This window comes from Oncorhynchus mykiss, chromosome 4, assembly GCF_013265735.2.
Source record: "Oncorhynchus mykiss isolate Arlee chromosome 4, USDA_OmykA_1.1, whole genome shotgun sequence".
In the NCBI taxonomy this organism is placed as follows: Eukaryota; Metazoa; Chordata; class Actinopteri; order Salmoniformes; family Salmonidae; genus Oncorhynchus; species Oncorhynchus mykiss.
The window spans coordinates 14,824,499-14,952,092 of record NC_048568.1 but is presented as its reverse complement, the minus strand read 5'-3'; the positions used below and the strand labels follow the sequence as shown (position 1 = coordinate 14,952,092).

Below are 127,594 nucleotides of genomic sequence, written 5' to 3'. Positions count from 1 at the left end.
AGAGGCGACTCTCTTGATTCATAACCACCAAGTCACCAGCCTACTATTTCGGTTTGCCTGGTTAGGAAACACAAACTGTTTAAGGAATTGAACACAATACTACTATTGAGTTTAATGGTAAAACAACAGTCTAGCTATTTGTCTCCCCCTGATTATAGACAAATATGCTGTCTTTGAATTTGTCGTCTCGCTCTACCCACCTCCAACTTCTCCCCTGCATCTCTTCGCCAGGTTATGACATGTCTCCCTTTAGTTTTTACTCTGCAATAAAAAACCTACAGAAATATCAGTGGGCAATTACAAAAAAATAGCTGAGAGCTGGACTTACCATTCATATATGTAGTAAATAAGTAGTTAAACAGGTATTGTGTAGAACTTGTGAGGTAATGACTAACTAGTACATTAGTAGTTTTTTTCACGAGGGAGTGGCGATATACTGCCATCGGTGGCGACTAGAAACAATTGTATAATAAGATCTATTATAAATTGATGGACTTGACCATTGGTGACTTGTACTCGACTCGGACTTCAGCAATAGGGTATCGTGACTCGACTCTGACTCAAGCACAGGGGACTTGACTCGGGCTCGAGGTTTAGTGACTCGACGACAACACCGATGATTACTCACCTTCCAACTCCCTGAGTGATATGAGAAGAAGTTGGAGACAGCCATGCAGGATGAAAGTTGTGTGGGCTACATTAATAAATGAGGTATCCTCTTTTGGCTACAGTTTGAAAATGTTTTTGGTCAGTATATTGGCAGTACTGTCAGAGAGGATATTAGTTAGCCCAACCCAAATCATGTGTTGAAGTATATTAGGGACATGTGTGGGAAAAACCAAAGGCGAGCTAGATGTAATTCGATAAAGCCCTGACCCAAAGTGTTCAGAATAATGTTTTCAGCCTTGGCAGACATAGAAGAATAGCACAGTGAGGGGTGCATGTGCAGCTAGCTAACAGTCATTGAGTTTTCCACAGGGCCTCTCATTGTGCAACACTGTGGGCCACCACTTCTAGCCATCTCGGAGTTACCCGAATTAAAGCATGAGAGACCCCGGCCAACATTCACCATAATTAGTCATTTGACATTTCACAAATCATTCCATACTTGGTTGTTTCTCCGAATTAGATGCCATTTTGAAGCTCCTTATAAGGAAGGGGTTGTTTTGACCTTTTACTGAGTGAGAGAGCATGCAAGTATTGTTCTCTTTCATTTTTGTAACGGTCACCAAACGACCTATGGGAACTCCTTCCCCTTCACGCTGTGTGATTGAGATGCTTAATATCAAATATGTTTACAGTCACGCCACACCCTTACTGTACCATGGGACCTGTCACTATAAAAGATGGTGTGGCATAACATACTGTATTTTCTTCACTCTCACATTTATATATTTTACATTACGCGATTAATATTAATCCCCTTCGGATTACTTTTTTTACGGAATTACGATTTTTCAACAACCCGAGGAGGTGCCTGAGGTGATGATTTTTTATCAAATCTACTCCTCTCTCGTTATTGTGCCTGCCTATACTAGCTAACTTTTATTTATTTTTGTCTGGCATTTCCATCTTTGTGTGTTAGCTAGCTTCGGGTCTATCCCGTTACCTCAGAAATTAGCTCCTAGCTAGCTAGCTAAATTAGCCACACATACAGTGAGCTCCAAAAGTATTAGGACAATGACAATTTTTTTGTTGTTGTTTTGGCTCTGTACTCCAACACTTTGGATTTGAAATGATACTGTCATGGGGCCCGCACCCAAGTTTGATTAATTCAGTTCTTCAAAGACTAAGACATGCATCCCTTTGTTCAAAGACTGGAGCATGCCAAATGACCGAACCCCTGCCGTGCCAAGCATATGCACTCGCTTAGCTACAGTTCATGGAACAGATGAGAATGCTTTTAGATATTTCTCCCGTATGGACAAATCATTTGCTTTGCTTGTTCTGCCTGCTTCTCTCCAACACATTTCAGGCCAAGAGCTGCATAACAAATGATGCAGGGCATCTAAAAAGGACACATGAAAGCACTGCTTCAGCCGACAGGCTAGGCAATTCAGCAGCGATACTAGCCTTGCATCAGACGGAGCTGCAGGAACGCCTCTCCACAAACTATGACGCTGAGACCATGAAAAAACAGTTACAGACCTGATCATCCAATGCCTTCAGGGCAATGCTCAGATGGTTGGGAAATCTTTGGCAATGCTGTCGGTTGCACAACGCCACCTATGGTTAGCGCAGTCCAAGCTCCCTGACAAAGAGACGGTTCCACTCCTGGGTGTACCCATATCACCTGGCCAGACATTTAGCCCATCAGCGGCCCAAATCCTCCACTCCTATGTGTACCCATATCACCTGGCCAGACATTTAGCCCATCAGCGGCCCAAATCCTCCACTCCTATGTGTACCCATATCACCTGGCCAGACATTTAGCCCAGCAGCGGCCCGAATCCTCAACTCCTAGGTGTACCCATATCACCTGGCCAGACATTTGACCCAGCAGCGGCCCAAATCCTCAACTCCTAGGTGTACCCATATCACCTGGCCAGACATTTGACCCAGCAGCGGCCCAAATCCTCCAAGTGTTTAAGGAAGACAGAGAAACACAGATGGAGCTGCATCAGCCAGCAAACAATTACTCCCGTCCCAGGGCCCCAATTGGGATGCCAATAAACCAGGCTCAGACTCACGCTGCACATGCTCAGGAGTGGAGGAACAGACACTCTCTGCCCTACCGAAGTGGTGGAGCGCAGCATCGCCTCTTGGGCACACCGTATGCAGGATGCGTTCCCTCTGCACCACAGCATGCAGAGCCTTGGTCACATCAACACCGCTTTCTAGAGCACCACCTTTCCAACTGGTAAAGGTCAACGGCCAACAAATGGGTGTTACGAACTGTAACACAAGGCTATGCACCACAATTTTGTCAGCGACCCCACACTTCAGGGGTGTCTTGAAAACAACAGCTCGCAACCTTGCTCAAAAGCAAACACTCTGCTCAGAAATCTCATTGCTCCTGGAAAATCATGTAATCGAAGAGGTAGAACCAGTGCAACGAAACTGCGGTTCTACTCAATCTATTTTCTGGTGCCAGAAAAGGGTGCCTGAATCGTCATCTTTCAGCACTTGCCTTCAAAATACTGACAATCAAAGTCATCCTTCAATCAGTACAACCAGGTGATTGGTTCACCACAGTGAACTTGAAAGACACATACTTTCATATCCCCATTCTACCAGCACACAGTAAATACCTACAAAAAAAAATGTGCGTTCTACCCTTCAGCCTTTTGCTCGCCCCTCACACTTTCAGTGCTTAAGCTCAACACCAACCCCACTTAGCCAAGCAGGAGTCAAGGTCCTGAACTACTTAGATGAAAGCTACTGCTTTGGGCAAGCAAACACCTCCCATCAGTACACCTTCCGGGTGTAGAATCTGGCGGCAGACCTTCTTCTGGCAGAAGGCCCTCTTCCTTCAGACTGGATACATCCAACAGTAGTGGAGATGATCTGGGCACCGTTTGGAAGGGCCATCGCCGATCTGTTTGCATCGCAAGACAACCCATTGTCCTATGTGGTTCTCCATAAAGGGTCCAGCAGGCCCACTCAGGTGTGATGGCCTGTCACACAGATGGCCAAGGGGGCTGCTGTATGCGTTTCCACCAATTCCCTTAGTCCCTTAGGTCTTGAGGAAGATCAGTATTGAAAGCGCGTCAGCTCTACTTGTTGCTCGACATTGGCCACGGCATCACTGGTTTTCAGACTTTGTACAGCCGACAACCATCCCGACCATGGGATCTCCCTCTTCGAGCGGACCTCCAGTCACAAGCGAGCGGCAGGCTTTTGCACCCCAAACCCAGCATACTGAAGTTGTGGGTGTGGACCCTGAACGTCACCGCCTTATAGCTGCAGGGTTGGCCTCCTTGATAATTGATGCAGTTCAGGCAACCAGGACATCCTCTGGCACATTGGATTACCAATGCAGTGTCAAAATCATATGCTGCAGCAGGTAGACCAACTCCAGACGACATGGTGGCTCAACCCAGATAATACGTGAGCAATACCTTGAACCTTGTACATGAGATGAATGTTCTATACAGAGGCCTTCCACACTTGGTGCTGTTGCACACAATTGAAGCCTCATGTTGTAAGTTCTAGCTTTCGGTTTGCTGGTGTATACAGTTGTATACCACAGTTGAAATTCTGAGTTATCCTGTAATTATATTATGTTACATCCTGTGGGGGATACAAAGATATCTGGGCTAAGTTAAATGGTGAGCTATCCCAGTCTGTTGTCCGAATGACCTCTTCGGTACAGCCTCTCCCATAGGTCGTTTGGTGACCTGTAACGGGGGGAAAAAGAGAGAACTTTGGGTTACGGATCTCTGATTAGAGTCGCCAAGCTGTCATGTCGTTCCTCCACCTCATTGGGGTTTGAGTGAAGTGATAGACAGTATGTCACTCTGTAAACATCTTTGATATTAAGCATCTCAATCACATTGTGTGAAGTGGAAGGAGTTCCCATAGCTCGTTTGGTGACCCGTTACTCTACTCAGAGAACCAAGGTTACATCCGTATCGTAACATTTTCCACCCCCTTGTCTAACCACTGTCAGAGACTTCCCACTGGGCACAAACATCAGTTCAACATATAGTTTTGATTTTATTTGGTTGAGTCAACTAACGTGAATTCAATGTGAAATGAACAACAAATATCCCCATGTCATTGGATTTAGGTTAACAGTTTGGTGAAAAGCATATGAAATGCCCTGATGTCGATGACTTTTTGCATGTCCAATCAGTTTTACACGTTGATTCAACATCATCACATTGATGTTTTCCATTGAAATGATGTGGAAACAACATTGATTCAACCTGTTTTTGCCTACTGCACTTGACAAAAGAAGTGAATATAATGGCCCTGGAGAAATGTAAACCATGAGCAGACAGTTATAGGATCCCACGGTCAGAAGCTGATTCCCATTATTGACCAGAATGAGTAAGAAATTGGGACAAATTGTACAGTCCTTTGACAGTCACAGTAATCCCGTTTGTTCTACAGACAGACAGGTGTAAAATGTGTAATGTCTCAGTTGCAAAAGGATGGAATGTACTTGTGCAGTTGTAGTCTCTTAATCCTTTTGAATAGTAGTTAAATAAACATAAAACTAGACAAAAACTTATTCAGTCAACAATACAAAGCTGCTCAAATGTTTGAAAAACTTCATACCCACTTTCAAGTTCAGTTATTTTCTACTTTGTTATACAAAGAAATATGTTCCGTTCCTAAAATGCTATGTATTTCTTGCACAGAAGAGACACAGCAGTTGATCATGATGTGTGATACCACAAACAACAACAGCAAACAACATCATCGACTCTCATATGGGCCACTTGGGCACGTTGAGCCGACAATGTCTTACACAACAAACATCAGGGAGAACCCCCAAGACATTAAAATATAATATATAATAAACTTACCTGAAAAATTGCCTGATCCCCAGTGAATTTGGTGATTTGGCGATAGGATGTTTGCCGATGTTGATACAGTATCAACTGTCAGATAAAAAGAGCAAGGTTTGTCAGTTCCAGGAATCTTATCAGGTTCAGAATCAACTTAAAAGATCCTCCTCTTACTTTATTCCCCTATTATCAAATAAATATAAAATGTCTCAGGGGAAGTGCCGAGGGCAGAATTGGCAATGCCTCCTGTGGCATAGGGCCAGTGGGTGAGGAGGAGTAGAGAGCTCACATTTGCTTTGCCTCCACAACTGTCAAGTGATATTTGAATGTCTTGGGGGTTCTCCCTGGTGTTTTCTTTGGAAGACATTGTCGATGTGGTACCAGGAAACTCTTTTGTAAACCTACAGCTCAACGTGCCCAAGTGGCCCATATGAGAGTCGATGACCATGCTGAAGGCTGTTGTTTGTGGTATCACACATCATGGTCAATCAAATTCAAATCAAATTGATTTTATATAGCCCTTCGTACATCAGCTGATATCTCAAAGTGCTGTACAGAAACCCAGCCTAAAACCCCAAACAGCAAGCAATGCAGGTGAAGAAGCACGGTGGCTAGGAAAAACTCCCTAGAAAGGCCAAAACCTAGGAAGAAACCTAGAGAGGAACCAGGCTATGTGGGGTGGCCAGTCCTCTTCTGGCTGTGCCGGGTGGAGATTATAACAAAACATGGTCAAGATGTTCAAATGTTCATAAATGACCAGCATGGTCGAATAATAATAAGGCAGAATAGTTGAAACTGGAGCAGCAGCACAGTCAGGTGGACTGGGGACAGCAAGGAGTCATCATGTCAGGTATTCCTGGGGCATGGTCCTAGGGCTCAGGTCCTCCGAGAGAGAGAAAGAAAGAGAGAATTAGAGAGAGCATATGTGGGATGGCCAGTCCTCTTCTGGCTGTGCCGGGTGGAGATTATAACAGAACATGGCCAAGATGTTCAAATGTTCATAAATGATCAGCATGGTCGAATAATAATAAGGCAGAACAGTTGAAACTGGAGCAGCAGCACAGCCAGGTGGACTGGGGACAGCAAGGAGTCATCATGTCAGGTAGTCCTGGGGCATGGTCCTAGGGCTCAGGTCCTCCGAGAGAGAGAAAGAGAGAAGGAGAGAATTAGAGAACGCACACTTAGATTCACACAGGACACCGAATAGGACAGGAGAAGTACTCCAGATATAACAAACTGACCCTAGCCCCCCGACACATAAACTACTGCAGCATAAATACTGGAGGCTGAGACAGGAGGGGTCAGGAGACACTGTGGCCCACTCCGAGGACACCCCCGGACAGGGCCAAACAGGAAGGATATAACCCCACCCACTTTGCCAAAGCACAGCCCCCACACCACTAGAGGGATATCTTCAACCACCAACTTACCATCCTGAGACAAGGCTGAGTATAGCCCACAAAGACCTCCGCCACGGCACAACTTAAGGGGGGGGGGGGGGGGGGGGCGCCAACCCAGACAGGATGACCACATCAGTGACTCAACCCACTCAGGTGACGCACCCCCTCCAGGGACGGCATGAGAGAGCCCCAGTAAAGCCAGTGACTCAGCCCCTGTAATAGGGTTAGAGGCAGAGAATCCCAGTGGAAAGAGGGGAACCGGCCAGGCAGAGACAGCAAGGGTGGTTCGTTGCTCCAGAGCCTTTCCGTTCACCCTCCCACTCCTGGGCCAGACTACACTCAATCATATGACCCACTGAAGAGATGAGTCTTCAGTAGAGACTTAAAGGTTGAGACCGAGTTTGCGTCTCTGACATGGGTAGGCAGACCGTTCCATAAAAATTGAGCTCTATAGGAGAAAGCCCTGCCTCCAGCTGTTTGCTTAAAAATTCTAGGGACAATTAGGAGGCCTGCGTCTTGTGACCGTAGCGTACGTGTAGGTATGTACGGCAGGACCAAATCAGAGAGATAGATAGGAGCAAGCCCATGTAATGCTTTGTAGGTTAGCAGTAAAACCTTGAAATCAGCCCTTGCTTTGACAGGAAGCCAGTGTAGAGAGGCTAGCACTGGAGTAATATGATCAAATTTTTTGGTTCTAGTCAGGATTCTAGCAGCCGTATTTAGCACTAACTGAAGTTTATTTAGTGCTTTATCCGGGTAGCCGGAAAGTAGAGCATTGCAGTAGTCTAACCTGGAAGTGACAAAAGCATGGATTAATTTTTCTGCATCATTTTTGGACAGAAAGTTCCTGATTTTTGCAATGTTACGTAGATGGAAAAAAGCTGTCCTTGAAATGGTCTTGATATGTTCTTCAAAAGAGAGATCAGGGTCCAGAGTAACGCCGAGGTCCTTCACAGTTTTATTTGAGACGACTGTACAACCATTAAGATTAATTGTCAGATTCAACAGAAGATCTCTTTGTTTCTTGGGACCTAGAACAAGCATCTCTGTTTTGTCCGAGTTTAAAAGTAGAAAGTTTGCAGCCATCCACTTCCTTATGTCTGAAACACATTCTTCTAGCAAGGGCAATTTTGGGGCTTCACCATGTTTAATTGAAATGTACAGCTGTGTGTCATCTGCATAGCAGTGAAAATTAACATTATGTTTTCGAATAACATCCCCAAGAGGTAAAATATATAGTGAAAACAATAGTGGTCCTAAAACGGAACCTTGAGGAACACCGAAATTTACAGTTGATTTGTCAGAGGACAGACCATTCACAGAGACAAACTGATATCTTTCCGACAGATAAGATCTAAACCAGGCCAGAACTTGTCCGTGTAGACCAATTTGGGTTTCCAATCTCTCCAAAAGAATGTGGTGATCGATGGTATCAAAAGCAGCACTAAGGTCTAGGAGCACGAGGACAGATGCAGAGCCTCGGTCCGATGCCATTAAAATGTCATTTACCACCTTCACAAGTGCCGTCTCAGTGCTATGATGGGGTCTAAAACCAGACTGAAGCATTTCGTATACATTGTTTGTCTTCAGGAAGGCAGTGAGTTGTTGCGCAACAGACTTTTCTAAAATTTTTGAGAGGAATGGAAGATTCGATATAGGCCGATAGTTTTTTATATTTTCTGGGTCAAGGTTTGGCTTTTTCAAGGCTTTTTCAAGGCTTTATTACTGCCACTTTTAGTGAGTTTGGTACACATCCGGTGGATAGAGAGCCGTTTATTATGTTCAACATAGTAGGGCCAAGCACAGGAAGCAGCTCTTTCAGTAGTTTAGTTGGAATAGGGTCCAGTATGCAGCTTGAAGGTTTAGAGGCCATGATTATTTTCATCATTGTGTCAAGAGATATAGTACTAAAACACTTGAGTGTCTCTCTTGATCCTAGGTCCTGGCAGAGTTGTGCAGACTCAGGACAACTGAGCTTTGAAGGAATACGCAGATTTAAGGAAGAGTCCGTAATTTGCTTTCTAATAATCATAATCTTTTCCTCAAAGAAGTTCATGAATTTATCACTGCTAAAGTGAAAGTCATCCTCTCTTGGGGAATGCTGCTTTTTAGTTAGCTTTGCGACAGTATCAAAAAGGAATTTCGGATTGTTCTTATTTTCCTCAATTAAGTTAGGAAAATAGGATGATCGAGCAGCAGTAAGGGCTCTTCGGTACTGCACAGTACTGTCTTTCCAAGCTAGTCGGAAGACTTCCAGTTTGGTGTGGCGCCATTTCCATTTTGGTCAACTGCTGTGTCTCTTCTGTGGAAGAAATACATAGCATTTTAGGAACTGAACATATTTATTTTATTTTATGGTCAACTGCTGTGTCTCTGTGTCTCTTCTGTGGAAGAAATACATAGCATTTTAGGAACTGAACATATTTATTTTATAGCGTAGATCTTACAGACTCACTTTATATATATAGTACCTCATAGATAGATAGTACACCAAAAGTATGGTCTGCTACTTGTGAGGCAGAAACCCATGTATGGATATTTTATCTGGAACTGGTGTGAAATGGCTAGCTAGGTAGCGGGGTGCGCACTAATGGCATTTCAATCGCTCTGAGACCTTGAAGTAGTTGTTTCCCTTGGTCTGCAAGGGCTGTAGCTTTTGTGGAATGATGGGTAACGGTGTTTCGAGGGAGACTGTTGTCGATGTGTGCAGATGGTCTCTGGTTCGAGCCCAGGTTGGGGTGAAGAGAGGTACGGAAGCAAAACTGTTACATACACTACCGTTCAAAAGTTTGGGGTCACTTAGAAATGTCCTTGTTTTTGAAAGAAAAGCAAAAATAATTGTCCATTAACATATGTCTCACAAATCCTTAACTGGCAGCTTCATTAAATAGTACCCACAAAACACCAGTCTCAACAGTGAAGAGGTGATTCCAGGATGCTGGCCTTCTAGGCAGAGTTGCAAAGAAAAAGCCATATCTCAGACTGGCCAATAAAAATAAAAGATTAAGATGGGCAAAAGAACACAGACACTGGACAGAGGAACTCTGCCTAGAAGGCCAGCATCCCAGAGTTGCCTCTTCACTGTTGACAATGAGAATATTCTACTTGTTTTGTTAAATGAACCCTCCACTGATTCTTACTACCGTCCATGCAGGCAGATAAGGATAGAGAGAATGCAAGACATTTTTACCAGGAATCTCTACCAGCTGGAACTGCCGTATTTTGAACTGTTCCTGCGAAAACAGCTGTCATGCATGTCCAATGAGATTGCCTCACCTCAACCAGAAATCCACGATTATTTTACGCAAACACTCACGAAAATATTCTGTAAACGTATCGTGCATACGTCGGATGTCTTCTTTTGTTATTGTTAATTGTGTAACAAGTGTTGTATGATCATTCTGTGCCTCACGCATGCACGTTGAGATGTTAAAATAACTGACTAACCTACTGTATTATGTCACCACACAATTTGAATGAGCCGGATAAAGTTTACTGTACCATTGTGCATTATGCTGTGCTGCATGCATGCAAAATATTTGAACTGTGGCTATGGTGATTTTCCTCATCTGTTGTTCAGCCGACTTCTTTGTGACACAAATACTGTATTTTACAAATACATGTGTTGAATATTTGTCATTCATTTCCTGACATACAGTACCGGTCAAAAGTTTGGACACACCTACTCACTCAAAGGTTTTTCTTCATTTTTTACTGTTTTCTACATTGTAGAATAATAGAGAAGACACCAACACTATGAAATAACACATATGTGATCGTGTAGTAACAAAACAAGTGTTAAACAAATTAAAATATATTCTATATTTGAGATTCTTCAAATAGCCACCATTTTGCCTTGATTATATTTTTGCACACTCTTGGCATTTTGTCAACCAGCATCATGAGGTCCTGGAATGCCTTTCAAATAACAAAAAGTTAATTTGTGGAATTTCTTTCCTTTCTAATGCGTTTGAGCTAATCAGTTGTGTTGTGACAAGGTAGTGGTGGTATTCAGAAGATAGCCCCATTTGGTAAAATACCGTGTCCATATTATGGCAAGAACAGCTCAAATAAGCAAAGAGAAATGATAGTCCATCATTATTTAAAGACATGAAGGTCAGTCAATAAGGAAAATGTCAAGAACTTTGAAAGTTTCTTCAAGTGCAGTTGCAAAACCCATCAAGCGCTATGATGAAACAGGCTCTCATGAGGACTGCCACAGGAAAGGAAGACACAGAGTTAACTCTGCTGCAGAGTTAACAGCCTCAGAAATGGGCAATTAACCACACCTCAGATTGCACCTCACAGAGTTCAAGTAACATACACATCTCAACATCAACTGTTCAGAGGAGACTGTGTGAATCAGGCCTTCATGGTCAAATTGCTGCAAAAAAAAACACTACAAAGGATACCAATTATAATAAGAAGAGACTTGCTTGGGCCAAGAAACAATGGACATTAGACCAGTGGAAATGGAAATGTCGCCTTTGGTCTGAGGCGTCCAAATGTTAGATTTTTGGTTCCAACCGCCGTGTGTGGTTCCCACCGTGAAGCATGGAGGAAGAGGTGTGATGGTGTGGGCGTGCTTTGCTGGTGACACTGTCAGTAATCTATTTAGAATTCAAGGCACACTCAACCAGCATGGCTATCACAGCATTTGGCAGCACTACATCATCCCATCTGGTTTGCGCTTAGTGTTGCTATCATTTGTTTTTCAACAGGACAATGACCCAAAACACATCTCCAGGCTGTGTAAGGGCTATTTTACATATAAGGAGAGTTATGGAGTGCTGCATCCGATGACCTGGCCTCCACAATCACCCGACCTCAACCCAATTGAGATGGTTTGGGATGAGTTGGACCACAGAGTGAAGGAAAAGCTGCCAACAAGTGCTCAGAATATGTGGGAACTCCTTCAAGACTGTTGGAAAAGCATTCCAGGTGACTACATCATGAAGCTGGTTGAGAGAATGCAAAGCTGTCATCAAGGCAAAGGGTGGCTACTTTGAAGAATCTAAAATATATTTTGATTTGTTTAACACTTGTTTGGTTACTACATGATTCCATATGTGATATTTCATAGTTTTGATGTCTTCACTATTATTGTACAATGTAGAAAAAAAATTTAAAAATAAAGTAAAACCCTTGAATGAGTAGGTGTGTCCAAACTTTTGACTGGTACTGTAAATGTTTTTATAAATATAAATTTGCCCTGTGCGTCTCCAAGCATGGTCTCCATACAGCCTAGCCCTAGGCCTATGGCCTAAAGTATAGGCAATGGATCATTTCATTGAGACCACACTAGGCGCACTTGATATTGAGCGCCCAGCAGAGTGTCAGGGATGAGGGGCAGTATCGGGTACACGTTGAGATATAATATGCAACTAATTCTCAAACACTGAGCTATATATGACACATAATCCATTACAAATTACATGACCCTCCCCCAGACTAAATAAAACAATACTAAACCCTCCCCCTGAATGAATTGAAAAAGTATGACTTTCCTCCATTATACGACATATTACACTCATTACCGGGATGGTTGTTCCAGTTTAGATGATTGAGGTACTCTCAGTATTCAATCTTCCCTACCCCAGCAATCATTCTGATTGCAGGTTGCAAGTGAAAAAATGCCACTTAACCCAACTCTGTCCGGATTCAAACTGGAATTACACATCACTTTGCAAGCCAGCATAATGTGACTTGCAGGCCTGATGTGGCCTGTAAACCAGGACTTTCCTAACACAATTGAAGAAAGGCCTTACTATACAGTATATGTAATTACTGTCATAAAGAATGTTATTTTAAATGCTAATAAGGCTGGTGGAACCGTTCATAGACGGTTCTAGGAAGAACCCTCCAAAAGTGAAATGGTTCTTCTTGCAAGAACCTTTAGATAATTAAATGTTTTTTTGGGTAGAACCCTACATAGAGGGTCATAGGTTTGCAAAGGGTTCTACCTAGCACCAAAAAGGGTTCCCCTATGGGGACAAACCTGAAGAACCCTATATGGTTCTATTTAGCACCTTTTTTTCTAAGCATGTTGTGAAGCGGAATGTAAAAAAATGGCTCAACTTACCCCACTCTCCCCTATTAAGTCTCAAGGAGACCCACTGTGTTGTAGCCACACCAGGAAGAACAGAGAAAGGGGGAAAACCCTCTGGGCTCACATACAACAAGCTTTCTAGCCAAAACTCTGCATGGGGCTACAATGAGGAAGTGAAATGACTGCATTTGTCTTTTGCTTCCTTGCTGGCAATGGTCTGAGTAAAGTCTCAGGAGACTTCCTCATATGAATAAAAACAGTACACACAGGTTCTGTCTCTCAACGTGACCGAGGTGGCTCTCTCCTTCACACAGCAACAGGCTCGCTACCAGACAAACAGGCTGATGCTTCTTCTAACCACCACAACAGTAAGTAGAGAGAGAGCAAAATTAGCGTCTAATATCCAAATCTTGTTGAGCTGCAAGGGTTTACAGTAGGGAAATGTTTGTAACTTCTGAGAACCAATGTATTTTTTTAGTTCGTTTTTGTTTCTGTGATAGTTCATTTGGATTATGTGTCTTCCTGATATACAGTATATGTGTGTGCTTAAAAGAGACTACCCACTGGGCACACAGTCATCAGCCAGTTCTGTTTTCATATAATTTCAAACAGCATTGTAAACATTGAAATTAGGGTAAAACTTAAACTTCAATACATTGACTTAACCTGACTAAAAGGTTGTTGCATCAATCTAATTTCAGCATAATCATCAGAACTATGTAGTGTATGTAGAAATTGCGTTGAAAACTCCATGTAGAAATTATGTTGAATATTAGACATTGTTTCAATGTTGATAGTAAAATGGTATGTTTGAATCAAAGTCATTGTTTCAACATCATGCCATCAACCTAAATAAAGAGATAAATTGAAACAAGATGCAAATGCACAGTCCAAAGATTCCTGCCTGAATAGGAAAACCTCTCTGATCTTTATGGTTGAATCTGTGTTTGGAATTCACTGCTCGACTGAGGGACCTCATAGATAATTGTATGTGTGGGGTACAGAGATGAGGTAGTCATTCAAAAATCATGTTAAACACTATTATTGCACACAGAATGAGTCCATGCAATTCATTTTATTCCTGACCGTATGTAGGCTTGCCATAACAAAAGGGTTGAATACTTATTGACTCAAGACATTTCAGCTTTACAATTTTTATTCATTTGTCAAATGTTTGAAAAACATAATTCCACTTTGGCTTTATGGGGTATTGTGTGTAAACCAGTGACACAAAATCTCAAATTAATCAATTTTTAATTGAGGCTGTAACACAAAAAAATAAATGTAAGTCAAGGGGTGTGAATACTTTCTGAAGGCACTGTATCAGAAATAAATCCTAAACAATAAAAGGTCAACATCTCATTATTTTCAGAAATAAAAGGAAATAGATCATCTCAAACTGCAGTGGTCAAATGATTTGCACACAGAAGCAAGCACCAACGAGCATCACATGGGCATTGAGCGTGGCAAACGCGCTCTACAAATGAAATGTTACTTTTATTATCAAGACAGAAAAATATACACGTAAAAGCTTAATTACATAAAGGAATATTCGTGGGAATATAGCCATAATATAAACGACGGAAAGGAGAAGGGGAAATATTTGAAAAGTCTACAGTTTAAAAAATACTTTGAGAAGAAGCTGCTCCCTTGTGTGGATGCTACTTCTCAAAAATGTTGATATCTCTTATAATATCTATTGTGCTCATTTTTTTATTTGTTTGGAGAAAGAAAATGGTGCAATAAACTAGTGAACTATTTACCACAAAATACAGTTGAAGTCGTACGTTTACATACACCATAGCCAAATACATTTAAACTCAGTTTTTCACAATTCCTGACATTTAATCCTAGTAAAAATGTCCTGTCTTAGGTCAGTTAGGATCATCAATTTATTTTAAGAATGTGAAATGTCAGAATAACAGTAGAGAGAATGATTTATTTCAGCTTCTATTTCTTTCATCACATTCCCAGTGGGTCAGAAGTTTACATACACTCAATTAGTATTTGGCAGCATTGCCTTTAAATTGTTTAACTTGGGTCAAACGTTTCTGGTAGCCTTCCACAAGCTTCCCACAATAAGTTGGGTGAATTTTGGCCCATTCCCCCTGACAGAGCTGATGTAAACGAGTCAGGTTTGTACCCTCCTGCTCGCACACAATCTTTCAGTTCTGCCCACAAATTTTCTATAAGATTGAGGTCAGGGCTTTGTGACTCCAATAAATTGACTTTGTTGTCCTTAAGCCATTTTGCCACAACTTTGGAAGTATGCTTGGGGTCATTGTCCAAATGGGAAGACCCATTTGCGACCAAGCTTTAACTTCCTGACTGATGTCTTGAGATGTTGCTTCAAATTTCCTTTCTCATGATGCCATCTATTTTGTGAAGAGCACCAGACCCTCCTGCAGCAAAGCACCCCCACAGCATGATGCTGCCAACCCCGTGCTTCACAGTTGGGATGGTGTTCTTTGGCTTGCAAGCCTCCCCCTTTGTCTTCCAAACATAACAATGGTCATTATGACCAAACAGTTCTATTTTTGTTTCATCAGAACAGAGGACATTCCTCCAAAAAGTACAATCTTTGTCCCCACGTGCAGTTGCAAACCGTAGTCTGCCTTTTTTTTAAAATTAAAATTATGGCGGTTTTGGAGCAGTGGCTTCTTCCTTGCTGAGCGGCCTTTCAGGTTATGTCGATATAGGACTCGTTTTACTGTGGATATAGATACCTTTGTACTTGTTTCCTCCAGTATCTTCACAAAGTCCTTTGCTGTTGTTCTGGGATGGATCTGCACTTTTCGCACCAAAGTACGTTCATCTCAAGGAGACAGAACACATCTCCTTCCTGAGCAGTATGATGGCTGCATGGTCCCATGGTGTTTATACTTGCGTACTATTGTTTGTACAGATGAACGTGGTACCTTCAAGCGTTTGGAAATGTCTCTCAAGGATGACTCAGACTTGTGGAGGTCTACAATTTTTTTCTGAGGTCTTGGCTGATTTATTTTTATTTTCCCGTAATGTCAAGCGAAGAGGCACTGAGTTTGAAGGTAGGCCTTGAAATACATCCACAGGTACACCTCCAATTGACTCAAATTATGTAAATTAGCCTATCAGAAGCTTCTAAAGCTATGATGTCATTTTCTGGAATTTTCCAAGTTGTTTAAAGGCACAGTCAACTTAGTGTGTGTAAACTTCTGACACACTGGAATTGTGATATAGTGAATTATAAGTGAAAAAATCTGTCTGTAAACAATTGTTGGAAAAATTGCTTGTGTCATGCACAAAGTAGATGTCCTAACTGACTTGCCAAAACTATAGTTTGTTAACAAGAAATGTGTGGAGTGGTTGAAAAACGAGTTTTAATGACTCCAACCTAAGTGTTTGTAAACCTCCTACCTCAACTGTACTTACAAAATAATACATATAGGAGCAAATCAGCCTGAATATCAGGACACACAACTGAAATGCATTTCAACAACTAATTAATAATCACATTGCATGTGAAACTGTTCTTTAGAGATTGCAACTCCTCTGTCCCCACGAAAAGTATGTTTATGGATCCATCTACATTCATTCCACCTGGGTGGGCCTATTGACCCAGCTGTGGACACATACTACAGACTGGTGGATAAACACATACACAATATATACTAAAGTACGTGGACACCCCTTTAAATTAGTGGATTAGGCTGTTTCAGGATCAACCTTTCCAACAAGTCAGTTTGTCAAATGTCTGCCCTGCTAGAGCTGCCCTGGTCAACTGTAAGTGCTGTTATTGTGAAGTGTAAATGTCTAGGAGCAACAACAGCTCAGCTGTGAAGTGGTAGGCCAGACAAGCTCACAGAACAGGACCGCCAAACGTTGAAGCGAGTAGCACGTATACATCATCTGTCCACGGTTGCATCACTCACTACCGAGTTCCAAACTGCCTTGAAAGCAACCTCAGCCCAATAACTGTTCGTCAGGAGCTTAATGAAATGGGTTTCCATGGTCGAGCAGTCACACACAATGCCAAGCGTCGGCTGTAGTGGTGTAAAGCTTGCCGCCATTGGACTCTTGAGCAGTGGAAACGTGTTCTCTGGAGTGATGAATCACGCTTCACCATCTGGCAGTCCGACGGACCAATCTGGGTTTGGCGGATACCAGGAGAACGCTACCTGCCCCAATGCATAGTGCCAACTGTAAAATTTGGTGGAGGAGGAATAATGGTCTGGGGCTGTTTTTCATGGTTTGGGCAAGGCCCCTTAGTTCCAGTGAAAGGAAATCTTAACGCTACAGCATACAATGACATTCTAGATGATTCTGTGCTTCCAACTTTGTGGAAAGCCTTCCCAGAAGAGTGGAGGCTGTTATAGCAGCAAATGGGGGACCAACTCCATATTAATGCCTAGGATTTTGGAATGAGATGTTTGACGAGCAGGTGTCCACATACTTTTGGTCATGTAGTGTATATCCAAGTTAGAGGCTTCTATCCCTTATTTCAGGAATAACTTCCTCTATAGTCATCTGTGAGGACAAGGGAGGCACTGTTACTGTACAAGACTACACTGCCTATACCATTGAAGTACTCAGGCAACTGAATGACCCGCAAAACACCAGTCTCAACATCAACAGTGAAGGGGCGACACCGGGATGCTGGCCTTCTCGACAGAGTTCCTCTGTCCAGTGTCTGTGTCTTAATCTTTTCTTTTTATTGGCCAGTCTGAGGCTTTTCTTTGCATCTCTGCCTAGAAGGCCAGGATCCCGGAGTCGCCTCTTCACTGTTGACGTTGAGACTGTTATTTTGCGGGTACTTTTTAATGAAGCTGCCAGTTGAGGACTTGTGAGGCATCTGTTTCTCAAACTTGACACTCTAATGTACTTGTCCTCTTGCTCAGTTGTGCACCGGGGCCTCCCACTCCTCTTTCTATTCTAGTTAGATCCAGTTTTGCGCTGTTCTGTGAAGGGAATCATACAGTGTTGTACGAGATATTCAGTTTCTTGGCAATTTCTCGCATGGAATAGCCTTAATTTCTCAGAACAAGAATAGGCTGACATGTTTCAGAATAAAGTTCTTTGTTTCTGGCCATTTTGAATCTGTAATCGAACCCACAAATGCTGATGCTCCAGATACTCAACTAGTCTAAAGAAGGCCAGTTTTATTGTTTCTTTAATCAGGACAACAGTTTTCAGCTGTGCTAACATAATTGCAAAAGGGTTTTCTAATGTTCAATTAGCCTTTTAAAATTATAAACTTGGATTAGCTAACACAACGTGACATTGGAACACAGGAATAATGGTTGCTGATAATGGGCCTCTGTACGCCTATGTAGAGCTTCCATAAAAAAATCAGCCGTTTCCAGCTACAATAGTCATTTACAACATTAACAATGTCTACACTGCATTTCTGATCAATTTTATGTTTTTTTAATGGACAAAAAATGTGCTTTTCTTTCAAAAACAAGGACATTTCTAAGTGACCCCAAACTTTTGAACGGTAGTGGATATCAAGCAAGTATTTTTATTTTCCACAAGTATTATCAGATCAACTGTTTTGTACAGATAATTGTCAGACTCAAGTTACAAATGCTGGTGAACACTCAAATAAAAAAAATTCACAAATGTATTGCACTGGGCCTTAACTAGTCCTGTATTAGCGTACAAACGCTGCACATCCACCCCCAAACTACTTCCTGTGGCTATGTCCTTATGATATCACCTTAGCTCCTTACATTATTTCTATTGATGAAAACCATTGTTTACCTCTTGTGTCGCACACATTTCATTCAACATTTAATTCTAGCTCACAATCAAGGACAGCTGTGTATTCCCTTAAACAGTGGTGAAGTGTGGGCCTGTGACTATGTAGCCTTGTGACACTGTCCTACTGGACTCTGTGCAGGTTCCTAGTTAAGTGTAATGGAGTACTATGGAATGTTGGAATCTTGTTATCTTCCTGCAGATGGCAGTATTGAGTCATGACCTGAGGGCCCACTTATTTTCTTTCTCCAATCAAATCTAAACGTAAACTTTTCAAACATATTCCATTCTCCTTTCTCTTGTTTGTATTATGGTTATATTCCCGAATTTCACTAATATCTCTTTTTGTAACGAAGCTTTTAAGTGTGTATTTTCCTGTCTTTATATTAATAATAATATTTTATTTGTAGGGCGCGTTTCCCACACTTAATGCATATTTGAAGCTTGTTGGTGCTTGCTTCTGTGCGCAAATAATTTGTCCACTGCAGTTCGAGATTATTTATTCCCTTTTATTTATGAAAAGAAGCTGATACTGGCCTTTATTGTTTATGATTTATTTCTGATATTTTAGCTTAATTCAATTCATTTATACTATACTATACAAGAAAACTCTACATTTTACAGTAGCCTATGTATTGCCTACCTAAAACATCCATTGATACATTTGAAGTCCTTAAAAATAGAAACGTCATATCCTAGTAAAATATAACCTAGATATATATCACATTTAGAAAGGATTCAGACCCCTTGACTTTTTCCACATATTGAGTTACAGCCTTATTCAAAAATGTATTAAATTGTCCCCCCCCCCTTTTTTTTTTACCCCATCAATCTACACACAATACCCCATAATGACAAAGCAAAAGCATGTTTTTAGAATTTTTTGCAAAACAGAAATATCACATTTACATAAGTATTCAGACCCTTTACTTACTTATTACACAAGCCACTCCTGTGTTGTCTTGGCTGTGTGCTTAGGGTCGTTGTCCTGTTGGAAGGTGAACCTTCACCCCAGTCTGAGATCCTGAGTGCTCTGGAGCAGGTTTTCATCAAGGATCTCTCTATACTTTGCTCCACTTAATCTTTCCCTCGATTCTGACTCGTCTCACAGTCCCTGCCGCTCAAAAACATCTACACAGCATGGTGCTGCCATCATCATGCTTCACCGTAGGGGTGGTGCCATGGTTTCCTCCAGACGTGACACTTGGCATTCAGGCCAAAGTGTTCAATCTTGGTTTCATCCAACCAGAGACTCTTGTTTCTCATAGTCTGAGAGTCCTTTAGGTGCCTTTAAGCAAAAAAACTGTCTGATTAGGAGGAATAATATCCGACAATACCTTTTTAATTCTTTGCGCTATGCATTTTGAGAGAAACACTGAAGTGTAAGGGACCTCCAATTTTTTGAAACGGACTGGATCTTTATATTTAACACTTGGTTCCTGTTTCAGGAATAATGAAATCAGACCTTCTTGTTGAGTATCTGATAATCTACCATTTTTATAGGAATGTTTAAAACATATTAATAATGGCCCTCTGAGTACATCAACAAAGGTTTGGTATACCTCAACTGGTATGTCATCCAGCCCTGGAGTTTTCCCAGACTTAAAGGCTTTAATAGCATCAATAAGTTACTCCTCTGTAATGTGGCCTTCACATGAGTCTACAGCTGTTAATTTTACATTATTAATAGAAAAAAAAATCCATAGAATTAACTTCGGTTAGTGGAGATGGAGGAGACTGAAACAAAACATATGCTTAAAGTACTTTGCTTCCTCTTTCAAAATATTCTTTAGTGAATCATGGGTGACTCTGTCATTAGTTTCAGTAAATCATTTTTGGTAGCATTTCTATGTTAAAGATTAGAAAAGAGCATGGGGCATTTTTCTCCATATTCCATCCAGTTCACTTTATTTTTTATAATAAACTCAGCAAAAATAGAAACATCCTCTCACTGTCAACTGTGTTTATTTTCAGCAAACTTAACATGTGTCAATATTTGTATGAACATAAGATTCAACAACTGAGCAAGCATAAACTGAACAAGTTCCACAGACATGTGATTAACAGAAATTTAATAATGTGTCCCTGAACAAAGGGGGGGTCAAAATCAAAAGTAACAGTCAGTATCGGGTGTGGCCACCAGCTGCATTAAGTACCGCAGTGCATCTCCTCCTCATGGACTGCACCAGATTTGCCAGTTCTCGCTGTGAGATGTTACCCCACTCTTCCACCAAAGCACGTGCAAGTTCCTGGGGATTTCTGGGGGGAATGGCCCTAGCCCTCACCCTCCGATCCAACAGGTCCTAGACGTGCTCAATGAGATTGAGATCCGGGCTCTTCACTGGCCATGGCAGAACACTGACATTCCTGTCTTACAGGAACTCACGCACAGAACGAGCAGTATGGCTGGTGGCATTGTCATACCGGAGGGTCATGTCAGGATGAGCCTGCAGGAAGGGTACCACATGAGGGACGAGGATGTCTTCCCTGTAACGCACAGCATTGAGATTCCCTGCAATGACAACATGCTCAGTCCAATGATCCTGTGACACACCGCCCCAGACCATAACGGACCAACCACCTTCAAATCGATCCCGCTCCAGAGTGTAGGCTTCGGTGTAAAGATCATTCCTTCGATGATAAATGTAAATCTGACCATCACCCCTGGTGAGACAAAACAACGACTCGTCAGTGAAGAGCACTTTTTGCCAGTCCTGTCTGGTCCAGCGACGGTGCCCATAGGCAACGTTGTTGCCGGTAATGTCTGGTGAGGATCTGCCTTACAACAGGCCTACAAGCCCTCAGTCCAGCCTCTCTCAGCCTATTGCGGACAGTCTGAGTACTGCTGGAGGGATTGTGCATTCCTGGTGTAACTCGGGCAGTTGTTGTTGCCATCCTATACCTGAGGACGATCAGCTGTCCGTCCTGTCTCCCTGTAGCACTGTCTTAGGCCTCTTACCGTACGGACATTGCAATTTATTGCCCTGGCCACATCAGCAGTCCTCATTCCTCCTTGCAGCATGCCTAAGGCACGTTCACGCAGATGAGCATGGACCCTGGGCATCTTCCTTTTTTTTTTCAGTCAGTAGAAAGGCCTCTTTAGTGTCCTAAGTTTTCACAACTCTGACCTTAATTACCGTCTGTTAGCTGTTAGTGTCTTAATGACTGTTCCACAGGTGCATGTTCATTAATTGTTTATGACTCATTGAACAAGCATGGGAAACAGTGTGTAAAACCTTTACAATGAAGATCTGTGAAGTTATTTTGATTTTTACAATTTATCTTTGAAAGACAGGGTCTTAAAAAAGGACATTTCTTTTTTTGTTGAGTTCATTTTACATTTGATCTTTCTTGAATAAGTTCCTACATTTATTTTTGTTTTTCTTCTAACTTTCTGTGTCTCTATGGTACAGTTGTATTTCTATCTATCTATACTGTTAGTCCTTCTATTTATTTTGTTGATATGGACTCTTGACCTAAATTGCTTTTGTTTTAGAGATGAGCGTAGAATTGCATGGCCTCTAAAGGCACATTTAAAAGTGTCCCATACATTAAGGGGATCTGCTGTACCTGTTACGTCGGACATAGTCTGTTATAAATTCTTCTGTCCTAGGTAAAAACCAGTTATCATCCAATAGGCTTTAATTAAACTTCCAATATCTTCGCCCACGTGTGGATATTCTGTAAGAGTAATATAAACACCTACTCATTCAAGGGTTTTTCTTTATTTTTACTATTTTCTACATTATAGAATAGAACGATGAAATAACACATATGGAATCATGTAGTAACTAAAAAAGTGTTAAACAAATCAAAATATATTTGAGATTCTTCAAATAGCCACCCTTTGCCTTGATGACAGCTTTGCACACTATTGGCATTCTCTCAACCAGCTTCACCTGGAATGCTTTTCCAACAGTCTTGAAGGAGCTCCAACTTATGCTGAGCACTTGTTGGCTGCTTTCCCTTCACTCTGCGGTCCGACTCATCCCAAACCATCTCAATTTCGTTGAGGTTGGGGGATTGTGGGGGCCAGGTCATCTGATGCAGCACTCCATCACTCTCCTTCTATGTCAAATAGCCCTTAAACAGCCTGGAGGTGTGTTGGGTCATTGTCCTGTTGAAAAACAAATGATAGTCCCACTAAGCCCAAACCAGATGGGATGGTGTATCGCTGCAGAATGCTGTGGTAGCAATGCTGGTTAAGTGTGCCTTGAATTTAAAAAAAAATCACAGTCTCTGTCACCAGCAAAGCACGCCCACACCATGACACCTCCTCCTCCATGCTTTACGGTGGGAAATACACATGCGGAGATCTTCCGTTCACCCACACTGGGTGTCTCACAAAGACACAGCAGTTGGAACCGAAAATCTCACATTTGGACTCCAGACCAAAGGACAAATCTCCACCGGGTCTAATGTCCATTGCTCATGTCTCTTGGCTTAAGCAAGTCTCTTCTTCTTATTGGTGTCTTTAAGTAGTGGTTTCTTTGCAGGAATTCGACCATGAAGGCCTGATTCACAGTCTCCTCTGAACAATTGATGCTGAGATGTGTCTGTTACTTGAACTCTGTGAAGCATTTATTTGGGCTGCAATTTCTGAGGCTGGGAACTCTAATGATCCTCTGCACCAGAGGTAACTCTGGGTCTTCCTTTCCTGTGGTGGTCCTCATGAGAGCCAGTTTCATCATAGCGCTTGATGGTTTGTGTGACTGCACTTGAAGAAACTTTCAAAGTTCTTGAAATTTTCCGTATTGACTGACCTTCATGCCTTAAAGTAATGATGGACTGTCGCTGTTCTCGCCATGATCAAATCAAATGTTATTTATTTGTCACATGCGCTGAATACAAACTTACAGTGAAATGCTTACTTACAAGCCCTTAACACTTATTTTTCTTAAAACTGCATTGTTGGTTAAGTAAAAAATAGATAAGTAATAAAAAAATAAAAAATAACAATAGCGAGGCTATATACAGGGGGTACAGGTACACAGTCAATGTGCGTGGGGGCACCGGTTAGTCGCAGTAATTGAGGTAATATGTACATGTAGGTAGAGTTAAAGTGACCATGCAATATGGGCTTGGTCTTTTACCAAATAGGGCTATCTTCTGTATACCCCCATACCGTGTCACAACACAACTGATTGGCTCAAACACATTAAGAAGGAAAGAAATTCCACAAATGAACTTTTAAGAAGGCACACCTGTTAATTGAAATGGACCGCAGAGTGAAGGAAAAGCAGCCAAGTGCTCAACATATATGGGAACTCCTTCAAGAATTCCAGTTGAAGCTGGTTGAGAGAATGCCAAGAATGTGCAAAGCTGTCATCAAGGCAAAGGGTGGCTCTTTGAAGAATCTCAAATCTCAAATATATTTAGATTTGTTTAACACTTTTTTGGTTACTACATGATTCCATATGTGTTATTTCATAGTTTTGATATCTTCACTATTATTCTACAATGTAGAAAATTTTAAAAATAAAGAAAAATCCTTGATTGAGTAGGTGTTCTAAAACTTTTGACCCCCATATACTACTCACCACTGCGACCTATATGTTTCGCGTTGGCTGGCCCTAGCTCCATATTCGTCGTCAAACCCACTGGCTCCAGGTCATCTATAAGTCTTTGCTAGGTAAAGCCCCGCCTTATCTCAGCTCACTGGTCACCATAGCAACACCCACCCGTAGCATACGCTCCAGCAGGTATATTTCACTGGCCATCCCTGAAGCCAAAACCTAATTTGGCCGCCTTTCCTTCCAGGAACGAATTGCAAAAAATCTCAGAAGTTGGAGTCTTATATCTAATCTATCTCCCTCTCTAACTTTAAGCATCAGCTGTCTGAGCAGGTTACCGATCACTGTACCTGCACACATCCCATCTGTAAATAGCACACCCAACTACCTCATCCCGATAGTATTACTTACCCTCTTGCTCTTTTGCACCCCAGTATCTCTACTTGCACATCATCATCTACACATCTATCACTCTAGTATTAATGCAAAATTGTTATTATTTTCGCCTCTAAGGCCTATTTATTGCCTACCTCCCTACTCCTCTACATTTTCACACACTGTACATAGATTTTTCATTTTTCCCCCCAATTTTTCTTTTATTTTGTGTTATTTACTGCACGTTTGTTTATGTGTAACTCTGTGCTGTTGTTTTTGGTCGCACTGCTTTGCTTTATCTTGGACAGGTCGCAGTTGTAAACGAGAGCTTGTTCTCAACTGGCCTACCTGGTTAAATAAAGTTGAAATAAAATGTAAAAAATAAAGTCGGCGTGTGTCTAGTCTGGTGCAGAATGATTCATCTCTGGCTTGAGATGAAGTGGTGTGAGGGGATGTGGTTACATGTAGATTGTTCAAGCTGTGAAGAGGTATAAGATCATAAACACTGTTCTCACATGCAAATGAACATGGGGGTGTAGGGTACCTTAATGTAAATTGATCTTCAACTTGTTCTGCATGTAGATGACTAACTGGCATGGTATGCTTCTTCGTTCGAGTTTATACTAAAACATGGCGATGTTCGTCTTAGCCTGACATTTACTTCCTCTTTATCCAAGTCTCTTATCAAACCGATGACACCACTGCCGTTCAAAGTCGAATGCAAATCAGGAAGAAAGGGTGCTATGAAGGAACAAATGATGGGGGTGGATGGCATTTCACAATTTGTGCATACAAGTGTAACTGTTCACTGTCTACGATCTGTGTAAAATACACGTTATCTTAGTTTTGTTGACAACTTCTTGCTAGTTAAGCACATTCCGGAACCAGAATAGAAGGTAAAGGGTGGGCTGAACCCGTATGGAATGCATGTCACTTTCACCCTCCCAGTCATTAGTGCAGTCACTTTGTAAAATAATTATTGGGGTTTTCCAGATTATCTTTAGAAGATGTCTGACTGGGTTGGTGTTCAAGTTTTTGCAAAAAAAATATCCTAAAACATTTCTGTTTCGAGACCAACATCCTCAACGATTCCAGTGGTGTATATTTGTTATGACAACGGACACCACTGGTATCAGACACCAAATGAAAGCATTAGAGCAGGGCTTTATTTAAGTTGGCCTGAGACTACAGGGGCTTTCTCGACCTCTTATGACGTGCGTGCGTGATCATGAGGCTGTGGCAGCGCAAGCAGCCAATTCTATCGCTGCCAGTCTAACCACATTCAAAGTGTCTAAAAGTCCCTGTGACTCCACCATGATACTTCCTGTGTTTACAGAACCAGAGAATGCCTCACCTCAACCCTTGCCTCTTCTGCACCTGTCAAATCTTCCAAAACTGACACTGTTGCTGTGGAAACCATGATGAAATGATAGAAAAGGGAGGCGAGGAGGATTCCCCGACAGACAGAGCCCTGCCAGGAGCCTGGAAGGAGGACACCTAGACTACTTAGAGACACTGACAGAACTGAGGGAGGAAGCCTAACTGAGCTGAGGACCAGCAGCATGGACCAGCAGCATGGAAAAGTGGAGCGCTTCCTCAAGCTGGGCTACTCCCACAGTGACATTGTGCGCGTGTTGGAGAGCCTGCGCCATGACGCCCAGACCAACGACATACTGGAGGAGCTGATCAAGACCTGCCAGACCCCCACTACCACCACCCCATCCATACTAGCCAGCCGCTCAGCCTACTCCAGCCCACAGCTGATCCCCCGAGGCTGCAGCTCTCCCCAGCCCAGCCAGCCCCTGCGGCCCAGCTCAGCTACAGACAGGGATCCCACTGGGGGATTCAGACCAGTGGTCATTGATGGGAGCAATGTGGCCATGAGGTGAGTTTACTGATCCTCCATTTAGGACTATAGGGATTGTAGCATTAGATGGATAAAGACAGAGTACTGGATGAAATGCTGGCACAAATGATGGTAATGTAAGTACTAATGAGAAAAAAAACACAACAGCACATAGGGATTTATCTGGTCACGGACAGTACCTGTATTGTCACGGTACATTGCCCCCATAGAGAGCATGTGAAGTAGTACATCAATGTTCCTTTCATTTTTACTCTATGTGGCTACCTGATTTGTCCTATTCTGGGCAGATGTTACCCACTGAGGTATAAATAACGGTGTTACCATTGCGTGCCAGTAACTGAATGCTATATCCACTCCAGTTTCACTTCACAGACCAACTCATCTCACCCTTCCTCATTAATAGAGAGGGAAGTGGGAGTGGGCGATGCTTTGAGGTGAATTTCAGAAGAATCTGCGGTGGCTGGCAGGTGACCACAGGTGTATGAGAGGATGACCTTTGCCTTCAACATAAATAACTCGTATTCAGATGCAATGGCAATTGGCTATCGATCAATAGCATCAGATATGCTATAACAATAGTGAGAGAAAAAAATAGTTAAAAAATACTCTGAGATAATCAACAGGTGATGGGAGGGAGGGGATGAAACTATAGCAGAAACTGAGAGGAACAAAACAACAATGTTCACTTCTCATAAATCAGAGATTTTCTTTCTGACACCGATCACTCGTCTTGAATTAGATCTGCTTTTTGTGGGGGACTGTCGCTGAACTTTTGAAGGTTTCTACTTCTAAGGCACAGTCACTCCTCTCATACTCACCCCTTTGGCAGATATCTCAGTGACTGTGCTTACAAAGCCACCTTTGATTACTCAAGTCCTGAGTTTCCTTGTCCCGAAAGGACAAGAGAAAGAGAGAAAGAGAGAAAGAGAAAAAAACAAATTCTACCCAAAACACTGTCTCAACTTTCTAAGCAAAGGACATCTTTCTACTCATCATTGTGTATTTTCTATAACATCATTGTTGTTCTAGTGTTGTTGTTGGGTTCGGGTGCCCCAGTGGTTTAAAAATAGGCAATGAGGTCTTATGTTTGGTGCAAAGCTGCCTACCACTTCCTGATGGTTGATTGCTCTATTTACTGATGCCTGTAGGCAAATCATCCTCTCTCAGTGAGCTGCTGTCAGTCAGGCCCTTTGAGGCCTCCGCGCAACCAGTCTTAGACCTGTCTAAAGTTCCGCTGGAGACATCACGCCACTACCATACAGGATGCTGCAGCTCACATCTGTCATGCGAGGTTAAATAAGTGTAACATTATACCTTATCCAAGCTTTTCCAAGAACAGAAGAGTAGTGTTGTTGAAGAGGCACACAGAGATTCTGAGACTTCCTGTTATTCCAGTTTATAGTCATTTGGGGAGATAGTTTTCCCTTAAGGCTGGTTTCTGGGATTGAAGGACACACAAGTGTCTTTGCTGTGGTTCTGCAAAAGAGTTCACATGAATTGGAGTAGTTGGGTCACACGGCTGACAGGATTTCTGAGAAGGGAAAAGAGACGTGACAGCTGTTTAGAAGTGAAAAAAGGAAGCTAATTTTCATACTCTGTCTTTGTAGCCATGGCAACAAGCAAGTGTTTTCATGCCGGGGGCTGCTGCTGGCAGTCAGGTGGTTTCTGGAGAGGGGTCTTCGTGACATCACTGTGTTCGTGCCTCTGTGGAGGAAGGAGCAGCCCAGTCCCGAGGCCCCCATGACAGGTAGGACACACACCTGTTATACTGTCTGACCAGGGCTAGATGGCACTGTGGTGCTAACGGTCAAGAACACACAGAGATCTACAATCCCTTACAAAACAGATTAGTTTTGAAACTGCAGTACAAGTGCTGTGGTATTTTGCAGAATAACTGCAGTTGAACTGCAGTTATACTGCACTGTAGCTGCAGTTACACTGCAAAATGACTGCAGTATGGACGCAGTATTGCAGCATATTGCTGTTATACTGCACTCTGACTGCAATCTTTTTTTTCGTAAGGGACATTAATGGTCCAGGTTTCAATCTTCTTTATGGTCTTTTATAACTGAGAATTGTTGTTCACACCATGTCTTTGGACCAAATGGCACCATTTTCCCTATGTAGTGCACTACCTGTGACCAGGGCCCATAGGGCTTTGGTCAAAAGGCTCAGGTCAAAAGTAGTGCACTATAGAGGGAAAAATGTGCCATTTGGGACAAAGACCATGTCTTGTTAATGGCTGACATATGACCCATCAACTCCGTGAAACCCTAACCTCTTGTCACGTGGCCCAGCAGATCAGCACATCCTCCATGAGCTGGAGAAGAGGACGATCCTGGTGTACACCCCGTCACGCTGCGTCAACGGGAAGAGAGTGGTGTGTTACGACGACCGCTACATCGTCAAGCTGGCCTACGAGTCCGACGGCATCGTTGTGTCCAATGACAACTACAGAGACCTGCAGATAGAGAGGCCAGAGTGGAAGACGTTCATAGAGAAAAGGCTGTTGATGTACAGCTTCGCCAATGACAAGTAAGTCTCAACACTGAATCGCTCAGCAAAGGTCAAATCAAATCGCATTTGTCACAGGCGCCGAATACAACAGGCGTAGACCTTGCTGTGAAATGCTTACTTACAAGCCCTTAACATCTATGAGGGTACCTGATGCAGGGCCTATAAGGAGGATATAAACCATTTTAAATTGGGATTGGGGACAGGGATACAGTACGAGAGAGATGGTTCCGCCACCTACAGAATCACTCCAGCTTGTAAACATATGATAGATCTGTAACAAAGGCATGGCTTCCAAGAGTTTTGAGCATCATGCTTACTTTCATCTTTCTATGACTTTATATTCGAGGTTCATGCCTCCAGATGATCCTCTGGGAAGGAATGGCCCAACGATTGACAACTTTCTGATGAAAAAGCAGTGGACCCCAGAAAACAAGCAGCAGCATTGCCCGTATGGTTGGTAGATATTTTTTTACAATACACTTTTATTTTCAGTTTCCTTTCTCATTTATCTGGGGGGTTTCAACTAACTCCAATATGAGCCAGCTGAGCAGGATTTGATTTCCAGTTTGTGATTAGCAGTTGGGTCTTGTGATTTTATTTGGTTGTTGGCCATAAGAGAGCAGCTCCACTCCAAGGCACAGTACCACTCACAAACAAAAGGCATTTTTATCGACACCCAGGATAGTAGAGCTTCAGATTAAACGTCAGGCCTGGGATTATTCCTGTCAGGGGAGTACAAAGCTCCCTCATAGCACTCCAACGTGTACCTAGGGGATCAAAAACAGGCTGGTGACCAGACTTTATTTTTGTTTGCCTTGCCAAGTGTGTTTACAGTACTGAAGAAGGGGAGGGGGGGGGGGGGGAAGAGGGCTTTACAGTGCACTCAGACGGACACACATCCTTGTTGACAGTCTCTTTAAAGAGATACATGGTACATCTGCAAGCCGTGTTTTGAAAGGCCATAAATATTCCTTATTTGTTTCTTTCCAGGAAAGAAGTGTACTTACGGAGTGAAGTGCAAGTTCTACCACCCAGAGCGCTCCAACCAATCACAGCTGTCTGTGGCAGATGAGCTGAGAGCCAAGAGCAAACCTACTGCTCAAACAGACAGGGAACGGTCATTTCTCCCCTCAGGCCCCAGCCCTGCTCTGATCCAGGAAGTCAGCCAGGAGGCCCACACTTACACATCCCCTTATGAGCTGGATCTAACTACAACTCATCTATACAAATATCTATCCACACCGCCTCCCCTTATAAAAGAAGAGCATTCCCATTCCCATAGGGCTTCGCCTAGCGATCAGTTCACCAGCCAGAGAAAAACAGGCAGCCCAGTTCTACACCACAGGTCCAGCCTCCGCCTCTGCCCCAGCCCAGACACTGACGAGGCCTTCAGCTCCCTGGAAGCCTCCCTGTCCAGACTCTATGTCCAGGACCAGACCAACAACACCAAGGGCCCAGTGGTGTCCTACACCTACAGCAGTGGGGTGGCCAACTGCAGCCAGCACAGTGGGGACTTCTACCCTTCCAGCACTTCCAGTAGCCACAGCCACGCCAGCAACCAACAGAGGCTCAGCCTGGGTGGACCCTCCTCAGCCTGGGATGCCCCGCAAAAACTGCCACAGTGTGGCTGTGACGACTCACAAAGCTTTGAGTGCAGCCCGTGCATGTACAGACACCAACATCTCCAGTCACAGCTAGGAGAGTGCTCCTATGCTGTTCACAGTAACCATATCCATTTCACAGAGCAGCAGTACTTCCAGAGTCCTCCCCCACAAAGGCAGAGTAACAGCCTCCCAGAACACAGCCCGGCACAGGGCCTCTCTGGCGAGAGAGTGGGGATGACCAGGTCCAATGGAGGTAAAGCTCCAGAGAGTGAGCAGAGGAGGAGTGTGAAGAACCAGCTCAGCACCCTCTTCCCCCACAGCATGGTAGACTATGTGATGAGTGTGTACCCACACACCCTCAATATGTCAGAGCTGGTGCCTCTGATTCAGAGGTTCCGAATCAGCCACATTCCTTTCTAACATGCAAGACCTGTGATCATTTCTCTGTAAGCATTAAACACAGTAGTCTTCAGCAGACTAGAGGAAAGCCTGAAATGTAGCAATCTGAGCTGAATGTGTTATGTCAAGTGCAATGCACTACTGTCTCCTGAATGATGCTAGTTCATTTTGAATCTAGCATTGACTTAAATATATTAAAAGCAGCATGTGTTGTTTTATCATGTAGCCTCAAACTGAGGGAAGCTATAAGACAAAATGGATGTTGACCTGTATGGTATGCAGAATAATGCTGTCCTTGTTATGTTTCTAATCCATATTAAACATAAGTCATTGGCAATTGTCTGATTATCCATCTCATTTACACACTGCCAAGCTCCCTGCACTTTATCGTACCAACTATCTTAGGTCTCTACTGCCATCTATTGGAGTGAGGAGAAATGATCCAAAGACAATTGTCATCACGTCACCACAAGCCAACAACCAATGGAATGGAATCAACATGTAGAATATCCAATAAGAAATCCAGAATAGATTTTTTTTACAATTTTTTTTTTACAAATAACTTCCCAGCTAAAATCAAAAACACTTTAGATATCCAAATGATTTTATTTTGTTTTATTAATAAAACAAGTATGAACTGACTCTTCACAACGAGCTTTGCAGATAAAGATGAAAACTGGGTTTCTTTGAGGGTTTTAGAGGGGGAAAAAACATGACATAAGTGCTTAAGAGAGACAACAAAGAATTTAGCTTCTACCTAATTGTTTTTTTAACAATATACTAAGCTTTGGTAAAAAAAAAAAAATTTAAAAAAAGAATCTTGATTTGTGACTGCATAGATAATCAATACAAATGCCAATCTAAGGCATTAATGTAAGGCAACATGTAAAAAAACTTCACAAAGAATAATAAACTATTCCACAATTAAGGTAAAATCATTACAATGGTAAACTTTTAAACCATCCGCATCAAACAAAAGCTTCACAGGACAAATGAAACCAAATAAAAACAAGATACAAAGAGGACAGTCACCATTTTGTCTCACTTTACTAGAAATGTAAAGATGGCACTGTCCTTGTCGTCTTTTTTTTGGAGGATATATTCTAAACTTCTGGCCAGGAGGAGATATGGTAAAGCACATACCTATATAAATATCTGCTGATTTGAAACAGGAATATTTTTTAAACATATTCATTCTGATCTTTGGAACACTCTAGAAAACCCAATTTATACTGCATAGCAAAATACTCTGATTTCTGAAAGCCCTCGGGAAACAGTTGCCTTCCACCAAGCTGTACATAGACAACACCTTAATACAATTACCAAAGTCTTTTCTTCCATCCGATTTGAAAGCGTCTATTTTGATGCAAGTTTTAGGATGAACTGAAAAATTCATGGGTCTCGTGACGCTGAGGTGTAAAAGTCCCCAAATATTAAACCTACATTCCAGTTGTCAGATAAGATGTCATTCTGCTTCTGAGCTTTTTTTCACCAGTCCAAGAGCTCTGGCATCCTAGAAAATTCGTCCATCTTTCGATTTTGCCGCATCTGCAGATCGTACACAGGGAATTCTGCATTTACACAAGCGATGAACAACAGACGGAGTGAACGAAGCTTCAGGACTGCAGAGTTTTCATACAACTGCTCCCTTTTTCCCCCCTTTTTTTTAAACACGATACTTAAAATTCTCACAGAAATCAAGTAAAGAGCTTAAAAAGGGACACTGTGCTTATTGGTTTGAAAGAAAATGGAAACAAAACAAAGTTATTAAAGTCTATAAAGCTATACTTACAGGAAATACAAGTGTTTCATAGTGTGAGGAAGAAGGCATTTAAGGCACATTCAAAAATTATGTACAGTAAAAAGCTCAGGGGTATTTCCTCCCCCTATGTACTGTACACATAAAGCATGCAATTTATTTTCCGTTCTTTTTACTGTAGATTGAAGAGATTGATAAGGGACACTACAGGGCAGAACGAGAGGCAGGTTTTGGTGGCAGTAATAACACTGAGTTTCCCCCAGCCATCCTATAGAAACAGAAACCAAACAAATAGTCCACAAGTAGTCTGTTAGTTTTCCCTTCAGGTGTGAGGTGACAGCTGACCAAAGTTCCCATTCCTGATTAGGCCATCACAAATCAGCAAAGGCACCCATGTTGGTTTTCGTGCGTGTGTGTGTGCCCTCACACTGCAGGACACCGATAATACTGTATAAGGAAGCAGCGAGGCATCCCCAGGGGTAAAGTCGCCCGTCGAGCGTTGAGCAGGGAAGGGGGATGACCCCATGCATGCAGAGACTCCAAGGTGAGGTATCCTCCAACTCTGCTGGCTAAGTAAAGTAACACAACCTGTAAACACTATCCAGTCAAGCCTTCAGCATTATACAAACCTCGGAGGAGGGGGGGGAAAAGAAACAGGCCCAAAATGGAAAAAACTACAAACCCTGTCCATTCATTTTCTTACCACTAGCAAAAGAAAAGCCTTTCAAATCTAGTTTCTTTGACTCTCATAGAAAAGTGGAGCAGGGTGTTGGGTATTGTCGGCGTCTTTGTGGCTCAGAAGTGCCGTGGGAACTCGCACTGTTCACAGCGGTTGAGGGCGGGGTGGTTGAGGAAGGTGCAGGCAGTGCAGCTCCACTGCGTACCCTCGTCTTCCTCCTGGTCTGACTCTGGATAGAGGGGAGGGAAAGAGAGAGAGAGAGAGAGAGGGGGAGAGAAAGAGGCTTTAGTCACCCAACAGACTACAGAGAAACACACAGACATACAGGCAGCTGCAGGCAATGAACATCAATCAATGTGTTCTGAGACTGTCAAGGGTGAATCAATGTGTCAATCAACGTGCTGGTTTGTTTTTCAGCAATAAAAATGGAATTTTGTCACTGCACCACTGATGGTTTGAGTTGGCAGTTGTTGGTAGTTGCTGAATCACTGTGGTTCTTTTACCCTCCAGGATGTGTATTGCACAAGAAAATGATTAAAGGGGCAAGCCGCAGTTGAAACAATAAAAGCATCCCTCTGCTTTTCAGTAAAAAGCAGAGGGATGGGCCTGGAGAAATACAACCACTCTCAAATTCATAGACAGAGCTATGGATGCAAGTACTGACCATTGATGATATTAAAATGATAGATTTAACCATGTTGAGACTACAGTGTTTGTTTACATGCACTGTGTTTACATTGGAGTAAAACAAGCTTATTCTTTGAGTTTTGATGGGGTACAACAGTTGAACTAAGCTCCTGAGGCATTTATAAGTTATATTCTTCAATAATCAATGGGTATATATCATTCCTTTATATATACATCATTAGTTTTTTTCCATTAGTTTTAAGTCCAAAAATGGGATGTAGCAACTGCATATTGCCCTTTTAATGCTAAGAAAGTATCCGAGTGCTAAGAGAATCCTGTCAAATTTTTAAATAACAGGAAAACCTTTCATCAACAAATGTGCTGAAGGGATGACTCAAGTTATTTTCTAGTGGTCAATGGTGCTTTCTAAGTATGAAATGGCAAAACGTTATGTAAAGGTCATCTGTTGAAAGATTGTTATGGTGTGCAGGTTGGATGGACAGGACTGACTCAGTATGACGGAGGAAAGGGGAGAGGTTGGACCACTGGGACAGACAGAGGGACAGACGGACAGAGCTACAGGTACCAACCCAGGGGGAGAGCAGCGGGAGGAGGAGGGGCAGAAGAGGGCTCCATGGTTAGCGTGGAGGTGACATTAAATATTCTTCCGTCTGTCCCCTGACCCTCTGGCTCTGACAGGTCCCAAGCACAGGATGGAGGGAAGGAATGAAGCAAGAGACGGACGGAGGCGAGGAATGGCATGAAAACAAAGATGACATATGCAAAGGTGAAAACAACACTGGAAGTATGAATGAAAACACCAATGATGCCAGGTTTTACAGATACTTGAATGAAAACACTTAGAATGAAAGGTAACATACGTGATGAGAATGATCTAAACAACGCAGACGTTTACCCAGATAGACAGAAATAACCCCTGATAGAAACCATCACAAGTACAGATGTCAAGCCCCATTATCAATAGATATTCATTCATGAAACACCAAGAGAGGGGAAAGTGGAAGCGGAAGAGGTTGTCCAGAGGCGACCATGCAACCTTTCCTAAACTTACCAACACGTAAAGTACCTTTGGGTTTGGGTGGGACGGGACCTAGGAATCCAATGTTGTCATAGAAGTTATGAATTGCACTGGGATTAAAGTGGGGTCCTGCGACAAACAGGACAGAGACATCATAAGCAAAACTGAAAGCATCAGTACGCATAGCATACAAACATACAGTTGAAGTTGGAAGTTTACATACACCTTAGCCAAATACATCACAATTCCTGACATTTAATCCTGGTAAAAATTCCCTGTTTTAGGTCAGTTAGGATCATCACTTCATTTTAAGAATGTCAGAATAATAGTAGAGAGAATTATTTATTTCAGCTTTTATTTCTTTTATCACAGAAGTTTACATACACTCAATTAGTATTTGGTAGCATTGCCTTTAAATTGTTGAACCTGGGTCAAATGTTTCAGGTAGCCTTCCACAAGCTTAAGTTGGGTGAATTTTGTCCCATTCCTCCTGACAGAGCTGGTGTAACTGAGTCAGGTTTGTAAGCCTCCTTATTCGCACGCGCCTTTTCAGTTCTTCCCACACATTTTCTATGGGATTGAGGTCAGGACTTTGTGATGGCCACTCCAATACCTTGACTTTGTTGTCCTTAAGTCATTTTGCCACAACTTTGGAAGTATGCTTGGGGTCATTGTCCATTTGGAAGGCCCATTTGCGAATGAGCTTTAACTTCCTGACTGATGTCTTGAGATGATGTTTCAATATAGCCACATAATTTTCCTTTATTGTGATGCTATCTATTTTGTGAAGTGCACCAGTCCCTCCTGCTGCAAAGCACCCCCACAACATGATGCTGCCAACTCTGTGCCAACACTGGGATGGTGTTCTTCGACTTGCAAGCCTCCCCCCTGGCCAAACAGTTATATTTTTGTTTCATCAGACCAGAGGACATTTCTCCAAAAAGTATGATCTTTGTCCCCATGTGCAGTTGCAAACCGTAGTCTGGCTTTTTAATGGCGGTTTTGGAGCAGTGGCTTCTTCCTTGCTGAGCGGCCTTTCAGGTTATGTCGATATAGGACTCGATTAACTCTGGAAATAGATACTTTTGTACCAGTTTCCTCCAGCATCTTCACAAGGTCCTTTGCTGTTGTTCTGGGATTGATTTGCATTTTTCGCACCAAAGTACATTCAACTCTAGTAGACAGAACAAGTCTCCTTCCTGAGCGGTATGACGGCTGCGTTGTCCCATGGTGTTTATACTTGCGTACTATTGTTTGTACAGATGAACGTGGTTTCTTCAGGCGTTTGGAAATTGCTCCCAAGGATGAACCAGACTTGTGGTGGTCTACAATTTTTTTTCTGAGGTCTTGGCTGATTTCTTTTGATTTGCCCATGATGTCAAGAAAAGTGGCACTGAGTTTGAAGGTAGGCCTTGAAATACATCCACAGGTACACCTCCAATTGACTCAAATTACGTCAATTTGCCTATCAGATGCTTCTAAAGCCATGACATCCTTTCTGGAATTTTCCAAGCTGTTTAAAGGCACAGTCGATTTAGTGTATGTAAAATTCTGACCCACTGGAATTGTGATACAGTGAATTATAAGTGAAATAATCTGTCTGTAAACAATTGTTAGAAAAATGACTTGTGTCATGCACAAAGTAGATGTCCTAACCGACTTGCCAAAACTATAATTTGTTAACAAGAAATGTGTGGAGTGGTTGAAAACCGTGTTTTAATGACTCCAACCTAAGTGTATTTAAACTTCTGACTTCAACTGTACATGCAACAGTCACACATACAGCAGCAACTGTGTAGGAGTCACAGACCAATAAAGCAAGAGACTGCAGTCTAACACACAAAGACAAATAAAGAACTCAGAAAACAAAGCCATGACTCTTTACTCTTCACAAATCCATCTATTGAATAGAAGCCATATTCAATTCTGAGCTACCTTAAATTCTCCATTAACCTGTGTGACTGTGCTAGCTGGTGTATTAATCCTGTTGGCCGTGGAGAGCGGCCAGGTGGGCTATAAATCCTTTGTTACCAACCAGCAACAGGATGCAATTCAGGAAACAACTGGTAGTTAACATTACAATGGCAGCACCTTGACTGCGTGTGCCGAGGGGATGTGACCAGACCAGGCCTGGCAGAGGCAGACAGACCTACTACTGTACAGCTGGACTGAACACAGGTCATGCTTCCCCGCTCTGCTTCGCTCTGTTGTAGTCCACATTAGTTTCCCCTCTCTGACTCTCTCGCTCCCTCTACAGAGCTACCCATTATAACATACAGAAATATGACTAAACAATGAAATATGACGACCCGGGCTATACGAAGGAGCCAATCTTAAAGCAACAAAGACAGCACGTTAAAACGGCATGAACACACTGGACGTACAGCACATGCATGCACACCACACACAGAGAGCTGGTGTCACGTTCATCCCAACACCGGCAAGCACGCTGACAAAGCCCACCCCACGAAACCAAGCCGAGCTGCCTACCTCTTGTTTGAAGATCGATTTCTTTGGTTAAAAGGTCGATATCAATCTGTAGTATCCTGTTTTTGCATCGTAACTGCTGCATTTCCTCAATCTGATAAGAGAGAAGGAAACAGGGTCATATAAACCGCCATTTACAGGCAGACAGCAGCATGGTATGCTGATGAGGCACAGTGGAGGAGTAGAGAGACTGAGAGCCTCGGCACATGCTGTTCGGTACAGACTCACAACACAAGCCTGTAATAAGTCAACGGAGGTGCACGGAGCCAAGTGGGCTAACAGTGTCAGGAAGAGAGTTATCTCCAGGTCTCCCTGGCCTAGTGAATACACAGAAAACACAAGAGCTACTGAGTTCAACTCCAGGCTTTTAACTTTAACCTTCCACGTCCTCTTTTCGCGGCCCTGACTAACACACAGTGATAGTTGACTCCAAAAAAATGCTGATTCAACAGAAAACTCAGAGCACCACTTGATTTGCGGTCTGATATAGTTCAATAAACCCATAGCTGCACGCTTAACGTAAACCTGACATTGGGTGAAAAAATTCAAAGGGAGGGTGTGTGTTTTTTGAAATGCCCCAAAGAATCATGGTTTCCTTAGAAAAGACATTAAATACACCACGCGACTCAGGAGCGTATTGTCGAGTCAAATTGCCGAAGACCTCTACTAACACAGTTGAATCCAGCTGCTACACGAGGAGAGGAACATTGATGTTCTCGTCATTGTAGTATCTCTCTGTGGGAGAGTAGTGTGTGTAGTGGGAGAGCAGTGTCTGTGCGGACTTACCGAGGGGATTTGGGACTGGGAGTTGGATCGTTCTAGCCGTCTCCTAGTCAGGTCATTCTCCATCTCGTTGACCTCCTCTTTTAGCTTCTCCAGCGTCCTCTTTTTTAACTCCAGCTCATGCCACAGCCGGTCCATACGGGCCTTCTGGTGAACCAACAGGGCTACAAGATACATAGTACACATTAACCCTGTGACATGGGGACAGACAGATGGCTTATCTCTGACTGCTGAAGTACATGCTTACAGCACAGGCTTATGGTGTGTTTGAAGAACCGCAAAAGCTAGATACATTTCCCTTTTGGAAATAACGCTACGTGCAGTGGGGCTGAGTAAGAATCATACAGTAGCATAATCGTTCTTCATTTCATGGCCTATTTTAGAAAGGGCTTCTGGGGGAGTGAACAATGATCCCGGGGAAAAACTTGCTCAAAACACATCCTAAGAAGTGTTATATTGTCTTATAACGCATTCATAACATGCTTGGTCTTATAACGCATTCATAACATGCTATATGCTATGAGGAAATTAGCCGTCCCTGCTTTAATTCATTCATTCCCTACACAGAAAGACCAAAGTAAATAACAAACATAATACCCCCCCCCCCCCCCACCACTCAGAAGTAGGCTTTGTGTTTTTCCAGGCAGACGAGGAATGCATGTAGAGGGCTGCAGTGAAAGATAAGGGTCAGAAGGCACAGCCTCAGGGCCGGGGAGAGAGAGGAGAAGCCCCACAGTAGTCGCAGCAGCAAGTAAGCGTCTAGCAAAGGCCACAGGCACCGACTCGCACGTAATCCAGTCAAAGTCCAAAAAAGGAAACGCTGCGCTCCAACACATTTGACTCACTCTGCCGCAGTCCAAGGGCTGTCAGCGCAAACCCAGCATTATAGCAGCCGACTCATGCTCCAATCACACCCCTCCCCTAAGCGAGTCACCTTCAACAATTCATCTGCTCCCTCAAATCAGGCTGAGATGAAGCAGGGGTTTTAAGGCCAAGAGGTTTTTAATGAGACAAACGTCGATGCAATTTGGCTTAAAAAAAATGCATTAGTGTCAATATTACGGAAATCAAAGTTAAAAGCAGGCATAAACGATACGCAATAGTCAAATGACTTTCTTGGCAGAATGCAGTGGAAAAGGCATTTACTACTGGTGGACAAAAATGCATTCTATTCCTTACTGTCATGGGGGAAAGTTATTCTCAAAAGTGGATGTTATGTCTCTTTGGCCACTTGACTTTTGTTGCACATGTGACTGAGGGATACCATAGTTCAACTTAAACAATTGCACAACTAACTGTATCCGGATGTGTGTTTGTGGGTGAGTGTCTATACTTCCTAGTGACAGACCGTGACTGTCGACAAAGCAAAGCAGCTAACGGCTGAGATTTTAGTAACCCTGATCCTGTCTTACCTTGTGTGTATGCAGCGTCGTCTGAACCCATGCTGAGTCTGCGTGGCTCGCTGGGCCTCTCCCTGTATGCAGACAGAGGGTCTGAGAGATGATGGGGCTCTGGCTCCACAAAATGGTGGTCTGACGGGAGGCTGAGGAGGTTGGTGGCCTCAAAGGTAGGGGAAACGACGCCAGGGGACACTGCTGGGGGCTTGTTGGGGGACACTGTGATTTTGAAAGTGTACTTGGTGTTGGGCTGGGTGACCACCACCCTGGGCGAGGTGGCCGTGCCTGCCCCTCCCATAGACGCGCGGGACTTGGGTGGGTGGTGGTGGATGTAGGCGGGGCCCATGCTCACCTGGCCCCCCATATTCCGGGCCCCCTGCGACCCGTGCGGAGGAGGTTGAGCAGAGATGTAGACGGTTGGAGGATTTCTGCCTCCACCGTCATCGTTATTAGCAGTAATGTAAAACTTGGGCTGGGAGCGAGAGCCGGTTGGGACCATTACGGCCTCGTCAGAGGGGGTGGTAGTAGCAGCGGTGGGCGGGCTGGCAGAGATGTAAACAGTGGGCTGGCTGCGGCTTAGGCCCGGGCCTCCGATGGACAGGGGGGTAGTGGTGGTGCCAGGGGCTGCACCGACAGAGGAGGAGGATGACGGGCAGGAGGAGGAGGTGGAGGAGTTGGAGCGGGAGCTGCTGCTGGTGCGCAGTGTGGTCGTGGTGGAGTTGCTCCTCTGAGGAGATTCAAGTTTGATCTCTATCTGGTTCTTGCGCGGTCCAGTGGAGATGTTCTGGATGTTGTACTGGCTGAAGGAGGACATGCCAGAGGGCATGACCGAGGACGAGGCACCAGAGGAGGAGGCCTGACCTCCAGAGGGGGCCTGGAGGATAGAGGGGGCCTGTGGGTTGGTAGGGGAGCTGATGGGCATGTAGACATGGGAGGTCTGGTGGCCCTGTGACTGGTGCTGTGAGGTATGTGAGGAGCCGTGCTGGTGCTGCTGGCAGGAAGGGCCTGTCCGGGAGCCAGGCAGTGAAGTGGGATGGGAGATCTGATAGATCTGCTGCTGGGGCTGGGAGGTGGGGCTGTACTGGGCCCTGCCAGCCTGCTGCTGCTGGCTTTGCCGGGTCGTACCGCCGGGCTGGGTCACATAAGGCCTGATGTAGATAGAGTTACCCTGTGGACTGCTCAGTCCGGATTGTGTATGGGGCCCGCCGTGTATGTGCAAAGAGGTGGGGGTGTTGCGTCCCGTCTGGATGTTGGGGGCCAGGGTGACGGTGATGGGGTTGAAGCGGGGCGCCTGCTGGCCATGTTGGCCCATGGACTGCCCTTTGCCCCCCAGCTGGTAGAGTCCCAGGTGCTGGGGCGGCTGGGGCTTGCGCGTGGGCTCCATCACGGCAAACACATTGAGGCTGGAGGGTGCCTGCACAGGGGCTGACTGGGGCTCCTGCTGGAAGAAGTCACTGTTGGGGGTCTGTCCTGTCTGGAGGGGCCCGTCACTCAGGCTGTGGGACAGAGTCCTGCTGCCGTTCATCCTCAGGCCGTCCCGTCCCGGGGCCGCATGCACATTTTGAAACTGAGACTGCAGGCCCAGGTTCAGCTGGGTCATGTGATTGCGGAGCCTGATGAAGCTGGGGTCGTCGTTGTTGCTGAGGTTTCCTCCTTCGCTGTACAAGTACCCCGGGCTCACCTGAGACAGGTACTCACAACAGGCGTCCAAATTGTTGTCGTTCTGAGGAAAAGAGAAGCTTCAAAATCAGTAATTTGTGATATATCAGCTAAATATATTTTGGTGGGTAAAACCTACGGATTGGAAAGGAGGATACCCCAGACTCACCTGCAGAACACACTGGGAAACAACACCCTCTGGAACTTCAGGGAACTTCTGGCGCAGGTCGTGCAAAACCCGGATGTCAATCTGGTGGCTTCCCTGGGCCATTCGTGTACTGCCAGGTCAGGACTGCTCTGCTCGCTCCGTTCAGCACACTGACGACGCCTCAGTGGTGGCAGCACCTCAGCCACAACTTGAGCATCTTCTGGAAAACAGACGCTTCGGTTAGTCGCCCCAGTTGTAACTGAACACACACACATGTAGCAGTTTCTGGGTTTCCCTACTATTCTCATACACACCCTCTCTTGGTCTACACAGAGTAAAGAGACAGTGTGTACTGTACCGGTACCAGTCTGTGTTTTGAAAGTATGTTAATGACAAGGTAGGCCTATGCGTGACGCAGTGACAGGGAAGGAGGGAGCACACAGCAGCCTATTCAAACTTCATACTGGTGAAAAAACACCAGTCAGACATGTTGAGGTCGCCTGTTTCATCACGGTGGGGGGAGCTCTCAAAACAATATTTCAGAAATCCTTTTTAAAATAGGAAAGGCTTTCATTTTCACAGCCCCTCCCCTCCCCAAAATCATCTTAATAAAAGAGTAGGAAACCACCTCGGACTATTGAGGAAGCAAAAGCCTTTCCAACCGATCTTAACGTCAACATTGTCTTATTAAGGACAGAGCGGACCCAAACAGTAGCTCCCAGAACTGTAGCAATCTGCACACGATCGTCAGTTAAGTCAATGCTACAGAGGAGCTTTGAGGCAAGCAAAAAAACACTGCTTTACCTCCGACAGATTAGCGTCATTCACACTGAGCGACAGGGCCACACGGTGTGGATGATGCTGACCTTCTCAAGAGCACGGAATTGAGGGTCTTTTGACCCTGGTGAATATTTAGCCTAGATATACAGAGTCAAGGAGAATAGTGGATGTTCACGAGAATAGCACGGTGTAGCTTGGTGAATGTCTTTCGCACATGCCCACACTCTGGAGCTATTTCTAACCGCACTCAATCAAAACGTCCTCGAGCGGGAGGCTCAGAATTTGCCAATTCAAAACATTGCGCTGTAGGCCCCGAAAAAACCTGCAGAGATGAATCCAGTGTGGGTGGAGGATGAGCATTCTGGATTCTCTCAAAGTTATAGGTCCCTTGATGGTAATCCAATCCATCAGATTGGACGTCGGGCCAAATTAAATCCAGAAGCGACTTTAAAAATATTAAACACAAAGTATGACCGTCTGATAAGAGGAGTGAGACATTGCAGCTTTGAGGCACATTACTCCTGTTGTGCCAAGGAAATGACATAGCAAGTAGCAGTGCTGTCTTATCTGAACTGGGAGCATGTGTAATGTCATAACTGAGGAGATGTCAATCTGGATGACAAAACATCCCACCAGAACTGATGATAACAGTGGGAGGAGTCACAGGGCTACTGTCAGAAGAGGGAGCCAGCAGCAACAGGGCTCTGGAACAGCCTGAGACTGACTCAAACGAGACCGGCTGGGATAACATCTGAAAACTGGCAGGATATTGACTTGGATGATACAATGAAACAACTAGCCCGATCGTGACACACTATTGCAATGTGTCCTCACATGAGAAAAACGTGTAAATCATGTTTCAGAGAGTGAGACACAGAACAAGAAAGGCTGGGTACATCATTTTCTTTCAGCCCAGGCACTCAAACTGTCAGTCAATGCCTTCTTTTGTCTTTTGCAATACAAGGATATGGAAAGTTTTGCAATCACACCAACCAGACTGAAGAATTCATTTCACTGCATAAAAAGATGAGCAAAGGAGTAAGCAGGAAGGAGAGGCTCTCTCTGCAAATACAAACTAGAAGAATATAAGTTTGCCATATCACAGATTACATGTTTGGAGAAAACGTAACCGCCTCCAGCTAATAAGGTCTATGGAAAACAAGGCTTTGATGTTTCAATCACCGAGCCAAAGCTGGGGCTCCTCAACACTACTAACACAAATCTACCTAGTGTGATTTAGAAACAGGAGCATAGGTCAGCCCAAAGGGCATAGTGGTGAACTCTTATGATCCACCATTCAGGCTCTTCTCGTAGGCTGGGCTGCAGGACTAGTCTGTCTGTGGGAAAGGAAATTCACTACTTGGCAACTGACCCAACTACAGGTCAACATTGTGGTTAGAGTTTCTTTCCAGCCTTCAAAAAACAAAAAAAGGTCCACACTTCCTTATTGCACATAATTACAGCCCAAAAAGAAAAGGCCCTGGTTTGGCTCAGCCTCACAGCCACTCCTGGGCCTGTGGAGGGAGGGAGCAAAGGGGGGGGGGGGGGGGGGGGGGGGGGGGGGGGGTCATAGGTCCTGAGAGGAGAACTATGGAACCAGGGAGATAAATAAACAAAGCTCCCATTGCAGAGCTGTTATTCCCAGTGCCAGAGCACTGACCCGCAGCTCCAGGCTAATTTCTGGAGGTAACAGCCCCTGCCACGCTCTTGTCAATGGACTCATTCACTCAGTATGAGTGGGTGCACCATAAAAATGTCCGCTTCAATTAGAGAAAAAATGTAATGGGTATTAACGATCAATGCACGGGAGCCTTAAGTGGAGATTGTAACTGGACACAGTGCTGTTGCAGCATTCCTGACATTTTTATTTATTTATTTTACCTTTATTTAACTAGTCAGTTAAGAACAAATTCTTATTTTCAATGACGGCCTAGGAACAGTAGGTTAACTGCCTGTTCAGGGGCAGAATGACAGATCTGTACCTTGTCAGCTCGGGGATTTGAACTTGCAACCTTCCGGTTATTAGTCCAACGCTCTAACCACTAGGCTACCCTGCCACCCCAGATTAAAAAGCCATGGCAAGTAATATACATAATATATATTCTAAACAAACAAGTTATAGCCTACTTCATCTATGTCATTTTATGTTCATATGGAGATGATGAATGCAACTTTGTTACAACCTGAGGTGTGTTACTTTCCTGATCTGGTGTGTAGCTGCAGTAGGTAAAGTTCACAGTTTCTATAAATGAGAACCTGGAGGGTTGTAGGTCCAAGGTAACCCTATTTGTGGGGATCAGATATCATGATATATGGCCAGCACATTTTACTCTGATTGATAGAAAATAGAGGCCCACTACGCAGCCAGCCAGCCTTTCCCTCCATCAGTGCCCCGTGCCTAACACACCTTTCAACACGGCCAGTCCCCTAGGTTAAACCAGCTGGTATATCTTCTGGTTTATGCCATCGACACGCCAAGGCCATTACCACGGTGAAAATCCCTATAAATCCCACAGTCTTCAATCAGAGCAGTCCTCTGCAGCGTCAGGCACCAGGCAGCAACACGGCTTGGAATGTCTAACTACTTCGCAGTCCAGCGAAATTTAAACAAATAAAGGGACTAATTGGCAGTGGACGCTCTGAGGCCTGCTGGCAGGGGCCCCAGTACTCCAATGTGGCCACGTGGTACACACACACACACACACACACACACACACACACACACACACACACACACACGCACGCTACCGTGCAAACACACATCTGCTGTGGGTCAAGGTACGACGACCGAATCATTCACTTCAATATTTGGGGCCAAGCACAATTGTGAACAAAGGAGTGTTGTCAAATCCTCAAAATCAGTGCTACACCTGAGAGCTTCAAGGCCTCATTCAACAACCCAACATTTCTAACTATCCAAAGAATATTTGAACATTGGAGTGAGTACAAGAAATCCTATTCCAAATACACTGAGTATACAAAACATCAGGAACTCTTTCCATGACATAGACTGACCAGGTGAACCCAGGTGAAAGCTATGATCCCTTATTGATCACCCTGTTAAATCCACTTCAATGTACTGTAGATGAAGGGGAGGAGACAGTTTAAAGAAGGATTTTCAAGCCTTGAGACAATTGAGACATGGATTGTGTATGTGTGCCATTCAGAGAAGTCACAAAATATTTAAACTGGGTATGGTAGGTGCCAGGCACACTGGTTTGAGTGTGTCAAGAACTGCAAAGCTGCTGGGTTTTTCACGCTCAACAGTTTCCTGTGTGTATCAAGAATGGTCCACCACCGAAAGGACATCCAGCCAACTTGAGACAACTGCGGGAAGCATTGGAGTCAACATGGGCCAGTAATCTCTGTGGAATGCTTGACACCTTGTAGTCCATGCCCCAACTATTGGAGGCTGGTCTGAGGGGAAAAGGGGATGCAACTCAATATTAGGAAGGTGTTCCTAATGTTTTGTACACTCAGTTGTATATTAAGTCCATTTAAGCAGCAGCTCATCTGAGAAATATTAGTTAATGTCTAAAATATTTACAAATGAGTCCCATTTTGATGCACTGTGGTTCAGACCACCGTCAACAGCTTGTCTTAAAGGGTAGGTAGGAAGCATGCGTTTTTACTCACCAAAGTAACAACACAGTGTGGTCAAAGACTTAGTAACTTAGTTGTTGTCGCGATCTGGTTACCTATAACTACACTGCTCAAAAAATAAAGGGAATACTAAAATAACACATCCTAGATCTGAATGAATGAAATATTCTTATTAAATACATTTTTCTTTACATAGTTGAATGTGCTGACAACAAAATCACACAAAAATGATCAACGGAAATCTAATTTATCAACCCATGGAGGTCTGGATTTGGAGTCACACTCAAAATTAAAGTGGAAAACCACACTACAGGCTGATCCAACTTTGATGTAATGTCCTTAAAACAAGTCAAAATGAGGCTCAGTAGTGTGTGTGGCCTCCACGTGCCTGTATGACATCCCTACAACGCCTGGGCATGCTCCTGATGAGGTGGCGGATGGTCTCCTGAGGGATCTCCTCCCAGACCTGGACTAAAGCATCCGCCAACTCCTGGACAGTCTGTGGTGCAACGTGGCGTTGGTGGATGGAGCGAGACATGATGTCCCAGATGTGCTCAATTGGATTCAGTTCTGGGGAATGGGCGGGCCAGTCCATAGCATCAATGCCTTCTTCTTGCAGGTACTGCTGGCACACTCCAGCCACATGAGGTCTAGCATTGTCTTGCATTAGGAGGAACCCAGGGCCAACCGCACCAGCATATGGTCTCACAAGGGGTCTGAGGATCTCATCTCGGTACCTAATGGCAATCAGGCTACCTCTGGCGAGCACATGGAGGGCTGTGCGGCTCCCCAAAGAAATGCCACCCCACACCATGACTGACCCACCGCCAAACCGGTCATGCTGGAGGATGTTGTAGGCAGCAGAACGTTCTCTACGGCGTCTCCAGACTGTCACGTCTGTCACATGTGCTCAGTGTGAACCTGCTTTCATCTGTGAAGAGCACAGGGCGCCAGTGGCGAATTTGCCAATCTTGGTGTTCTCTGGCAAATGCCAAACGTCCTGCACGGTGTTGGGCTGTAAGCACAACCCCCACCTGTGGACGTCGGGCCCTCATACCACCCTCATGGAGTCTGTTTCTGACCGTTTGAGCAGACACATGCACATTTGTGGCCTGCTGGAGGTCATTTTGCAGGGCTCTGGCAGTGCACCTCCTGCTCCTCCTTGCACAAAGGCGGAGGTAGCGGTCCTGCTGCTGGGTTGTTGCCCTACTACGGCCTCCTCCACGTCTCCTGATGTACTGGCCTGTCTCCTGGTAGCGCCTCCATGCTCTGGACACTACGCTGACAGACACAGCAAACCTTCTTGCCACAGCTCGCATTGATGTGCCATCATGGATGAGCTGCACTACCTGAGCCACTTGTGTGGGTTGTAGACTCCGTCTCATGCTACCACTAGAGTGAAAGCACCGCCAGCATTCAAAAGTGACCAAAACATCAGCCAGGAAGCATAGGAACTGAGAAGTGCACCTGCAGAACCAGTCCTTTATTGGGGGTGTCTTGCTAATTGCCTATAATTTCCAACTGTTGTCTATTCCATTTGCACAACAGCATGTGAAATTCATTGTCAATCAGTGTTGCTTCCTAAGTGGACAGTTTGATTTCACAGAAGTGTGATTGACTTGGAGTTACATTGTGTTGTTTAAGTGTTCCCTTTATTTTTTTGAGCAGTGTACAAACTTAGTTATGTTTTGGGTTGTTTACATATTTATTAACTTATTTACGGATATCTTCTAAACTACCCACAATTTGTGTCGTCATGATACCAGAATTTTTACTTCGATACCAAGTTTAGTGTAACGATACTCTATACCATCGTGATACTCGATACCAAAACGATACCCCAAAAATAAAAAATAAAAATGTTTTACCCACAGAATGGCACTTGATCCAGACAGATCAACTCTCGCTACTGCTCTGTTCAACTAATGGGCATCTTTTGAGTTCAATATCATTACATTAGAACATTTGTAAGTCCATTTTTTGGAGACAGCCATGTACGCATTCATTAATAAATGATACAATCATACAATAAATGTGACTTTGTTTTTACCAATCTAACTACAAAACAACATAAATGGTAAATCTATATTGATAAACTGGGTAAATCAAGATGTATCTTAGGTCTATTCCCAATACAGGTGAATGCCTATTACTCACTCGGAATATGTGCATGCATTGAGTTATTGAGCTTGTTTTATCTGATTTCATGGGGCTACAGATGACAATGTTTTCCATTTAGGACTTATTTTATTGGAAACTGCTAGGAGAACATATTATTTTATTGTACTGATCAACAACATTTGCATAGAAGAAGCAATCTTTTATTTCGCTCTCTCTCAGGCTGTGGAATCTGACTTTGTGGCTATGGAATCTAGTGGAAACCAAACGAAGGCGAGTGAGACGAGGAAGTGAATGAGCTTAGGTGGCGAGGGAGACCAAATTAATTAATCACGTTTTTTGGTGACAATCAGCTTCGAAATCAGTATATTTTGCATTATGGTTAGCATTTGATCACAAACAAAGTACTAGGGTAGTGAACTCTGCCGTAAGCTAGCAAGGCAAGTTAGCCTACAATTAATACTGGAAGCTACCGGTGTCGTCTTGAATTGTAAAAGCGTTCTAGCTTTTACGGACATTGTTTCAACATTTCTGCATGCGGTGTCACATTATTCAAGTATGTTAACATCTGTGCAGCCTGAGTGGGGAGCTAACAGCAGCCCAGACAGCTCTACCAATGAATGAGCAAGTGGAGCAGGCCCTTTCTTAGCTCTGTAGAGGCTGCGTCAATACAGACGGGATCCTCTCAATCACGAGACACATTTGACAGAAGTACTGAACATAACAAAAATTCTAGTACCTAATGTTTTGTACACTCGGTTGTATATTAAGTCCATTTAAGCAGCAGATCATCTGAGAAATATTAGTTCATGTCTAAAATATTTACAAATGAGTCCCATTTTGTTGTACTGTGGTTCAGACCACCTTCAACAGCTGGTGTACCTCAGATTACAGCCAGGATGGAAACAGCTCATCTTAAAGGGTCGTTTTTATTCAGCAGCTTTTTCATGTAGTTAGCATGTTGGTAGGGCTAACGCTAGCAGGCTAGTTGGCTAGAGACCTTGCAAGCTGATTTGTAACTGTAACGGCTCTCATTTGTAGAATGAAGAGTGGACCAAGGCGCAGCGTGGTATGTGCACATCGTAACATTATTGATGACACCAAACAAAATAACCAAGTCAAAAAACGAAAGCGCACAGTTCTGTCAAGCTACAGAAACTAAACAGAAAACAAGATCCCACAAAAGGAAAATGACAACTTATATATGATCCCCTATCAGAGACAACGATAGACAGCTGCCTCTGTTTGGGAACCACACGCGGCCAAAAACAAAGAAATAGAAAACAGACTTTCCCACCCGAGTCACACCCTGACCTAACCAAACATAGAGAATAATAAGGATCTCTAAGGTCAGGGCGTGACAGAAACAATAAATTCATAAAGTATTTGCTTTGGGTGAAAATGTAATTGAAACCAGTAGTCATGAGTGGAAACTATTGGTTTAATTTGAGGTTATACATTTAAAGTTATTTCTGTAGGAGTTAACATTATAGAGAATAGGCTGGCTTGCCGGGTCCTCCATATTACGTCACACCCCCGCAAAAATATTTTCCGGCATGACTTCAGACATGACTTGAGGTGTAACTTTGCATTGGGACCTGATGCGTATGTTAATGCCAATCCATAAATTACATGTGGTTACGTTTATGCTACCTACCCTTTAAAGCTTGGTGTACCTCAGATTAAATCCATGATGGCAACAAGCTGAAGCCAGGCACACAGAGGGGACTAACTCGCCCTCTAACACACACATGTTCATATTCACCCACCCACGCACACATGCTCACACATGCTCACACACACACACACACACACACACACACACACACACACACACACACACACACACACACTTCGTCTTCTGGAAGCATGGAACTTGACCCATTCTTTAACATAAATATTGTTTTGATTCCACAACACTGTGAGGAACTTTCACCTTCACGAAAGGATTTTGAAAGCTTAAGCCTGAATGGAAACTTCATTGAGGTGCCTGGTCTTATTAACAGAGAAGCATTTATACAGCAAAGACCTCGCAGAGCCTCCCCTCTCGAAAATCAAGGTGGTTTACCACTACATTAATGTCATATTGTTAAACAGAATGAACATCTAGACTTTAAGAGAGAACACACTGCACTGAATGTTGATGTGCCGATTATCTGGCGTTCGTTTCGGCTTGCTGACTGCGTGGTGTGTTTTGGGGACCACCTGCAGATAGCGTCTGACTGATGACATTTGCTCGCGTTTAAATGTAGAATCGGTTTCCCTGTCGGGACAAAAAAATGATACTTTGAGTCAATCAGAGAGCACGAGTGGGGAGTGTAAAGGACAGCCAACAAGAAGTAAAAGAGGCTACTTTTCCAGGTGACATCCACCCCTTGCAGCTTGCTAAATGAGCCAGTCACACTTCATATGTATTGTAGGCAATGGGATGGTAGCTAGCTAAGTGCACACAACACTAAATAATTCCTCCAAGCTAGCTAGCTGGCCACTGTAGCTCCAGGTAACTGCCAAAATAATGGAAACACTTGAATAAATGAGGGATACAAAGTATATTGAAAGCAGGTGCTTCCACACATGTGGTTCCTGAGCTAATTAAGCAAATAACATCATGCTTAGGGTCATGTATAAAAATGCTGGGCATGCCATTATTTTGGCTACGATCATGGCTTATGCCCCCATAGGATGACAATGCCCCCATCCACAGGGCACGAGTGGTCACTGAACAGTTTGATGAGAATGAAAACATATGTAAACCATATGCCATGATCGTTTCAGTCACCAGATCTCAAACACCTATGGGAGATCCTGGAGTGGCACCTGAGGCAGCCTTTTCCACCACCATCAACAAAACACCAAATTATGGAATTTCTCGTGGAAGAATGGTGTTGCATCCCTCCAAAGGTGCATTGAAGCTGTTCTGGCTCGTGGTGGCCCAACGCCCTATTAAGACACTTTATGTTGGTGTTTCCTTTATTTTAGCAGTTACTTGTAGTATTGACATTATAATTAAATCACAATGGATTAGATTCCATGAAGTAGCTGCCTGTGTTAACTGCCAAGAGTTACTGCAGTGTCTTTGGCTAGCTAGCTATGTTGTGCTGGCTAGCGAATTACATGCTAACCGTTTAGTTAGCAAAAAATGTGGCTATGGGCTGGCATTGGCAGTATGGGGAATTAGAGGGAATTACATTGTTTCTTTGTCTTCTTGCTAATAAGTTATCTAGCTGTGGCTATCTGGCTAGAATCAACAAGTGCTTTCTACAACGATAGCAACATTAGCGCTGCAAGCTAGTTAGCTAACATTGGCTACCTACAAAGCAACACATACAGGGAAACTAAGCTCAAGAATGCAACGCTACTGCCACCTTCTGGTTTGGAGCATTTTAACAAGGCTGTCGGCTTCAAGGTCTGTGCTATGTGAACACAAACTGATTGACTGCCAACCCTCTGTTCGGAAGTACTAAGTACTCTCGGCAAGAAAATGTTTGGCAATCCTACCGGTGTGTCTCAGTCCTAATAGAAAGTACGATCACACGACTACATTTTTAGCATAAACTAAAACCAGACTCTCTCATATAGAATTCGTATCTAGAATCTCTTGCCAAACTAATATATATCTACACAACAGTATGATTCTGCGGGTTTTTTCCTCTATGTACATTGTCACTTTAAATGTAAGCGTTTTTTTTAACACACATGCACAGTGCACAAATGCATATCGTTTTAAACCTCTGTCATTACGGATAAAAAAACAATCTACTGTATAACCCAACAAATCGATTAACAACATGTAGACTAGACCTACATGTAGACTAGACCTACATGTTCCCATTTCACATACACGCAAGTAACTGAAGAGCTTTTGTTCCAAGCCAGGTCTTCAAAGCAGAACCATACCCTATTCAACTGTGCCATGAAGCTAGGGCCTCACGCTGCACATATAATTGTTGGATCAGCTCAGCTTTGGCACAACCGTTGGAAGACAGGCAGATCTTTTAGTTGCCCACAAACAGGGGTAGACGGTGCTGAATAAAACAAAATATTCAGCACCACAGCCTGGTTGATTGGAAGCAGGCAAGGGCACCAGCTCCCCAGGTCAACCAACCCCTCCCCCTCTCTGGGCAACATGGGAAACTGAGGTCTCACAAACACAAACACAAACGAACCTGAACCTCCATTACACTTCTTGTCTTCGTGAGCATTCAAAGGGGTTGTCAATTGTCACTGTTTGTTTTCCTCTGTAAACAATGTAAATAACATGGAAAAGCTGCCTGGCAGGTTGTGTCTTTCCTGACCGTATAAGGAATTAGCAGTAGGGGAAGGGGGATTTAAAAGCGGTAAGTGGGTGAAGCTCTCTTCCAGGCGCTTGCTGCAGCTTGCTTTTCAGTGTGTGTGTTGTGTGTGTGTCTCTCTTACACAACAGGCTCAATCACTGGTTTACTCCCTCCACCTCCTCCCTCCCCTTACTCTGCTCCTCCCCCACCTCTTTAACACAACATTTCTGTGGGCAACAAAATGCTGAGTTCACCTAGCAGCCACTTGGAAGTGGAAATGCTGTTGCATTCCATCAATGAGTATTGACAACTGGGTTTAACCTGCAGTTATCTGGATACAAGGGGTAACTGGGTTGTGGACAGGGTAATCTTTATTTATGTTTTATTTTTTTATTTAGCCTTTATTTAAATAGGCAAGTCAGTTAAGAACAAATTCTTATTTACAATGACAGCCTACCAAAAGGCAAAATGTATACTGCGGGGAAGAGGGCTAGTATTAAAAAATAAAAATATAGGACAAAACACACATCACGACGAGAGACACCACAACACCACATAAAGAGAGACCTAAGACAACAACATAGCATGGCAGCAACACATGACAACACAGCATGGTAACAGCACTACATGACAACAACATAGTAGCAGCACAAAACATGGTACAAACATTATTGGGCACAGACAACAGCACAAAGGCAAGAAGGTAGAGACGATAATACATCACTCGAAGCAGCCACAACCCAGACTATTTGCATTGCCCCCCCCCCTCTTTTACACCGCTGCTACTCTCTGCTGTTATCATCTATGCATAGTCACTTTAATAACTCTACCTACATGTACATACTACCTCAACTAACTGGTGCCCCCGCGTATTGACTCTGTACCGGTACCCCGCTGTACAGTGCCTTGCGAAAGTATTCGGCCTCCTTGAACTTTGCCATATTTCAGGCTTCAAACATAAAGATATAAAACTGTATTTTATTGTGAAGAATCAACAACAAGTGGGACACAATCATGAAGTGGAACGACATTTATTGGATATTTCAAACTTTTTTAACAAATCAAAAACTGAAAAATTGGGCGTGCAAAATTATTCAGCCCCCTTAAGTTAATACTTTGTAGCGCCACCTTTTGCTGCGATTACAGCTGTAAGTCGCTTGGGGTATGTTTCTATCAGTTTTGCACATCGAGAGACTGATTTTTTTTCCCATTCCTCCTTGCAAAACAGCTCGAGCTCAGTGAGGTTGGATGGAGAGCATTTGTGAACAGCAGTTTTCAGTTCTTTCCACAGATTCTCGATTGGATTCAGGTCTGGACTTTGACTTGGCCATTCTAACACCTGGATATGTTTATTTTTGAACCATTACATTGTAGATTTTGCTTTATGTTTTGGATCATTGTCTTGTTGGAAGACAAATCTCCGTCCCAGTCTCAGGTCTTTTGCAGACTCCATCAGGTTTTCTTCCAGAATGGTCCTGTATTTGGCTCCATCCATCTTCCCATCAATTTTAACCATCTTCCCTGTCCCTGCTGAAGAAAAGCAGGCCCAAACCATCATGCTGCCACCACCATGTTTGACAGTGGGGATGGTGTGTTCAGCTGTGTTGCTTTTACGCCAAACATAACGTTTTGCATTGTTGCCAAAAAGTTCAATTTTGGTTTCATCTGACCAGAGCACCTTCTTCCACATGTTTGGTGTGTCTCCCAGGTGGCTTGTGGCAAACTTTAAACGACACTTTTTATGGATATATTTAAGAAATGGCTTTCTTCTTGCCACTCTTCCATAAAGGCCAGATTTGTGCAATATACGACTGATTGTTGTCCTATGGACAGAGTCTCCCACCTCAGCTGTAGATCTCTGCAGTTCATCCAGAGTGATCATGGGCCTCTTGGCTGCATCTCTGATCAGTCTTCTCCTTGTATGAGCTGAAAGTTTAGAGGGACGGCCAGTTCTTGGTAGATTTGCAGTGGTCTGATACTCCTTCCATTTCAATATTATCGCTTGCACAGTGCTCCTTGGGATGTTTAAAGCTTGGGAAATATTTTTGTATCCAAATCCGGCTTTAAACTTCTTCACAACAGTATCTCGGACCTGCCTGGTGTGTTCCTTGTTCTTCATGATGCTCTCTGCGCTTTTAACGGACCTCTGAGACTATCACAGTGCAGGTGAATTTATACAGAGACTTGATTACACACAGGTGGATTGTATTTATCATCATTAGTCATTTAGGTCAACATTGGATCATTCAGAGATCCTCACTGAACTTCTGGAGAGAGTTTGCTGCACTGAAAGTAAAGGGGCTGAATAATTTTGCACGCCCAATTTTTCAGTTTTTGATTTGTTAAAAAAGTTTGAAATATCCAATAAATGTCGTTCCACTTCATGATTGTGTCCCACTTGTTGATTCTTCACAAAAAAATACAGTTTTATATCTTTATGTTTGAAGCCTGAAATGTGGCAAAAGGTCGCAAAGTTCAAGGGGGCCGAATACTTTCGCAAGGCACTGTATATAGTCTCGCTATTGTTATTTTACTGCAGCTCTTTAATTACTTGATACTTTTATTTCTTATTCTTATCCGTATTTTTTAAAACTGCATTGTTGGTTAGGGGGCTCGTAAGTAAGCATTTCACTGTAATACACCTTAAGGTTGAATTCAGCACGTGACAATTTTTCAATTTTTTTATGTGACTATCAGAGTGTCCATGATTGAGTCTTTGAATGAAGAGATGGAGATAAAACTGTCCAGTTTGAGTGTTTTTGTAGCTCGTTCCAGTCGCTAGCTGCAGCGAACTGAAAAGACGAGCAACCCAGGGATGTGTGTGCTTTGGGGACCTTTAACAGAAGGTGACTGGCAGAACGGGTGTTGCATGTGGAGGATGAGGGCTGCAGTAGTAGGTATCTCAGATAGGGGGGAGTGAGGCCTAAGAGGGTTTTAGAAATAAACATAAACCAGTGGGTCTTACGACGGGTATACAGAGATGACCAGTTTACAGAGTATAGAGTGCAGTGATGTGTCCTATAAGGTGCATTGGTGGCAAATCTGATGGCTGAATGGTAAAGAACATCTGGCCGCACGAGCACACCCTTACCTGCCGACCTATAATTACGTCTCTGTAATCTAGCATTGGTAGGATGGTCATCTGAATCAGGGTTAGTTGGCAGCTGGGGTGAAAGAGGAGCAATGACGATAGAGGAAACCAAGTCTAGATTTAACTTTAGCCTGCAGCTTTGATATGTGCTGAGAGAAGGACAGTGTACAGTCTAGCCATACTCCCAAGTACTTGTATGAGCTCTAAACCCTCAGAGGTAGTAATCACACCGGTGGGGAGAGGGGTATTATTCTTACCAAACCACATTACCTTTGTTTTGGAGGTGTTCAGAACAATGTTAAGGGCAGAGAAACCTTGTTGGACACTATGAAAACTTTGTTGTATATCGTTTAACATAAAATCCGGGGAGGGAATTGTATAAGTATAAGACTGTAACATCTGCATATAAATGGATGAGAGAGCTTCCTACTGCCCAAGCTATGTTGTGGTTGTAAATTGAGAAGAGCGTGGGGCCTAGGATTGAGCTTTGGGGTACTCCCTTGGTGACAGGCAGTGGCTGAGATGGCAGTGGCTGACACAGCAGATGTTCTGACTTTATACACTGCACTCTTTGAGAGAGGTAGTTAGCAAACCAGGCCAAAGGCCCCTCAGAGACACCAATACTCCTTAGCCGGCCCACAATAATGGAAAGGTCTACCGTATCAAAAGCTTTGGCCAAGTCAATAAAAATAGCAGCACAACATTGCTTAGAATCAAGAGCAATAGTGACATCATGTAGGACCTCTAAGGTTGCAGTGACACATCCATAACCTGAACTGAAACCAGACTTCATGCCAGAGAGAATACTATAGACATCAAGAAAGCCAGTCAGTTGATTATTGACAAGTTAATCCAACACTTTTGATAAGGGCAAAATAGAAATTGGCTTATAACAGTTAGGATCAGCTTGATCTCCCCTTTAAATAAAGGACACACCGTGGCTGCTTTCCAAGCAATGGGAACCTCCCCACAGAGGAGAGACAGGTTAAAAAGGTCAGAGATAGGCTTTGCGATGATAGGGGCTGCAACCTTAAAGAATAAAGGATCTAAACCATCTGAACCAGATGTTTTTTTGGGGTCAAGTTTAAGGAGCTCCTTGAGCACCTCAGACTCAGTGACTGCCTGCATTTAACCTTGTATAAACTACAATCTTGATCCCTATGGACAATAAACCCAACAATAATATATCAGAGCATAATAATGTTAAAACATATTATGACAAGACGTTGTTGGAAAACTAGAAACCGGTCTTAACTAGATATTTGTGTCCTCTTTTTGCTCAGCCCATTAGGCAGGGCTCCAGACTGCGACCATTTAGTTAGCTTCTTCCAAAATCAAGCTTTGCTTGGTAACAGCAGAGAATCCCCTCCTGGATCAAAAGCCTTGCTGTCAAATATTTGTTTTGTGCATGCAGTAATGACCTGGCCTCCACAATCACCCAACCTCAACCCAATTGAGATGGTTTGGGTTGAGTTGGACCGCAGAGTGAAGGAAATGCAGCCAAGTGCTTAGCATATGTGGGAACTCTTTCAAGAATTCCAGTTGAAGCTGGTTGAGAGAATGCCAAGAGTGTGCAAAGCTGTCATCAAGGCAACGGGTGGCTACTTTGAAGAATCTCAAATATAACATATATTTTGATTTGTTTAACACTTGTTTGGTTACTACATGATTCCTTCCGTATGTGTTATTTCATAGTTTTGATGTCTTCACTATTATTCTACAATGTAGATGTAGAATAATTTGGTGTGTCCAAACTTTTGACTGGTACTGTAAATACTATAGCCTAATTGTCAACCCAAAATGCATGACAATCACTGGATTAGGTTGCACATACAAATATGTTTTTATCACAACATGAAATGACTTACTTCTTGAATACCATCTCAGTAGTTTATTACCCTTTTCAATAAAGCACTGTGAATGACTTTAAGATTATCAAAAAAAATTTGTGTGACCAAATCATGTTCTGGTGCCACCAACTGAAAATCTTAGTGGCACCAGTGCCACCAGGGGAAAATCTTAGTCTGGGGCCCTGACATTAGGTGATTGTAGATGTGCAGGTCAGGGGTTCACCCTACAGCTGGGCGTGATTATGTCGGTCTACAGGCACAGTTTATGCAATAACAATAGTTCCCCCGGCCTGGCCTGTGGCACTAATCTCACTGCTCAACCGAGCCAGGCTGGGAAACAGTTTGGTTCAGGTCAAAATGGAGACAACCTAGATGAGTATAACCTAGACGGCTCTGATTACTTCATGACTTTAGGCTTGTCATGCTACTCTCTTGCAGGCCTTGTGTTCAATAAACCACTGATGAACATGCTGGGTATTCCTTGCGGCATAGGCCTAAATAAAACCAATCAGTAAAATGGGCTCAGTAAAATGAAGCAAGCATCTGTCACACTATTACAATAGTAGAGGATTCAACTCATTCAGCCAAACACAGTCTTTTAGTTTTTATCATACACTTCTCCTGGCCTACAAGTGATGAATCTCAAGTCAACATACTAGCACTTTCACTGGATTCTACCCACACACTCAGACATACTTACATTTACACTCCAACACACACACACACACACACACCTTCACACTCTCCACATCCACTGCTGATGCTCTGTTTATTATCTATCCTGATTGCCTAGTCATTTTTTACCCATATCATCATGTAGATATTACCTCAACTACCTCGTATCCCTGCACACTGACTTGGTGGTATATAGCCTCGTTACTGTTATTTATTATGTTACTATTTTTATTTGCTTATTTTATTTACTTTTTAATTCTCTATTATTGGGTTAGGGGCTCGTATGTAAGAGTTTCACGGTAAAGTCTACACCTGTTGTATTCGGCTCATGTGACAAGTAAAATTGTATTTGATATGCAAACAGATGAAAAATCAACTATCGATAATTACAGAAAGGGCACCCCTAGAGAGCTATTAAGCTAGTAAAATATGTAAATGTATTTCAGAATAAATAAATAAACTCAAGTAAATATAAAAAAATGCAGGACACATCTGGTCTACATTTCTGGAATTACTGACAGAAAAATGAAATTAACATTTAACACAACCGGCATAATTTCCAATTATCTTTGCCACGGAGGTCGTAAATAAGGCATTGCTCTGCATCATCGGGTGGTTTCGACTCTGCATGAGTACCGTGGCTGTGGCAAGGAACCCGAGAGGTGAAAATGTTCTGCATTACTTCTGAATTAAAGAGAACCCTGTGCATACTGGATTTACATGCACACCAATCAGGGCAAGGTACAATCACTAATACGCTGACTGGTGTAAGCAATTTTCATGGATGTTTTTTCAGCCAACAGCCATAGAAATCCCAAGACATGGAAGAAATACCTAGACTAAATCTAGGCTACTTGTCCTTTAGAAAATACAATATTCATCCTCCTGCCAGTGCCATCACAGGAATAAAGCCAAAATGTTGACATACATGTATTTTTTATTTAACCTTTATTTAAGTAGGCAAGTCAGTTAAGAACAAATTCTTGTTTGCAATGACGGCCTTCCAAAAGGCAAAAAGCCTCCTGCAACGGGGGCCTGGGATTCAAAATAAATACAATATAAATATAGGACAAAACACACATCACAACAAGAGACAACACAACACAACACAACACTACATAAAGAGAGACCTAAAGACAACAACATAGCAAGGCAGCAACACATGACAACACAGCATGGTAGCAACACAACATAAAAACAACATGGTAGCAACACAACATGGTAGCAGCACAAAACATGGTACAAATATTATTAGGCACAGACAACAGCACAAAGGGCACGAAGGTAGAGACAGCAATAGATCACACAAAGCAGCCACAACTGTCAGTAAGAGTGTCCATGACTGAGTCTTTGAATGAAGAGATTGGGATAAATCTGTCCAGTTTGAGTGTCTGTTGCAGCTAGTTCCAGTCACTAGGTGCAGCGAACTGAAAAGACGAGTGACCCAGGGATGTGTGTGCTTTGGGGACCTTCAACAGAATGTGACTGGCAGAACGGGTGTTGCATGTGGAGGATGAGGGCTGCAGTAGTAGGTATCTCAGATAGGGGGGAGTGAGGCCTAAGAGGGTTTTAGAAATAAACATAAAGCTTTCATGCACTGATCACCAGTAAAAAAAATACAGTATTCAGCGTGCCACCAAACAACCAGCCTTGCCAAATTGAATTTATATACATAATTATACAGGGGACATTCAATTTATATTTTTGCTTCCGCAATAAACATTTATGAGTCAATGCTTCAGGCTGCTTTGTTTATTTCCATCCCTTCTGAGTAGAAAAAGTCATAATCTCATAAAGAAAGCGTCCAATAAAGGGCTATCTAGGATCTATTTTAGGGACAAAAACACTCACTAAAATGCTCTGTTTGAAAGTAGAAACCATTGCTATTGTTATATAATAACTTGAATGGATAAAGAACTAGACGCAGGCCTAATCTGGGACTGAGACATATGGGAGGAATTCAGGAGACACAAAAGCAAGTAAAAAGACTGACATTTGTAATTCTACCACCCATGTCATTATCCTTCCAAAGTCCCACCAGCTGCTGTCAAACAGCAACACAGTTCAAACGTCTCCCCAATTGAATCAACGCTGGAAGTTCATTTAAGATCCGAAAGATATCGCTTGTGTATTTCTGAGAGGACCATGTCAATCAGACAACAGCTAGGACTGGGCCTACGCACCAGAGGATTCCCCATATCCATTGTGGAAAATTTGAGTCCTTGTGAGGAGACAGACCTATGTAGCAAATTTCATAACGCTACACGACCCAGGATGGGGGCATAAGCTTTCAAAGTTTGCATTTTAAATCGTTGTTGTCTTGCCACCAAGTGGCCAATTGGCAAGACATTGCATTAGAGGGTGTGGCTCTTGGCCCTTTACCTTCATGCCAAGATGCACCCTCCTAGGCCTTACCATCTCACAATAATTTTTGTGAACATTTTGGAACCGGAATAGTAATTATCAACACCAACAAATACAATAAGGTTGCAACTCAACTTCCCTGCTTAAACCCCTATTAACTTATTAATTGCCTTCAAACAGAAACTATTGTACAGATATCCTTAATAGGGCCGGGATGATACCAGTATCATGGCAAAAAACAAAAACACAAAGCGGATTTAACTTCTTTATTAAAACAGCCCTAATGTTGGAAACAAACATCATTATATTGTCATCCAGTCACATTTATTTTGTAAGCTGTAAAACACAATATGTTACATACAGCAGGTATTTTCAAGGACCAAAGAGTTTGGCCTGCTTTGTGTTTTCATTTTTGCCATGGACAAAATATTGCAATACTGGTACCATCACAGCCCTAACAATTACGGCGATTTGCATTATCGCTGGATTTCAGCATTCACCAATATTTACTGTCCCAGTCCCATGTCGTCTGAATGCTGCCCTTTCATCAAGCCTTAAAAGCATGGGGAAATGTAGTGTGCACCAGAGTACAGAGCTCTGGTATGAGATTGTGCAACCATCCTCCACCTCTGCAGCTGTGTGGCCTGAATGCTCCTTATTTCTGAAGACCCCTCCCCTCCTCCTCCTCTTAAAGGCAGTATATGTCAAGACCACAAGCTAAACTCGAAATAGAAACTTCAAAAACACAAAAATCTTAATCCTAAACCACTAATCTCTTTGTTTTGTTTCTGCCAAAAAGTTAAGTACATTTGAATTAAGAAAAGAGAGTGTGACTAATCTTTGGAGTAAAACTGAATATGTGAAAATATAGCCTAGCAACAACATTAATTGTCAGCTGACAAGACCGAACAGACTCTCATTTAGCAGGTAAAAAGTATAGCCTAAGTTTAAAACTAAGACTAGAGAAAGATTAGGTTTTCAGAGTAAAAACTATAAAGCATTTGGGCATAGAGAGCTAGCAGCTACTTACTGAACATAAATCCTTATACTTTCTTTCACACCTTATTAGGACAGTAGCCTATACTTACAATGATGGTTGGAGCCAGATCTTAAGAAATAGTTGGCAATCAATTGATGACATTGCCCTTCAAAAATGTGATATGGATACGTCTTAAAAACAGTATTTCTGCAGAACTTGGTGTGGAATTCAATTCACTGAACCAATCCAAAGCAAATGTTTTGTGAAGTGCAAAAACAAAGCCTCAAAGTTGAAATACACATCCTAATCTACACTGCATAGTCCTACACATCAACCAGTTTGATGCCTGGTTGCTTTATGTCACAGTATAGTAACTTCAGCAAGAGGATCTTAACCTTCTGAAGAAAAAAAATGCTGAATATCTTCTTTTAGAGAATCCCTTTCTGCTCCATATATTGTTATTTATGATCCCCACTACGGGAAGTCGATGCAGATCCGGCTATATTTGGACAGTGTCTCAGACCAATGGCGGTTCTATCATGGGAAAATCCTATTTTGTCCCACTTCAAACATTTTAGTGCATCAAGTGCAGAACAATAGGAGTTGAACAACACAGACTGTCTGAGACAGTGAGCTCTGAGCTAGGAGATGGGCCTAGTTGGAGTCTTGCTGAGCTTCAGGAAGGACGCCAGACGGATAGGAGTGTTTTCCGGTGGCTTCTAGACAGAGCCCAGTGATGCAGCTGGAGACAGAGGTCTTTCCCCCCAATCCTCCAATCTCCTCTGGAGACATGCCTGGTCTGAGAGACCCATACAGAGGTGCTCTAACATCCTGGCCCACACCCTCAGGGAGAGCTTACAAAGCGGGTGGGGGCATCCACAACAGCCAGTGTAGTAAGTACATTGTAGTAAACTTATGGCTTTGAAATACAATGAAGAAGAGTTATGTGGTAGGCAGACAGTCAGTGCTACTATGCCTCCAAGTACACAGGACTGCAATGTAACGAAACAAATAGGTTATTAAGTGGTACAGTATATTATACAGTAGCCTTTGGTGTAACACTCAAACCCAATGTATAAAGCTTAATCATAAATGAACTTTGTCTTTGGAGAGAATACCCACAAAAAGGTGACAGGAGTGTGAACACAATGCGGCTGGCTGCTTGTCATGTCACAAAGAAAGACAGTGGTGAATTGAAGAAAGCAGACAAGTATGTGAAAACAGATCTATGATAGCTGTGAGGTTTAGCAGGACAGGGGTGGGAGGGAGAAGGAGAGGGCAAAAAAAAAAGTTCAGAAACCGTTGGTTCAGATAGATTTTCTGACAGAAGTTTCAAAGGCTGCTCAGCTTCACTGGCCCTCTGCCTAGCAACAGATTCCTCCGCTACATGATTCACAATTACAGATTATTTGCTGGCTGGGGGCCATGGAGACAAACCCCTGTTACTAAGAGGGGCAGATTTAGGGATTTGGAGGCCCTAGGCAGAGGCAAATCTTTTTAATGGTTTTTATAGTAAAGACCTAATTTAACAGTAAAATGATTCTAATTTTTAAAAATGCAGGACCTTTGAATGTGCCATGAACACAACCAGTCATGAAGTTTTCATCTGATTGTCAAACAAATGACTTCAAAAAGTAGGTTACCTTCGCACGTACATCCAAAACAATTCCAGCATCCGAACAATGCGCTGTGCACCAGCCAACCTTCCTTCAATTCTCTAGTGGCTGAAACCATCTCACCGGAGAAAGCATCTGAGTGAAGAAAACAGCGCCCCTCTGTCTTACTATATGTAGCCCATGTATCTGATGCTATCTGTCCAAAAAGAGTATGACATGCCATACTCTTTTTTGCCCAGACAGATCAGATACATGGGTTACACATACAGTGCATGTCCTCTGCCTCAGCAGCACCTGTCTTTTTACTAAACAACTGTGTATTGTATCCACCTAGGGCAGGGTTTCCCAAACTTGGTCCTTGGGACCCCAAGGGGTGCACGTTTTGGTTTTTGCCCTAGCACTTCACAGCTGATTCAAATAATAGGGGTAAACCCGGGGAAGTTCATGGCAAAAAACATAGCCGTATAGGGGTGGAGATCAGGGTTTACGTTAGCTGGTAATAGCCGGACTTTTGACGATTTTGTGTGTGTGAATATCTGGTAAATATTAGTATTTTTTATTTAACCTTTATCTAAATAGGCAAGTCAGTTAAGAACAAATTCTTATTTAAAATGACGGCCTACCCCGGCCAAACCCTAACCCGGACGACGTTGTGCCAATTGTGTGCCGCCCTATGGGACTCCCAATCATGGCCGGTTGTGATACAGCCCGGAATCGAACCAGGGTCTGTAGTGACGCTTCTAGCACTGAGACACATGTGTACAATACATTTATTATGTATCTCTTTTAACACATACAGATACAGAGCCTTTGAGCGGAAAATCTGTCAGACAGCGGAAGACCTGCTGCTACAGCATCTCAAACACCAAATGCATAGGCAACGGAAGGCAGGCTTCATCAGCCTGTCTCACACCACTTTGCAATGCAGGCCGTATGCATTTTCAAAATATACTTAACCTGAAGGTTTTACGACATTTGAGGCATGTCTTACGTTGCTTCACAATAGCCTATCCAAAATCAGACCATATCCACAGATAACTATCATTGTTCAGTAGCCAAAGGCACAATACGAGTCCTAATATTACCAACACATGCTAGTTGTTGCATATTAGATCTCCCCTCTTTCAAAATTTCTAACAAATATTTTCATTTCTGTCACATGAAACAGTGTGCTCTTGACAAGAGTTTTCCCGCTAATTTCATTATGCACGTAGCCTACTGCCTTGTGCGCACTGCTGTTCTTATAATATGAATAAATAATAGTTTATCAACATTTTAAGCTGCATTTTCGGATCTTTTGAATCAGACAGTGCTTTTAAAAAATGTTTTATGTAGCCTAGGCCTACTGGTTGTTGACATAGGCTAGAGATTTTGCTGTTCGTTACTCATCTTGTTGACTGAGGAAAAGCAAATGTGGACAGTTGTTCTAACATCTTTAAAGTCAGCATCAGAATTAGGTAAGAAGGACCGCACATCGTTGCATCCTCGACTTGCATGTTCTGTTAATATGAATTACCATAATCTTATGTGATTTCTGTCATTTTGAGCACCGTGGGTGGACACCCTAATAAGATTACGCACCCAATGCATATGGGCCCTGTGAATTTCCTCAAATGTCCAGTAAATTAAAATTCTGCATGTCAAATGTCCAGCGCCACATATTCATAACGAAAACCCTAGTGGAGACCTGGTGTAAATCATTGATGCTTCGCCACCCGTCAAACCAACCAAATGCCTCACTAGGGCGGACCTCTAATAGTGCTCACTAGATTAGTGTCATAGGTGCAGCAGTGCGTGACGTAATCTTTCTACAGTTTATGGTGAGGATGGCAGGGAAATCGCCGATTTAAAACCCCATCAAAATATGTTGATGCACTGCATGTCGATGTTGTGTATAGAGCACACTTCTGGCTTTCTTCCATTTTCTGCAATGTTGCAAATTAACAACTCTCTGTAAAAATGTATCCTTCCCGGTCTGAAAACAGTGAAAAAGATAACATGTAGCACCAACGTTCATGTGGGGGGGAGGGTTCTTGAAATGTAACATCCAATCAAAATCTTGCTCCCAGCGGACCATTCAAACCGTTTTTGCAATACAAAATTCTCCGGACCTCCAATGGATGCTTGACAGCGACGTGATTTTGGAGGTATGGCAATGCGAGACTACTACTAAGCTAACATATGTCATTGTTTTAAATGGTCATACCAAGGATTATTTAGCTATTTGAATTAGAATTTTAGAACCCTGTAGGTACAAAAAATATATATATAAAAACATGAATTTGATGAAACATTGAATTTGGCCCTACTACTATCTGCACATAGAAACGCATGGAATAACATACATTTCATACATGGAAAAACACATAGACACTTCCTTTTGACAAAATGATTGACTGTCTAATATCCGAGAGATTCAGTATAAGAAAGCTCTGGGAAAAAAGTATCATATTTTTTTCTTTGAATTACCTGTATACCTTTGATGTGGAAATGCCCTATTCACTTCCATTAATGTTTTGACCCGGTACTGGGTTACATTCAGTCCCGTGACACTTGTGGAGGTCGTAGGGGGAAACTGAGAACACCGTCGTGTTCGCCTTTCCATAGAGGGGTCATATTAAACCGTTCGGATGCAACAGACGTTTTCGTGAGAGGACCGATTTTTGAGATGTCTCCTGGTCTAACTAAACACTGCTGTAGCTCTGCCACCTTCCACCGCAGATGCCGAAGGTCGACATTGGCGATTGCGGTAGATTGAACAGCCCCATGTAAAAAAACGTATCTTAAAAAATTTATTTTTTAAAATATTTTTTTATTATGCCTCAAGAAGATCAATTATTTTCATATTTATATATATATTTAAAAAAAAAATGTAATGCCCAGCTCATGAGGCCCCTTGATGATGTGAGGCCTGAGACAATTGCCTCTTCTGCCTAATGGTAAGTCCGCCAGTGGGTACTACTTCCAGGTCTTAAGCGGAAGCCTTCTCTCCCCCTGACCGATTCATTAGGGGTCACACCGCAGTCAGCCTTAAGTTCCAAGCTCGGGGACTCAGTGGTGTAGCCTTAGCAACAGCAAATGGCATGCTATTATCTATTGGAAGGAAGCAATATAATAAACTGACAGTCAAATATCACTGGGTTACATCTTCATGACTGCTGTACACATGCCATAGAGCTGGAACAATGCTTAGGGCAGTCTCTCAAAGCGAACTGTGCCCTGTCCATGGGATCACAATGCAACATGCAGAAAAAGCCATAAATACCAGACATAACGTCCCTGTTACCATACCACAGCCACACCTTCAAAAGGAAGTCACACACCTCTTTGAATGGCACAACAATGCAGGCATGCACAGAAAGCAAGCAATCACTCTGACAAGATCACAACCTATATTTCCTACTTAACACAAGCAACCTTTTTGTATTGCAGAGCATAGGTTTGTTATCGTTAGGTTAGGTTTTAACAATTGCAAAATACCTCAACGTCCCACTGGGTTGAAAGCTGCGATACAGTGGTCATCTTGTCCCATGCGGTGTTACCGTAATTGAACAATGAAGCTGGTTGATGCAGAACGTTCACCACTGATATGCAAGGTATGCACGGGCAAACCTTCACTCTTTACTGCCTTAGGAAATACACTTACGGCGTGTCATCACGCTCTTTAGAGCAGCACATAGCCAGCAGGTTATTAGTACCGTCTCTCCCTGTGGCTTTGGCCCATTATATCACATTACTCCACCACACTGGGGTGTAAATAGGCCCTCGCACACTGAGAGAGAAGCCCTCTGTCAAGCCGGTGGATCTCGTCAGTTCATATTACCACAGCAGCACTTCAGTGTTTTGCAGCAGGCAGGACAGACCTCCATGTGTTCCGCTAAGGAGAAAACCCTCCGCCGGAAATGCTTTCCGCAGCTGCTAGGAGTATTATTCCCCCACCTTGAGGCCAACCAAAAGACAAATGGCAGCCAAGTCACATGGCTCGTCCGCAGTGAAATGGCATTGGTGGAAAGATGTTCTATTCCATCCCTCTCTACACATTCTAGTCATACTTGTCTCACTGTGCTACTTTTTCACCCCATCACTGTAAATGCGTTGGGATGCAACATGGTAGCTAGCTACAGTATAAATGTCATGACTATTATGCTACATTGAAAACAGGCCAGTCAAGACTGACAGAAATGCTTATCTATGACAAATTAACACAACAGTCAGTCACCCCTGTTGACAGTATGAACTTATGCCATAAGTGGCTCTGCTCCCCCAGGTGTACTATAACAGTGTGTCCATTAAGTCTGACCCAAAGGACCTCAGTGACCCTGGAGATGCTGCGTGGAGAAATGTGCATTTTTCAGCCTCCTTTCCCACCACAGACTTGTGCTGGGCAGGCCTGGCTGTGTTGCATGTGGAGGGGTGTGGACTGGAAGCTCTACTGAGTGGCTCTTCTGGTACCCACAGAGGACGGGAGGGACAGACTGGCACTGACAGGTGTGCCTGAGAGGGTGCCAGCGGCAGCCAGGCCTGATCCGCAGCGCAGACAGCAGCCAAACCAAACACAGCACCAGGACCTAGGGCCCATGGCAGTGCATTCCTCTGAGGAATAACCCAGCAGAGCCACAGCCACGCTGTTATGACATCTTCAACCTAGAGCAGGGACGGGGTATTAAGCGGTGGGCCATAGAGGCCAGAGAGCAGGGAGGAATAATAATAATATTGTGGGTGATTATATTTGTCCAATTTCATACTAGTGTCACACGGTATACCGAAACTTTGGTACTTTTTCCGATACTAGATCATCAAAAACAGAGTCGAATTTTTGTTACTCTCGGTACTTCTGTCAAATGTTGGTTTCAGAGCTGGTCATGGGTGCACCTCAGCCACGCTCAAGGTTCTAAACGTCATCATAAGTGCCATTGATAAGAGACATTACTGTGCAGCCGTGTTCATCGACCTGGCCAAGGCTTTCGACTCTGTCAATCACAACATTCTTATTGGCAGACTCGACAGCCTTGGTTTCTCAAATGATTGCCTCGCCTGGTTTACCAACTACTTCTCTGATAGAGTTCAGTGTGTCAAATCGGAGGGCCTGTTGTCCGGACCTCTGACAGTCTCTATGTGTGTGCCACAGGGTTCAATTCTTGGGCCGACTCTCTTTTCTGTATACATCAATGATGTTGCTCTTGCTGCTGGTGATTCTCTGATCCAACTCTACGCAGACGACACCATTCTGTATACTTCTGGTCCCTCCTTGGACACTGTGTTAACTAACCTCCAGACGAGCTTCAATGCCATTCAACTCTCTTTCCGTGGCCTCCAACTGCTCTTAAACGCAAGTAATACTAAATGCATGCTATTCAGTCGATCACTGCCCGCCCGTCCAGCATCACTACTCTGGACGGCTCTGACTTAGAATACGTGGACAACTACAAATACCTGGGTGTCTAGTTAGACTGTAAACTCTCCTTCCAGACTCACATTAAGCATCTCCAGTCCAAAATGACATCTAGAATCGGCTTCCTATATCACAACAAAGCATCCGTCACTCATGCTGCCAAACATACCCTCGTAAAACTGACCATCCTACCGATCCTCGACTTCGGTGATGTCAGCTATAAAATAGCCTCCAACACTCTACTCAACAAACTGGATGCAGTCTATCACAGTGCCATCCGTTTTGTCACCAAAGCCCCATACACTTCCCACCATTGCGACCTGTACGCTCTCGTTGGTTGGCCCTCGCTTCATACTCATCGCCAAACCCACTGGCTACAGGTTATCTACAAGTCTCTGCTAGGTAAAGCCCCGCCTTATCTCAGCTCACTGGTCACCATAGCAGCACCCACTCATAGCACGCGCTCCAGCAGGTACAAAGCCTTGCGAAAGTATTCGGCCCCCTTGAACTTTGCGACCTTTTGCCACATTTCAGGCTTCAAACAAAGATATAAAACTGTATTTTTTTGTGAAGAATCAACAACAAGTGGGACACAATCATGAAGTGGAACGACATTTATTGGATATTTCAAACTTTTTTAACAAATCAAAAACTGAAAAATTGGGCGTGCAAAATGATTCAGCCCCTTTACTTTCAGTGCAGCAAACTCTCTCCAGAAGTTCAGTGAGGATCTCTGAATGATCCAATGTTGACCTAAATGACTAATGATGATAAATACAATCCACCTGTGTGTAATCAAGTCTCCGTATAAATGCACCTGCACTGTGATAGTCTCAGAGGTCCGTCAAAAGCGCAGAGAGCATCATGAAGAACAAGGAACACACCAGGCAGGTCCGAGATACTGTTGTGAAGAAGTTTAAAGCCGGATTTGGATACAAAAATATTTCCCAAGCTTTAAACATCCCAAGGAGCACTGTGCAAGCGATAATATTGAAATGGAAGGAGTATCAGACCACTGCAAATCTACCAAGACCTGGCCGTCCCTCTAAACTTTCAGCTCATACAAGGAGAAGACTGATCAGAGATGCAGCCAAGAGGCCCATGATCACTATGGATGAACTGCAGAGATCTACAGCTGAGGTGGGAGACTCTGTCCATAGGACAACAATCAGTCGTATATTGCACAAATCTGGCCTTTATGGAAGAGTGGCAAGAAGAAAGCCATTTCTTAAAGATATCCATAAAAAGTGTCGATTAAAGTTTGCCACAAGCCACCTGGGAGACACACCAAACATGGGGAAGAAGGTGCTCTGGTCAGATGAAACCAAAATGGAACTTTTTGGCAACAATGCAAAACGTTATGTTTGGCGTAAAAGCAACACAGCTGAACACACCATCCCCACTGTCAAACATGGTGGTGGCAGCATCATGGTTTGGGCCTGATTTTCTTCAGCAGGGACAGGGAAGATGGTTAAAATTGATGGGAAGATAGATGGAGCCAAATACAGGACCATTCTGGAAGAAAACCTGATGGATTCTGCAAAAGACCTGAGACTGGGACGGAGATTTGTCTTCCAACAAGACAATGATCCAAAACATAAAGCAAAATCTACAATGGAATGGTTCAAAAATAAACATATCCAGGTGTTAGAATGGCCAAGTCAAAGTCCAGACCTGAATCCAATCGAGAATCTGTGGAAAGAACTGAAAACTGCTGTTCACAAATGCTCTCCATCCAACCTCACTGAGCTCGAGCTGTTTTGCAAGGAGGAATGGGAAAAAATGTCAGTCTCTCGATGTGCAAAACTGATAGAGACATACCCCAAGCGACTTACAGCTGTAATCGCAGCAAAAGGTGGCGCTACAAAGTATTAACTTAAGGGGGCTGAATAATTTTGCACGTCCAATTTTTCAGTTTTTGATTTGTTAAAAAAGTTTGAAATATCCAATAAATGTCGTTCCACTTCATGATTGTGTCCCACTTGTTGTTGATTCTTCACAAAAAAATACAGTTTTATATCTTTATGTTTGAAGCCTGAAATGTGGCAAAAGGTCGCAAAGTTCAAGGGGGCCGAATACTTTCGCAAGGCACTGTATATCTCACTGGTCACCCCCAAAGCCAATTCCTCCTTTGGTCGTCTTTCCTTCCAGTTCTCTGCTGCCCATGACTGGAACGAATTGCAAAAATCTCTGAAGCTGGAGACTCACATCTCCCTCACTAGCTTTAAGCACCAGCTGTCAGAGAGCTTACAGATCACTGCACCTGTACATAGCCCATCTGTAAACAGCCCATCTATCTACCTACCTCATCCCCATACTGGTATTTATTTATTTATTTTGCTCCTTTGCACCCCAGTATCTACCTGCATATTCATCTTCTGCCGATCTACCATTCCAGTGTTTAATTGCTATTTTGTAATTACTTCGCCACCATGGCCTATTTATTTCCTTAACTTACCTCATTTGCACTCACTGTATATAGACTTTTTGTTTTCTTTTGTTCTACTGTATTATTGACTGTATGTTTTGTTTATTCCATGTGTAACTCTGTGTTGCTGTTTGTGTCGCACTGCTTTGCTTTATCTTGGCCAGGTTGCAGTTTTAAATGAGAACTTGTTCTCAACTAGCCTATCTGGTTAAATAAAGGTGAAATAAAAAAATAAAAACCTCTCGCCTGCCTCAGCGAATGGTGTCAGGCACTCCCAAGCTAGGGGGTGGTGACACATGCATTTGGAACCAATCCATGACAACCCATACATCAAAACGTAGCTATGAAGCTTTACTTTGTAACCTGCTATGTTTTTTTCATGTCCCTGAAAACATCTGAATGACAGCAGCGAAGGAAAAACGTTTTACCTTATGTTTCTGTCAAAAGACATCTGATGACTGTGAAACACGCTCAGGACTTTCCCATACTTCTTGGCAATATAATGTCACATCGATCTTACTCTAATAGACAGAAGAATACCCATCGCAAAAAGTAAATTTGAACACACGCAGGGCTGTCCCACAGATTTAAATGTTCTTAGCATGGGCTCATTTCGCGTAAACAACATAACGTACAGTATTGGGATGTACAGACATGGATAACTGCCTAATTCATGTTTTCAAATTATTTATTATGCATTTTGACCACCACATTATTGACATTTAGTGAAAACAGATTTGTTTAATGTGTTTTTCAGTAGAATTCAGGCATACTGTCCATTGTTTGTCACGTCAACCTAACACCCTATATGTAGGCTAACTTTTCTTGCTAGCTTACAGCTGAAGCTAGCATCAATTCACTGCCCTGGTACTTTGTTCGTGAAAATATAACCATAATGCAAAATATGCTGATTTCAAAGCTGATTGCCACCAAAACTTTATTTATTCACTTAATTGCTGTCTCTCTCACATTTGTCCCAAAGATTATCTATTGCCTCAGCGAACTGACTTTGTCTGTGAATAGGGTTACTGCAGGACCCCTCTTGCCTCATGAATGACGTCATTACGGGTTAGAAAGACAGTGCGCACTTTAATCAAATAAGCTACTCTACTCCTCTGCAAATGTTGTTGATCAGTACAATAAAATAAGTCCCAAATGGAAAAGAAACAGAGAGCAGCCAAAATAAGCGCAGTAACTCAATGCACCCACTCCAACTGACTATGCGTTCACTTGTATTGTAAATACGCCTAGGCTACATCTTGATTCTAACTAGCAACCTTTCGGTTACTGGCTCAAGGCTCTAACCACTAGGCCACCTGCCACCTCGCTAGGCTATCTGCCACCTAGGTAGGTAGTAGGGGGGGTGTACAGGGGGTGGTAGGTTGCACTCAGCTACCTAGAGTAGGATTAGGTACTCCCTGCCCCCAGCTCTGCTGCCCTCCTCTCTAGTCACCAGTTTCAAAGTCAAGAGAAGTTTCCATGGATCAGCGACAAGGAACAAGGAAATGGACAAAAAAGACCCAAACAAAGGAGGCTCAGGGCAGCTGGGAGAAACCAAAAAAAAACACTCTCACTCAATAGCAGCACTGTGGCCCACTTACACCTTTACAATCCTGCACTCAGCATGCTCCTCTCTAAACTAACTAGGCACTTATGGAAACTTTTTTTCTTAAGCATTGATGAAAGTAATTCTGATCTTTATGAAAAAACCAAGGGCGTGGGGCAAGGTTTTGTGTACGTTTGCAGCACTATTGTGCAATCTGTGTGTTGGAAAAAAAGATGGTCTCCAAGCTCAATGGGAAGTATGGCTTGTTTTCTTCTCCGGGGCTCATGAGGTTGCGTTCAAGATGCAAGTGTTGCAAAACATCGGCAAATGTAATTTAATGGACCACTACTGCTGCTAGAATTACAGAGAGAGATAGACCCTCACTGTTGCCCTTGGTAAAGCCATACTCAACCATGACAAACAAAAGCATTTCAACTGTGTGAACTTCACTGTCCACCACACCCTGACAATATGTTTTACAAGAGGGAGAGAGAGAGCACTCTGGGAGAGGAGAGAGAGAGCGGGTGAGAGCCTCTGCTGATAGGGCTACAGGACATCAGATCAAAGCCCTTTCACATCATTAGTGAGTCAAAACCTGAGAGAGGAGACAAGAGATGAAAGACCATCAGCAGACTGTGGGAGCAATGATGAAGGACAGATCAGTCTTGGTCCTCTCTGCATGGCAGTAAAAAACAACAAAGAATAACACAACTGGAACAGCAATGGTCTTGTCTGTCTGCAGCCAGGGGAAGCAGAGCAGTGATAAGACAACTGACTGTTGTGTGATATCGAAACCTCTCAAAACAAGCAACAAGCAGGTCAACACAATCTGCTGGACTCATTATGTGAATACAGAAATGTCACTCTTGCATTGTAGCACTAAGCAAAAAAGACTTGTTTCTTACACACTGTGTCTTATAAACTCAATAGTGTAATGTGGGTAGGTAAAACATTTAGTTCGTAATGTATTACTGCAGCAGCTCGTTTCAGTGACAATTTGCAGTGCTAGGGGAGACAACTGCAGCAGCAACTATGTATTGTCTTTCCATTTCCACTTGTTGTTTCCACAGTTTTGCATTCTTCTGTGGATTTGGACGGCCACCAGCACCAATTAACGGAGGAAAATATTAGTAAATCAGGGCTGATGTGTTGTCTAAGAACCAGTAGCTTGCTTGCAGGGGGGGGGGGGGGGAGTGCTAGTGGTGCAGACCTTCATGATTTGACTGATTGTATTTATTTCCTTCATGCTCACAGTCAAACAAGACTGAATTACACAGCATGCAGACAGTTCAGACAATAATTAAAAACCATGGAGGTGTGTGTGTGTGTGTGTGTGTGTGTGTGTGTGTGTGTGGGTACATGGAGAGGGGGGGAGAGGCCGGTTCCCACCCAGAAACATGTGCAGTCAGCTGCCTGCAGAGCGAAGCCATCATCTGTGTACACTATCAGGTGGTTGCTACACTCCTCTAAACCATTCACTGTCACATCACAGATAGATAGGCTGGTGCTGGTGGAGTTGTCTATCTTGGTCGCCACTATCTGGCTCACTTCCCCTTAAGACTTTGCTGGTCTCCTCTCCTCTAAATAAATACAAACTCAACGCCCCATTTCCTCTGAATCCACCACGTTGTCTTGACTGGCGTTTTAACTTTAGCAGGGCTGTCTGAAGGTGCAGCCGAGCATGTCACAGAGTAGTAGCCAGTAGACACAGTGAGGGAGACAACAGATCCAGGCACCACCTCACAACCACTACTTGTGCAGGATGAGAGACCCCACTCAGACTGCTGTCAGGCCCCAATATTACACACCTGGGAGGAGACTCAGGAGAGTAGTGCACAGCCTCCTTGAGCTGCATGGGGGAGGAATGGAATTAACTGTACAGACAGACTGATGCTACTATGATAAACTGCCACCAAAATGAATTAAAGACGCATCTCTTTCAGTTCACGAGGAAATGCAAGCTACCAGTTAGCATCTTCTATGATGCTATTATTCCTTTAGCATTCCTTCTGCATTGAAGATGAGCAGTGTCTGTCTTATTCAGTGTGAATAAATATTGAGGTGGGGTGGTTATCAGAAATGTCCCTAACAAGAGGAAGTGTTTGTAAGTCACATACACATATGCTGCCGCAGTGTCTGGCTGCAGTCCCCTCAATCCCATGGTGTGCAATGTTATGATCACTGCTGCTGTCTTCCTGTGTGTGCACCATGTCCTTCAAACCCTCAGATAGCAGATGGCAACAGAATGACTCTGGATACAGCATACAACATAGCCCCCTCCCCCCTTTTCTTCTAGACCCCACTGGACTACTGTTCCAAGTCCATTGACCTACTGCTTGCTCATACATGGAAAACAGGAAAAAACATTCCTTAAGTGCACAATACAGCATTTCTCTAACAATGCTAAATAAACGTGACTCGAGAGTTGCAGTGCTGTCTTTCCAAATATCCTTGTTTAACACACAAGGCTGCTCTGTTTACAATTAGTTTACCTTCTACATTTAAAAAAAAAAACAGGCTGAGGTGCTCTCCTATATTTCTTCAATTGATGGTTGCGCTACTATCCTATTTCATAGCATTTCCCCTTGCGGCTCAGTCCCACACTGCACCCTATACCCTATATTGGGCCCATAGGGCTCTGGTCAAAAGTAGTGCACTATGTAGGGAATAGGGTGCCATTTGGGACGTAGTTGCGGCAAGGGATCTGATGCTTGAAAACCACTTCATTAGCAGGAAAAGCATGCGCTCTCATTTTTCTTCTGTTTTCTATGCTGATATACTGCTGGTGTTGCTGAGGAGGGCTATTGGCTTGGTTTTTGTCCTGACATGCACTGTCAACTGTGGGACATTATATAGACAGGTATGTGCCTTTTCAAATCATGTCCAATTTGAATTTACCACAGGTGGACTCCAATCAAGTTTTTAAAAAAAGAAGAAGATTTAATCCATTTTTAGAATAAGGCTGTAATGTAACAAAATGTGGAAAAAGAGAAGGGGTCTGAATACTTTCCCGAATGCACTGTAAGTTCTGGTTTGAATACGACATGTTCAATTAGAGGCTCAGGTGAACGAATACAAACTGAAGGGAGGGTGTACTGATTTCAGTTGAGGTCATAGTAGGGTAACTTGAAAAAGAGAAGATGCTTTGAATTGAGTAATGACACTGATTTTAGGGGAAAAGACACTAGTGATTTGAGGTGGAGAATACACTGATTTAAGTAGTGGAAAATACTACCCAAGTTCAAGGGGAGAGGGGGGGGGGGGCAGAGTGCACAGAGTCTCACTATAGGATATACTTCTCCAAGTTCCTGAAGCAACAGACACTAAAAAAGGTAGCTAGGCTATAATAATACCTTTGACTGCACACACAGCGTGTTGAGCACTCAAGAGGCATGAAAACGGAACCAACAAAAGTGGAAGCGAATCTCTCACAGCATTTACAATAACTTTCTGCCCCCAATTTACAATGATTGGGGGCAGAACAATGGTTAATTGTGAAGTTTCCACCTGATCATGGCATAGAAAAGTGAATTTATTTGCTTGGCTTGAGAGGTTGTCTGATCTAGGCAATAAATCACAACCCAAGGTTAGGCCTACTTCCTACCTGTGCATGAGCAAAAAGACAATACCCACCCATTCTCAGCAAAACAGCTGACAACTGTGAAGTAACCAGCATATCACACATCATTATGCACCAAATACATCCACAGAGAGGTGGAGCAAGTTCACTCACATAAACGCATCTAAATTGTTGGGAAATAGACCTTAAGTCTCAACTCAAGCTATAACTAGGCCTTGAAAGTCAAATCATCACTTTAATGACACATTTCATTGGTCCAATGCAATAGTAAATGTGAATGCAGAGGCAGGACAATAAACCAACAGGCAATGAACCAGTGTGTTTCCTGCACCAGAGCACAGAGACAAAGATCTCAGAACTGACAACAATTGAGAAGAGAGCGAGACAGAACAATGTGCTCCTGAAAACGTTCCCTACATAGTGCACTACTTTTGACCAGAGCCTTACTTTTGACCAGAGCCATTTGGGACACAATCCAGAGACAGAGACCCTGTGGTCCTGTCCAGTGTGTTCTGGTAGAACAGCCTGGAGACATCATCCATGTTCCCAGTCACACAAAAACAGAGCTGGCCCATTACTAATAATGACAGAAGCCTTTCTTCTCCAATTCAAGCAAATGAAGGAGAGATAAAATGCTAAGTCAGAGAGTTCAACTAGATTACATGCTTTAAATGGCACAGTTATGATGAACTATTTCCACTGCCGCTATGAGGATTGTTTAGTCACAACCTCTTTTGTTACTGGGTCTTTCTATAAATAATGGGGCTAATGTGTGATATTGGGATAAATATTTCAAAATGGTTTGAAACATGCAGTTCCACATGTGTACTTAGAGGATTACAGGCCGAGGACTGTACATCCTTTAATAAGCAGGGTTCATACAGACATTGGCAAGTCAAATTCAAGGATTTTCAGGGACTTTTTCAAGCACTTCATTGTAATTTTCAAGGGCCTCAATGTTATACATTGTATAATTAATATAATTGTACATATAAGGCCTAATATAGAAGCCCTTGCCCTCCGCTCAAAAAGCATGCAAAAACAATTTTAAAAAATCTAAAAGTAGGCCATTACCACTAAGAATAATGCATTATTTAGGCTTTGACAATGCATTGATATTCAAATAGTTATTACATTCTAAAATATGTGAGAATGATGTGGACATTGCCTAACTAAATAGATTGGATGCATTAATGACGATTTTTATGTTGCCCATGTGGCCGACCACAGGGACACATAATGCCATGAATAGCGGTAGCATTAACCTCACCCTTTAATCTCACCATTACTGTTATTATAATGAGAAAGTGACCAAAAACCAGGTTCCTTTTTTAACTGAAGGATTTGTATGGAAAGCCAAGTTGAAGCCAATAGATGTTGTCGTCCTCATAATAACCGCACATGATTTTATCGCAACAGAGTAGCGCAAAGCCCTTCAGTTGAAAAAGCGCGAAACAAACGAAAGCGGCCGCATCTCTCACAAAAACGGATACAAAATGTAATAATTATAAGGAAGCAGGACAATTTATAAATTGGCAACAATGATAACAAGGACTTTTCAAGCACCAAATTGAGGAAATGTCTAATTTTCAAGGTAGGCCTATTCCAGTACTTGAATTTCTGAGCTCCAAATCCAATCACTAGGTCATCAGAGTGCAACGTATGTTTGTTGCTGTTGAACGCTGTCGAACGCCGAAACCTGAACTAAAGACCTAGGTTTAAAAGCTGACAGTGTTTTTATATACTTTTATTTTAAATCCTGCAGCTCTGTTGGGCTAAATTGCTGTGAGCGCTGCTATCTGTCCTGGGATCCTGCCAGTTTCCGTACAGGGGAAGAGACGCGAAAGCCCAGCTAGCCTAGCTGCCTCCGCAGCCTCAAATGGAGGCTGCTATTGAACGTTTCCAGCGTTGCAGGAGCTGTGTTTACTTTGCTTTGTTCCGGGACAATGTGGACCACTCTGACTTTCAATGTAGCAACTGCTTGCGTGTGGAGGACTATAGGAGCGAAGTAGCTACTCTTAGCAAGCAAGTAGCTAGCCTAAATAAACTACTGGGGAACCCACACCCACCTACTTTTTATTTTTCTTCCACCCCAGTAGCCGGACGCCGCTCTGGTCTGGTGGAAGTTTCGCCGTGGTGTTGGCTCTCTACAGCCGACTGGCCATTGCTAGGCAGGGTTCCATCCCCGAAGGGGTCTCCCCCTTCTCTGGAGAACAGAACTGTTCTCGACCCAACCAACCAGCCATGGAGGTACGTCACTCGCCGTGGAAGTCGAAGGCGGCGTCCTCTGGCAATGGGGGTCTCCATGGAGATGTTGAGCCTGGGAACTGACACAGACCAGAAACAGCTTTGCCGCCCTGGATCCAGAGGTTCCGGCGCCTTCGTCCTTGGTGGCTTCCCAATCAAGATCGGATCCGGAGGTACCAGCGTCTTCGTCTTCGTCCTCGGTTCCTCGTACCTCGTGTTCAGATCCTCGGAGCTCCCGCCTGAGAGACTGGCCCATTCAACATCACCAGCTGTCATCATAGGCAGCTCTATGGTGAGAAACATCTCGGTCCCCAAGGCAAAAGCCCTGTGCTACCCAGGAGCACGAGTACAGGACATAACAAGGCTGTTTCAGACTGTTCTACCCAGGAGCACAGGACATAGTAAGGCTGCTTCCGAATGTTCTACCAGAGATGCCGGGAGCTGACACTGTCGTAGTCCATGTGGGGTCAAACAATATCAGGAGGGCTTTTAAAGAACTGATTTTAGCATTAAAAGAATACAAAAAACGGCCAATAATTTCAGGTCCAGTACCATCATTGGGCCGTGGGTGTGAAAGAGTCAGCAGACTGCTGGCATTACACATCTGGCTAAAAGACAACTGTAGCTCTGTTGGAGTCACTTTTATTGATAACTTTGACACCTTCTGGAAACAGAAGATACTCTACAGGAATGACAGAGTCCATTCAAATAATCCAAGCTCCTGGACTCTGTCCACGCATTTCAAGGCTGTGTTGAAAGAATGGCTGGTAAATGACTGACAATGAGTCGTCATAATGCTGCATAAATGTACATTATATTAGGGGCATTGGCAAACACAAAGTAAGTAATTTAATTGCACCGAATACATCTGTTTATCCTACAGCTATTTATTGTAAGCAGTAATCATGAGCCTATAAACCAGAGTTACACTGTTAGCACTGAGGCGGTGTGCAATAGTAGGAAGACCACTTTATGCAGCTCACCCTGCACTATCAACTCCCATATAAATAACATGAGTAAGTCTACCTCTGATAAGCTTCCCAGTAAAACATAAAAAACAATCAAGCAACCCAGAAAAGTGCTAAAAATAGCCCATATTAACATATGTAGGCTAAGAAACAAGGTCCATGAAGTCAATAACTTGTTTGTAACAGATGACATTCATATTCTGACTACCTCTGAAACTCACTTAGATAACACCTTTGATGATACAGTCGTAGCAATACATGGTTATAACATCTAGCAGAAAGACAGAAATGCCAACAGAGGCAGTGTTGCGGTCTATATTCAGAACCACATTCCTGTAAAGCTTAGAGACGATCTAATGTTAAATACTGCTGAAGTAATATGGCTACAGATTCATCTGCCTCACTTAAAGCCCATTAGTCTTGAAAGCTGCTTTAGACCACCAAGTGCTAACAGTGTAACGACCGTTGTTGGTGGAAGAAGGTGAGGACCAAGGTGCAGCGTGGTATGTGTCCATTTTTATTCAAATGAACACGGAAATAACAGAAATACCAAAGAGAACCGACCGAAAACAGTTCTGGCTGGTGCAGACACACAACAGAAAACAATCACCCACGAAACACAATAGAAAACAGGCTCCCTAAATATGGTTCTCAATCAGGGACAACAATTGACAGCTGCCTCTGATTGAGAACCATACCAGGCCAAACACAGAAATAGCAAATCATAGAAAAACTAACATAGACAACCCACCCAACTCACGCCCTGACCATACTAAAACAAAGACACAACAAAAGAACTAAGGTCAGAACGTGACAAACAGTCAGTACCTGGATAATATGTGTGAAATGCTTGAAAATGTATGTGATATCAACAGAGAAGTATATTTTCTGGGTGATTTAAATATTGACTGGCAATCATCAAGCTGCCCACTCAGGAAAAACTTCAAACTGTAACCAGTGCCTGCAACCTGGATCAGGTTGTCAGTCAACCTACCAGGGTAGTTGCAAACAGCACAGGAATTAAATCATCGACATGTATTGATCACATCTTTACTAATTCAGCAGATATTTGCTTTAAAGCAGTATCCAAATCAATAGGATGTAGTGATCACAATATAATAGCCATATCTAGGAAAACCAAAGTTCCAAAGGCTGGGCCTAATGTAGTGTATAAGAGGTCATACAATAGGTTTTGTAGTGATTCATATGTTGATGATGTAAAGAATATTTGCTGGTCTGTGGTGTGTAATGAGGAGCAACCAGACGCTGCACCTGACACATTTAAGAAACAACTTATTCCAGTTACTAATAAGCACACACCCATTAAGAAAATTACTGTAAAAACTGTTAAATCCCCTTGGATTGATGAGGAATTTAAAAATGTTATGGTTGAGAGGGATGAGGCAAAAGGTATGGCAATTAAGTCTGGTGGCCCAACTGATTGGCAAACGTACTGCAAATTAAGAAATCATATGACTAAACAAAATAAAAAGAAGAAACTAATATCATTTATTTAAAGAATGATAGTAAAAATCTTTGGGGCACCTTAAATTACATTTTGGAGAAAAAGCCAACTCGGCTCCTTCATTCATTGAATCAGACTGCTCATTCATCACAAAGCCCACTGATATTGCAAACTACATTAATTACTTTTTCATTGGCAAGACAAGAAAACTTTGGGATGACATGCCAGCAACAAACGCTGACACTACACATCCAAGTATATCAGACCAAATTATGAAAGACAAGAATTGTACTTTTGAATTCCATAAAGGCAGTGTGGAAGAGGTGAAAAATTATTGTTGTCTATCAACAATGACAAGCCACCGGGGTCTGACAATCTGGATGGAAAATTACTCAGGATAATAACAGACGATATTGCCACATCTTCAATTTATGCCTACTAGAGATCATGTGCCCTCAGGCCTGGAGGGAAGCTACAGTAAAGTGGACCAATCAGCCTGTTACCAACCCTTAGAAAACATATGGAAAATGGTACAACGCTATTTCACAGTAAAGAAATTGACAACAGAATTTCAGCATGCTTATAGGGGAGGACAGTCAACAAGCACAGCATTTACACTAATGACTGATGATTGGCTGAGAGATGATTGGCTGATGATAAAATGATTGTGGGGGCTGTCTTGTTAGACTTCAGTGCAGCTTTTGAAATTATCGATCATAGTCTGCTGCTGGAAAAACATGTGTGTTATGGCTTTAATATAATGTGGATAAAGTGTTACTTGTCTAACAGAACACAGAGGATCTTCTTTAATGGAAGCCTCTCAAATATAGTCCAGTTAGAATCAGGAATTCCCCAGGGTAGCTGTTTAGGCCCCTTGCTTTATGCCATTTTTACTAACGACATGCCACTGACTTTGAGTAAAGCCAGAGTGTCAACGTATACGGATGACTCAACACTATATACGTCAGCTACTACAGCGACTGAAATGACTGCAATACTCAACAAAGAGCTGCAGTTAGTTTCAGAGTCGGTGGCAAGGAATAAGTTAACCCTAAATATTTCTAAAACTAAAAGCATTTTATTTGGAACAAAACACTCACTAAATCCTAAACCTCAACTAAATCTTGTAATAAATCATGTGGAAATTGATCAATTTGAGATGACTAAACTGCTTGGTGTAACCCTAGATTTTAAACTGTCGTAGTCAAAACAAATTGATGCAGTAGTAGCTACGATGGGGAGAAGTCTGTCTATAATAAAGTGATGCTCTGCCTTCTTAACAACAATATCAACAAGGCAGGTCCTACAGGCCCTAGTTTTGTCGCACCTTGACTACTGTTCAGTCCTGTGGTCAGGTGCCACAAAAAAGGACTTTTGGACTTTTGAAAATTGGAATTGGCTCAGAACAGGGCAGCACGGCAGGCCCTTGGATATACACAGAGAGCTAATATTAATAATATGCATGTTAATCTCTCCTGGCCGAAAGTGGAGGAGAGACTGACTTCATCACTACTTTTTTTATGAGAGGTATTGACATGTTGAATGCCCCGAGCTACTGGCACACAGCTTGGACACCCATGCATACCCCACAAGACATGCCACAAGAGGTCTCTTCACAGTCCCCAAGTCCAGAACAGACTATGGGAGGCACACAGTACTACATAGAGCCATGACTACATGGAGCAGTAAAATTAGCCTAGGAACGATGGGCCTAGGAATGGTGGGTTAACTGCCTTGTTCAAGGGCAGAACGACATATTTCACCTTGTCAGGTCGGGGGATCCAATCTTGCAACCTTACAGTTAAACTAGTCCAATGCTCTAACCACCTGCCTCTCATTGCACTCCACGAGGAGCCTGCCTGTTAAGCGAATGCAGTAGAAGCCAAGGTAAGTTGCTAGCTAGCATTAACCTTATCTTATAAAAAGTAAACAATCAATCATAATCACTAGTTATAACTACACATGGTTGATGATATTACTAGTTTATCTAGCGTGTCCTGCATTGCATATAATCGATGCAACGCTGGGGGATGATTTAACAAAAGCGCATTTGCGAAAAAAGCACAATCGTTGGACGACTGTACCTAACCATAAACACCAATGCCTTTCTTAAAATCAATACACAGAAGTATATATTTTTAAACCTGCATATTTAGCTAAAAGAAATTCAGGTTAGCAGGCAATATTAACCAAGTGAAATTGTGTCATTTCTCTTGTGTTCATTGCACGCAGAGTCAGGGTATATACAAAAGTTTGGGCAGCCTGGCTCATTGCTAACTAATTTGCCAGAATTTTACGTAATTATGACATAACATTGAAGGTTGTGCAATGCAACAAGAATATTTAGACTTGGGGATGCCACCCGTTGGATAAAATACCGAACGGTTCCGTATTTCACTGAAATAATAAACGTTTTGTTTTCGAAATGATAGTTTCCGGATTCGACCATATTAATGACCAAAGGCTCTAATTTCTGCGTGTTATTATTTTATAATTAAGTCTATGATTTGATAGAGCAGTCTAACTGAGCGATGGTAGGCAGCAGCAGGCTCGTAAGCATTCATTTAAACAGCACTTGTGTTTTGCCAGCAGCTCTTCGCAAGCACAGTGTTGTTTATGACTTCAAGCCTATCAGCCTAATGGCTGGTGTAACCAATGTGAAATGGCTAGCTAGTTAGCTGGGTGTGCGCTAATAGCGTTTCAAACGTCACTCGCTCTGAGACTTGGAGTAGTTATTCCCCTTGCTCTGCATGGGTAACACTGCTTCGAGTGTGGCTGTTGTCGATGTGTTCCTGGTTCGAGCCCAGGTAGGGGCGAGGAGAGGGATGGAAGCTATACTGTTACACTGGCAATACTATAGTGCCTATAAGAACATCCAATAGTCAAAGGTATATGAAATACAAATGGTATAGAGAGAAATAGTCCTATAAATACTATATTAACTACAACGTAAAACCTCTTACCTTGGAATATTGAAGTCTCATGTTAGCAGAAACCACCAACTTTCATATGTTCTCATGTTCTGAGCAAGGAACTCAAACGTTAGCTTTTTTACATGGCACATATTGCACTTTTACTTCTCCAACACTTTGTTTTTGCATTATTTAAAACAAATTGAACATGTTTCATTATTTATTTGAGGCTAAATAGATTTTTATTGATGTATTATATTAAGTTAAAATAAGTGTTCATTCAGTATTGTTGTAATTGTCATTATTACAAATAAATCAAATAAAAAAATTGTCCGATTAATCAGTATCGGCTTTTTTTAGTCCTCCAATAATTGGTATCGGCGTTGAAAAATCATAATCGGTCGACCTCTACTGTAGCTATGTGGTAGTGCTGGAGTAGGGGCCCGAGGACACACAGTGTGTTGTGAAATCTGTGAATGTATTGCAATGTTTTTTTAAATTGTATAAACTGTCTTAATTTTGCTGGACCCCAGGAAGAGTTGCTGCTGCTTTGGCAGCAGCTAATGGGGCTAATAGGCTATTTCAAACCCCTTATATTGTTTAAAATTGCGGGTGTAATATGGAAACCGAAATGTATTTGTCATGTTATACCAGATCATGTTGTGAAGAAGCCCACTAAACTATGTAATTTGTTGTCACTATATCCAGAATAATTCATAGGAATAGCGTTGGGTGCTGCGCAATAGTCTATCAAACACAATTGCGCACAGTAGATCTAACGAGACCATGCTGTAAATCGATCAGGCAACAACAGATGACATCAACATCAATTTGCTAGGGATATTGGATCCAACGTGGATCCAGGCACAACTGTCTTCACTTTTCTCCTAGACCCGCATGAGTAATGTTCCTTCTCCATTGACCTACTGTACTGCTTGCTCATAAATGGAAACAGGACAATCATTATTTAAGTGCACAATACAGCCTTACTCTAACAATGCTAAATAAACGTGTCTTTCCAAATATCCCTGTTTAAAATTGCACCCTATACCCTATATAGGGCCCTTATGGCTCTGGTCAAAAGTAGTGCCATTTGGGACAAAGCTGCAGCAAGGGAAGGGATGCTTGAAAACCACTTCATTAGCAGGAAAAGCATGCTCTCTAATTATTCTGCTGTTTTCTATGCTGATATACTGCTGGTGTTGCTGAGGAGGGCTATTTTGGGGCTCAGCTGAACGAATACAAACTAAAGGGAAGGTGTGCTAATTTCAAATGAGGTCATAGTAGGCTAATTCGAAAAAGAGAAAATGCTTTGATTTGAGTAATGACACTGATTTTAGGGGAAAACACACTGTAGTGATTTGAGGTGGAGAATACTGATTTAAGTAGTGGAAAATACTACCCAAGGTCAAGGGGAGGGGGGGGGGGGGGGGGGGGGGAGTGCACAGAGTCTCACTTTAGGATATAGTTCTCCAAGTTCCTGAAGCAACCGGCACTAAAAAGGTAGCTAGGCTATAATACCTTTGAATGCACACACAGCGTGTTGAGCGTAACAAATGAGACACCAAAATATTCTGGACATTCCTTGCAAACACCTTTTTTCCAGCACTTGGGCTGTTGTTGCATCGCATGCGCTATCACAACAACAGCTGTTCATCACTTGACCATTATTCTGAAAATTCTTTCAGATGGATCAGATGATTTGGATCAGATGATCTTGTGAAAATAGCACGACGTAACTAATCAGCTGGACACCAAATGCGCATCCCAACAACTATTATGCATAACTATTGAAGAACCGTGTTAATGACAGTATCAATTTGGGCTTAAGTATCAACGTAAGGTGACTCTTTCGGTTAGAAGCATTTGATTTTGCAATCACAAACATAATGTTGGATTTGTGTGCCCATAAAAACTGTTTTCACCTCATGACATAAGGAGAGGGTTAAACATAAGGGCTAAAAATATGTTTTAGCCTCCCGAGTGGCGCAGTGGTTTAAGGTACTGCATCACAGTGCCACAGCTGTGTTTCGGAGGACGCACGGCTCTCAACCTTCGCCTCTCCCGAGTCCGTACGGGAGTTGCAACGATGAGACAAGACTGCAACTACCCATTCGGATACCATGAAAATGTGAAGAAAAAGGGGTTAAAGTTTCTAAAAAATAAAAAAAGTTTTAAATCAACTTAGGATTTTATTGAATATAGCTATGTTTCCCCCTTATATCTGAATGAAATTGACAAGAAGAAAATTGGCTGATGATTTCTCATCAAATGACATCAACCGCTGTAACGAGTTGTCCAGTGTAGGAAATCCTCACTGTTACCCTAGTTTATAGAAAGACCCTACTCCCTAATTCCATGACTTAGTTAATTAACCCCATTTGTTATGGATTCACTCTTTAGCAATATCTAGATTTCCGTCAAATTGGCGACAGATTTTCACGAGAATATTCTGAAATCTGCATAAAATTAAGTATGTGCATTTTCCCACCAGAGATGTGTTTCCATCAAATTGACTTGTTGTGGATAAAAGGCTGTGCGTGATGGAAATACAAATACAATTTTGCCATTCAATTCCCATCTCCCGAACAAAAAGTGAATTGGATTTCCATTGCATTTTAAACTCTACTGATGGTTTTGTCACACAAAATGTTGCGTTATATAGCGAATGTGCCCACTCTGATATTGGCACATGCTCTCTAGCCAAAAGCTTGACGCGAGTATAGCTGATGATGAAATTATTATGGACAAAAGAGCGAGATTATTTTTACCTGTCAAACTGCAGCCAAGCATCGATCATCATGTCACCAGAAAAAAGACCCTCGATATTTATTGGAAAGGAGCATCAAGCTAAAAAGTGTAAACTTTCTCCACTCTGTGAAGTTCATCATACCTTATTTCACCTGTAGCCTAAGAAACTGCATGCTTTCCCAGCTCATAGTGGGAGGACCACACAATATATCAAGTTCACTTATTATATAAATATTTGCGCATAAAAGCGTTTCCACCGCCATTTCTAGCATTATTCATTTTACAGACACAAAAAGATCCCACATTGTCCAGCGTTTTTTGGTTTCGTCGACATTTGGAAAGTTTACCGACAAATTTGCTGCTCCATTAGGCCTGTCATAACATTTCTTATCCGACATGTACTTTACTTGCATAAAAAGGTTGGATGGAAACCTGGATATTGTCCTTCTCTTTAAAGTGTGGTGGTTCTACTGGTTTATGTCAGGTTACAATTTTGTGTTTAACTTTGTTATGTTAGTAAAAAAAATCAAAAATAACCACAATCCACCTCAAGTGGTTGGAATCTTTTGAACTGAGAGATTACATGCAGTGGACCCTGCAAAATCTACCACAGTGGTATTCCAACAATGTGTTAATAACCTTATCAACATTTAATAATTCAGCTTACAACTAAGCTCTAATGGTTGTGGATTCAACATATCATTTGCAGTGTCATACTCAGTCAATGCATACAATTTAACCCCTGAACTGGAACGTCCACCATGTGAAATGAAGGATTGCTAAGGAGTTATAGGAGAGCTGCTTTACCAAGGGGGGCGGGGTTCAACTGAGTCTCTGTTCCTGAAAGCCAGGCAGCCACACACAGGCCAAGGTGGGGGAGGGTAAAATCCAGATGCTCTTTCTCTTCCTGAGACAGACCTGCTGCACTGGGCAAAATGTAATGCATCCTTATAGTCTACTTACCACTCTCATAGAGATAAGGCCACATGACTATAACAAACTATATCAAACCAATCAATAAAAATGCAGTATCCACCTGGTAGGGTATTTGTGATATTTCACCTACTTTCATCTACTTTACGGCGTAACTATTACTGAGCGGACTATGAACATGCTCTGGTGCTAAAATTAACAAAATGCAGTGACTGACAGAAAGGAAGGTAAGCCAACATGACTTCCTCAGTTAAATTGCCTCTGTACTGTTGACCCAAGCACTTGTACTCAAGCCTAGTGTTGCACGGTATCCTGAAACATCGGTACCTTTTTGATACTAGAGCATGAAAAACTGTTTGGTACTACAATTTTTGTTACTATCGGCACTTCTGTCAATAATGTCTCACCTCGTCTACTGATTGAGAGAGGAACCAAGTCTTTCTATCAACGCAGCCGATGTTCCCTTATAGCACAAGAGTGCCTGCTCCGTGACTACTCCACTTACTCATTGCTAGCTCTAGCCTGTCCTGAGGAACCACTGCACTCACTCGGAGTCTGGGCTGAATCACCACTCATGCTGCACAGAAGTTAAAGGGATACTTCAGGATTTTGTCAATGAAGCCCTTAATCCAGTCTACTTGCCCAGAGTCAGATGAACTCATGGATACCATTTTTATGTCTCTGCATTCAGTATGAAGGAAGTTAAGAGGTAGTATCTGGAAGTTAATGGTATCTACCAGCATGCTAGCAGTTACAATAGACTTACAGTCATTGTGCTAACGCTAGTTAACAATTGCACTAAAGCTAGTTAGCAACTTCTTTCAAATTGCGCACAGAGACATAAAAAAGGTATGGGCGAGTTCATCTGACTCCAGGGAAGAAGATAAAGGGCTTCATTGCCAAAATCCTGAATTATCCCTTTAACACACTTGAATAATGCGACACAGCATGTAGAAATGTTGAAACTGTTAATTGCTGTTCGCAAAACAATGTCCATTACAGGCTAGAACACTTTACAATGCAAGAGATACCGGTAGCTTCCAGCTTTGTGGGCTAACTTAACTTGCTAGCTTACAGCTAAAGCTAACATCAACTGATTAACCTAGTACCTTGTTTATGATAATACGCAAACCATAATGTAAAATACTGCTGATTTCAAAGCTGATTGTCACCAAAAACGAATTCACTTTGTGTCCCCCGCCTCATGTCTTTCCTGCGGCCCAATCGTGTTTATTTTTACCTCCTCAGCCCTCGCGATAGGCACTTTCCCTCGGGGGAATCCCTGTTGAAACCGGATGCAGTGAGATTGCAATCTTAAGTGGCAGTTCAATTAACAAAAGTTGCCCCCTCGGCCCATGATGTAGCTTAAAGGAGCGAGTGAACAACTTTAATAACTTGCAGGGAAGATATTACCCCTAATTCAATGCAAACTGTAGTCAAATGTAAAATGTAATCAACTCGCAGTATTTTGGGGCATTAGCTAGCTTGCTAGGTGGCTAGCTAAAAATATATACATAGATGACATTGATTTAGCTGTAGCAAGTGGGAATAAAACGCTCGAAATGGCAGACTCATATTGAGGATCCTACAAAACGTAGCTCGCTAGCTAGCATCATAAACATATTTTTGCCAATTCTGAAATATTATTGGAATAAATGACCAAACTATAAAACTAGCTAGCTAGCTATGGGTAACTGTAGCTAGCTACCTGACAGGAGTGCTAGCTATGCTAGCTTGCTAGGTACGTTACATCAACAGCTTCAGGTTGATTGTTTTTAGGCTCAACTTTGAGATTTCCATCAAGGACGTTGCATCTCCAATCATCACTCTACCTCGTTTGGATCACTTGGATGTGACGATGTAAAACGTCATCCATGTGCTGAGAGGTTAGGGCGAGGGCTGTCTACTTCACGTTTAGACCACAGTCAAAGATCATCTTTGCTCGAGCCTTGAACTGTCTATGTGTGAATGATGCCATGGGTCTTAAAGAGACAGCGCATACTTCTATAAAATAAGAGATTGCTTCTTCCGTGCAAATGTTGTTGATCAGTAAAATAAAATACGTCCCAAAATGTAATGAACTCAAAAGATCTGTCTGGATCAAGTGCCATTCTGCGGCTAAAAGCCTTCTTTTTTTGCTGCAGTATCATTTTGGTATCGAGTATCTTGATTAGAGGTCGACCGATTAATCGGAATGGCCGATCAATTGGGGACGATTTCAAGTTTTCATAACAATCGGAAATCAGTATTTTTGGACACCGATTTGGCCATTTTTTTTTACACCTTTATTTAACTAGGCAAGTCAGTTAAGAATACATTCTTATTTTCAATGACGGCCTAGGAACGGTGGGTTAACTGCCTCGTTCAGGGGCAGAACGACAGTTTACCTTGTCAGCTCAGGGATTCATTTTTGCAACCTTCCGGTTACTAGTCGAACGCTCTAACCACCTGCCTTACATTGCACTCCACGAGGAGCCTGCATGGCAGGCAGACTACCTGTTACGCGAGGGCAGCAAGAAACCAAGGTAAGTTGCTCGCTAGAATTAAACTTATAAAAACAATCAATCTTCACATAATCACTAGATTATAATCACTAAACATGGTTGATGATATTACTACTTTATCTAGCGTGTCCTGCGATGCAAATAATCGATGCAGTGCCTGTTAACTTCTCATCGAATCACAGCCTACTTCGCCAAACGGGTGATAATTTAGCCCTGTCGTTGCACAAAACCTAACCATAAAAATCAATGCCTTTCTTTAAAATCAATACACAAGTATATCTTTTTAAACCTGCATATTTAGTTAATATTGCCTGCTAACATGAATTTCTTATAATTAGTGAAATTGTGTCACTTCTCTTGCGTTCCGTGCCAGCAGTCAGGATATATGCAGCAGTTTGGGCCACCTGGCTCGTTGCGAACTGTGTGAAGTCCATTTATTCCTAACAAAGACCATAATTAATTTGCCATAATTTTACATAATTATGACATAACATTGAAGGTTGTACAATGTAACAGCAATATTTAGACTTAGGGATGCCACCCGTTAGATAAAATACATAACGGTTCCGTATTTCACTGAAAGAATAAACGTTTTGTTTTCGAAATGATAGTTTCCGGATTCAACCATTTTAATAACCTAATGCTTGTATTTCTGTGTGTTATTATGTTATAATTAAGTTAATGATTTGATATTTGATAGATCAGTCTGACGATGGTAGGTAGCAGCAGGCTCGTAAGCATTCATTCAAACAGCACTTCAAACAGCTCTTCGCAATGCTTCAAGCTGAGCTGTTTATGACTTCAAGCCTATCAACTCTCGATATTAGGTTGGTGTAACCGATGTGAAATGGCTAGTTAGTTAGCGGGGTGTGCGCTAATAGCGTTTCAAACGTCACTCGCTCTGAGACTTGGAGTAGTTGTTCCCCTTGCTCTGCATGGGTAACGCTGCTTCGAGGGTGGCTGCTGTCGATGTGTTCCTGGTTCGAGCCCAGGTAGCGGCGAGGAGAGGGGTGGAAGCTATACTGTTACACTGGCAATACTAAAGTGCCTATAAGAACATCCAATAGTCAAAGGTATATGAAATACAAAACGTATAGAGAGAAATAGTCGTATAATTCCTATAATAACTACAACCTAAAACTTCTTACCTGGGAATATTGAAGACTCATGTTAAAAGGAACCACGAGCTTTCATATGTTCTCATGCTCTGAGCAAGGAACTTAAATGTTAGCTTTCTTACATGGCACATATTGCACTTTTACTTTCTTCTCCAACACTTTGTTTTTGCATTATGTAAACCAAATTAAACATGTTTCATTATTTATTTGAGGCTAAATTGATTTTATTGATGTATTATATTAAGTTCAAATAAAAGTTAATTCAGTATTGTTGTAATTGTCATTATTACAAATTCAAAATACATTTTAAAAACGGGCGATTAATCGGTATCAGCTTTTTTTGGTCCTCCAATAATCGGTATCGGCGTTGATGGTATCGAGTATTGTGATACTAAACCTGCTAAACCTGCCAACACACTCATACAGTTATCCTTCCCCCTACCTAGTGAAAAACATTGTCTCTCACTGACTAGCAAGAGGTTGCTGTGCAAATGATTAACCTCAAAACAGGTTTTTCAGGAGACGGCATTCATGTCTTGGCAATAATCGGAACTGACTATTCGTGCATGAAATAAAAACTAATGCATATTCTTTGTTTTTCAGCTTTGGTTCCATAACATCTACCTACAGATGTAGGATCTTAATTTGATCACCCTGATGTTGCAAGAAATGTGCTGCACAGAAGGAAATGCAAACGTGTAGTGAATTTGAGGTTTAAAAGGGCTTCTAACATTTGTAATTTCCACAGAGAAAATGTCAGACTTGACTTGTATGCATCATAAATGTCCATTCATTATAATCGACACAATAATTCACATTTCCTTTTGCTGCAAGATTATTTACTTTGTCCAATATGTGTGTTCGCAAACAGCACATTTGTAAACCACAACTATGCAGGGAGACAATACTTTGACTGCAAGCTTGCAAACAATATCAAACAAGTCACTTAATTCTAATTCACTAACTCAACACTCGATAGCCTAAATGTTTACTCTCCATTCACACACACAAATCACAGAGCAGTGGAGGGTGCTGAGGGGAGGACGGGTTGAACACATGGAGCCCCAGCCATTCCCACGAGCCCGTCCGCCCCAATTAAGGTGCCACCAACCTCCTGTGACAAAGTCATTGAAGAAAAACCCTCACCCCACTCTCCAAAGAATGGCTAATCAGCAGGCCTTTCCCAGCAAGCAACATATTTGCCCAGCTAAAGACACACATGGTTTCAGTTAGGGGTCTACACCTATAAACAGTTGGCCATGGCAGCTTATTGGTCAGGAAGTTCAATGTTTACTGCAAGTCAAGACAGGCACAAGCTGCTAACGAATGATACTCTACCCCAACACCATCAGCAACACCAACACAATCATTGAAGACCAATAGAGAAGTGATTCTAGAAAGTCTAGTAGTCCTGTAAATGGACTGCACTTGGCCCTTCACAATCAGGCTATTGACAAATCACGGTTGTTGAAAGTTCAATATTTGAACATTGTAGTAACAGGAATACCACAAACGAACATTCACACATTGAGTTTTAATACATGGAATATCTGGAATATCACCAAATTATTTGGAATAGATTTAAAGCTGCAATATGTAACTTTTTGGGCGACCTGACAAAATCACATACAAATCTGAGTTATAGTTCTGTCATTCAAATTGAAAGCGAGTCTACGGTTGTGTCTACACTTAACACTTACATGCGACTTCTGATATCAGAATACGAAGCTCGCAATGAAAAGATGGTTCTAGATGCACATAAGTCGCTTTGTGGTCTTATTGTGTTCAGATCTGGTTGACCACTTCAGGTGGTCAGGTATGCATTGTGTGAGGATTTCTCCCCAGTCTGGACGCATTAAGGCTACCGAAATCGCATACAGTGGGCGACGTCATCAGCACTCCTCCCACAAGTCTTCAGAAAATGTGTTGTGGGACTGAGAGGGACCATTGGATGAAATACGCTCCTAGTTTGTGGTGTTTGCTGGCCTCATAAGTGCTAGCCGGCCAGCTAATATTTAGAGCAATCATTTTTTGTTTGGCTAGATTTATGCCCCCTTTAGCTTTGCTTGCTGGCTAGCTACAGCGGATAGCTGGATACTTAGCTACAGTAGTTAGCTACTGTCATTAGTTGTTGTAGTGTTATTATCATATTTAGCCTATTCCAGTTTGTAGAATGCATACTGACATTTGAATATAGCGCGGGAACAGACTCAATGTGGACATGGTGGACACATTTAAATATAAATGTAGACGTGTGACTTGTTCGGAATTCCATGATCAGAACTCCATTATCATAATACAAAATCTGCAAGAACTGTCAAGTCTAGACACTGTCTAAGAAGCGGAAGATCTGTTCTATGTGCACTATTTCTATACGTCCCCATTCTTAAGTTTCGTTTTTACTTTTGGTTTTGTACACCAGCTTCAAACAGCTGATTTGTGAGTAATTGAAAATATATTTCACAGTGGTTTAGATGGCGCTGTAGGACTATTTTCCATTGTTTGTGTTATTTGTTAAAATCTCCCCTTCACGTGAGAGATCGCTATCACCTTTAGCTTGTGGATTCAGACAATCAGACTGTCCCCATGCACCCCACACTCTGCCCACTCTGACCACTGATCACGTATCCTGTCATTGATCAGATGCCCTTAGCTAGCCCAGTACTGGCCAGTCAGGTCCGTTGCATGCTCTCTCAAGCATATAAGTATTGCCTGGGCCTGAACAGTTTAATTCCATTCCATGAGCGTGGGTGAAGCCGGACTACAAAGTAACTTGTTGTTGTTTAGCTTGCCTTTGAATATCTCTATGTAGCTATTGCTATGTTATATGCTGAAGTTGTTATTAGTATTGGCTGTTATTATCTCTAGCGTAATTTCTATGTGTAACATCTCAATCCAAAATCATGTGCATTAGAATGGAGTTGGTTCCCCTTTGCTGCTATAAAAGCCTCCACTCTTTTGGGAAGGTTTTCCACTAGATGTTGGAACTAGAGGTTGACCGATTAATCGGAATGGCCGATCAATTAGGGCCGATTTCAAGTTTTCATAACAATCGGAAATCAGTATTTTTGGGTGCCGATTTGCCGATTTGTAAAAATTGTATACCTTTATTTAACTAGGCAAGTCAGTTTAAGTTCTTATTTTCAATGACGGCCTAGGAACGGTGGGTTAACTGCCTCGTTCAGGGGCAGAACGACAGATTTTCACCTTGTCAGCTCGGGGGAGCCAATCTTGCAACCTTACAGTTAACTTGTCCAATGCAATAACGACCTGCCTCTCTCTCGTTGCACTCCACAAGGAGACTGCCTGTTACGCGAATGCAGTAAGCCAAGGTAAGTTGCTAGCTAGCATTAAACTTATCTTATAAAAAACAATCAATCATAATCACTAGTTAACTACACATGGTTGATTATATTACTAGATATTATCTAGCATGTCCTGCGTTGCATATAATCTGACTGAGCATATTAGCATACAACTATCTAAGTATCTGACTGAGCGGTGGTAGGCAGAGGCGTAAACATTCATTCAAACAGCACTTTTGTGCGTTTTTCCAGCAGCTCTTCGTTGTGAGTCAAGCATTGCGCTGTTTATGACTTCAAGCCTATCAACTCCCGAGATGAGGCTGGTGTAACTGAAGTGAAATGGCTAGCTAGTTAGCGCGCGCTAATAGCGTTTCAAATGTCACTCGCTCTGAGCCTTCTAGTAGTTGTTCCCCTTGCTCCGCATGGGTAACGCTGCTTCGATGGTGGCTGCTGTCGTTGTGTTGCTGGTTCGAGCCCAGGGAGGAGCGAGGAGAGGGACGGAAGCTGTACTGTTACACTGGCAATACTAAAGTGCCTATAAGAACATCCAATAGCCAAAGGTTCATGAAATACAAAGGGAATAGAGGGAAATAGTCCTATAATTCCTTTAACAACTACAACCTAAAACTTCTTACCTTGGAATATTGAAGACTCATGTTAAAAGGAACCACCAGCTTTCATATGTTCTCATGTTCTGAGCAAGGAACTAAAACGTTAGCTTTCTTACATAGCACATATTGTACTTTTACTTTCTTCTCCAACACGTTGTTTTTGCATTATTTAAACCAAATTGAACATGTTTCATTATTTATTTGAGGCTAAATTGATTTTATTGATGTATTATATTAAGTTAAAATAAGTGTTCATTCAGTACTGTTGTAATTGTCATTATTACAAATAAATAAATAAAATCGTCCGATTAATCGGTATCGGCTTTTTTGGTCCTCCAATCGGTATCGGTAAATCATAATCTTCTAGTTGGAACATTGCTGCGGGGATTTGCATCCATTCAGCCACAAGAGCATTAGTGAGGTTGGGCACTGACGTTGGGTGATTAGGCCTGGCTCATATGCGGCGTTCCAATTCATCTCAAAGATGTTTGATGGGGTTGAGATCAGGGCTCTGCGCAGTTCAGTCAAGTTCTTCCACACCGATCTCAACAAACCATTTCTGTATGGACCTTGCTTTGTGAACAGGGGCCTTGTCATGCTGAAACAGGAAAGGGCCTACCCCAAACTGTTGCCACAAAGTTGGAAGCACAGAATCGTCTAGAATGTCATTGTATGCTGTAGCATTAAGATTTCCCTTAACTGGAAATAAGGGGCTTAGCCAAAAGCATGAAAAACAGCCCCAGACCATTATTCCACCTCCATCAAACAGTACAGTTGGCACAAAGCATTGGGGCAGGCAGTGTTCTCCTGGCATCTGCCAAACACAGATTAGTCCGTCGGACTGCCAGATGAGGAAGCGAGATACATCACTCCAGAGAACGAGTTTCCACTGCTCCTGAGTCAAATAGTGGCGAGCTTTACACCACTCCAGCCGGCGCTTAGCATTGCGAATGGTGATCTAAGGCTTGTGTGCGGCAGTTCAGCCATGGAAACCCATTTCACGAAGCTCCCAACGAACAGTCCTTGTGCTGACGTTGCTTCCAAGGCAGTTTGGAACTCAGTAGTGAGTGTTGCAACCGAGGACAGTCGATTTTTACGCGCTACGCAGTCCCGTTCCATGAGCTTGTGTGGCCTACCACTTCGCGGCTGAGCCCTTGTTGATCCTAGACATTTCCACTTCACAATAACTGCACTTACAGTTGACTGGGGCAGCTCTAGCCAGGCAGAAATTTGACAAACTGACTTGTTGGAAAGGTTACATTCTATGAGGGTGCCACGTTGAATGTCACTGAGCTCTTCAGTAAGGCCATTCAACTGCCAATGTTTGTCTATGGAGATTGTGTGCTCGATTTTTATACACCTGTCAGCAATGGGTGTGGCTAAAATAGTAAAATCCGGCCTCCGAAGTGGCGCAGCGGTCTAAGGCACTGCATCTCAGTGCTTGAGGCGTCACTACAGACCCTGGTTTGATCCCAGGCTGTGTCACAACCGGCCATGACCGGGAGTCTCATAGGGCGGCGCAAAATTGGCCCAGCGTCGTCCGGGTTAGGGGAGGGTTTGGCCGGAGGGGCTTTAGTTGGCTCATCGCGTTCTAGCAACTCCTTGTGGCAGGCCGGGCGCCTGCAGGCTGACTCTGGTCGTCAGTTGAACGTTTTTTCATCCGACACATTGGTGTGGCTGGCTTCCGGTTTAAGCGGGCGGGTGTTAAGAAGCACACTTTAGCGGGTCTTGTTTCGGAACACGCATGACTCGACCGTCGCCTCTCCCGAGCCTGTTGGGGAATTGCAGCGATGAGACTAGATTGAAATTGGGGGGAAAAATAGAAAAACATTTAAGGGAAAACCACCTATGCATAATATGGGTCATATCATTAAAAGTACCAGCGAGACTACTCTGGAAATGTGGTGTGTTTGAAGTAGGGCTGTCAAAGGATTAAAATAATTAATTGCGCATAATCACATTAATTTCTGTAGTTAATAATGATTAAATACATTTTTGAATTTGCTCAAATCTGTCCCTAAAGAAAGATTTTTCATTTAAAAAGCAGTGCATTGGGCCTCCCGAGTGGTGCAGCGGTCTATGCAACATGTGGCTGCGTCACTAGGGATCGTGGTTCGCGCCGGGCGCATGCACGCTGACACGGTCGCCAGGTGTATGGTGTTTCCTCCGACACATTGGTGCGGCCTGCTTCCGGGTTAAGCAAGCATTGTGTCAGGAAGCAGTATGGCTTGGGGGGGTCGTGTTTTTCGGAGGACACACGGCTCTCGACCTTTGCCTCTCCACGAGTTCATACGGGAGTTGCAGCGATGGGACAAGATTGTAACTACCAATTGGGGAGAAAAATGGGAGAAAAAATATATATAATAAAAGAAACATGGAGCATTGAGTTACAGGCATACTATGCTTTGATTGTAAGGCACGGAAACACAAAATAATCTGTATCAGAAACAAAATCAACCCAATGTTTAGGCAGACCAACCCTCTCTTATCAATGTTCTTGAAGTTATTCACTTGCTTGCAGGCACACACACACGCGAGCACACACACACGCACTGTTAAAGCTTAATTCAGCCAGGCATTCTAAATAAGTGTTCTCACAATTTCTGATTGGAGGGTTCAGTAAAGGAAAAAAGAACCATTTCTATGGATACAAAGAACAAAGAGCACTTAAAGTGGAACTGACAGTGTTTTAACTACTTTTCAGATATGAAACAGACAATCATAATATCAGTCACAAAGATCAAATTCCCAGTTTATGCTACAAAACCAACTTTATAAGAGGTTTTAAAAATAGGTTTTATTTGCCTCAACATTCTAATGAGGTACACTAAGGCATTGTTGGCAGAATAGATGGATACAGTTCAATGCATGATTAATATTATTCACCCATACATTTCTTGGTAGTCCAAAAAATATTGCTATCAGGTTGTAAATCACAGCTGGCCAGGTACACTGTTTGCTGCCTCCATTCGGGATGCACTGTTTCAGTTTCAATGACTCAATATGTTGGACAATAACGGATGAATGTAACTAAGGCTGGGAATGTCAACACAAACTAGCAAGGGCAATGATCACAAGTAAGTTATAATGTGGTTAATAACCTAGCGCATCAACAGTGCATTTGGAAAGAATTCAGACCCCTTGACAATTTTCCACATTTTGTTACGTTACAGCCTTATTCTAAAATAATTTAAATAAAACATTTTCCTCATCAATCTACACACAATACCCCATAATGACAAAGTCGAAAACAGGTTTTTAGACATTTTTTCACATGTATAAAAAAATAAAAAACAGAAATACCTTATTTACATAAGTATTCAGACCCTTTGCTATGAGACTTGAAATTGAGCTCAAGTTCATCCTGTTTCCATTTTTTTTTAAACTTGATTGGAGTCCACCTGTGGTAAATTCAATTGACCTATATATAAGGTCCCACAGTTGACAGTGCATGTCAGAGCAAAAATCAAGGCAAGGGGTCGAAGGAATGTCTGTAGAGCTCCGAGGCACAGATCTGGGGAAGGGTACCAAAACATTTATGTAGCATTGAAGGTCCCCAAGAACACAGTGGCCTCCATTATTCTTAAATGGAAGAAATTTGGAACCACCAAGACTCTTCCTAGAGCTGGCGCCCCCGGCCAAACTGAGCAATCGGGGGAGAAGGGCCTTGGTCAGGGAGGTGACCAAGAACCCGATGGGCACACTGACAGAGCTCCAGAGTTCCTCTGTGGAGATGAGAAAACCTTCCAGAAGGACAACCATCTCTGCAGCACTCCACCAATCAGGCCTTTATGGGAGAGTGGCCAGATGGAAGCCACTCCTCAGTAAAAGGCACATGACAGCCTAATTGGAGTTTGCAAAAAGGCACCTGAAGACTCAAATCATGAGAAACAAACATTCTCTGGTCTGATGAAACCAAGATTTTATGCTTTGTCCTGACTGCCAAGAGTCACGTCTGGAGGAAACCTGGCACCATTACCTCCAGTGAAGCATGGTGGTGGCAGCATCATGCTGTGGGGATGTTTTTCAGTGACAGGGAGACTAGTCAGGATCGAGGGAAAGATGAACGGAGCAAAGTACTGAGAGATCCTTGATAGATCCTTGCTCCAGAGTGATCAGGTCCTCAGACTGGGGCGAAGGTTTACCTTTCAACATGACAACGACCCTAAGCATACAGCCAAGACAACGCAGGAGTGGCTCCGTGACAAGTTTTTGAATGTCCTTGAGTGGCCCAGCCAGAAAAAAAAAACACGGGGCCTAACATTAGCTAGATAGCTAACTAGCCATTGGAGGAGTGGTTGAGTGACTGACTTTTTCCCCTCATATTGTTTTTCAGTAGCTATACACAGCTAGAGGTGGAGATGTCATTTGGTTTGCTAGCAAGAACTTGAACGGCTGTTATTCAGTTAGCATATCTCTTGCATTTGCATAATCCCTCTGGCTATCTACTCTGATTTCAGAGCACTCTCATCTGAGTGTGCCAAAGCGCAGAATAACTGATGAATTTATGCAAGACAGTAAACGCAGGCAAAACAATAGTTAGTCACGGATACTCTAGATAATATGTTAACAGCCTAGCTAACCGGCTCTGCTAGGGTGAGTAAAATGGTCAGAGTGAGTTGTTCTCTCATTTGTGTCTGGAAGCAGCTAGCTAGCAAGCTACAATTTCCCTTCGTTTATCAGTGCAATTTTGACAGCCAACTACAAGCTGAAAAAGTTTGAGAGGGTTTATCTAGTGTTCCTTCAGTATATTTTAGCTCATCTTGTGCTGGCTAGCATTAATTGTTCTTGTTGTTGTTGAAGTGCATTACTGAGGGAGACAGAGCCTACCTTTTCATGGTTGTTTGATCAATAGTTCCCAAATGTAAGAGGACTCCCGTGGTATTTACACATTTGCAAAAATCCATTCAGGTGTATTTGTGGCTTGTGGCGAATGCGTTCTAATGATCTAAAGGCGCGCTGTTGCAACTTCCTGTAAACACACAGAAGGCTAAAGAAATTTGGCTTGGCCCCTAAGACCCTCACAAACTTTTACAGATGCACAATTGAGAGCATTCTGTTGGGCTGTATCACCGCCTGGTACAGCAACTGCACCGCCCGCAACCGCAGGGCTGTCTAGATGGTGGTGCAGTCTGCTCAACGGATCACCGGGGGCACACTGCCTGCCTTTCAAGACACCTACAGCACCTGATGTCCCATCAAAGACATCATCCACCTGAGCCATGGCCTGTTCACCCCGCTACCATGCAGAAGGCGATGTCAGTAGAGGTGCATCAAAGCTGGGACCAAGAGACTGAAAAACAGCTTCTATCTCAAGGCCATCAGACAGTTAAATAGCCCTCACTAGCCGGCTAACACCCGGTTACTCAACCCTGCACCTTAGAGGCTGCTGCCCTATATGCATCGACATGGAATCACTGGTCACTTTAATAACGGAACACTAGTCACTTTAATAATGTTTACATACTGCTTTACTCATTTCATATGTATATACTGTATTCTATTCTACTGTATTTTAGTCAATGCCACTCAGACATTGTTCGTCCTAATATTATTTTACTTTTAGATTTCTGTGTATTGTTGTGAATTGTTAGATACTACTGCGCTGTTGGAGCTAGGAACTCAAGCATTTCGCTACACCTGCAATAACATCTGCTAAATATGTGTTTGTGACCAATACATTTGATTTGAAAGTGAAAAATGGCAAGCCTGTGTGGCAATGGCTTGTTTGCATAAAGGCCTACTGTAACTCTGATTGGCTATGGTGCACCAGTCTGCGTAGACTCCGGTCCTGGACAAGACATATGTTTTTATTACGTTTTATTACGCCGTGTTCCCACTCCATATTGATATAGAATTTTCACAAATGCCTTATTATACGTAATTCCCAAACATTCTACAAATGTATGAAAACGTGAAAATTATCTAAGTGATCGCTTGTCAGAAAATGTTTAAGAAAGTGTCATATTCTTCCTGGGGGTGTATATGAACAGATTTTAATACGATTTCAGGTTGGTAAAATGCTGTCATTTCCACTTTAAACCTATCCAACAATGTTATGAATTTCACAGAAGACAATAACAATAGGTCAGCCAGGTCTGAGTTCATGTAGGCTGTTAAATCTAGCCTAGCTAGGCTACTTCAACATGAACTAGTCACAAGCTGCTACAACAAGAATTGGGATAAACATCTTTTGACCTGAGAACTAGAACAAAAACAGTAGCTAAATAGAATAAAATGTTCTGAATTGAGGGAAGCTTGAGTTATATCAAGAGGCACTCAGCCATGGATTTGTAAACATTATTTTGCTTAGCTAGCTCACTAACATTAGCATAACTAGCTACTTCAGTACAAAATTATGTTTTTGCTGTTATTTATTTTTTACATTTTACTAGGTAAGTCAGTTAAGAACAAATTAGTATTTACAATGACGGCCTACCGGGGAACAGTGGGTTAACTGCCTTGTTCAGGGGCAGAATGACAGAGTTTTACCTTGTCAGCTTGGGGATTCGATCCAGCAACCTTTCGGTTACTGGCCGAATGCTCTAACCAGTAGGCTACCTGCCTCCCTTATTTAAAGAAAAGCCTGGGAAAGTGTTTATAGTTAAACTTTCCGTACATTTTCCTTCAGACTTGTTGCTTAAAGCTGCACGCACAGGGGATTTTTGAAACAGACAGCGCTACCAACAGGTCCCTGCCACCGGGTCATCACTAGTTACCACAGTCACAAGGTCAAAAAACCCACCTATTTCTACCATTTCTCTTCTTACAATCTGATTTGAAACCTAACCCTAACCTTAAACACATTGCTAATCTTATGCCTAACCGTTAAACTAAGACCAAAAAGCAAATAGTTGTTTAATTAATTTTTACGATATAGCCAATTTTGACTTTCTGGCTGTGGTGAAGAAAGAAAAGAAGATACGATTAACTGTGTCAAACAACATTTTACTGCAATAAAAATGTAATACTTTGGCAGTCCTAGTTTGAAGAGTATATTGTTTTCAACAATATGTATTAAAAAAAAAATATTATAATAATAATAATAATAAGTAAAATTAAAAAATAATACTTTTGAGATATTCATATTAATATTTTGGAGGTTGAATAAATTAATTGTATTTCAGAATCTAGACATACTCCAAATTTGAGAGAACACTATAAGGAGTATAGACACCAAGATGTTGTCTGTATCATGTACTGTTCACAGAACATAGGGTCTTACATGAGGTATGTATAGGTCAAAAAGGACCTAAAATGGCCACTTTGATCATGATTTTCAAAAAAAATGGTTTGTGATAGAAAAGTAAAAATCATGTCAAACATCCTTTATACCAATTGAGATTCTATGTGAGAATTGCCAGAACAACCTGAGATACCCTACATATTTGCAGGCTGTCCTGGCATGGAATCACCCTATAATTGTATCAACATTTACGAACAAGGTTAGTCATGTGTCAAATCCACCCATACACATGCTCCCCTGCACCTATACATATGAAAGCTGTCAAATCTTTCATCTGAAATTCTCCTGAAGGGACACTTAAATGTATAGCTAGGTCAAGTCTGCTCAGATGATCAAACTAACTAACATTCACTAAAATGATCTATATCAAACAAATAAATATAAATCCAATAGAATAACATACACATTAACATATAGTCGAATAGAGAGAATGTGTAAAAAAAAAACTAGTTCATTTCCATTCTATAGAAGGGAAGGTGAGAGTACAGGACAGGCTACTTTTAGTTGAATTGCGTTTGACTCATCAAGGTAATTCGATTCGTGCATCAATACAATTCATATAATGTAGGCTAGTCTACAGGAGACTTTCGATTAACCTACTTATTATAGGTTGGGCCTGTGCTATGCCATTCGGTACTCCTAGTTAATCCGTCTCTAGGCAATATTTGGAGAAGGCCCATCAATGCAACGAAAGGAAAGACAGTCCATCATAATCGCAAAGCAGTGTTTTGTGTGTAACACGTTTAACGTTAGATGCTGGGACCAAATTGTAACACAAAGTGTTACTTTTTCGAAGCATCGAACGTCACCGTAAATGACCAGCAAAACTATCGCGACTTGCGAGCTGCTATGTTAGTTACCAAGCTAACTAACTTTTTGACAAGCGTAAAACTATTTCAAGGTTCTTTGAAGTTACAACACTTGATATAATCATATTGGCGTATGTGCTCTCAGAACACCATGGATGACGAGGTTTTTCAAGAAAACTCAATGGAAAATGTAGCTACAGTGTAGCCTATAAGCTACAAAACATGCACGTCAGCTTTAAAATGTACGGTGGAACTATAAATGAAATGTACACAGCTAAATATTATTACAAATGTAATAACACATTCATGCTGGACACAACAAATCGCACATAGACTAAATAGCTCGCGAGATTGCCTACACCAGTTGCAGTCAAACACTTTTTCACACTTGAAAAGCCGACAGCCAGAACGTTTTTTCTGCGTTTTCTTTTTACCAGAGGGATGTGGAGTCGCACACGTATTTCGAGCATGTTAGTCGGGAAGGTTAGACCGAATTTTCATCTACATTAACTAAACTATAACTTCAAACAACTTCTGGGCCTATTCTGAGGCATTCGCTTACCGTCTCCGCCGCCGCTCCCCGGGCCACCTTCAACACCCGAGACACAGCCACCGAATCTCCACAGGGCCGTGGTGCTGAAAGAAGAGCGGAGGGAGGGGGGGGGGACTTCGTGAACGGAGTTTCTACGGCACTCTGGACTTCTCTGTTTTGACTCGAGTGGGGGGTTACTACAGCCCCCCGCTGTTTCAGAGACACGGGAATTATTTTGACAGCTCTTCTTCTTTACCCCCTCTACTCCCACTTTATTTTCTCTTTTCTTTTCTTACGTCCAACAGACACCAATCAAAATACTGTCACAGAATATGGCGGCTGCATATGCGAGCGCCTATCGCGAGACTATTTTTTTCTCCTAGGGGAAAGTTTTTTTTAGGGGAGAGGAAGTATGATTGCGTCTGCTTCTACAAAGCATTTAGCAGACAGAATGAAACGTTTGTGGTAACCGGTAATATTATTTGAAGGGAAACTGTCAACAGGCGTGTGGAAGAAATACAGGTGGGGTGGTAGAGGGTGCTTGTTAGGTCTATGTCTAGTAATCTCAACTACTGAGAAAGTTAGGTTACAATAGTTCCAGTCACCTACAAAATGATTGACAATTATTGTAGGTGACTGCACCCTTGATAAAGATAAGAAAAATATATATTAAAAAAAGTATATATTATATTACTAGAATTGCTCATAGTAATAGATTTTTTTCCACAAGTAATAAGTTATTGGCACTGTTATGGAATAGTTTGGCAGCCCCATGCATCTCAATATAAGAATATTAGCAGGCTGGTTAATCGTTTCCTAGCAGCAACCCTAAATATTATTATAAATAAAATAAAACAACAGAAGGCCTCATGGCCACCAAACCAATGTGCATTAACATTCTATCTTTTGGTCAAAGCAACAAAAATAACTAGGGCTATAGAAAACTTAGAGAAATGTTAGGGTTAAGTGGGTTAAAATCTTCAGAGAAATCACAGAGACTGCACAGAGGAACATGTAAAAATGCAGAATTTTGGCACTTTAGCAAGTCTTAATTCATATTAAAAATCAGATGTATTAAAATGTCCATGTGTTCTATATTAAAGGGCACTTCAATTAATATAACATGCTTTTAAAATTCAATATTGGTGCACAATTTCTAAATAAAATATCAAAGGGACACAAAAGGGACTTGTGGAATGACCCACCTACTGTAAAATATGGTGGTGGATATTTAACGTTATGGGGCTGTTTTGCTTCCACTGATCCTAGGGCCCTTGTTAAGGTCAACGGCATCATGAACTCTACCAAGTACCAAGACTTTTTAGCCAAAAAACCTAGTTGCCTCCGCCAGGAGGATGAAACTTGGCCACAAATGCATCTTCCAACAAGACAATGAGACCAAGCACAAAATCAACATTTTGCAATGGCCATCTCAATCTCCAGACTTGAGCCACATTGAAAACCTGCGGTTTGAAATGAAGAGGGCAGTCCATAAGCACAGACTGGAGGATCTGGAAAGGTTCTGTTGGAGGAATGGTCTAAGAGCCATCCCAATGTGCTCTCCAATCTCATTAAACATTATAGAAAAACACAATGTTGTTATTCTTGCAAGGGAAGGGTGCATAAAAACAGGGGTGCCAATACTTTTGGGAGAAAAAGTATTAGTTGTTAAGCAAAATCTCTTTCTCTGAGGAATTGTATTAGTATAAAATAATATAATTTTCTAAATTTTTTGGTGCATGCAATATAGCTCAGTATTGTAACTATTTATTTTATGCTATTTTTTTGCTCATCTTTATCAAAGGTGTCAATTATTTTGAAGGTGACTACACTCTTAGAAAAAAAGGGTTCCAAAATGGTTATTTGCGGAGGGATAGGGTTCTACCAAGAACTGTTTTCATCTGAATAACCCTTTTTTTGGAAAACAATGGCTCTTTGTAAGGCAATGGGTTCTAAGAACCATTTTGGAAGAAAGGGTTCTTGAATCATTCTCCGTAAGGCAAGAAGGATTCTTTGGAAGACAAGGATAATTCTTTGGAAGGCAAGAAGGGTTACATAGAACCCTTCTTAATCTGAGTAAGTTTTTTTATTGTAGTTTTTTTTCTTTATTTTAAATAGTGCCTCAGCATTAGGGTTTACCTCAGTGTTTAAACTTTAATATCAGGAGTTTGAGTAATCTGATACATTAAAAAAGATGTGAGAATGTTTAAAACGACCCATTTTATGAGAATATTTGTGCATGTATCTGGTATTCCCTTAATCATGTTACATATACAGTACTGACATAGTTGATTTATTTGCCATTATTTCTGACTTTCAAATTAGTATTTTCTGTGATTTTATTGAGCAGAGAGTAGGAGATTAGAAGGAAATTAGTGAACCAGCAGTGTATTGTGTCGTTTACAGCAAATTGGCCAGTTTTACCTAGTATTGACTTTTTCGTTGTAACATGTCTAGTGTTGATTCTGAGTTCAAGTGGAACTGACAGTGTTTTAACTACTTTGCAGATATGAAACAAACAGACAACCATAATATCAGTAAAAAATATACAATTCCCAGTTTATGCTACAAAATCTACTTTATAAGGTTTTAAAAATAGGTTCTATTTGACAAAACATTTCATGACGTAGAGTAAGGCATTGCTGGCGGAATAGATGGATGCAGTTCAATAAATGTATTTGTGATCCAACAAATATTGCTATCAGGTTGTAAATCACAGCTGGCCTGGTACATTGTTTGCTTTCTAGCCATTCAGTGTGCACTGTTTCAGTTTCAATGACTCAATATTTTGGACAAAAATGGACGAATGTAGCTAACTAAGGCTGAGAATGTCAATACACTCAAATTAGTCAGAGCAATGATCACAAGTCAGTCATACCGTGGCTAATATGCTAGCCTATTTATTTATGAGACTATTTATTTAGCATGCTAAAAACACAGAACCTTAGGTAGCTAGCAAGCTGCTAGGAGGTTGTTATGCAATAGAGGCCGTTGAGAGGAGGACGGCTCATAATAATGGCTGGAATAGAGCAAATGGGATGGCATCAAACACATGGAAACCATGTGCTTTATGTATTTGACACCATTCCACCAATTCCGCTCCAGCCATTACCACGAGCCGTCCTCCCCAATTAAGATGCCACCAACCTCCTGTGATGTGTCATTGGAGGAGTGGGTGAGTGGCCGACTTTTCACCCCATATCGTTTTTCTGTGGCTACAGCTAGAGATGCAGGCATCCTTTGGTTAGCTAACAAGAAATGTGAATCACTTTACTAGCTAGCTATGCTCAACTTGTACGTCTGTTAATTAACCAGAGTTAACATATATTTTAGTTGTCAATCAAATGAATTTGGCATCGATCAAATGGGCTGGAAGGCAAGTTCCCATTCAGTTGTCAAAACGTGTGTTGGACAGGCATGCATTGGCAGGCAAGATGTAGAAGGGAGAAGAAGCTACTATCGTTTATCAGTGCAATTTTGAAGACTGGAAAAGTTTGAGAGGGTTTCCCTCGTTATCAACGGTTCCCTCGTTAGCTTTTAGCTCATCTAGCCCTGGGTAACTTTAATTGTTGATCTTGTTGATGTGCATAGGCAACTGAGGGAGAGAGCCTACCTTAAAATTCTAAATGAAATAGCTAAATAATCCATAGTATGACCATCTTAAAACAATTCCATATGTCAGTTTAGTACACAACCACAACAATATCTCAACCTTAATAATAATACACTCATAATATGAACAAAAAAAGGTATCCAACAGACAGAACAGATTGGATGTTTTTTTAAACAGCATGTCCATGATAACAGCTGGTGGACTGCCATACTAGAGCTGGGAGCCAGTGGGAGGTCAGTATGGACATGTGGGTGGTCACTGTGTGTGTTTGCCATGAAGACAGTAGTTCTGGGGGAGCGAGACCTACAGTAGAGCAAGAAAAAAAACGACTGTAGGTTCTAGCGTCCCTGTGTTCGGTGTAGGATTTAGAGGTTATTCATATAGTACAAAAATAACTTACTCTACTGTAAGTCTGTGTTATTTCTGTAGGTATTTGTGTGAATTTCTATACTTATTGATCGCCATCCCATTCCTCATTAGGCTTACCACCATCACATTATATTATGGAGTGAGAGCATTCCCACTACTGAGATGGAACAAAACTATTCAGTGTTAACAACAACTTTAATGACATGCCAACTCTCCCCCAATTGAACTGGGAAGTGGAAGTGAGGATTTAACATTCCTGGTACCTGTCATGGTTAATTAAGACATGTGGGAGTGAGGAGGAAGTGGATAGGGTTGTGTGACTCATTCATTAGGGGTCACTCTGAGCAATCAACCAGTCTTTGTAGGGGAGTGTTTATACGGCATCATTCACACATTGGGCTTGTTCGACTTCAAATGCCAACTGATTGATTTACAAATCACTATGCGTCATAAATAATTACTCATTATTAGTAGTCAGTCACAATTTACTCACCATGCATCACAGATGTCATGCTCTCCAACACGGCCCTCACTCCATTGGGGATCATGGATGGCCAGCTATGACAGGACTGGGAGTTACACTTAATACATCATCATACTGTGTCACTGGGTTCACCCTCCTCCATTACCAGGAGATTGTAAACACACAGGACAGGTCCTCCTGGGTGAAACTACTGTTTCCACTTTCTGGGTGCTCTGTATGTGCTGTTCTTTGTCATTTAGTCAGCCCTCACTGTTAAATTGGATGGTTGAATGTGTCTGTCAAGACATCATAAACAGGTGTCCCATTTAAGTTGTTTTATTGATGTGGACCGAGTCTCTTACTGGGTTGCATTAACCCACACGTGGGGTAAGTGAAAAAACAGACGTTTCCTCGTGAAAAAGGACGGCACATTTGTTCTTCAGTGGACTATGTGGAAACATATGGCATCTCGTGTGTCTGCGTAATGCAGTGACTCACACACACACTCACTCAGTCTTACACATAGACATTTATTTTTTAACCTTTGTTTAACTAGGCAAGTCAGTTAAGAACAAATTCTTATTTTACAATGACTGCCTACCCCGGCCAAACCCTCCCCTATGCTGCGCCGCCCTATGGTTTGCCGCCCTAAGGGACTCCCGATCAACAGTTGTGATATAGCCTGGGATTGAACCAGGGTCTGTAGTGACGCCTCTAGCACTGAGATGCAGTGCCTTAGACCACTGCTCCCTCCGGGAGCCACATACACACACACACACAAACACAGACTGTGGCCCATGCTATCTGCACAGAATGTGATCTGCGTGATATAAACATGGGGGGTGAGGACTCAGAGATACTCAGTGTGTATGTCAAAGGGGAGGGGCAGTCAATGAGTCATCAAAAGATATGTATTTTTTTAAACTTCCCAAAAACGTCCAATAACATAACACTATGTTGGATAGGAATTTTATGAAGTGGCTTTGTCTCATTCTCCAAGTGCCATGTGTGGGATAGAGGTAGACACTGGACAGAGTGCATTGGCACCTCCCAGTCAAACATCAAGAGGGAAAGGGGTGGCCCTGGTCATACTCCCTGGCCGTCACCTTGCCTTGGGTCAGAGTGAAGAATATTTCACAGAAGGAGCTTTACACTGTTACCAAATCCCTTCCTTCTCATGCACATGCTGTACTGATCTTCGAGCACATAGATTATCACAGTGACAACTTGATAGGGGGAAAGAGGGGAGGAAAAATGCAGCTCATGCCAAAAAATAAGACTGTTTGCAGACCAAAACAAAGCCACGCCACTGCATGTGCATCGCGCTCCTCAGATAGGCTTCCTGGGAAACAAGGCTGGCCACCCACATTCCTGGCATGGAAAGAGGCGCTTTTCTCACGGTCTGAGGACAGCCTGCCTGTCTTGGGTCAACAGTGGTGATTTAGTTTGCAGAGGCTGTGCGTCTCCACTCATTGTTCTGCTCCTAGCAAACTTTAGGCGCCCAATGTGCCTATCCAGTGTCCACTGACCTTGCAGCAGGTATAGTTTCTCTCCTACTAACAAGTGTGAAACAAGGCTTGTGGAGGAGTGTACTTAGGCGGCAGGAGGGGTTGTGTGTGTGTGTGTGTCTTAGGGGGAGGCGAATGGGGAGGTGAGGACAGGAATGTTACCCAGTCCTCTTCAGGGATCAGCAGCATGAGGGTATGTTGGACGGGACATTCTAAGCACAGAGAAACTGTTATTCTCCTTTATGAGTTTTACAGAGCACTGACAGTAATTATAGGCACAGGGAGAATTTGTGCTCCATATTGGTTTTCAGTTTCTAAACAAGCAATTATGTGCTTACTAATAAGTGTTGTTATAATAATATAACAAGTTATACCGTAGCATTGTTGAATACTTGTTTCTGATTGTCTTGAAGGACATTCTGGAGCGTACATTATCTAAGTGATAATACAGTGCCAGTATATCCTATAAACACGGCTTTGAGGGCATTATTACTTTAATATAACGGGTTACCAACATATTAAAATAATATTTTTATTTAAAAAATGATTTTGATTAATTGATTCATACTATTTCATCCTTCCACAATATATAGTCAGTGGATTGCGCAGTCAGATGGAACAGAGTAAATAGGCATTTCAACATCATAGCTTTAGCTGGTGGTAACTTGTGAAATTGACACCGAATGGAATGGGGTTTAAACCAATCAGCATCCAGGATTAGACCCACCCATTGTATAATTCCCTATAATGCACAGTATTCAATCGCTATAGTTCATTCATTCATAGTTCATTGCTTTTGAAAGCAAAGGTCGAATTGAAAAAAATGTTGAATTGGATTTTCATAATGGCAAGCTAGGACTGATGGTTTGGTTAGCTAAACTACCAAGTATGTTTGTTTACCACGGTAACTATATTGTACTGTAGCTATGCAGTTAACCTGCTAGCTACTTCAGTGTATGTTGAACACAATTCTAGCGGCAAATGTGTTACATTTGGTATACAAGTGATAATCAACTCGGGGCTATATGCGCTCTCCGTAAAGTAATGCAACTCTGTGGAAGGTCAGTTCACTCCGGTAGCGCGTCGTGGAACACACCTTCCAAATCCTCCATTATTTTCCATAGAACGCATAGACCCTCGTAGATTATCCCATACATATGACCAAATATCTAGGCAAATCCAATTTTATGAATTTGGGTTTTAATTCAACAGTTGTGAACTGGTTTCTAAAATATTTGTTCACATTTCAGTTTTGACCAATAAATGAATTGTTAGACTTTGCAGGTGTTTTAACGTTTCTGTTGTCAAACGTAGCCCTACCCACCAAGCAGTGCTGTGCTTCTTTAAATAGTAGAGTTGAGTGGTTTAAGGGCTGAGATCCGGACCTAGATATGCTGCTCTCCCCTATCACAGTCAGCCTGACCCTCTGTAGATCAGCCCAGCATTCCTCTCTCCCAACCTTTAGGGGTCTGAGGGAACACACTCACAACCTTCTTCTGGAGAGGACACACAACCAGAAACCAACATCATCTCTCCCCTGGGATGTTCCCTGAGGCTCCTAGCTAGGCCCCACAGGGCTAGCAAGAACTTCCCCCAAATGAGGATGGAAAATTAGTCTTACTAGGTGACCTTTCCCTTTAGATGATTCCTTAGTCGCGTTCAAGCAGTGGACTCCACTTCCATAACTGATGCCCATGTGACTCCCTTAGAGCTTTCACTGATGCTGTAGCCTCTCCACTGGGGCTGAAAACACAGGTGTTTTACTGTCTGTCTGCCTAATATGGGCCACTGAGCCTCTATAACAGGGTCATGAGACAGCGAATAGGAGGAATTTGACCCATGTGTCCAGGAAGTCAGTGTTTGGCTGCTGTATGGGGAGTTGGTCACTGCTGTGCAACTCCGACATTTTCAGTCTCACTGGACAAAGAATCTGTAGGAAGACGCCAGGCAAGCAGGGCTGTGTGTGGGTGATGGGAAGGTGTGGCACAATAACTCAGCTTGGGAGGGGCACCTTGAGACAAATGGGATCACATCTGTGTTAATACATTCTGCGGAGAGCCCCCCGGCTCATACACTTCTCTAAGTGATAGGACGAGTAATACGTCAGGGTCCTGGGAGTTCACACGTGTGCTGTCCTAAATGGAACACTATTCCCTATTTAATGCACTATAAAGTAGTGCACTATAAAGTGAATAGGGTGCAATTTGGGACACACTTTGGTCCGTTCCTCATGGCTGCATGATTGATGATTGCTTGCCCTGCCTGCACTGGTCTCACTGTACAGTCTCCAGTGGCTTCCAGACAATAAAATTACCTTGAATGTGGCACCTATTTGACACATCTCATGGAATCCTGTGCAAATACATAACACAGTGTAGACAGTGAATGTGACAGGGCTTGATTTTAAATATACATTTTTAAATATTGAACTATGGAAAGTCTTCATGAATAAAATGTATTTGAATCTAGTCATATCTTGCTCTTTCTCTCTCCAGGTGCTTGAAAAGGTACTTGGGGCTGGTTACAGGTAGAGAAATGAAAGCTGGTGAAATGTCGGGAAAAACACTGTATATTGTTACATTTTCACTTGCTTAGATAGTTTGTTCAAACATGGCTTAAAATAAGGTGTCTCAAAACACAGTCCAGTCAGACCATTAAATAGACCCCATCATGCCACCTGACTGGATTGCAGCTGGAATATCATGCAGCTCACTTATGACACCCTGTGGCCAAGCAAGAGAACACCACCTACATTCTTCATCTGTGTTGCAAGGTGTACTCTATCAGTGTTACTGTGACCATAGTTGAGTATTTCAATATCTAGAAATCAAGATAATAAAAATCCTGTAAAATGTAAATCCTGGTTCCTCCCATTTGAGCCATGCATTCCAATTGACCCAAGCATTGAAGTTAACATTATTTGGCTCAGAACAGCTCAAAACAAGACTGAGCTAGATATAAATTGCTATGCCATAAGCCCTGTGGATAAGATCCAATGACACAAAGATATCAGACAGTGTGGCACTGGCACATCTCTCACACTAGAAACTGACACACAGCTGTTTACACTCCAACTCAGGACATTGGAATGAACCAGACATGCTATCTGAAGCAAAATAGATTTTATTATAATAGAGGATATTTTGAGTGTACAAAACATTAAGAACACCTTCGTAATGTTGAGTTGCCTCCCCCTTTGTCTCAGAACAGCCTCAATTCTTTGGGGCATGGACTCTACAAGGTGTCAAAAGCGTTCCACTGGGATGCTGGCCCATGTTGACTCCAATGCTTCCCACAGTTGTGTCAAGTTGGCTGGATGTCCTTTGGGTGGTGGACCATTCTTGATACACACGGGAAACTGTTGACCGTGAAAAACCCAGCAGCTTTTTAAAGTGATTGCAGTGGATTTAACAAGTCAAATCAATAAGGGATCATAGCTTTCACCTGGATTCACCTGGTCAGTCGACGTCATGGAAAGAGTCCTTCATGTTTAGTACACTCGGTTTAAAATAAATATGTGACTTTTTTTCTCATTTAACAGTCATTTGTACAGTGAAATTAGGGCAACGTAGCTAAACCCAGCTGAATAAATGTGTTCTTTTTATTTCCTGCACTATGCTATTGCCTTACTTATGAAAGCTATGGAAACAAAATACATTTAGGCCATGTGGGTATTTTGAACGTTGTCTGTGTGGCCACACACACATTTACACACACAGAAAATGTTTTAGAATTGACAGACACCCAGACCTGCAAAGCATGGTTGTCTCATGCCATGGAGCCAAAAGAGAATGTGGACCACAACATGGTGGAGCACTTCATGTCTTAATACAACTTAGGTTGCAGTGCACATTGCAGTGCAATGTAGTGCACTGCATCCCAAAGTGGTGCACTATGTAGTAAAGGTGCCATTTGGGATGTACCCCTTAGAGATGAGGAGGGTTCCTTGACGTAAACATGCACAAACAATTACAGTGCCTTGCGAAAGTATTCGGCCCCCTTGAACTTTGCGACCTTTTTGCCACAAGTGGGACACAATCATGAAGTGGAACAACATTTATTGGATATTTCAAACTTTTTTAACAAATCAAAAACGGAAAAATTGGGCGTGCAAAATTATTCAGCCCCCTTAAGTTAATACTTTGTAGCGCCACCTTTTGCTGCGATTACAGCTGTAAGTCGCTTGGGTTTTGGGTTCAGTTTTGCACATCAAGAGGCTGACATTTTTTCCCATTCCTCCTTGCAAAACAGCTCGAGCTCAGTGAGGTTGGATGGAGAGCATTTGTGAACAGCAGTTTTCAGTTCTTTCCACAGATTCTCGATTGGATTCAGGTCTGGACTTTGACTTGGCCATTCTAACACCTGGATATGTTTATTTTTGAAGCATTCCATTGTAGATTTTGCTTTATGTTTTGGATCATTGTCTTGTTGGAAGACAAATCTCCGTCCCAGTCTCAGGTCTTTTGCAGACTCCATCAGGTTTTCTTCCAGAATGGTCCTGTATTTGGCTCCATCCATCTTCCCATCAATTTTAACCATCTTCCCTGTCCCTGCTGAAGAAAAGCAGGCCCAAACCATGATGCTGCCACCACCATGTTTGACAGTGGGGATGGTGTGTTCAGTTGTGTTGCTTTTACGCCAAACATAACGTTTTGCATTGTTGCCAAAAAGTTCAATTTTGGTTTCATCTGACCAGAGCGCCTTCTTCCACATGTTTGGTGTGTCTCCCAGGTGGCTTGTGGCAAACTTTAAACAACACTTTTTATGGATATCTTTAAGAAATGGCTTTCTTCTTGCCACTCTTCCATAAAGGCCAGATTTGTGCAATATACGACTGATTGTTGTCCTATGGACAGAGTCTCCCACCTCAGCTGTAGATCTCTGCAGTTCATCCAGAGTGATCATGGGCCTCTTGGCTGCATCTCTGATCAGTCTTCTCCTTGTATGAGCTGAAAGTTTAGAGGGACGGCCAGGTCTTGGTAGATTTGCAGTGGTCTGATACTCCTTCCATTTCAATATTATCGCTTGCACAGTGCTCCTTGGGATGTTTAAAGCTTGGGAAATCTTTTTGTATCCAAATCCGGCTTTAAACTTCTTCACAACAGTATCTCGGACCTGCCTGGTGTGTTCCTTGTTCTTCATGATGCTCTCTGCGCTTTTAACGGACCTCTGAGACTATCACAGTGCAGGTGCATTTATACGGAGACTTGATTACACACAGGTGGATTGTATTTATCATCATTAGTCATTTAGGTCAACATTGGATCATTCAGAGATCCTCACTGAACTTCTGGAGAGAGTTTGCTGCACTGAAAGTAAAGGGGCTGAATAATTTTGCACGCCCAATTTTTCAGTTTTTGATTTGTTAAAAAAGTTTGAAATATCCAATAAATGTCGTTCCACTTCATGATTGTGTCCCACTTGTTGTTGATTCTTCACAAAAAAAATACAGTTTTATATCTTTATGTTTGAAGCCTGAAATGTGGCAAAAGGTCGCAAAGTTCAAGGGGGCCGAATACTTTCGCAAGGCACTGTATGTTGCTTTTTGTCTTTCTGTGAGACTTGAAATCGCATGCTCTGGTTAAATGGGTAAATTGGTTTCATATTGGAGGACAGAGAGCACCACGCCACATGCACAAGAGACCTAAACCACTTCTCAGAAGGCATTTTGAAGTATCACAGGAGCACTTTGCAAATGGGAGTGTCTGTCTTTCTGTACAGACTGTTGAGAGGGAGGGAGGATAAGTGCTTAAATTCTGGATTGGAAAAGGGAGGTACATGCAACACTAGTAAAGGGGGAACGTGAAGAGGTACAGACCTAGAGGTGCACTATCATTCATATGTGTATTCATTACTAGTGTGTATCTTTAGGATGTCCACACAGAAGGCAAGAAGTCCTAAAAAAGCTTTGTCTGGCATAGAACGTTTATACAACCTCCATATCTTGTCTAAACAAAACATGAAATACTTCTCATTTACCACTAAATACTTCAGCTAATAACAGTGCATTCAAAGAAAATGATCATATCAACGTTTCAATGAGATATTATTAAAATGTGTTTATGTACAGCATTTCAGGACAATATTAATTAGAATAGAAAATGTAAAATCATCCTACGTTGTACTTTTTGCAGTCATTAAATTAGAGGTGGGACATATTGAACTCAAATTTGATATTTAACCGCTTGCGGTCATTTTGAAAATAACAGATCCTACATTTTAGATGACAACAACACAACAAATACAGAAACAAACTCAAATGTAACTCAAAGGTATTCACAGACCAGAAAGCATAGGACAAGGAGAAATAAACACAATCCTGAACATCCCATCATGTGATGGCAACTTTAAACATAAACACTAAAAAGGCACTGTCCACACGTTAAAAAATGCCTTGTTTCAACCCTGTCAAACTGAGGAGTTCGTGCTGATGTGAGAGAAAGTCCCTGGACTCTATAGACTGAATGTTGCATCACACAGTATCCAACTAGATTCATTATTTCATATGTTTTTATAGAGAATCATTTCCTTTGAAAAAAACTAGGAGCTATCAAGTTGACAAGCAGGTTTATGGTAGATTGGTCATTGGAGTGATTCAGGCTCTGTTGGACAGAGGTGCCCGTCTATATCTAGCTTACTGTATGCGTCATTAAGGCAAGAAGAGGAAAGCTCTAAAACATGGGTATTATTCATATATACTGTATATACACAGTGCCTTCAGAAAGTATTCACACACCTGGACTTTTTCCACATTTTGTTGTGTTACAGCCTGAATTTAAATGGATTCAATTTAGATTTTGTTGTCACTGGCCTAGACACATTACCCCATAATGCCAAAGTGGAATTATGTTTTTTGAAATATTTACAAATGAATTACAAATAAAAAGCTAAAATGTCTTGAGTCAATAAGTATTCAACCCCTTTGTTACGGTAAACCCAAAATAATTTGAGTAAAATATTGCTAAACATGTCACATAATAAGTTGCATGGACTCACTCTGTGTGCAATAATAGTGTTCAACATGAGTTTTGAATGACTACCTCATCTCTGTACCCCACACATACAGATCATTGTAAGGTCTCTCAGTCGAGCAGTGAATTTCAAACACAGATTCAACCACAAAGACCAGAAAGCTTTTCCAATGCCTCGCAAAGAAGAACACCTATTGATTCGCAAAGAAGGTCACCTAATTGGTATATGAAAAAACAAAACAAAAAAACAGACACTGATTATCCCTTTGAACATGGTGAAGTTATAATTTACACTTTGGATGGTGTATCAATACGCCTAGTCACTACAAAGATAAAGGTGTCCTTCCTAACTCAAGGAAACCGCTCAGGGATTTCACCATGAGGCCAGAGGTGACTTTAAAACAATTACAGAGTTTAATGGACGTGATAGGAGAAAACTGAGGATTGACCAACAACATTGTAGTTACTCCACAATAATAACCTAATTAACAGAGTGAAAAGAAGGAAGCCTGAACAGAATAAAACTATCCAAAAATATGCATCCAGTTTGCAACAAGGCACTAAAGTAATACAACTGCTAAAAAAATTAGCAAAGCAATTAACTTCTTGTCCTGAACACAAAGTGTTATGTTTGGGGCAAATCCAATACAGCACATTACTGAATACCACTCTCATTAGCATAGTGGTGGCTGCATCATGTTATGGGTATGATTGTAATCGTTAAGGACTGGGGAGTTTTTCAGGATATAAAAAAATAAACGGAATGGCGATAAGCATAGGCAAAAACACCTGGTTCAGTCTGCTTTCCACCAGACACTGGGAGATTAATTCATCTTTCAGCAGGGCAACAACCTAAAACACAAGGCCTAATCTACACTGGAGTTCCTTACCAAGAAGACAGTGAATGTTCCTGAGTGGCCGAGTTAGTTTTGACTTAAATCTACTTAAAAATAAATATGGAATGACCTGTAAATGGTTGTCTAGCAATGATCAATAACCAATTTGGCATAGCTTGAAGAATTTAGAAAATAATAATGGGTAAATATTGTACAATCCAGATGTGTAAAGCTCTTAGAGACATACCCAGATAGACTCACAGCTGTAATCGCTGCCAAAGGTGCTTCTACAAAAAAATTGACTCAGGGGTGTGAACTATATTTTTGTATTTCATTTTCAATAAATTTGCTAACATTTCTAAAAACATTGCATCTCAGTGCTAGAGGCATCACTACAGACACTGGTTCGATTCCAGGCTGTATCACAACCGGCCGTGATTGGGAGTCCCATAGGGCAGCGCACAGTTAGCCCGCGTCGTCCGGGTTAGGGCTTAGCAGACATTGTAAATAATAATTTGTTCTTAACTGACTTGTCTAGTTAAATAAAGATGAAATAAAAAATCAAATAAATACATGTGTTATTGTGTGGAGATGAGCGAGAAGAAAGAATATGTATATTTCAGCCATTTTGAATTCAGGTTGTAACAACAAAATGTGGAATAAGTCAAGGGGTATGAATACTTTCTGGAGGCACTGAATATGGAAACAATACATATGATTGTATAATGTATACTATATATATATATATATATATATATGCATTTTTTTCTTTCTTAACAATATTTAATTTAGAGTACAATTTACAGTGCTGTAAGAAACAAGTGAATGCCTTCTTCAATTACAATATTCAACATTAGATTTACAATAAGGAATGGATATCCCAATCATTTTCAAAACCACAAGATAACTGAACTGCATGCTTTCATAGTAAAACTGAAGCATGGTGCAAGTGAAATCTTTTCTCTTTGATTTTGCATAGGAACTGTTTTGAGAGTTATTTACCCCACTATAACCTGTTGGAGCCGCACAATGAATAATACTTTTGATACCTCGTTTGTGTGGAGATGAAAATTGAGAAACAGTCTCATTTATTCTTAATGCTCTTCAACTATACTTCAAATACATGCCATAGGGAGAGAGAAAAAAAAGAGAGAAAAACCTTTTTGAATAGCTGCTGGTTTTGTTCCCGAGGAAAACACCACTGTTCTGGGAAGGCGGGTTGTTAATCCACCGGGCCTGTGTGCCTACCAGACAATCGGGAAAATAGAAAAGAGAGACTCAAAACCGAACCAATACGTTGACATTGTATCAACACCAAAGAAACAGTCAATCAGTCATGCAAAAACATTCTGGGCGACTGTTAGGAACTCATGTTGAACAAGGAGCAGTCCTTTTTGCTCATCTGGTCTTCTGGCGTTCACCTCAACACACATAAGATATACTGGAACTGTGATCCAGTGAGCTGGAAGTGCTGAGAAACACATCGGATATGTGTGAGGAGAGAGAGAGAGGGAGAAGGAGAGAGACATCCAGACGGCGGTCAACAGCAGAACTATCAATACGACGGGCTCTCGAAACCTGTTGGACTGAGCCGGAGATAATAGACCAATGCATCACTGACGATCTGTGCAGTATCACTGTCAGAAGCAAACAGCTTCACAGAGAGCAGTCTATCAGTTGGGAAAATACATGGTAGTACCTTGTACTGTGGCTGTGAATATTTGTACGATAGAAAAGAGAATACGTCTCTCTCTCCTTTGGCAACAAAAGGACAGTGTTGATCATCATCAATATATACCAGTTGAACATGGCTGATGATTTTCGAACATCCCAAAAGGCCGTTATAATAATCGCAAAAAAAAAAAAAAAATCACACATTTTCACCATTGCTGCAAAAGAGGTCCAGTTCTCTCAATGGCCAGTACATGTCAGTGTTTCTACACCCCTTCACCAGTCACAGAACAAGCTAAAGTGGCTGCCTTATTCCATGTCCGTCTATCTCGGTGTGTTTGGGCACACACAAACAGTACAGTTCCAGTCAACCTGTTTTCAAAGGATAAATACTATAAGAAACCACTTCTCTGCCTTGGTTTATACTCAGTGCGCAACCAGCGGTGTGGAGTTGAAGAGGACGGGGCATAATAATTCACCCCAAATTTGTTCCAGCTCTTTGCAGATCCGTTCAGCAGTGCAGTCCTTTGACTGAATAAGAGAAAATACAAACTGAAACTGTGAAGGGTAATAAATGAGAGAAGAAAAATGTAGAACATTACATTAACAACAAAAACTATCAGGCAGTAACAGTCTCTGGAACATACACACTTTTGGCTTCCCAGTATGATGACGACGCACACCTTCGGTGACCTTCGGTGACGTCTGCGTCCGTGGTAAGATCCGTCAAGCAAAGGTGTCCACAAAGAGGTACCTCACACGCTTAAACACTTCCGGCTTGAAATGAGATCGTTCAGATTCACCAACAAATGTTTCCTTGGAGGACATGACCCACGGTAAAGAGTAGCTTGGTAGTTGTAACCTGTCTGACGACAGGCGGTACCTAGAGTTGTTGGAGACAATTAAAGATGACATAACTTGCTGCAGAAACATTTCCTTCCAATGCAGACTTTTAGACTACAAATCTAGACAAACAAAATGCCTAAAAGTAGAAAACCCTAAATATTAATATAACAAGATTAAAATAAATGGTGTATTTCATAGTTTTAAGACTTTCTCTTATACAAATGTGATTTCCAAGCCAACCGGAGAATAGGAGATTCTGTCTTGTTTTCTCAACAGGAAAGTGTTGGCTCATTTTCTTTCTTTTGCTTTGATTGTTATCTGTATATCATAGATATCCAGGGTAAATAAATGTACCGCGAAGGAAAGTGATGATAGTAAAGGGCTATTTTCCTTTGTCAATATCCAAAAACGTCAACGATCAAAGTAAACTTAAACTCCACTTCGCAAACAAGCAAAAGTGTCTTGTTAAATGAATAGAAAAAGGTGCTATATAGTATTTATATATATATATATATATATATATATATATATATATATATATATATATATATATATATATATATATATATATATATATATATATATATATATATATATATATATATATATATATATATATATATATATGAACAGAGCTGCAATTCTTCCTCTTGAAGAACATGTTTTTTGTAAGTGCTGTGATTCGTAGTCTTTGTGTAGTAGGCGTGTGTAGTCAAAGTTGCACCTGATGTGTTTTCCTTCTTATAATCTAGTATCAACAGATTTTGTCTCTTAATAATAATAGAAAATCTTGTCCGATGCCCTTAGGTGGCAGGGTTTGTTTTTGGTTCCTGTGTTGAGTTTGCCTTCATATTGCAGTGCCCTCCGGTAAGTGTGAGGGCATTGGGTGGAAGTGAGGCCAGGGTCACTCTGTGTAGTAAGGCTGGCATGAAGGAGGAGAGAAATGACTGTTGCGTTGTTGAAATGATCTGACACGTGATGAGGTCTGATCAGGATGAGGGAGATAAGAGGTTATGCTAAGGTTTGTTTGAGGTCGAGGGAGGTTTGGGAGAGGCCCCTGCTGTTGATTTGGAGAGCAGTTCTCGGTGCCTCAGTAGCGGTGTGATTGGTGGGAGTACTGTGAGCTCTGCTGGGATGACGACGAGTATCCCTGGGACTGAGTGGAACCTTGGACGTTGCTTTGGTATCCAAGGCGGGAGTTGGAGTGCTGGAGAAGAGAAGAATGGAGAGGAAACAGTAAACTGTTGACGGCTAGAGACCCCTGTCATTAATTATTTATCAAGTCGGCACCACTGGAAAATACCATTGTCTATTTCAACCTCGCATGGGGTTTGAGAATAAATAATTCAATAACTGTACCTTGGGAGACCTTGCGGGAGGGGAATGACTTTTGTTGGCCATGTTTTCAATTGTAAAGCTGGCTGAATAATTTACAGATCAAGAATGAGTCCTATAGAAAAGCATGACGCATTGCCACAGATCTGTAGTCTTGATCAACATACCTCTGTGGCTTTCCACTGTTGTTTTACTTGGCATCCAAAGATGTGGTCTACTTCTCACCGATTTAGAACAGAATTAGCAAGAGACTACCAACCTAATTCGGAGCAATTCTACAGTGCCATGACAATTCTATATCCTAAACAGTATACTGTATATCACGCGACATAGTAAAACCTGCAGAAGTGGCTGATGCCAAAAACCTGCTGCCTGTTTTGTTTCATGACGTAAAAACAGGACCGTTTCTTTGTGCTCTGTACTTTGCTCAATGATTCCTATGATTGCTTTTGTTCGTCTGAATAAATAAATAATCTGGGGGACTGAGCCACCACATCAATAGAAGGGCTAACCACCCACCTTATACTACAGCTATAAAGAAAGCCGGCTCTGAATCAGATGACTGATTACGGACCGTGACTCACTCTAACCAGCTCAGACTGGGCCTAAGGCCAAATGTCCTAAAAAGGCAACAACAAAAAAAAGGCAGAAGTCACTGGCCTTCAGATGAGAAACCCTTCTTCTGAGCCACCAGAGTGGCCCTGAGGACCTGCTGCTGGACTGGGGCCCAGGGGGCTTGGGTGGAGGGTGGAGGGGATGGGAGCAGAACGTGGCTGAAACTCCTGAAGTATGGTGACTTCGTTAAAAAAAAATACTCCCATACATCTCTGACTACAACCCACACATCGCCGCCTGTTTAGCAGTCTATCTATCCGCACTCACAGAGAGAGGGGGGGAGTGAGTGGTGCACATTGGGATACCATAGCCTCGGGGAGAGTGATCAATGAGGAGAAAATTAGGGCGCGGAATGTGACGCCACAGCAAGCTAGCTCTCTGTTCCACTCGGTCTGCCCATCCAGAAAGCAAGGGGATATTTATACATCTGTTCTGGTGAGTCTTGAATTTGAAGAGCCCAGCAGCTGTTCACATGCAAAACCCAGCCCCCTGCTAAATATAGCCCAGTCAGTCAGTCAGTCAAGCAGCACCCCACACGGCACGGGCCAAGCCAGGAGACACCTCTGAACAGACTACAGTTGTGGTCCGGACAAGGTCAGGGAGGTCACCTTTATCTCACCTTCCTCATACGTAATAAGACTCTCTCTTCCTCTCTACCACATTCTCCACTCTGTCCCCTTTATCAGTCACTACTCCAGTCACCCGAGCCACGGACTGTTCACTCTGTTACCATCTGGCAGGCGGTATCAGAGTAGCTTCTTCCACCAGGCCATCAGACTGCTGAAAGGTTAAACCTAGCTATCTCCCTGCACCTTAGAGACTATCTGCACATTAGAGATGATTTGCACGGACTACCCACACATCCAACCCTTACACACACACACACACACACACACACACACACACACACAGTCAACTCTGCTGTTCTAATACATACTATTGATTCCACTACCCACTTTATACACTGAGTGCACAAAACATTAAGGACACCTGTTCTTTCCATGACATAGACTGACCAGGTGAAAGCTATAATGCCTTCAACCTTGTGGAAAGCTTTTGACACCAACCCTCCCCCCGCCAAAAGTTAGAGCAGGCGTCAAGACGGGGAACAACAGTGATAAGGCAGCACAATGTTTTGCTTACAACTTCATCAGCAGGCTAGTGCGAACTAGAGGAAGGACACTATCATCCTGATATCACATGACCTGTAATCCCATTAGATAGCACAATGCTCCTCTCTGGTCTGAGTTGAGGCTGTTGTGTCTTTTCACAAGTGTTGCACGTCCCTGACATCCCCTTCTGTACGTATCTTTGCTCTCTAGTCAAATCATCAATAAAGAAGCACTGGGTCCTTCGGGTCTCCCAAGGGCCTATATTGACATATGTTGACATTTTGAATCAATTCAATTTGCTGACATTTGGATTAAACACATTTAAATCTCAACTCCAGATAATAAATGTAGGCATGCTCCTCAAAAGACAATCACAAGCGATCAACCATTGGTGACTGAAGCGATGTCTATGCCTTTCATCTCCTTTCAATCAAAATGGACAGTAACACTATGGATAAGTGTAAAGCTGTAAAAACTCTAACCTGGTACTCGGACTGGTGGACCCCAGTGCCGGAGGAGGCCCCAGAGGGCCCGATCCGAGGTTTCTTGTTTGGGGGCCCCTGGTCCTGGCCGTGCTGGAGGCCTCCACCTTTGTTGGCTCCCGTTGCACCTGTGTTACCGTTGGTCTGGGCAGAGTTCTGTTGGGTGGAGGCTTGCTGGGTGCCGCTCTGCTGCTGGGCCTGGGCCTGGGCTGTCGTCTGCTGGTGCTGTTGGGCCTGGTTCTGATGGAGGACAAACACACACAAGTGTTCAGTTAGAGACGGACACCCTGACAGGTTCCTTAGAGTATAACTGTTGTAATGTTGTAATCTGCCATTGTACACCAACACACTCACAGATTCCTTTGAGTAACAGTGTAGTCAGACATTCATACACAATGTACATAAGGTCACTATGGAAAATGCTCACTCAGAAAATGGCATCAAGGCAACATTGCTGTGCAACAACAGCCAAATGAACAATGTTTCACTGATCCATCTTTGTCACCCTCCCCAATAGCTGGGAACTGGTTAGTACAGTATGTACCCAGTATTGTGGTCAGGGGTTTGTTTGCTCAGAGTCCTCAGCCCAGCTTACCACTTCTCAACCACAGGAGGTGGGTGGCACCTGAATGGAGTGGAATGAGTAGAATGGTATCAAATACATGGTTTCCATGTGTTTGATGTCATTCCATTGACTCCGTTCCCACCATTATGAGCAGTCCTCCCCTCAGCAGCCTCCTGTGTTCTCAATCTATCCACAACCACAAGGCTGAGACATGTGAACTTTGGGGTCAGGAAAACAAGAGTGGTGTAAAGTACTTAAGTAAAAATACTTTAAAGTACTACTTAAGTCGTTTTTTGTGGTATCTGTACTTTACTATTTTCGACTACTTTTACTTCACTACAAAATATTGTACTTTTTACTCCATACATTTTCCTTGACACCCAAAAGTACTCAGTAACATTTTGAATGCTTAGCAAGACAGGAAAATAGTCAATTTCACACACTTATCAACCAAACATCCCTGGTCATACCTATTGCCTCTGATCTGGCGGACTCACTAAACACACATGCTTCGTTTGTAAATTATGTCTGAATGTGCCCATGGATTTCCAAATATAAGTAATTTAAAATTATTTCTAATTTGACTTTTGATACTTAAGTATATTTTAAACCAAATACTTTTAGAATTTTACTGAAGTAGAATTTTACTGGGTGACTTTTACTTGAGTCATTTTCTATTAAAGTATCTTTACTTTTAATCAAGTATGACAGTTGGGTACTTTTTACACAACTGGAAAACAATGAGTCCCTCTCATACCCTCTTGGCCCAGGTTGGCAGAGGCCCTGCAGCCTTCATGATGGCTGCTCTGGGGCAACACTTGTATCAGGTGTTGCCTACTTGAAAACAGCTGCTAATGTGATGTAGGGCTGTGGAATGGCAGAAACCGCTCTGTGAGGAGGGGACTAGTATCTTTCTGGCTGTAGTACGCACATGCACTCCCTTTCACCTCGTATACACTGATTTGGCTCGGTGTCATACTTTCTGTATGGTCTGGCATATTCATAACATGGTGTTTGATACTCATGCTGCGGAACCAGCCAGCCTACATGATCAGTAACACTATTGTCCAAATAAAGCCTCCTGTAGCCTATCTTTTATCAGGGGAAAGGCTCAACATTAGTGAGATTTACCTTAAGTGAGATATGCATAGAGAGCTTAGTGAGATATGCAGGGGTGCAACTTTGGTTTTAGAAGTGGGGGGTGACATTTTTTATATATATATATATATATATATATATATATATATATATATATATATATATATATATATATATATATATATATATATATTTTTTTTTATCCACCCGGATAAACACTCCAAAACAGCCTACCCGACCACTCGGAGGCGTCCACATTATCCTAAAGCACACCGTTGCCTCGTTTTGTATCACATTCCAATGATAAAACTGGGGGGACAAAAATGCAATTGCAGAGTGTGTGGGTGGGGGGGGGGGCACATGTCCCCAGTTAAAGTTGCGGCCCTGGAGGTATGCATCGAGAGTGTATGACAGAGAAGGCCTGGGATTTCCTCTTGATTCGTATCTCACTCATCCACCGGTGGCCTATGAACTATAGACCACCACCTGACAAATTCAGTTTTTATTTTATTTTCCTATCATTATTTAGACTGTGTGCTATCAGGGGGCAGGCTAACTGGAGTGCCTTTACATCCAGAGGTCAATGGACCTCTTCTGGAGTGCTGGGTGCAGCTGCTGCTGTTTGTGCAGCTTGTCCTTATTATCCCATGGCATGCCATTCCCTCTCCTAAAACACTGACTCCTTTAGTGCATAGGACACAAGTAGAGATGAAATTGGATCAGATGTGAACTAATGCTGCAGCAGTATATGTGATCCGGGGGCAGTGTCTTACGCAAGTGGTTCCCAAACCCCTTCCCTCATTTTGCCATGTCTTGTGTGTGTTCACGTGATATCTGAGTGACTCAAACATTACAACAAAATCAATGGCCTAGCCTCCTGAGTGGCGCAGTGGTCTAAGGCACTGCATCGCAGTGCTAGCTGTGCCACTAGAGATCCTGGCATCGAGTCCAGACTCTGATGCAGCTGGCTGTGACCGGGAGACCCAGGGTGCGGCGTACAATTGGCCCAGCATCGTCCGGGTTAGGAAAGGGTTTTTCCGGCAGGGATGTCCTTGTCCCATTGCGCTCTAGCAACTTCAGTGGCGGGCAGAGCGCATGCACGCTGACACGGTCGCCAGGTGTACAGTGTTTCCTAGGACACATTGGTGTGGCTGGCTTCCGGGTTAAGCAGGCATTGTGTCAAGAAGCAGTTGAGTAGTGTTTCGGAGGACGCACAACTCCCGACCGTCACCTCTCCCAAGTCCGCATGGGAGTTGCATCGATGAGACAAGACTAACTACCAATTGGATACCACGAAATTGTGGCCTAAAAAACAGAGATAGCTAAGGTCTGCAATGACAAGAGAAACTGCTGATGCACTACTTAGTTGAATGCACAAGGTGCAATTTCAAAATGATTACAACTTTGAAGAGTAAGCTGAAAGCCTGAATGAGTTCCTTTAAAAAATAATAAAACAAGAGTGACTTACATATAGAGGCCTAACTTAGTTGGCAATGGAATTTGAAATGATGCCGACATGACCAGATTGTGATTTATAAATGGACCGTTTTTTGGAACGTGTAAACAACAACAGGAATCGTGTGAAGGCGGGGATGCAGGGCTGTGTTCCAAAGAAAACCACTACAAGTCTGCTGGCTCTAGTTCCTCAACGGCATAGCTATGAGAGACTCTTCTTTGAGTCATAAAATGCATTACGTAGGACCTGTGCACACTCTAGAGAGGTGTGTGGCCACTTGGAGACACCAGTTAGAACTCTCCCTCTTGTCTTATGTTGCACCTACCCACATTGCCATGAATATTCTTATGTTACTGAATGTATACAGAGTATTTTCATATTTCAAATGCGGCAAAGTACAGTAAATGTAAAAAATGCACATAAAATCAACAGCGTAATGTTTGGATTCAGTCTTGTGGCAGATTAACTGTTTTGGCCTCCCATTTAGTCTAATAACTTTCCAATAATCTCCACACTGTTCCCTTTTCATTGCCACCATGGTTATGCATATGCTTTCCATATTCCTTCTGTAAGACACATTTCAATTTATCCCTATACAGTGCATTCGGAAAGTATGTTTCTACAACTTGATTGGAGTCCATCTGTGGTAAACTCAATTGATTGGACATGATTTGGAAAGGCACACACCTGTCTATATAAGGTCATACAGTTGACAGTGCAAATGCACACAATGTCAGAGCAAAAAGCAAGCCATGAGGTTGAAGGAATTGTCCGTAGAGCTCTGAGACAGGATTGTGTCGAGGGACAGATATTGGGAGGGTACCAAATTATTTTGCAGCATTGAATGTCCCCAAGAACACAGTGGCCTCAACCATTCTTAAATGGAATAAGTTTGGAACCACCAAGACTCTTCCTACAGCTGGCCGCCCTGACAAACTGAGCAATCATGGGAGAAGGGCCTTGGTCAGGTAGGCAGGGACTGGGAGACTAGTCAGGATCGAGGCAAAGATGAACGGCGCAAAGTACAGAGAGATCCATAATGAAAACCTTCTCCGGAGCGCTCAGGACCTCAGACTGGGGTGAAGGTTCACCTTCCAACAGGACAATGACCCTAAGCACACAGCCAAGACAATGCAGGAGTGTCTTCGGGACAAGTCTCAATGTCCTTGAGTGTCCCAGCCAGAGCACAATCGAACATCTCTGGAGAGACCTGAAAATAGCTGTGTAGCAACGCTCCCCATCCAACCTGATGCTTGAGAGGATCTGCAGAGAAGAATGGGAGAAACTCCTCAAATATGTGTGCTAAGCTTGTAGGTCATATCCAAGAAGTCTCGAGGCTGTAATCCCGGCAAAAGGTGCTTCAACAAAGTACTAAGTAAAAGGTCTGAATAGTTTAAATTTGTATATATATATCCCAAAAAAATATTAGCAAAAAATCTTTAAACTGTTTTTGCTTT

At 42.4% G+C, this 127,594-nt stretch overlaps 3 protein-coding genes across 17 annotated transcripts in view; 1 reads left to right on the top strand and 2 right to left on the bottom strand.

Annotated features, from left to right (window-relative positions):
- The first annotated feature begins 12,820 nt into the window (after positions 1-12,820).
- On the top strand, positions 12,821-31,727 carry LOC110522155 (probable ribonuclease ZC3H12D). Its single transcript, XM_021600305.2, has 6 exons — positions 12,821-13,276; positions 25,872-26,420; positions 28,010-28,149; positions 28,703-28,937; positions 29,266-29,372; positions 29,910-31,727. The coding sequence occupies exons 2-6, from the start codon at positions 26,098-26,100 to the stop codon at positions 30,941-30,943; spliced, it is 1,839 nt and encodes a 612-aa protein (XP_021455980.1). The 5' UTR covers positions 12,821-13,276; positions 25,872-26,097; the 3' UTR covers positions 30,944-31,727.
- LOC110522153 (TGF-beta-activated kinase 1 and MAP3K7-binding protein 2) lies at positions 31,466-103,556 on the bottom strand. Of its 14 annotated transcripts, none has more exons than XM_021600291.2 (8): positions 103,228-103,555; positions 41,522-41,720; positions 39,709-41,416; positions 38,300-38,460; positions 37,517-37,607; positions 35,060-35,155; positions 34,578-34,679; positions 31,466-33,589 (listed from the first exon to the last, which is right to left on the bottom strand). In XM_021600291.2, exons 2-8 carry the CDS (start codon positions 41,621-41,623, stop codon positions 33,477-33,479), a joined length of 2,373 nt encoding a protein of 790 aa, XP_021455966.2. In that variant the 5' UTR covers positions 41,624-41,720; positions 103,228-103,555; the 3' UTR covers positions 31,466-33,476. The 14 variants fall into 14 exon arrangements, 13 of the variants coding, with proteins under 13 accessions (XP_021455966.2, XP_021455968.2, XP_021455969.2 ...); XM_021600293.2 differs by having other exon boundaries at positions 35,075-35,155; XM_021600294.2 differs by having other exon boundaries at positions 35,060-35,098.
- A 16,514-nt stretch (positions 103,557-120,070) lies between these two features.
- The window catches only part of cdk19 (cyclin-dependent kinase 19), a 62,839-nt gene continuing 55,315 nt past the window's right edge, over positions 120,071-127,594 (bottom strand). For both annotated transcript variants that reach the window (XM_021600289.2, XM_036975691.1), the window contains 2 exons: positions 123,019-123,258; positions 120,071-120,681 (listed from right to left, as the gene is read on the bottom strand). In XM_021600289.2, the coding sequence (XP_021455964.1) occupies positions 120,565-120,681; positions 123,019-123,258 (357 nt within the window). In that variant the 3' untranslated portion in view covers positions 120,071-120,564. The remainder of the gene's footprint in view (positions 120,682-123,018; positions 123,259-127,594) is intronic.

Bases quoted from the DNA above. Each gene is read 5' to 3' on its own strand.
- LOC110522155 (XM_021600305.2), top strand. From the start codon at position 26,098: ATGGACCAGCAGCATGGAAAAGTGGAGCGCTTCCTCAAGCTGGGCTAC. The intron at 28,150-28,702 runs GTAGGACACACA...GTGGCCCAGCAG, and splicing joins TCCCGAGGCCCCCATGACAG to ATCAGCACATCCTCCATGAG. The intron at 29,373-29,909 runs GTTGGTAGATAT...GTTTCTTTCCAG, and splicing joins GCAGCAGCATTGCCCGTATG to GAAAGAAGTGTACTTACGGA.
- LOC110522153 (XM_021600291.2), bottom strand. From the start codon at position 41,623: ATGGCCCAGGGAAGCCACCAGATTGACATCCGGGTTTTGCACGACCTG. The intron at 35,156-37,516 runs GTAGGCAGCTCG...TGTTTGTCGCAG, and splicing joins AATCGATCTTCAAACAAGAG to GACCCCACTTTAATCCCAGT. The intron at 33,590-34,577 runs GTTGGTACCTGT...CCCTCTATCCAG, and splicing joins TCCCGCTGCTCTCCCCCTGG to AGTCAGACCAGGAGGAAGAC.